Raw genomic sequence first — 106,740 nt, forward strand, 5'->3', positions numbered from 1 at the left:
GCTCTGTGAGGTCAGGGACTGTGTCTGAGGACGCAGGTGTCTCCCGCACCTTGCCAGGGCCTGGCATGGAGGAAGAAAGCCAGTTGGGGTTTGGTAGATGGACAGATGAATGAGTGAACCAATGAATGAAGGAATGATTGAGTCTGGATAAGTGAGCCAGCGTTGATGGGCATAGAAGGATTGCTGAGTACTTTGTGGGATGTGGGGAAGGCTTTTCCCTGACATGCATCCTGGCTCCTTTCACCCAATCCAAGCCTTGATTTCTAAACTTGGGATGATAGTGATACGTTTCCCAGTTGAGTGGGATCACATTATAGTTGCTTCTACCTGCCAGAGGCTCCCAGCCTGGTGGGGGAGGGAGGGAGAGGGAGAGGGAGGGAAGGAGGGAGAGAGAGAGGGAGGAAGGGAGAGAGAGAGGGAGGGAGGGAGGGAATAAGGCAAGGCTTGGAGGGACTCCAGCTCAGAGAGGCATTCACTGGGAGCTCTGATATGCGCAAGATGATGTCAGCGGGCAGAGAAGCCACGAGGGAGGGAGGGAGGGAGCGTGCTTAGCAGGGGAGGCCGCCTGAGCCAAGTTGTGGAGGTGGGAGTCAATGTCAAGGTCACTCTCTGAAAGAGAGAGCATCTGAGAGGCTGAGAGATACCCGGATACACACACACACACACACACACACACACACACACACAGCGCGAGACCTGTCTATGTGACCCAAGCATGCATTCGCATGACTATGTGTGCATGCGTGCATACATGCGTGTGTACGTGCATCTGTGTGTGTGCACGCCGTCGGACAAATGATAAGATGTTTTGAAACAGGCAAAAAGAACTTCCTGGGTGTCTTGCTTCGTTCTTGATTATCTTGGCCTGTCTCATCTTCAAGCTGTCTTACAACTCTGCTAAGTTGGAGCAAACTGATTGTAATGCAAATTAGCCTCAGTCCCAGAAACACAAACGACACAGATATACTCCGCGTATTGCCCTGGGGATATCGACCAGCTTTGCCCCTGTGTGTACATCCAGGCCAGCATTCCCGGGCGCGGACACATGCTTTGTAAAGAAGAAACAAAGAGGAGACACAGAACTCCCCTCACTTCCGCTCAGGATGATCCCAGGTGCCCAGTTCCCAGATGTTGGCAGGAAACTCACTGTCTGCAAACAGGGTCCCTCAAGAGCCTGATTTTCTTTTCTCTTTTTTTTTTTTTTTTTTTTTTTTTTTTTACAGATTTTACTTATTTACTCATGAGAGACACAGAGAGAGGGGCAGAGACACAGGCAGAGGGAGAAGCAGGCTCCTCACAGGGATCCTGATGTGGGACTCAATCCTGGGATCCCGGGGTCACGACCTGAGCCGAAGGCAGGTGCTCAGCTGCTGAGCGACCCAGAGGCCCCTATATTGCTCCTTTCACTTGGCTGCTACATCTTATTAGTTCTCTCATTAATTGATGAGTTAAATAAAATCTCTGGTGCTTGTTGAGGATTTTTACATTTGCACGAGACTCATGGGTTTGCCTTTGTCAAAAGGTGATCTTCAACTGGGCTCCTGCTCCTGCCCTCTCCGGGCCTGCCAGTCCTCTGCCCGCGTGTTCCCCACCAGCTGACCACACACAACAGCCCCCTCAGGCAGGGATGTCCAGACCCACTGAGGTCCATGGGACGTTAATCAGTGTTTTCCACCTGCCCAGCTCTGGATCGAGCTCTTTAAATGTCTGAGCTGGGGACCTCCAACGCTCCTGTGAGGCAGGTGGTCTCCTTACCCCAGCCTGGCAGGCGGGGAGACTGGGAGATGGGGAGGGTTGAGGTGGGGGTGTCAGAGAGGGTGAGAACGTCAGCTAGAGAGGAAGTGGTGAGGCCAAGCTTTGAAGCCCAGCAGCCTGACACCGGTGCATGTGGTTTCCTCCATTTCTACAAGTAAGAGTCTCACCTGAATCAGGCTTGTGAGGGACCCTGTTTGCACACAGTGATTTTCCTGCCAACATCTGGGAACTGGGCACCTGGGATCATCCTGAGTGGGAGTGAGGGGAGCTCTGTGTCTCCCCTCCAGCCACACTTCCCCCTCAGACTCAGTCCCATAGCCTGGGTCAGGGCATCCTACTTGACCACAAGTGGTCAGCCAGGAGTCCCCCTGCCCCCACCTGCTTCCTGCCTGGAGATATAGGCAGTCTTTTCTTCCTTCCTTCCTTCCTTCCTTCCTTCCTTCCTTCCTTCCTTCCTTTCTTTTTTTCTTTTTTTTTTTCTTTTTTTTTTTTTTTTGAGAGGGAGAGCGAATTCTAAATAGGCTCCAGGCCCAGCGCGGAGCCCAACACGGGGCTCGATCTCAAGACCCTGACATCATAACTTGAGCCGAAATTAAAAGTCGGATGCTTGGGCAGCCCCGGGAGGCTCAGCGGTTTAGCACTGCCTTCAGCCCAGGGCCTGATCCTGAAGACCCGGGATCGAGTCCCATGTCAGGCTCCCTGCATAGAGCCTGCTTCTCCCTCTGCCTGTGTCTCTCCCTCTGTGTGTGTGTGTGTGTGTCTCTCATGAATAATAAATAAATAAAATCTTTAAAAAAAAGTTGGATGCTTAACTGACTGAGTCACCCTGGTGCCCCTAGGCGGCCCTTTCATGGGAGGCTGGAGGTGGGAATGTCAGGTGTACCAGGCCCACCCCTGCCCCCTTCTCCAAGAACAGTCTGGGGTCACCATGACTTCCCAGTCACCTGCCCCTGGAGCATTGCTGCTCTAGGGATGCTCCTCCACACTCAGCCTCCATTCCCCCAACCATGATCATGCTCCCCTCACCCTGCACAAGGCTAGCTCATGTGTTAAACTATGTGGTACAAAGTTAGAAAGAGCCGCCCCCTGGTGCTTCCTGTCTCAGCAAATGGCACCTCCACCCACACATGTGCACAAGCCAGAGAGCGCAGAGGCCTCCTTACCACCTCCCTCTGCTCCCCTCCCCACCCCACCCCCAATATCCAAACGCTCACAGTGGCAGAGGCTGCTTGCTGGCTGTGCCCCAACCTCCACCTGCCCTTCTCCCAAAGTGATAGAACCACCAGGGACTAGCTGGGCAAGGCCACTCAGAATTAAGACCACAATTCCCAGCCTCCTTTGTAGCAAGGTGTGTCCAAGTGATTAAATTCTGGCATATGGGGGGGATGGCACCTGGGTGGCTCATTTGGTTGAGCGTCTGACTCTTGATTTCAGCTCCAGGCATGATCTTGGGTTGTGGGATCAAGCCCCACATTGGGCTCTGCGGTAGGTGTGGAGCTTAGGATTCTCTCTCTCTCCCTCTGCCCCTCCCTCTTCCCATGCTTGCACATGTTCGCACGTGCTCTCTCTCTCTCAAAAAAAAAAAAAAATCTGGCAAATAGGATGTGAGCAAAAGTGTGCAAGTTCTTGGTTCTGCCCTTACAGGAAAGGGTAGAACTCCCTCCCTCACTGCCTTCCCTTCCCACAAGTCATAGAGCAGGACATGGAACGATGTCTTTGGACATAAGAACAAAGGCAATGGCGTAAGAATAGCAGAGCAATAAGGCAGAAGGTGCCTGGGTCCTTGAGGCCTTGGAGCAGCCAACCCAGAACCAGAACACTTATACCAGGACTGCATGTGAGAGGGAGAAGAGAAGAGAAGAGAGCTCTTCTCCTCTTTCTAAACCAGTATTTAAACCAGTGCTTTGTGTCTCTGAAGTGGCAGCTGAACCTATATTCCAACTAATAGAATCACCAAGTTCTGTGCATTTTACCTCCTAATTATTACCCATGTTTATCTACTTCTTTCAAATCTCCACCAACTTCACCCCAGACAAAGGCATGCCCTCCTCATTCCCCTCACTTTCTGAGTTCCAGCCTCATGGGCCTTCCATCAATTACCCGACTGTATCATGCTCACTCCTGCCACAGGACCTTAACACATGCTACCACCTAGAACAATTTTTTCTCCTCTCACCATCCAGCCATCTCCCACTTTTCCTTCAGATCTCAGCATGACCACCACTTCTTCCAGGAAGCCTTCAGACTGCTCTTTCTGGGGGAGAGTCCCTATTACACGCCTCCATAGCACCATGAACTCCTATGTACCACAGTTATAATTAAAAACCCCATGAGGTCCTCTAGATTTTGCTGTGAACCTAAAACTATTCCATAAAAAGAGTCTTAAGGAAAAGTTAAAAAAAAAAGAGAGATCAGGGAACCTGAGTGGCTCAGTCAGTTAAGTGTCCAACTCTTGATTTCAGCTCAGGTCATGATCTCGGGGTCATGGGATTGAGCCCTACATCAAGCTCTATGTTGGGCTCCATGCTGAGTGTGGAGCCTACTTGGGATTCTTTCTCTCCATCTCCCCCCACCCACTGTGCCCACGCATATGCACACACACTCTCTCTCTAAAAAAAAAAAAAATGCACTGACCAAAATATGAAATCATGTATGCACAGGTTTTTGTTGCAGCACTACTAGTAATTAGTAATAGTAACTAGTAGAACTGGAAACAATCCAAACATGCACCAAGAGGGAACTGGTTGAACAAACTGTGGACTGCCACATAGGAGTGGCACATAGGAGCTGTGAGAAGGAGCAGAGAAGCTCTCCTGATATTGCACTGGAGTGATCTCCAGGATATGCAACTCATGTGAAAAGATAAAAACAAAATCCACAGAGCAGAAACGTGTATGCAGGGTTTGCTATCTTCTGAATATGTGTGGGGTATATACACATTTTCTTTTTTCAAAAATAAACAATAAATAAACTAACAAATGAAGGAAGGAGGCAACAAGTAAAGGGAACAGGAGTGAAAGTTAGACTTCTCTGAGTGTATCTTGCTCCATAGTTCTTATTTTATAAATGTAAACACTTTACAAAAGTATAAAGCAAAGACCAAAAAAAAAAAAAATCTCTTAAAATAAAAAAAAAAAAACAAGAATGAATAAATCTGGCTGAAAGTCAACTTGGCAACCACACTAAGGATTATTGGAAGTGTCTTTAAAACAGCACTTTGATTGTACATCCCTAATGGGCTTTATCCTAAGGACCACAGAACCACAAAGAATCAGAACCGCAAGGCAAGTTTCAACTGCTCTCCATCATTTTATAGGCACTAATTATATTGGTATCATTGCTTTGAAACTATTAGCTTTAGAATATAAGATAAAGGGCAGCCTGGGTGGCTCAGGGGTTTAGTGCCGCCTTCAGCCCAAGGTGTGATCCTGGAAACCCGGGATCGAGTCCCACGTTGGGCTCCCTGCACGGAGCCTGCTTCTCCCTCTGCCTGTGTCTCTGCTTCTCTCTCTCTCTCCTCTCCGTGTTTCTCATGAATAAATAAATAAATAAATTATTTTAAAAAGATAAAGAAGATAAGAAATCATGTTAGTGTGTTAGGAACCAAGATTTCCTGTATAAGAAAAAAAAAAAGAGATACAAAAACAAAATCAAAGAAGTTAAATGAAACCTTGTAATCTTAAATGTGACTGAGTTCTCAGTTTCTGCAGCTTGAAGCCTAGATTCAATGATAACCCAGTGGCAGTGAGCACTCTGAATGACTAGATTATGGTCCCTAATTCCCATTGATCACCAAAAGGAACAGGACTCTTGTGAGAACAGCTGATTCCAGGTAGAAAGCATGTAAGATGATCCTGGGACGTGTTGTCACACAGAAATCAGAGAAACCATCAAAAGCTATGGAGGTGATGTTAAAAGGATGCAGGACATGGTGCTAAGGGGCTCCCATTTAGTTGTGCTGGTCATGGTTCTAAGCATGTGTTTATAAGTATTAGCTTACCCTTAGGAAAATTACTTCATCTCATTTAGTCCTTACAACAAGCCTTACGAAAGGGTTGTATGACTATGCTCATCTTACAGATGAGGAAACTAAATCCTGGGGAGATTAAGTGAGTTGCCCAAGGTCAGGCAGTGGGTGAGTGAGGATTTAAACCCAGGCCATCTGACCCTGGAGTCCATGCCCTTAGCCATCTTCTCAGCTGCCTCTTCATTAATGTTAGATGTCAGCATCAAAGTAGAAAAGGAAAATAAAGGGGCACCTGGGTGGTGCCCCTTGGTTTTGGATCAGGTCAGGATCTCAGGGTCCTGGCATCAAGCCCCGCATCAGGCTCCCTGCTCAGTGGAGTCCTGCTCCATTTGCCCCTCACCCCAGTCGTGCTCTCATTCTTTCACTCTGTCTCTCTCTCAAATAAATAAATAAAATCTTTAAGAAGAAGGAGGAGGAGGAGGAGGAGAGGAAGGAGGAGGAGGAGAAGGAGGAGGAGGAGAGGAAGGAGGAGGAGAAGAAGGAAGAGAAGAAGGAGGAGGAGAAGAGGAAAGAGGAGGAGGAGAAGGAGGAGGAGTAAGAGAGGAAGGAAAGGAAGGAGAGGAAGGACAAAGGAGAGGAAGGAGAGGAGGGAGGAGAAGGAGGAGAACAAGAAGGGGAAAATAAAACAGCCAGAAGCTTGGCGGAGGCCAGTGGGGCGGGGCAGTTCAGAACCTGGGACAGCACCTCCAGTGTTTCCCCACCCCGTCCCCACCCCCATGAGTTCAGCTGTGTCATAACCAGGGGGCTCAGGCTTGGGTCAAGGAGCAGCTGGGATGTGCTTGGCCCCGTATCTTGGTCACCTGCAGGCCAAGCTGCCAGCATCCCTCCTGGCCACTCCTCACATCCTCCGGAACCTGATAGGGGCCCCTGAGGCTCTCTCCAAGACCGCCACTGAAGAGCAGGGGTCACCATGTAATTCCTCATGATGCCCAACCGAGGTGCATTCTCACTGCACAGTTGGGGAAACTGAGGCTCAGAAAGGTACTGCACTGAGGCCAGGCCCCTGGGAAGCAGCTGAGCCTGGTGTCGTTCCCCCTTGCTCACCCCTCTTTCCTGTCGTTGGCTAATCGTCTTTGGAAGGCTGAGCGTGGGTGCTGGTGGCCCATGCCGAGGAGTGAGTCACCTTCATTTTCTGTGTGTGTCACCTCCCTAGTTGCAGCTGTGAGCTGGGGCGAGGGGTCTGCGCAGATGAGCTGGAGGCAAGAAGGCTGCTTTTCCCAACAAAGAAAGGAGCCCCGCTGTGCAAAGCCCCCTGGAGGACTCCCACCCTCCTCCGCATCCATACAGCACCCAACCAAGTCTGCCTGGCCCAGACCACCCCCAGCTCTCTCTGAGAAGCTGGCAGGTTCCAGCTATGCTTTGAAGGTGGGACTGACAGCATCGTGACAAAATGCACCAATGAATAGATTTAGCCGCTGCCAATATCAACGCGCCTCTGTTTTCTACCCAGACCTAATTTTCTTTCTTTTCAGACAACCAGCAAGGTGGAAATCCCAGCCTCTCCACAAGGCCTGGAGGCTGGGCCAACACGCACCCCACCCCAATCCTCGACGCCCTCCCCACTTCTGCTGGAGGCCATTAAAGAGGCAGCAAATCAATGATTACAAGCAAGTGCTCCACACTGTCTGCAATGATCAAAACGCCAGGAAATAAAGAAGAGAGAATCATGACAGCTTAAAAGGGCTTTAAGAGATCTACCAGCCAAATGCAATGTATGGACTTGGTCTCCCGATGCGAACCAACCACCCATAAAAATACATTTAGGAGACCACGGCGGGAAGATGGGATTTTAGAGGGTATTATAGAATCATTAACTCTGCGTAGGTGTGAGAATGGTCATTAAATGAAAATGTGGATATTTAAGGGTGAGTTCTTATCACTTAGAGAGAAACGGGTTCTGAAGAATTTATGGATGAAATGACCTAATGATATGATTTCCAAGAGGATAATCCAGCAGGAAGGGGGAAGGCAGGCAAGGGGATGGGAGCGGTGCTGCGGAATCAAGGTCATCCGAGGAAGCTGCACCTAAAAGGAAAAAAAAAAAAGGAAAGAAACATAAAGGAAGTTGTATCCTTCCCAAAAGACATGCTTCACAAGCTGCAATAAATGTGCTGTGTTTGGAACTGAGCCAGCCTGGCGGTTTACCAGCACCGAGGGGAACGTGGCAGGACCTGCCCGCTGGCCCACCGGGCGGTGGTGACACCTGTTAGTTATTGTACTATTATCCTCTTTACTTTTGTGTGGATCGGGGGAGGGGTGGGAATAAGGGTTTGGGCGACACTGTGCAGTTCAAACCCCACCTCTGACACTTTGACCTTGGCAAGTCACATCTCCAGTGTGTGCCTCAGTCTCCCCATCCACCAAACAGGGGATATAACATCAGCCTGACCCGGGTTGTTGTGAGCCACAGGAGTTAACGTTCAGAACAGAGCCCAGCACGTCACCAGTCAAGAAGAAATGTTAACTGCGATTACTGCTATTAGGAAATATCTGAGTATCTGAGCTTTCACATGGTACATTGTTTACTTCCCATCTGTCCGAACAGATCTGGACCTGGCCCCAGCCTTTGGTGGCCCCAGGACCCAAGATACCTGAGGGTTTTTTTTTTTTTCTTTTATGACAGATACAGAGAGAGAGGCAGAGACACAGGCAGAGGGAGAAGCAGGCTCCATGCCGGGAGCCCGATGCGGGACTCGATCCCAGGATCCTGGAATCACGCCCTGAGCCAAAGGCAGGTGCTCAACCACTGGGCCACCCAGGCGCCCCAGGTTTTTGTTGTTTTTTATTTTTTTAAACAGATTGAGATTGAGATATACTTCATATGCCATGCAACTCACCCGTTTATTAAAGAGTACAGTTCCATGGATTTTAGCCTATCCGTGGAGTTATGTATCCATCACCACAATCAATTTTAGGGTATTACTTGGGATGCCTGGGTGGCTCAGCAGTTGAGCGTCTGCCTTTGGCTCAGAGCATGATCCTGGAGTCCTGGGATCGAGTCCACATCGGACTCCCTGCATGGAGCCTGCTTCTCCTTCTGCCTGTGTCTCTGCCTCTCTCATTCTCTGTGTCTCATGAATAAATAGATAATATCTTTAAAAAAATTTTTTTTATTTTTTTAGAGTATAACCCAAATCAGGGCACTGCTCCAAGGAAGGTAGGGTAGTGGCTCTGAGCCCTCTTATGACTTCTCTTCTGGCAGAAGGGGTGGGGTTGGAGGACCTCCACCTCCAGCAGCTTCTGTCCCCACAGAACGGCTTGCTCTCTGGCCGGACCTGCGGGGTTGTTCCTTGGGGACACCAGGCTCGTAGACACATTGCAGGTACCGCAATCATGTGAGGTCTATCTTCAGAGAGAAGTGCCCACAGACCTCAATGTGGCTTTCTCTAGATCAATGATAACCTGCCACAATTTAATTTCCTCCCTTTCTCTCAAGAGGGAGGGAGAAAGAACCACTACCTACATTGTGGGTGTTAACGCCGCTACCAGACCCATCGAGGGGCGTTCAGGGACCAGCCCCCGGAGAAGGGGCGGTGAAGGAATATTCAGACCGGCTCTGGGGTGTCCGGCTCCGCCACTGGGGAGCTGGTGATGACATTTACCATAACGGAGGAAGTGAAAGGAGGGACAGGAAAGACGCACAAGAATCTGAAACTCCTGTGTTGCAAAACTGTCCCCAAGGCTCTGACGAGATTTGGCATAGAGTGGGTCAGAGAGGACTCTGAGCTGGGTTCAAATCCTGACTCCTGGGCAGCCCCGGTGGCGCAGCGGTTTAGCGCTGCCTGCAGCCTAGGGTGGGATCCTGGAGACCCTGGATCGAGTCCCACGTCCAGCTCCCTGCATGGAGCCTGCTTCTCCCTCTGCCTGTGTCTCTGCCTCTCTCTGTGTCTCTATAAATAAATAAATAAATAAATAAATAAATAAATAAATAAATACAAATCCTGACTCCTGCCTTCTGAGCCACGTGGCCCTGAGCAAGTCCTACCGTTTCCCCGGGGTCTCCTGATCTGTTAGATGCGCCGGTTGTGAGAGTCTGAGGGGCTCAGGCCTGGCCCGCGGTGGGAGGTCCATGCATGTGACCATCACCGTGAGCATCTGTTCCCCTCTCCTGCTCAGGTCCCGGTGAAATCCCGCTCCAGGGAGGGCCCGGAATAGGGGGGAAAGGGCAGACTCTGGAAAGACCCTGAGCAGGGCTGAAACAGGGTGAGGGGGTTTCCAGGCTGAAGGGGAAGGGAGATTCTGGTGGCTTAAAGGGGGTGGAAACCCCCCACGCCCCCAAGGTCACGGTCACCACAGCCTCCACCCTCCTCACCCCCTGGCCTCCCATTCCCACCCCCAGACTTTGCCCTGGCTGATCCCCTGCCTGGAATGCTCTTCTCTGCAGCTCTACGTCCTCAGGGGTCACACCCCGACCCTTCCCTGACGTGGCCTCCAGCCCACTCCCCACCCTATGTTCCCTGTCACATCACCCCTTCGAGCATTTATGCCTCTCTGAAATCTATCGCAACTGGTTTATTAATGTTCATGTTCCCTGCTCCTCCTCTGGAATGTCAGCTCTTCCTGTTGGTGACCAGTCCCCAGGACGTGGCTTGTGATTCCTGAAAGGGACGTTCTCAGGCCGGGCTGGGCCGAGCAGAGCAGGGCCTTCCTGAGAAGGAGCCCCAGGTCCCCAAGGAAGCCAGGGGACAGTGGTGGGCTCTCAGCCCAGAAGGCAGGCCAGGTTCCCTGCCCAGAGAGGGCCACCCAGCAGCTCCCAGGCGGGGCGGGGCTCAAAAGTCTCCTCCCAAGGGTACCTGTTTCTGGGAGGGAGAAGGGTGTTGGCTCCTGGAATGTGTCTTCTGTGGGGACAGGGTCAGCACCCGTTATGGCCCCAGGCCTGTGGCTCTGGTCCCAGGTCTCTTGTCTGGTTGATGACGGGTGGGCGGCCAGGGACTTTAGGCTTGTCACACCTTGTTCCTGGCTGACCCGGCCTCTGCTTAGGCAGGACCAGGCCTCACCCTGGGCCCTCCTATTCCTCTCTTCACAGAGCCAGTCCACACCTGGCCCCCGGGGTGGGAGAGGAGGTGACACTAGCTCTTTGCCAAAAATTCTCCAAACTCCTTGTGTCTTTCATCTCCACCTCAGTCCAAATGACTCAGGGGCTGTAGGAGCCTCCTCCCTGTTGTCCCAGCCCCTCTGATCTGTTTTCCACAAGGAAGGCTGACATAGTCAGCTTTTAAAAACTTGACTGGGGTCCCATCTTTCCAGGGATGGCAAATGCTTTAACATCCTCGCATTTCTGAGAGTAAAGTTCAGACACCCTCTCCCCTCTGCCCCCACCCTCCCACCCTGATCTCTGTGCTGTGGTGTCTCTCACACGTTCCCCTCTGCATTCTCCTTGACCACTGGGCCTTTGCACCTGTGGTTCCCTCTGCCTGGTTAGTTGTTCCTTCTCAGCTTTAGATTAGGCTTAAACATCACTTCTCCAAGGAGACTTTCTCAGACCCATGGCGGGGCCACACCCCCCTGTTACACATCCTCATGGCACCGTATTTGCCTTCAGGGACTGTATGGGGGTAATTATATAACTATTCATTTCACATCTGCCGCTCCTTAGACCTCGAGCGCCCTGGGGGTACGAACCCTCTCATCCCTGCTTCTCCCAGGACCACACCTGGTATCTTAAAGTTTGGGGGCCAGGGAGACGTGTTCATGCATTCATGCATGTGCTTGCATTGAGCACTTACTGAGAATCCACTGTTGCTGGGCTACCAAGTTGGCCCAGCCCTGATCCCAGCCCTCTGGGGCCCGGAGAGCAGAGCTCAGGGAGGGCTTCCTGGGCAGAGTCTTAGGCTGTGCGTAGGGGGTCTGAAAGGCCTGGGGAGGGTTGGAGGGACCCGCAGGTTGTGGAAATGGCCCGTGCAAAGAGCTGGAGATGGGAGATGACAGGAGCGGCTGTGGCTGTGCAAGGCTGCAATGCAGGGAGGGAGGAAGGAAACAGAGGGAACGGGGCAGCTGGAAGGCAGAGACCCCAGGAGACTTGGAGCAGAAACTCAGGGGGAAACTCAGAGGCCTGGAGCCCCGCTCCTGCCTCAGCTGCTGCTTCCCTCTGGCCTCCCAGCCTGGCAGTTCAGGGCCTGCTGGAGACCCGCTCATCAGGACAGGGCCTGGGGGGTGGGGCCCAGGGCACGGGTGGGCCCCTGTGGGCCACCAGCTCAGCTCAGCAACGAGTCTCATTTTCTTGCACACCCTAGTTGGCCAGAGTTCTTACCAAGGGCTCAGGCTGCCCCTGGACCAAGCCCAAGCTACAAACAGATGGAGAAGCTGGGGCGCCAAGAGGCGGGGGGCTCTCAGAGCTGGGATGAAGCACAGTCAGGCCTGAACCCACAGCCCACGTGGCCTGGAGCCCAGAACCATGTTCCCTGAAGGGCCCATCCCACGGAGGGCAGTCTGGTTCTGAGCAAGGCCCTCCCTGAGTGACATGGGGCTGGCCGGGGCTCACGCTGCTCCCAACAGCCTTGGCTCCCCATCTAAGTAAGCAGCTGCTCAGCTCTGCCCTGAGCACCCCATGCATACGAGGGCATCTAGCTGCCTCAGAGGCAGGCGTTCTGGTCATCCTATCAGCCCATTCCAGAATTCCAGGGATCCCCTGACAGGGCAGGTACACTGCCCGGAATCCCAGCCTTTGCAGAGGCCCTGAGGATGTCCTGATGGAGCCTATTCCCCCTGAACGGGAAGGAGCAGCTGCCGAGGGCAAAGAAGTCCTGGCACCACTTTTCCTTCTGGAAGCTTCTTCCTTGCTGGAGTGAGATCTGAGGGGGCACATCTGCATCCTTGTGCTCTAGTACCGTGTCCACAGCCTCATCCCCACGCACGGCCCCAGAACCAGCCCTGGGGGTGCTGGCCCTGGTCTCAGTTCCTGCGGGGTAACTGAGCTCTCCCTGGCAACATTCTATTCTTGTTAATATATTGCTATATTGTAATATTATTCCATATTAATAAAATATGATAATGCTATACATTAGTATTTTATTATTCTGTTCCTCTAGACAGGGAGCTCTCTCAGACCCCACCGTCTGTCTGTACTGTGATCCAGGACTTGACATTTCCCTAAAAGTTAGTGGTATTTATTTTCCACCTGTTTATAAAAGCTGCTCATGAACTTGAATTGTTTTGGGGGAACAGCACCCACCCTGTGGGGTTGTGGGGGCCATCGGGTGAGGTGACCATCGCTTGGAGCAGTCAGTGCTCAACAAATGCTGGGGTCTGTTATTCCAGCTCAGCAGCACCATGCTTTTATATGTTTCAAATTATTTTTTAAAATCAAGAAATCAAAAAAGAATAAGGCATATCTATGTGTGATGAGGGGAAGCGAGTTTTGAGATATATTTTCAAGTGAAAAAAGCAAAGCAAAGAACAGCACGTATGGAATATTACCATCTGTACTTTTAAAAATGGGGCTATCTCATTCATACAACTGAATAGCAAAAAAAAAAAAAATCTGATTTAAAAATGGGCAGAGGATCTGAATAGACATTTTTGCAAAGAAGACATACAGATGGCCAAGTATGTGAAAGTCCTTGCCAAGCATGCATACAAGTACAAGGTGCATTAAAAGGTGCTCAGTATCCCATATCACCAGGGAAATGCAAGCCAAAACCACGATGGAGTATCACCTTACACCTGCAGAATGGCTATTACCAAAAAGACAGGACACAGGTGTTGGCGAGGATGTGGAGAAAAAAGGAATCCTCTTGCACTGTTGGTGGAATGTAAATTGGTGCAGCCACTGTGGAAAACAGTACGGAGGTTTCTCAAAAAAATTAAAATAGAACTACCATATGATCCAGCAATTCCACTTCTGAGTATAGATCCAACGGAAATGAAATCATTATCTTGAAAAGATATGGATTCATGGCAGCATTATTTCCAACAGTCAAGATGTGGAAACAAACTCAGTGTCTATTGATGGATTAATGGATAAAGAAAATGTGATGTGTATGTATACAGTGGAATAATATTCAGTCATAAAGAGGAAGAAGAAGAAGAAGAAGAAGAAGAAGAAGAAGAAGAAGAAGAAGAAGACAATGACATAAGGAGAAAAAAGAAAGAAGAAGAAAGAAGAAAGAAAGAAAAGAAAGGAAAGAAAGAAAGAAAGAAAGAAAGAAAGAAAGAAAGAAAGAAAGAAAGAAAGAAAGAAAGAGGGCAGCCCCAGTGGCGCAGCGGTTTAGCGCCGCCTGCGGCCCGGGGAGTGATCCTGGAGACTTGGGATCGAGTCCCATGTCAGGTTCCCTGCATGGAGCCTGGTTCTCCCTCTGCCTGTGTCTCTGCCTCTCTCTCTCTCTGTGTCTCTATGAATAAATAAAAAAATATATATATTAAAAAAAATAAATGTAACAAACTTTAAAAAAGAGAGAAAGAAAGAAAGAAGAAAGAAAGAAAGAAAGAAAGAAAGAAAGAAAGAAAGAAAGAAAGAAAGAAAGAAAGAAAGAAAAAGAAAAAGAGCACCTGGGTGGCGCAGTCGGTTAAGTGTAGGTCCCTTCTCCTCCAGGAGTCTGCTTCTTCCTCTCCTTCTGCCTGCCTCTCCACCTACTTGTGCTTTCTCTCTCTCTTTCTGTCAAATAAATAAAATAAAATCCTTTTTTTCTAAGATTTTATTGTATTTATTCATGAGAGACACAGAGAGAGAGGCAGAGACACAGGCAGAGGGAGAAGCAGGCTCCATGCAGGGAGCCCGATGCAGGACTCGATCCCAGGATCCTGGGATCACGCCCTGAGCCGAAGGCAGATACTCAACAACTGACCCAGCCAGGTGCTCCATAAATAAAATCGAAGAAGAAGAAGAAGAAGAAGAAGGAGGAGGAGGAGGAGGAGGAGGAGGAGGAGGAGAAGGAGAAGAAGAAGGAAATTCTGCTGTTTGTGACAATGTGGATGGAACTTTGAGGGCATTACGTAAGTGAAATAAGTCAGGCAGAGAAAGACAAATGCTTTGTGACCTCGCTTACACGTGCAGTCTAAAAAAGCTGAATCACAGAAACAAAGAACAGACTGGTGGCTGCCAGAAGCTGGGAGAATAAATGCGTGAAGGTGGTCAACAGGTACAAATTTCTGGTTATAAGGTAAATGAAGTCCTGGGGGTGTCACGTACAGCATGGGGACTACAGTTAATAACACTGTACCGTATATTTGAAAGTTGCTAAGAGAATAGATCTTAAAGTTCTCATCACAAGAAAAGCCAATCTGTAACTGCATGTGGCGACGGTGCAAAGGAGTCCTACTACGGTGATCATCTTGCAATACATGCAATTATCAAATTATTACGTTGCATACCTGAGATTAATATGTTCTCTGTCGGGGCACCTGGCTGGCTCAGTCACTGGAGCATGCAATTCTTGATCCCAGAGGGCTCGAGCCTCATGTTGAGTATGGAGATTACTTAATAAAACCTCTGAAAAATATGTTATATGTCAATTATGTCTCAAAAAAAAAAAAAAAAAGACCAAGGGACGCAAGGATGGCCCAGTCAGTCGGGCGTCTGACTCGTGGCTTTGGCTCAGGTTGTGGTCATGGGGTTGTGGGATCGAGCCCTGGATCGGGCTCTGCACTCAGCGTGGAGCCTGCTTGAGATTCTCGCCCTCCTTCTTCTGCTCCTTGTCCCACTTGTACTCTCTCTCTGTTTCTCAAATAAATAAATACATCTTAAAAAACCAAAAAGACTGAAAATATAGGGCTATATCTCAGTGGTCCATCGACCCATCCATCTCCTGTGTTGATGGAAGGACCATATCTTTGGAAGGATGCACAGGGGATGGATAATGTATCCATGGACCCCCACCTCCCACACTTCCCTCTCCTTTGCCCTAGAACACAGGTGGCATCCTATACGTTAATTATCTTCTTTATTGTCTGTCTCCTCCAACAGAATGCCAGGCGGGCAGGGGGTTTTGTCTGCCGTGTTTGCTGCTGTGCCTCCTACACCAGAAATGCGCTGGCCCTGGGGGAAGTCGGGGATGGGGACCAGCAGGCCCCCGTGGTGACCCAGCACTTGAAACGGGGCTGCTCGGAACAGAGATGGGACGTGAGTGAAATACACACTGGGTTTTGAAGACTGAGTGTGTGTTACGACTCCACTGTCTCTCTCCTGAATTCACAGCTTCAAGCCCTAACCCTCAGTTTCTCAGAAAGCAACTGTGTTTGGAAACACCTTTAAAGAGGTGATCAAGGTAAAATGAGGCAGTTAAGATGGGCCCTGATCTGACTGGTGTCCTGGTAAGAAGAGATTAGGGAACCAGGAGAGAAACCAGACACACACACACACACACACACACACACACACACACGGAAAACAGTGTGAGGACACAGCCAGAAGCAGACAATCTGCAAGTCAAGGACAGGGAGCCCTGTCCCCCTGGGCACCCCAGGCTCAGACTTCCCATCTCCAGAGCTGTGAGAATGTCCGTGTCTGTTGTCTGAGCCCCCAGCCTTCAGGATTTTGTTACAGAGACCTGAGCAGACTAGTTCAATATGAAAAAACAATGTAAGGTACGTCATTAATAATTTTTATACTGGTTCCACATCCTGGGTTTGGATATATTAAGCTGCAGAAAATACATGATTAAAATTAATTTCACCTGTTTCTTTCTCTTTTCACATGTAGCTTCTGGAAAAATTAAAATTTCATGTGCGGCTCTCATTCGAGGCTCACATCTATCATATTTCTAGTGGACATCACGGCCTAGCATGGTGTCTGGCACATAGCAGGTGCTCAACAAATATCTGTTGGATAAATGAATTAAATAGTTGTCTGTGGGGAGTGACTGGAGGATAGAAGGGAGGGAGCCTGGCTTGTCCCTTTGATTTTACATGAGCAAGTATCTCCTTAAAACAAAAACAAAAACAAAGATCTAGGAACATCTGGGTGGCTCAGTGGTTGAGCATCTGCCTTTGGCTCAGGTTGTGATCATGGGGTCCTGGGATCGAGTCCCACATCAGGCTCCTCACAGGGGAGCCTGCTTCTCCCTCTGCCTATGTCTCTGCCTCTCTCTGTGTGTGTCTCTCATGAGTAAATAAATAAAATCTTTAAAAAAAATCTAAAATAAAATATAATAAAATATGCCCCTTGTGATGATTTAATATATTAAGACAAATAATATCAACACTCATACACATAAAAGATGCCTCCAGGTGCGCCTGGCTGGCTCAGTTGGCTATGTGTCCAACTGTTGATTTCGGCTCAGGTCATGATCTTGGGGTCATGAGATCGAGCCCCACATTTCTCTAAAAGATACAGTCTATTTTCCAAAATAGAACCACAATATCATTATGGCACTATTATATCAAATAAAAGTGAATAATCACATCTTAATATCATCCAGGATCCCCGTGGTGTTCACATTTCCCAGAATATCAACAACCAAAAAAACCCACACCAGTTAATATACTGTACAAGTTAATATGTTCAAATCAGGATCCCAGCATTGAATTGTGTTTCAATGTTTCTCAAATTTCTCTCTCTCTCTTTTTTTAAAGACTTAATTTATTTATTCCTGAGAGACACAGAGAGAGGCAAAGACATAGGCAGAAGGAGAAGCAAGCTCCATGAGGGGAGCCTGATGCAGGATTTGATCCCAGGACCCTAGGTTCACGACCTGAGCTGAAGGCAGGTGCTCAACCACTGAGCCACCCAGGTGCTCCCTCAAATCTCTTTTTAACATAGATTCTAGATCACTCCAGCAGTTCTTTCTATCCTCCCGGCTCTTCCCTTCCTGTCAATATCTACCTATTATCTGTCTGCTGCAAAACAAATGACCACAACACTTAGTGGTTTAAAACAACAAATATTATCCTACAGTTGTTGTGGGGCAGGAATCTGGGTGTGGCTAACCCCTGGGTCTTGTGGGCTGCCCCCTGGGGTGTCTGCTAGGGCTGTGGTCTCATCTGTAGACTCGGCTGGGGAAGAGTCTGCTTCTGAGCTCACATAGTAGATGTTGGCAGCATTCAGTTCCTTGCTGTCCCTCCAATGTGGCAGCTCACAACATGGCAACTTGTTTCATCACAGTGAGCAAAGGAGATACAATGAGCCAGCAAGCCATGGGTCTCATGCATGTGTGCATCAGATGCACCTGGAGGAGCTGCAAAAACACAGCCTGATGGGCTCCCCCCGAAGCCTAGAGTGCCTGATTCAGTTAGGCCCAGAAGGGGCCTAACATTTCTAACAAGTTCCCAGATGATACTGAGGACCACACTTTGAGAACTACTGAACTATAGGGACCTCCTCTCTTTCATTTTTAATTTCCTCATTATATTTTATCTGTTGATGGGACACTTAAGAATTCCCAAGCAAGGACCCTGATTTCAACCCTGGCTGTGAATAAGAATTATTTGGCAAGCTTTAAAGAAAAAAAACAATATGCTTAGAGGCCCCATTCAAGACCTACTAAATCAGAAAATGGGGTAGGAGGTTCTGGAGGTTTTTTTTTTTAAGATTTTATTTATTTGAGAGAGAGTGTAAGAGAGATTGTGTGAATAGGGGGGCAGGGGCAGAGGGAGAGGGAGAAGCAGACTCCTCGCTGAGCAGGGAGCTCAACACAGAACTTGATCCCAAGACCCTGAGATCATGACCTGAGCTGAAGGCAGATGCTTAAATGACTGAGCCACCCAGGAGTCCCTGGAGGTATGTTTTAAAGCTCTGCTGTGATCCCTCCCGTGCAGCCAGGGTTGAGACCCACTGGGCTAGGAGAACAGAGGCTGGCCCTGGATAAATCCCTTTAAATACCCACAGTGGTATCAACAACCAGGGTTTACCGGGGTGTCACTAACATGACAGGCTCTGCATTTGTATCTTCTTGTCTCAACTTCCCAATCACCCTGGAGGCAGGGGCTATGACTCATTACCCCCATCTCACAGATGAGGAGACTGAGGCTCATACAGAAGGGACTTGCCTAAGGTTACCCAGCATGGAGATTTTCAAATATCCCCACAAATTCCTTGACATCCCTTCCGTCAAAAAGTGGAGCCTCGCCTTGGGCATGGGCTGGACTCGGTGACCCACTTCCAGTGAACCCAATATGGTGGGAATGAGGGAGGGTGACTTATGTGACGTGCTCATCCATGGCATCCTTCTTGCTCCCTATCTGGATTCCCTCCAGCCGGGGGAAGCCAGCTGCCATGTTGTGAGGGCACCCGAGCAGCCCTGCGGAGAGGCCCATGCCATGAAGAACAGAGGCCGCCTGCGTACAGCCAAGTGAGTGAGCCACGGAGAAGTGGGTCCTCCAGCCTGTCAGGCTTTCCCGTGACCACAGCCCTTGTCTGGCATCTCATCTGCAACCTCATAAGAGACTCTGAGCCAGAACCAACCAGCAGAGCCACTCCTGAACTCTGGACCCAAGGAACCTATGAAGAGAAACGTGTCTGCTGAGGTTGGGGTAGTTTGTGAGGTAGCAATAAACTAATAAGTGCTATAAGACAAACTCAAGTCTGCATGATCCCAGGGGCTTCGCTCTTACCCCAACAGGCAGGTCTTGGGGATGTGAGCTTTGCACAGTTTCAGGGATGGGTGTACATGAGCTCCCACCCCGCCCAGGGGCAGACCTGGGAGACCTCTGCTCCCAGCCTGTGCCCCAGCCTGGCTGCAGACTGACCCCCTCGGGAGGTTTCCTCCTATCAGGACTCCGTGTTTCCTGGGGCACTAGACAGTAAGTGCCATGGATGCAGGGACATGACTGTCGGGCACCATGGAAGCTTGCAGGGCACATAGTAGGTATTCAGTAAACAGCTACTCCATGACTCACCACCCTGCACCAGCTCCTCTGCGGGAATATGTTGGCTGATTAGAAGCCTTTTCTGCAGGCAGTACACTGAGGATCTGAGGGTCTGTCTCCTGCAGGAGACACATCTTTCTACCCTCAGCAGGGCTGGGACACAACCCCTGGAGGAGTGAATGTAATAATAGTAACTCCAGTGAACAAGCCCAGGTGAGGGCTACTCATGCCTCTTGTGCTGATTATTTCTACATCTTTCAGCAAGGATGAGCTAGTTATTCCCATCTTATAAATAAAGAAATTAGCGCTCAGGAAAGGTAGCTGGGAAGTGACGAAGATGGGCTCAAATGTAGCTCAAAGCCCTTTGTCTACTGGCAGGCCACATCCCTGTAGCACATGCTGGAGTCTGCATCCCCTCTTGGTGGGCAGCCACACTAAGGAGATGTCCCCAGGGGCAGGGAGGCTGAGCCAGCTAGGGCAGGAAGCTCCTGAACCCTCGGTCATTCTCCAGCAGAGACATTTATCCTTGGCTCTGTTAGAAGCGTCGTTCAACCTCGCCTTGTCAATGTCTCAGTAAAAGACACTAGACAGTTATGGACAATACACTCCAAGAATACTGGGCTTATGGGTGGGTTGGTTTTTTAAAAGTCCTGTCTTTATCCCCATGTAATGGAGAATGTGCCACTTGGCTAATAATGTGCTTTCAAATCTACAAGTTCAGTGATGACAGAAGAGGGCCATGGTGATCCCATAGAGGCTGGCAGGAAAGGTGAATCGCACATAAGCACCAGCAGGTTAAAAACCTGAAAGAGTGGCCCTGACTGCCCTCAGATCAAGAGAAGAGGCTCAGCTGTGGATAAAACCCCCTGAGAGTTGGGCCTTGGGAGTAATTCCTGCCTGACCCCAAAGCAACCCCAGGCTCAGGATGGTAGCTATGAATAATGGATGACACCGGGGAAAAATTATGGCCAGTGATTCATCTGTGTGGCCTCCAACTGTAGAGGGAAGGATGGATGAACTTTGCCACCAGCCTCTTGCCAGCTTTAGAGTGAAAGACAGGAGCCACCAGGGAATCGGGGGGCCAAGGTGGTCAACCGTACTGCTTACCCCTCCTCCATTTCAGCCTCTAGATACTTCCTCTGGGAAAGGCAGCCATTCCATTCCCTAGAGACTGGATTCTGGAAGCTGGAGGAAGGGAAAGGAGATGGCTTTGATGTGTGATGGTGATGCCAAGGTTCACATCCTCTGCTACGTGCTCGATGTGTGCCCTTAGAGGATTTACTCACTCCTATTGAGACTCAGTTTCCTCATCTGTAAATGGTGGGGAAAAAAACATCTATTTTGGGGCACCCAGGGTGGCTCAGTGGTTGAGCATCTGCTTTTGGCTCAAGTCGTGATCCCCGGGTCCTGGGATCAAGTCCCGTATAGGGCTCCCCATAGGGAGCCTGCTTCTCCCTTTGCTATGTCTCTGCCTTTCTCTGTGTGTCTCTCATAAGTAAATAGATAAATAAAATCTTAAAAATAAAAACATCTATTTCACGGAGTTGCCAGGGGTTCGATGAGTTAATAACACATAAAAAGTGCTTGGCAAGCTACCTGGCACACAGTAAGTGCTCGATAAATGCTAGTCGGTGTTCCTATGCTATGTTCCAAGCAATATCAGGAGCAGTCTGCATACTTTAAATCATGTAATCTCCACACCAACCAAGGGCCATATCCACTGGAATTCCTATTTTATAGATGAGGAAACTGAGGCTCACAGACATGAAGCAATCCATCAGAGAAGCAGAATTTGAACTCAAAACCCAGTGAATGATTTCTAGCATACTCAAGAGCCTGAGTCAAATGTTCTGTCCCACTGTCCCCCAAATACACCTGTCACCCTACAAAAGCTCCTAAGGTTATATGATCAATCCCTACCTTACACCATATATACAAAAAATGAACTCTAGATTGAAGACTTAAATGCCCAAAACCACTTAAAAATCTTTTGTAGAAATTATAGGTAAATATCCTTTAGAACTGGATGTTGGGAAAGATGATAGATTTTTAACTCAAATGTCTAAACAAAGCTTCAGAACCTTAGTAGAAAGTATAGGTGAATCTATTTTAGACCAGAAGTTTGAGAAAGATGTTCAGCACCATTTGTTATCAAGGAAATGCAAATCAAGACCTCAACTGGAAACAGCTTTCTACTCAATAGGCAAACATGTTCAAATCTAATAATACCAAGTGTCAGAGAGGACATGGATCATACACATTGCTGGTGGGAGCATAAATAGCACAACCTCTTTAAAAGGCAGTTTGCTATTCTCTCCTAAAGTTGAAAGTTCACGTATTCTGAGTCTTGGTGGTTCCATTTCTAGGTAAACACCCCAGAGGAACTCCTGCATGCATGTACCAAGACCATTCACAATAATGTCCAAACCATACTTCAAAGTAGCAGACACCTGGTCACCACCCAAAAGGCCACCCACAGGAGAGCAGACGGATCAGTGGAGAACAGTGGTACACTGACCTAGTGGAATATGATAGAACAGTTAAAACAAGTGAACTACTACGGGTCAGTCTTAGCTATATACTATTAAGTGAAGAAATTAAGCCCCAGAAGATTCATACCGCTTGATACCCTTTCTTGGTTGTCTGGACGCCCTTGTTATGGATTGAATTGTGTCCCTCCCCCACATATACACTAAAGTCCTAATTTTCATAACCTATAAATCTGACCTTATTTGGAAATAGAGTCTTTGCAGATGTGATGAATTAAGTTTAGATGAGGTCATAGTGGGTTACATTGGGACTAACCCACCCATGGCCAATTAAGTTTTTCGACAAGGGTGACAAAAACACCCAGTAGTGAAAAAAAGTCTCTTCAATAAATGGTATTGGGGGACGAGCAGGTGGTTCAGTTGGTTGAGTATCCGACTCTTGATTTCAGCTCAGATCATGATCTCAGCGTCCTGGGATTGAGCCTTGTATCCTTGGGCTCTAGGCTCAGCAGGGAGCCTGTTTTCTCTCCCTCTGCCCCTCGGCTGGCTTACTTGTGCTCCTCTCTCTTTCTCTCTCTAAAATAAATAAATAACTCTTAAATAAATAAATGGTATTTGGAAAACTGGATATCTGCATACAAAAGAATGAAACCAGACCGCTGTTTTATACCACTCACAAAAATCAACTCAAAATGGATCAAAGACTTAAATGTAAGATCTAAAACCATAACTACTTCTAGAAGAAAACGTAGGGGGAAATGCCAAGACATTAGCCTTGGCAATGATTTTTTGTCTAAGATACCAAAAGCACACGCAACAAAAGCTAACATAAACAAGGGAGATTGTATCAAACTAAAGAGCTTATAGGGTCCAAAGGAAATAATCAGTACAGTGGAAAGGCAATCCACAGAATGGGATCCCAAATACATAAAGGACTAGTGTCCCCACGCAGCAGGGAGTCTGCTGCTCCTCCCTCATCCCTCCCTCTGCTCATTCTCTCTCTCAAATAAATAAAACCTTAAAAAAAGAAAAAGGACTCGTGCAATCCAATAGCAAGAAATCAAACAATCCAATTGAAAAATGGGCAAAGGACCTGAACAGACATTTTTCCAAAGAAGATATATGAAGGGCCAACAGGTAGACGAAAAGGTGCCCAACATCCCTCATCATCGGTGAAATGCAAATCAAAACCACAGTGTGATACCGCCTCATGTCTGTTAGGACGGCTGTCAAAGCGTCGGTAAGGACATAGAGAAAACACACTTTGGTGCACCGTTGGTGGGAATGTAGGCGCAGCCAGTACGGAAAACAGTTACAGGGGTTCCTCAAAAAATAAAAAAATAGAACTACCATAAGATCCCGTAATCCCACTTCTGAGTATAGATCTGAAGGAAATTAAGACACTATCTTGAAGCAGTATCTGTGCCCCTAGGTCATTGCAGCATTATTTACAATAGCCAAGACATGGCGACAACCTAATTGTCCTTCAACGGATGAATGGATAAAGAAAATGTGGTGTACACACACACACACACACACACACACACACACACACACAGGTAAGCGTGGGAGGGGATGGATTAATGATCCAGATCTGGGTAATCATTCCATAATGTGTATCAAATCATCACGTGGTACATTTTAAATATATACAATTATATTTGTCAATTATTCCTCAGTAACGTTGGGTTGGGGCGGGGAGGCGATGACACACAGAGGAGAACTCATGTGACAGCAGTGGCCGAGACTGGAGTGAAGCATCCACGAGCCAAGGGTAGCCAAGGACGTCTGCCAGCCACCAGCAGCCAGGAGAGGCAGGGAACAGATCCTTCCCTGGAGCCTTCGGAGGGAATGTGGCCCTGCTGACACCTTGACAGCGGGCCTCTGGCCTCCAGGACAGGGAAAGAAGATACTTCTCTTGTGTTAAGCCACCCAGTTTGTGGTCATTTGTCCCAGCAGCCCTGGGAGACTAACATACTCTTTTAATAAGGTTAGTAGGAAGAGACTAAAACTAAAAACACAGGGATAACTTGTTTAATTGCACTTTGCTTCATTGTGCTTCCCGGATACTATGTTTTCTGCAGCGATCTTGTGTCTGGCAAGTCTACGGGTGACATTTTCCGAACAGCATTTGGTCACCTCGAGTCCCCGTGCCACATTTTGGTAATTCTCACAATATTTCAAACTTTTTCATTATTGTTATATTTGAATTCCTGCAAATCTCATGATACAACGGGGAGGGATGAGGACTTGCTTCTCGCAGATGAGCAAAGAAAGCGGTTTCTGGAGATGGAATCTACTCCTGGAGAAGAAGCCGGGCAGACTGTTGAAATGACAACAGAGGATTGCAAATATGACATAAACTTAGTGGATAAAGTAGCAGCGATGGGGTTTGGAGGATTGACTCCAGTTTAGAAAGATGGGTTTGTTTGTTTGTTTTTTAAGATTTTTAAAATTTATTTATGAGAAACACAGAGAGAGAGGCAGAGACACAGGCAGAGGGAGAAGCAGGCTCCATGCAGGGAGCCCGACGTGGGACTCAATCCCGGGTCTCCAGGATCACACCCTGGGCCGAAGGCAGGCGCTAAACCACTGAGCCACCCGGGCTGCCCTTGGAAGGATGTTCTACTCTGGGTGAAATGCGATGAGGGAGCATCACATGCTACAGAGAGATTGTTTAGGAAAAGAGGAATCCATAGGTGCAGCAGACTTCATGATTTTATTTTAGGAAACTGCCACGGCCACCCTCACCTTCAGCACCCACCAGCCGGATCGGTCCGCACCCTTCAACACTGAGGCAAGACTCTACATCAGCCAAAGGATTATGACTCGCTGAAAGCTCAGATGATGGCTAGTGTTTCTTAGCAATAAAGAAATTTTTTCAATTAAGGCATGTGCATTGTTTTTTTTTAAGACATAATGTTATTGCACACTTAATAGACTTCATTACAGCATGGACATAACTCTGACATGCACTGGGAAATTTAAAAAAATTCATCCGACTTGCTTTATTGTGATATTCGCTTTACTGCGTTGGTCTGGAACAAAACCGACAGTATCTCCGAGGTGTGCCTGTGTACTTTTAGGATGTAGATATGAATAAGCTGGACAAACATGAAAGCAGGGAGTGAAGAGGACAGGATTCAGGGCAGGGATGGGATGGGGGTACCTCTGGATCAGATGTTGGCCTTTGTTAGGGTCCTAGCTCTTGATCGACGGGCTGGTGGGTGTGCATTACATGATTGGGGTCATTTTATTTTATTTGTTAAAGATTGTATTTATTTATTCATGAGAGACATTCAGAGAGAGGCAGAGACACAGGCAGAGGGAGAAGCAGGCTCCCCAAGGAGAGCCCGATGTGGGACTCGATCCTGGGATGCCAGGATCACGCCCTGAGTCAAAGGCAGATGCTCAACCGCTGAGCCACCCAGGCATCCCCCTATTGGGGTTATTTTTAATCGCAGAAATTTTTAATAAGAGCGGGTCATGCAAGGACCAAAGAGAATACACCATGATCTGGATTCTGATGTGCCCATAATTCTGTGTATCTGAAGTTCATAACCTGAGTTCTACCTGTCTGGCTCACGGCTATCTCCCCAGTGCCCAGCACAGGGCTCAGCACATAGCAGGTGCCCAATAAAGACTGGTTGGATGAATAACTTAGTGACCGGGTGGATTAATGGGCGGTCAAGTGTGGTGAGGGGAGGGGGAGTACATGGATGGAAACATAGGGCAGCCCCAGGGAAGTAGGGGTGTGGTGAGGCATGCTGATCCCCCCTCCCTTGGTCTGCTCCTCATCACACTGACACCACAGACCCCAGGAATGAAGACCAGAGCCGACCCAGCTCCTACACAACCCATGACCACCCAGATAGAATTTTCTTGTGGACACTGGAGCCCGGGGGACATCTCAGTCTCCCAGCCGGGGCTCAGCTGCACAGCAGTCCGGGGATGGCGGGGAGCCTGAGCTGTGGGTGGCTCAGCTCCAACAGGTTCCCCACCTCATCCAACCGTCTGCCACCATCCCCACTGCTTCCACGTCCCCATGCCACCTCTACAGCTACTTCTATTACATTCTGCTTTAAGGTGACTCACATCTCCCCCCTCCACAAATAGATTAATTTAAAAAGGAATGAGTATGTCACTACGATAAATGGAAAAGTGATACCTGTGCCACAAATAGAAGGAGACTGTAAACATAAATAGGCAGAAAACAACAGGCTGTGAAATTCTGGCTCAAGAGTGGAGACGGAGCAAGATTGTGAGCCCAAGGCCTGCTCCCTCCTGGCTGTCTTTTTCATATATATATATTTTTATTTATTCGAGAGAGGCAGAGACACAGGCAGAGGGAGAAGCAGACCCCATGCAGGGAGCCTGATGCGGGACTCGATCCCAGGACCCCGGGATCATGCCCTGAGCCAAAGGCAGAGGCTCAACCGCTGATCCAACCCGGCATCCCCCTCCTGACTGCCTATCAGGGCTGCACCAGGGCTCAGGGGATGTGAAAGCAGCATAACAGTAAGTGAAACTTTTTCCCCTTGAAGGAGAATTGCTGTGTGATTCAGAGCTAGGTGCCACCTTCTCTGTGACCCACCCTAACCTCACCCTGCAGAACTCATCAGTGGGTCACCTCTCACCCTTCAGGAAACTCCCCTCTGGCCAAGCAGTTTTCATTTTGTTTTTAGGCCTGGAACCCTTAAGGGGGGGTAGGGGGGATGCCTTAGGAGCAGACTCAGCCTGCCAGGCCTTGAGAGCCCCAGCTAGGCAGAGAGGCCCAGCCAGAGGCCCCCGAGGCTGGCTGAGACTGCTCTACCCCCAGCAAGCCCCTCCCATGTTCCAGCCCCCCAGGGAAGCAGGCACGGGGAGGGCTAGCATGGGGCAGGCCCAGCTGGGCCCCGGCAAGCCCCAGGGAGCCCGGGTGAACTCATCCCCCGCCTGTAATTATCTTCCTGGCTAATGAGCAACTGAGAAGCTCCTGCCATCAACAGGGAGGACCCCTGGGATGCTGGGGGCTGGGAGGTTCTAAGGGCCAGATGTCACCTCCCAGGGAGATGGTAGGGGCCCTGAGAGAGGAAACGGGCTTGGGGAGGGGAGCTATACTTCCTGCTTCTGCTCTGCAGGGGATAGAGCTGGGGCCAGGCAGGCTGTGGGAGCCAAGGTTAAGTGCTGGACTCTGCAGCCTACCCAGTGGGGTGACATGAGGCTCAGTGCTCACGGCTTTGTGTGAACCCTAGTGAGTGTCTAGAGAGTGGCCCCTCATTGCTCCGAGTGTGGTTCACAAACCTTCAGCATCACCTGGGAGCTTGTGAGGAATGCAGAACCTGAGGCCCAGAGTTACAGAGCCATAACCTGCATTTCAACAAGACCTCCAGACGAGTTCTATACCTCAGTTTCCCCATCTGTAAAATAGGATTAAAATGTGCTTATGCATATGTGGTGCTTGCTGTTTCCTGCTATTATTATGACTTATCACTCTGTTGTTACTGAAACCGCTCACTCGGGGCAAGATAAAAGCTGGTCCCAGGTCACCGGCTCCCAGCTCCCCACCTCTCAGCATCCCACAGGTGGGTTTGATGGGACAAGAAGCCTGTGGCCCAGAGAGGTCTGATTTCCCACGGGGAAGCCCAAGTTCACCCCACACCTGTCTGACCCTGTTACTAATGTTAATAGTGAATGCATAGGATTGCTTCCTCTGCGCTAAACCCTTGATGGGCTCACACCCACGCTGTGATGGAGACCTTACTTCCACACCCATTTTCAGATGATTTTCAGATATTGAAGGATAGAGAGGGGTAGGGTGCTTTTTCAAAGCTGCCCAGCAGGAAAGGCTGGTCTTTCAACTTCTATGTCCTGTGCCATTCCCCTCACTAATTCCCAACCCAGTCTTTCCCCCCAAAGTGTCCCTACCTCTCCCGTCATCTGCCAGTCCTGGCTCTGGGGTTCTGAGCCTGCTAATGAGCTCTCTGCCAACTCAAGGCTGGGACTTCAGAGTCTTCTGGAACTGGCTTTGTGGGAAGAACCTGCTTCCTCCTGCTCTGAGCTCCTAGGTGTGTGACCCGGCAGGAGCCTTTGAAGGCAGCGCGCGAGGCAGAGCCAGGAACGGGAGCTGTTCTGAGATGCTTGATCTGGCCTCGAGGATAGCTAACCTGGAGCTGGGCTTCTCTCTGCTTCTCTGTCCCCCATTCCTGCTTCACCTCTGGTTCACCATCTGCACCTGACTCCCTTGGCTAGGGTGTAGCTGTGCCAGGCCTGGAGTTCACTCACTCACTCATCAGCCATGTATTCAGGACCTACTGTGTGTTCTGTTCAGCAGACATGGCAGTGAACAGCACAGACCCAGGCCTGGTGGGAGAGACCGACCAAAAGTGAATCACACACCCTCAAAAACGTACCATTTCACAATGCACGGGGAGGGAGAATAATGAAGGGGCCTGCTCTTGGGTGGATACCTGAAAGATGAAGGCAAGAATGTTGCAGCAGGACGAAATGGCACTGGCCAAGGCCTCAGGGCAGGGGGTGCCTGCAGGGAGAGGCCAGCCACCAGCCACGCTGGAGTGGGGACTGTGAGCAGGGCCTGGCCCCGGGCCTGTGAGCTGGGCCCTCCATCTTCTCCCAGAGCCTTTGCTTGGGCCTGAGAAAAACATTTACAAGCAGACACACACTCCAGCTCCCAGGAGGAGGGGCTCCCTACCTGCACCCCTCCTGCCTTCCAAGCCGTGAGCGCCCTGAGGACTTGAAGGACCCTCTGTCACCCCTCCTGTTGCCCCCAGCTGGCCACCAAGGGACTGTCCTCTGGCTGCACTGCCTTCTTGGGTGGACCAGTGCAGATGAGCGCACTAGCAGGCACCTCCGTGTGTGCAGGCAGGCAGACAGGCCTGGCCCCGAATTCGGCCTCCATCACGAGGGGACTGCGGTGCTTCAGCACTTCGGGGCCTCGGGTTCCCCATCCGTAAAATGGGTGAGTCCCTCCTCCGCGGGGTCCAGTCTGTACAATGTGTTGAGCCATTAACACGGGGCGCGGCCTGGGTGGGAGCCGAATCAAGGAGTGAGCACCCTGACTGCGATGGGCCAAGGCGTGCGAAGTGCCTGCAGCCTCCGCTGGCCCCCGAAGGAGAGCTCCGCGGGGCAGGGGCCGTGTGGGTCTTGCTCGGGGCTGTTTGCACAGCCCCCCGCGAACCCGGCACCCGTGGGGGGGGGTGCTCCGCAGGGTGAAGGGAACCGACGCACGGATGATGCATGAATGAATGAGAGAGTGAGTGAATGATCTGCTCCTTCCCCAAACCAGGAGGTTCAACGGCAAGGTCTCGCCTCCCTCCTGGCCCCAGGGTGCACGGCGCTCTATGCCTGCCTCAGTTTCCCCTGTGCCTCGGGGCGTGGGAGGGAGGGCTGCAGGGGCGCCCCGCACCCGCCCGCCCCCCGCCCCCGGGGCCGCCAGCTGCGCGCAGCCCCCGCCCCGCCGGAGCCGCCCCGGCCCCGCGCGCACGTGACCCGCCTCGGCCGGCCCCGCCCCGCCGTCCCAGCGCGGGCTCCCATTGGCTCCCCGCGCGGGCCACGCCCCCGAGGGGCGGAGCCTGGGTGCCCCGCCCGCCGCAGAGCGGGGCTGCTGCGTCCCGACGGTGCGCGGCGGCCGGACCGGGCGGGCGGGCGGGCGGAGCCGGGCCCGGGGCTGCTGCGGGGCGATCGGCCGGGCTGCGGGCGGCGCCATGGTGAGCGGGGCCGGGCCGGCGGGAGGGGCGGGGGGCGCGCGGGGCGGCGCGGGGCGGCGCGGCCGGGCTGGGGGCGGCGCGGAGGGGGTGCTCCCCGCGGCGGGGGAGGGGCGGCCCGGGCGGGGGCGCGGCGGGGGCAGGTCGCGCGGGGGCCGCGCCCGCGGGCGGGGGTTCTTTGTCCGCTGCGCTGCGGCGAGATCGGGACAAAGGAGGCGGCGGCGGGCGGCGGCGGGCGGCGGCCGCTTGGCGGGGGGCGGGCGTCCCCCCTCCCCGGGCCTCCGCACGCCGCAGCCCGCAGTTCCGCGCCCCCGGCCGGCCGCCGGGTTCCTCGGGGCGCCTCGGGATGTTTAAATTAACGGAGGAGGCGGGCGTCCTAGCTTCCTCCGGGGCGGTCCGCCCCCCGCCCCGCCGCCGAGGGCTCCGCGGGCTCCGGGTGGGAGTGCGGGGCCTGCGCCCATCTCGCAGGTGCGGAGACTGAGGACGGGCCGCCGAGTTCCGTCGGCGGTGACTGCGCGGCGTGGGCACGACTGGGTGTCGCGGTTCCCCGTCCCCCCCGCCCGCCCCAGTCGGGCCGACTGGAGTTGCTCTTCCAGCTGCCGCCCCGGGGGGCCGGGCCCCTTCCTCCCGCCCTCCAGCGTCAGAGTGGGGGGGACGGCGTCGCCTGGCAGAGGGTGAGAGGAGAGGGCGCTGGAGCTCGCCTGGCCCCGCGCCTGCTCGTCGCCCGCGCTCGGCACGCGGTAGCTGCCCGGCGCCTGTCATCCGTGTGTCCCCAGCATGAGCCCTTGTCCCTGCGGGGCTGCCCTGGGGTTCACCTGGCCCCTGAGCCTCAGGCAGGGGAGTGGGGCGCTGCGGGGTCGAGAATGTGACACTTCTGTGCCAGGGTTGACATCTGGGATGCGGGATCCGGGCTGCTTTGGGTTGGATTCCTGCTGCGGCTACTTTTGAGCTGTGCGACCTTGGGCAGTTGGCTCGACTTCTCTGAGCCGCAGATCCCTTATCTGCAGAGTGGGCGTAGTAATGACACTAGGGTTGCTTTGAGGCGGAAAGGAGAGAGGGCCTGTGGGAAGTGTTGAGCTGCCGGGTGTCTGGAATCCTCCGCAACTTTCGTCAGGCATCTACTGTTATTACCAAAGTTGTTTGGCCAAGTGGGGCTGACCCTGTGAGAGTGACCAGTGGTTGATTCACAGGGTGGGTCATGAGCCTCAGGCTGGGGCCCCAAGAGACCCAGCCTGAGCTTGGGGCAGTCCCTGGGCTAAGTGCACCAGCTTCCTCTTCTGCCCCCAGGGAACCCAGGGAGTTCTGGTGCAAGCTTCCTCTTCTAGAGGATGGGGTGTGATTGGGTGGGCGAGGGGAGGCTGAGATGGCACCAGCTACGTGGAACGCTTAGTTTCCCATTGGCATCCCTGCCCTGCTGTTCTTGGTCCTGGTTTTTGGAGGGCAGGAGCCTTGTGACATGCGTCCCTGGGTCCCAGTGCCTGCTTGGGCCTGGCGCAGAGTAGATGTTTCACCTGTGTCCCAACTGTGGCCACCAGTGCCCTGTCCTCCATATACCATCCTACGTTCCTAATCAGAAACTAGGCAGCAGACGTTTCTGGTTTGTGAACTGCAGTCCCCTGAAGAGGCTGAGTCCGGCTTGTTGGCACACCTTGCAGGTGGCTTTGTTGCCCAAGGGCATGGCTTAACCCCTAGCGGCGCTCCTGCAAGCCCCCTGCCCCATCCCACCCCAGGTGGAGGGGTTGGCCCCCGATAAGCAGGAGGGTGGGGGTGGCAAGCTGGTGTCCTGCTGGGCGTGGTGACACCCATGATATGCTCAGTTAAGCGAGAAGAAGGTGGCAGGTGTCCTTGAGGGAGAGGCTATTTGTGGTGTCAGCCCGGACCAGGCTGCCTACCCTCCTGGGAGGTGGGTCCTTGGTGGAAGGCGGAGGTGATACTGAGGGCTCACTGTCCTCCCTCGGGCACCAAGAAAGGCGTAGTGCCTGGTGATGGTGCAAACCCAGTGGCCCCTTGGCCTTTCCGTTTCCACATTTCTTATCACTGCTCATCCTCCCCACGGTCTGGCTGCTGAGGTCAGGACCTCATTCCCGTTTTGCACACTGCGACTCTGCCGTTTAGGAGCAGTTTGCTTGGTTGGCTAGGTCAGAACAGCTCCCAGTAGGGGCGGGAGGATGGCGGGGATTTGAATCTGCTCTGCCACTAGCTGTGGTCCGCCTGGGCCCAAGTGTGTAAAGTCACCCGTGGCCTGGGGCTAACTAGGGCTCACTTTGGGGGCCTCACAAAGAGGCAGGTAACTGGAACCCAGCGTTACACTGGGGAAGACCTAAACCATGAACTCTGAGGGACAGCAGGACAGTGGAAGGCGTCTACCCGCAACTGTCCTTTTGAACCCACCAGGGGGCAAGGGGGCAGGGAGTGGGGAGCTCCGAGGGCGCCCACGGACTGGCGAAGCTAGGCTTTAGAGCTTGTTTTTTCCAGGAGCTGTGGGTGAGATCTGAGGGCCAGGGCCACGGAGCGGGAGGGTGGAGGATTGGTCCTATATGTTTTGGGGGATCCCAATGCCAGCCCTTGTCCTGACTGAGGGAGCTGGCAAGGTGATGCTACAGAGGTTGGGCTGGGGAAGGATGCCCTGTCGCCCACCCCCAGAGCACCCAGAGCCTGCAGGCGCCTGGCTGGGCTCTGACCACCAGGTGGGCCTGCCCTCTGCACTTGGAAGACCCCTTCTTTTGATCTCTGGGCCCCAGGTAGGGTCAGGTCCTGCATGCTGGCTCCTCACTCGGGCAGTCCACTCAAACTCGTGCCTCAGTTGCTAATATGGAACCCAGAGCTGTGAGCAGTGTGAGCCGCAGGGTTGTTGGGAGGATGAAACAATTGTATGGAATGAGTGTTAAACTACTTAGGTAATTGTTCTGGGGTGGGGGTGAGGGTGCAGGTTTCCCAGGTGCCATCCTGGGCGTCAACCCAGCCCAGGTGTGGCCCTTCCTGGATCAGGGTGAAGGGTCAGCTGACCTGCAGGAGATACCTTGGCTCAGAAGGGCAGGAGGGAAGCCAGGGGAGGCAAAGCAAGCAGGTAGCGTCCAGCCCAGGACACCGGGGCTCAGGGAAAACCAGCCAGTTGCCATCACGCTTCACATTCCCTTTGGGCTCTGATTCTCTGTGGCTTCCTCCCCTCCCTGCCCCCCAGCATGTGGAGACAGTTGCCCCTTCAGGTCTCAGGCCTGCTGGGAATCCGCCTGCCCTCACACACTCAGGATGCCAGCTTCCTGGGGTCTCTTGGGGCAGGTGGGGGGACCCACGTGGAGGGTCCCGGGAGTGGCTTTGGGTTGGAGAGCTGGCTCAGGGGTGGGGGCTGCAGACCATGATCCCCATGAGGGCAGGGTCTCTGGGCTTGGAACACATTTATTGAGCACCTGCTGTGTGCTGATAAAGGGCTGGGGATCCATGGTGGGCCAGAGGGACAGTGCCCTCCTCTTACAGATTCAGAGTCCACCAAGGCAACAGCAGCCAAGGAAGCATGTTCTCGACCTGAGAGAACTTCAGGTAGCAGAGAGCACTAGGGAATAAAATGAAGCCGTGCAATGCAAGGCAGTGGCAAGTGTGGGGTGGTGGCGCATCTGGAGCCGGGGTGGTCTGGGAAGGTGTCCTCCCAGAGGCACCCACAGAGAAAGTCCCAAATAACAGAAAGGAGCCAGCCAGTCATGAGACAGAGAAGAACATTCCAGGTAGAAGGAACAGAAAGTTCAGAGGCCTTGAGGTGGGAAGGCGGGGAGGGTGCGAAGAAGCCTGGGGAGGCTGGGAGTTTTGATTCTCTGCTGATGCCAGGAAGGGTTCTGAGCAGTGGATGATGTGAGCAGAGTTTTTAAACTGTCATTTCTCAGGAAATACCTGCTGCGTGAATGCAGGGACAAACAAATGCACTGGGGGCGGGGGGGGGGGGGGGGGGGGAGGCGCCAGCGAGCACAGCCAGGCATGCCCATGGCTTGGTCACCTGGCTCTGTGCACTTGGGGGGGCGTCCTCCTGGCCTGGCCCCGGGACAGCAGACAGGGTTTTGAGGTCACCAGTCCTCTCAAAGGGTCCCTTTGAGCTAGAGCGGCCCCTGCCTGAGTTTCCCCATCAGGACCACGCGGCTCCCTCCCGGACTGGTGAGGCTCCCAGGCAGGTTTGTCCCCCGGGGACACCCCCCCCTCAGGGCTTGCTTGCATTGTTTGATTTCCTACTTCCTGCCCCCAAACACACACATACTTCCCGTTCTGAATTGATACTGCGTTTCCTTCCTATCCAGGGGCCTGGTAGGAGGGCAGGCACCCCAGCAGGCACTGGACCCAAGAAGTCCAGGGGGAGGGACAAGGCAGGCGAGTGTTCTCCCTCGTGCGGAGAGCAGGGGGTTGGGGACAGGTTCACCCCACACAGCTTGTGGGCCATCGAGGGGTAGAGAGGAGACCTGTCCTGTCTGGAGGCCCGAGGGGACAGGCCAAGAGGGGTGGGGGGAGTTGATGGCAGCCCTGGAGGTGCCAGGGAAGAGGCCAGGATAGGCTGTGCACTTGGCAGCACGCAAGTGTGCAGGGCCCTTCCTGGAGCCTGATGGGGGAGGCAGGTGCCAACCAGATGGCCGTGCTGTGGAAGCCAGGGTTGCACTGAGGCAAGGGCCCTGAGGGCGCAGGTGCAATTGCAGGACGAGACCTTCCTGGGCTGCGGGGCCTGGAAGGCATCCCTCCCTGAGCTGGACTGACCACCCTCCACACTGTTGATATTTGGGGCCGGATCCCTGTTAGTGGGGGCTGTCCCCTGCACCACGGGATGTTTAGCACATCCTTGGTCTCTGTCCACTCCATACCAGCAGAACCTCTCACTGTCAGCCGTGACAACAAAAATGTCTCCATACATTACCAGATGTCCCCTGGGAGGCTTAGTCACCCTGGCTGGGAACCCTTGAGCAGGGTGAGGGGAGCAGAGCGGCGGGGCAGAGAGACCTGCCTGGCGAAAGGCCTGGAGGTCAGAGGCGGCAGGGTCAGTGTGGCTGGGGAGAAGCCGGGCCTGGGGACGCCTCGGTCAGGCCCTGTAGGTCCCCGGGAGGACTTGGGCTTCTCCTCTGGGTGACGGGGGCATCGGCTGCAGTGGACCCACACAGGGGGGCCAGGGAGCCTGCCGAGAGTGGCAGCGGCAGCCTGACCCTGCAGTTGGAAAGAAGGGGGATCGCCCCCCCTCCTGCCCAGGGCACCTCTGCGGATGTGGGCACGGGTGGCAGGGCCATCCTGGGGGGAGTGGCGCTGGTCCCTGGACAGACTCCAGGGGCGTGGACGTAGCTGCCTTTGACCTTCAGGCACGCCTGGACTTGGATGGGCCGGGAGTCTCCTCGAGTCTCCTCGGTGTGGGTAAGAATCACTTCTAATTAAGGCCGTTATTGCTCAAGGACGGCAGGTTCCATCGTGTCGGGAGGGAAAACCTTCCCTTCCAACGCTGCCTCCCTGTGTTAACGTCCACCTTTCCGGGGAGCTGAATACAGCGGCCAGCCCTTACTGAGCGCCGAGGGTGGCACCGGATTCTCCAACACGCGGGGGGCTCGGCTTCTCCAACACGCGGGGGCTCGTTACTGTTATTTGCTTCATTTTTGGAGAGGAGACGTTGCAAGGGGCAGGGTCTTGGGACCCGGGGAGCCTGCTAGCTTGGGCACCTCCAGCCTCAGCGAGTGGTCACCTAGAGAGTCGGGGTTTCTTCTCCCTGCTGCGCTTCCCACCGCTGGCTGGCTCGCCTTCACCCCTCAGCAGCAACAGAGGAGGGCTCTGAGGCTCAGCGAGCTGCAGGGGCTTGTGTGAGGTTGGCAGCGGCCAGGAGGTGGTGGTCCAGCGTGCCCTCCTGGCCCCCACCCACCAGCTGATGCTCCGGCCACCCACCGCCCTCCGCCCCTGCACTTGCCAGCAGGCCCTCTCCTGCCATTCCCCAGCCAGAATGCTTCTCCCTGGGGCCTGGCTCTTCCTGCTGGCTCAGCGTCGGCCTTACCTCCCTGGGCATTGCCTGCCCTGCCCGACGTAGCATCCTGGCACCCAGTCCCGTGTTCCTGGCACGGCCCTCATGCATTTGTAGTGAGAGGCGCTGGTGCGGGGAGCTGTCTGCAGTCTGGGTCCTGGACCTGGGGGCTGAGCTCGCTGCGGGAGGGTAGGTCTGTCCCCTCATGCTTGTCCTCCCTGAGGCTGTCCTGAGCACCTCCACGTTCCAGGACCGGGGCTGCTGAGCACTCTTTGCAGGCTGGTCACCGTTCCCTTGTGGACAAAGGCTGTCTTCTGCTGCACCCTCTCCCAGGTGTTCCGGAGGACCCAGCTGAGTTGCATCTGTCGCGTAGTTGAGAAAGGGACTCAGTCATTTCCCTGCTTCCTGTCCCTTTGTGTCTGGCCGTCACAAAGTACTGGCTCCTCTCGGTCCCTGAGTGGTTACCGAACACCTACCAACACAGGGCCTTCAGAACATTCACCTTAAACAGACCCTCTTCCAGCTTCCAGTGGGGTGCAGGGCATGGGCCCCCTTCCCTGCTTCTTGGTTGAGTGGGGAGAGGGGCTCCCGTCTGGCAGCAGGAGCACTGATGGTGTCCAGGGTAGGACGTGGAAGGGGGTAGTGTGAGCGAAGACAACGCTCATGACGTCACAAGCTACGAACAGCGAGAGCCCACCAGTGTGCTTTCCACCAGGATGAGGGCGGGATGGTCAGGCTTAAGACCTGATTAAAAACAGACCCTTCGGGCGAGGCCATCGCCTGCCCCCGGCCACCCCTGAGGCGGTGAGCTGTCAGGGCCCTGTGGGGTCCCCAGGGGCGCCTCACGCTGCTTTGTCTTTCAGGGCTCTCGTGTCCAGCCTGAGTTCCAGCCTCGCTGAGCAGACTGCCCCACGAGCTTCCTCCTGCGGAAGCCCCCTCAGGCACTGACCATGTCTATAATGGACCACAGCCCCACCACGGGTGTGGTCACGGTCATCGTCATCCTCATCGCCATTGCGGCCCTGGGGGCCTTGATCCTGGGCTGCTGGTGCTACCTGCGGCTGCAGCGCATCAGCCAGTCGGAAGACGAGGAGAGCATCGTGGGGGATGGCGAGACCAAGGAGCCCTTCCTGCTGGTGCAATACTCCGCCAAGGGACCGTGCGTGGAGCGGAAGGCCAAGCTGACCCCGAATGGTCCAGAAGTCCACGGCTGAGCTGGGATGCCGGGGCCCCGACCCCGAGGCCTGTGTGCAGCCCCCCGAGAGGCAGGGGAGGGGCAAAACCACAGATGCGCTTGCTAAGGAAGGCTTGACACTTGCCAGCATGGCCTCGCTGGGCTTCATCACCGCCTGCACGGACTCCCGAGATCTTGGCTGTCCTTAGCCAGAACACGGTGGCCCTGGGCCTCCCCCTGGCCTCCTGGTGGGACTGCCCATTGCAGGCAGTGGGCAGGCCTGACCTTGCTGGGGCTCACAACCCCGTAGTGCTTTTGTTACTTGAATGTTTAGCTGAGCCTGTTTTTGATGGAGCTACTACTGTAACGCGTGAACTCACAAACCTGTGAACTGTAAATAGGCCCCGGAAGCATGTGCTTAAGCCTTTTTTGCTGATTTTTTAAAAATACCGTGTAGAGCACATGGGACTGGCTGTAGTAATAAGCTGACTCAAGGCTACGGGGGCGTGTCTTAGACATGGAAGGCCCACGCTGCCCTTGGCAGGGACCTCTAATATACCTGTGTGTGTAGGCAGAGGACGTGACCTGTCTTAAGGCTCATGGCTCACCAGCTGGGGTGCTTTGGTGATTTCTGCTTGGTTAGCGGTGGATGGAAGAACCATGCCCCCTTCTCTTTGGGTCACTAAATGCCAGTTCCTGTTGAGAGTGGAGTTATTGCAAGGAAGCCACCGCCACTGCCTGAGAGCCGGTGAAGGACGCGTCAGGGCGCGCTGACGCGCGTCCCGAGGGCTGCCAGGCGGCCTGGTGGCAGAGCAGTTTCATGAGCATGCTGAGCACTCCCCTGCTGCTGTCCTCACCCAGCATTACTTGGCATAGGCTTTTGCTACAAACACCACAGCCTGTGGCGGCTACCTTTTATCTGAAACCCAGCTGGCCCAGGAAAGAGGAAATTGTGGGTTCTGTTTGTTGTATTTAATACTTTCTGCACTGGAGGGGTGGGGGAGGGGACTTTGAGGGTCCCCCCCTCCTCCTTTTCACACACACACACACACACACACACACACACACACACACGTTTTCTCTCTTCTCTGAGCACCACCCACCTGCTGGGGAGGGGACTTCACTTTCCCCTGTGACCCTGCTCTAAGAGCCCCCAAGTGCATGAGCACCCTGAGTGGGCCCCCCCTCCGGGGGAGGGTGCGACGGGGAGAGGGAATTTCCGGTTCAGGATGAGGTTTTCACGAAGACCGAGAGGAGCTGGTGGCTGTCGGGCCAGCACCCCCACAATCTGCATCTCCAAGGTCTCCCTTGTGTATCACTTCAGCGAGCTCGCTGAGATTATTGATCCCACCACCATGAGCACGTTCCCCACTACTGTGATTCAAACGTGACTTGTGTTGGCATCCGTGGTAATAAACTGGGGACCAACCCCAGGCTGAACCACGGAGCGCTGGTCAGGGTGCCGGCGGCTCCTCGGGCCCCACTCAAGTCTCTAACAAGCATGTTGAACTAATGATCTGCTTCCTGGAACCTGGAGGAGCGAGCTTAGGGAACATTTCCTTTTAGCAGCACACCCTTAAATTGGGGGTCAAACACGAAGTATTAGCTTGGGGGTTGGGAGAAGCACAGCTCTGTAACTGGGTGGTAGCTGGGTAGCCCATAGGAGATGCCCCAGGGGGTACTGAGGAGCCTCTGCAAGGCAACTGGGCTTTATTTAGTACCGGAGAGCTGCCCTTGGCCCCTAAATGATCTCTCCTGGAGATCCTCCGAGGCCCCGCAGGCTGGAGGGGGCCACCGCTTTCAAGGGTGCCCTGTGGAAGATTGAAGAGAAGGCTGGGTTTCTGATGACGGGCTCTGGAGACCAGTGTACAAGGTGTAAGGGGTGTCTGACCCATTCCGCTTGCATCTCAGAACTTCCAGGCTTTCTACCTCTACTTTTCCGCAGCCAGCAGCATACACTCAGGCTGTCTTCACCCGGGGAACCGGGGGACCCTGCAGGGCTCACCCTGAACACGACCGCTTGCCTGTCAGACTTGCCCTGAGGTTTTCACGGGGCTGATGAAGTTCTGGTTTTGAAATGATGAACCCTCACTTTCTCCTGGGTTTCGCTCCTGGAGGTTCCTCGTCCCACCTATGCCCCGGTGGCCAGGAGCAACATCTTTACAGTCGCAGTGCCCAGTGCCGGGTCAGGGTCGTGGGCGCAGGGGGCACTGCTGGGGGTGTCTGCAAGGCAACTGGGTGTGCCTGGGGAGGCCGAGAAAACCACATAATAGCTCTCACTGTTCCTATTTATCAATAGCTACTTTTTTTAGCATAGATGCCAGGGCCGCACACTCACATGGCTTAGTTCTGACCTGTCGTTGAATTCTTTCTGAATAGACCAACTGTTGTGTTCTGGTCCTCTGACGGGTCAGTCAGGAAATCAGCCTTTCATCCTGCATGGCATCACAGAAGCAACAGGAGGGGGATGGGAGGGAACTCTGACACTGAGCCACTAAAACACGGACTAACTTTTCAGATAAATGTTCAAATGGACTGTGCTACTGTTTGTCTCAAGCTACCAAGTTTGTGCAATAAGTGGAAGGGATGTCATCCCTGTTCAATAAAAGCTGAATGACATTCAAGTTGATTTTCTAGACCACTGAGAAAATCTTTATTTACAATAAATTTCAATAAAATTTGCATAAATATATTCCCAAAGTACAGTTTCCATCTCTGATTTCTTCATGTCATTGTAAAAGTTAGTCTGTCCTGTTCTCATTGCTCCTTTCAGACGCCAGTGTGGAGCTGCTGTTGGAAGGCGGGGGGCTGCCGCCAGGTAGCCGGGGGACACCCGAAGGGTTGGGGTGGCCAGAGCCTGCCTCTTTGTGGGGAGTGAGGTTTTCGGCTCCATCCTTGCCCTCCAGCTTCCGTTCCATGGTCGCCACCAAGATCTTGAGCCACGTGTTCTCAGTGAGGAGGTTTTCCGAGGCATCGGCCAGCTCCTGGAGCTTCTGGGCCACCTCCTCAAGCTCGTGGGTTTTCTGCTCATACAGGGTCTGCAGCTGCTCGCTGTGTAGCTGAAGCAGGCTGTGCTGCTTCTCCAGGGTCTGCTTCTGCCGGAGCAGCCGGTGCTCGTCCCTGCGCGCACTGGACAGCTGGGCCTCCACCTGCACTTGTGCTCTCTGAAGGGTGCTGATCTCCGCCCTCAGTTTCTGGATCTCTCTCTCCAAATGGGAGATGTGCCCCTGCTGGAAGACTGCCTCGCTCTGAAGACACTCTTTGGTAGGAGGGTTAGCTAAGTTCTGGGGGGTAGAAGCAGGGTCTGAGTGATGCAAAATGAACCTCAGCAGGTTGGGAAGGGTGACAGGAAGGTCTTCAGGGTATTTCACACTACGGTCCTTTCTGGAGAGAAAGGGAAAGGAGTCAAAGGTGAGAATCCCATCAACATTCTTAGTCCAAACCACACTGCTACCAAAGGCCAGGCTGCTTGCTTCCCAGCAAAAGACATTGAGGATTTTGCTTAATACGAGTCAGCCAGGAAAAGGTTTCTGGGCAAAAACTCTTCTACAAAGCTGAGGATGTCCCATATGCTCATTTTGTAATTAAGGTGACTTCTCCCAAATGTGTGTCTGCTTCTAAGGACAAAGAGCTCAGTTTCTGAGAACAACCTTCCAAGAAAGACAAGCAGCTCCCAGGCCTTATGGCAGGGCTGGAGGGCACTGGCAGCACGTGGACAGAGGGGACTCTGTGAGCTCTGAGAGGCCTAGTGGTGTGTAAGGAAGGACATGCTGGGGCAGGACGTCACCTGTGTCACTCCGTGGCCATCCACAATGCTTGGTGCAATAAGAAAGACGGAACACTCAGCCGGATTTCTTCAGCTGGCATTTATTACACATTATGCAAGGCACAAGTTCTTAAGAGAGGGTAACTATACCCCCCCACCCAGGGCATCTGGCAACATCTGGAGACATTTTTATTACCACAATGGGGAAGGTACCACTCAAGCCCTGACCCCTGACAAGAACACCAACCACAGGACTCTGAGAAGTTAAGGCTGCCCTGCTCTGAGAACACAGAATAAGGAAGGAAAGTGACATATGAAGGGGGTTCCCCCAAAGCTTTGATGCAAGCCCTGATGTACAAAATTCCTTTTTAGAAATTGTCAACTGTATGATGACCAAAATTTGTATCACATCTAAGGGCCCCAGAGGCACCTGCCGTGCAGACTCACAAGGCTCCACTCGCTGTCACAAGCGCCCAGACGAGTGACCCCCTTGAGCCCCTGCACTGCCTCATCTATAAAAGGAGTAATAAGAGCATCACTGCTCTCAGGGGACTGCTGTATGGATGGCATGAGCTACCTGACTGCTGAGTGTTAGCCTAAAAACAATCATATTATTCTGTGGTATTCTCAGAAACCACTCATTAAAAGCTTACACACACTTTCCACACACAAAACCAGTGGTCAAATATCTAAGAAAAGACAAAAGGTATTCTTTTGTGGGCGGGTAGCTCTTTCCCAATGAAATAAAAATCACAGGAAAAAAAAATCACATATGCCCCATTTTATACATTTACAGAGACTTTCAAATGAATGGAATAGTCAGGTATTTGCAGTAAGTTTATAACCACACACCCCACCCTTTAAAGCATGGTTTTCTTAACATAGAGAAGTGTGCTTCAAGTGGGGCCTCCCAGTCATTCAACAGATGACTAAAAAACCTCCTGGCCCCCATGAAGCGTGGGCAACAAAGGACAAGAGGAGGCTGGCTCTGCCACTAAGATATGCAATGCCAACCTGGTCTTGCAGGATAGAGTAACTGTGAAAGACCCCAGGAGAGAGCTGCCTAGGTACCGAAGTATGTGGGGGAGACGTTTACATTACAGAGAATGACACCTGTAAGGATGCTATTTTAGAGACAGATCCCTGGAGCAATCTCTGTGAATCTACCAAACGGGTGTGCTAAACGGCTTTCCAACTTTTTGGAAGTAACAAGGACACAAGCTGTGAACAAACTTCCAAAAAGGAATTATTTTGAAAGCGTTGTAGTAAAAGGTCCCAAAGTTTGACTCCACTCTAAATTCATTAGAAGTGTGTTCACACACTTCTAGCACCTAAACAGCTAAATAAAAACATGACACGGGATCCCTGGGTGGCTCAGCAGTTGAGCGTCTGCCTTCAGCCCAGGGCGTGATCCTGGCATCCCGGGATCGAGTCCCACATCAGGCTCCCTGCATGGAGCCCGCTTCTCCCTCTGCCTGTGTCTCTGCCCCCACCCTCTCTCTGCCTCTCTCATGAATAAATAAAATCTTTTAAAAAAATTAAAAAAAAAAAAAAAAAACCAAAAACATGACAGGGTATAAGGTCTCTACTCTGAAAGAGGAGGTAGGATACTGAGGATACTAAGGGCAGGCTGCTCCTCTACAGAAGTGAGGCCCTCCCCAGGGCACACACTACAGTAAGCCAGCTGGGTCCTCACCCAGGCCCGTGCCAGAGCACCTGAATTTGGAAATGTCACGCAAGGAAGAGTGGCTCTCAGACACCCCTGCGCAGGAATGCCGCCTCTGCCAGGGAGAGGAGGGTCACACGATGGGGGAGGACAAGCTCTTTCATGTAGTTTCTCTCTTCAATGACTATAAAATATGTGCTCACTGGAGACCAATTGCAAGACAAACAAGAGGCATCCCTCACATCACCTGTAATCCTCCTCCAAAATAACTGTCTACATCTTGCTACTTACTGCACACACTTTAACCTAGCACATTTGTGAACTTATGTCTCATTAAAATATATATTTATAGTCTCTTCACCAAAAATAATATAAACATATGCATCATGAAAAAATCCTTTTCATTTTCTCTCTTGCGCCTGCTCTTGGCCCATTTACACCTTCTGAGTATACCAAACGTTCAACTTGGACCAGCTGACAAGGAGCTCACTTCATTTCTGACCACTCTTTATTTTTAGGAAATAAGAAAAATTCTATTCCTGAGTGGCAAGGCTTTGGTTTCCCAAGCTCTCTGTATTAACAAGGAGCTGGACACTCTTCTTATATCTAGTATTTACATTCTTGACTTTCCAATGGTGAGGGGGCTGCAGGGAGCACCGTTGCACATGCCCAAGGTGACAACATCAAGCAACTCTCTAATTAAAGCTCAGTCCTCCCCACACAGCCCAACTCAGTCTCCCAAGCACACAATTCTGTGTGTCTTGTGCTGGGTGTTAGAACTTTATCACTTTCCTAAACCATGTCTGAAATTCCAAAACCATGCTTCATTCAACTTCATGTCCAACCTCCATCCCACAGAGATGAAATTGCTAGTGTTACTATCCAGGATTCCTTGGCTGTGTGGCACTTTAAATGCTTAGAAGGAAAAAGGTTCATCAGGACAGTTAGCAGAACAGGATGAGTCACACTCTGTTTTTAGTATGTGATGTGACAGGACCCTACTACCCCAGGAAGTATTCCAGCAAAAATTCCTTGAGATAAAGAGGAAAAAACAAGGAAATGATTCAGTCCCCATGAAGGAAGCACTCTCTTAGAGAAAAAGAAAGTATGGCAGTGGCTGCAGTGAACAATAGAAGTGAGTGCAGGAAATGAGAACCAGAGACATCCTATGTATGACTTAGGAACCTCACTAAAATAATCCTGCAAACGCTTCTCCCTGGAAAGATACGGTCAGAGCTGCGTGACTGGTCCCTGAGGACCCGTCCTTCTACAAACAAAGGGAATCTTTTTAAAAAGGGGACAGAACATTTGGTTTATCAAGCTTTCAAAGGCCAAGAGTTAATTTCCCTTTTAGCAAAACATCCGCATCCAACACTTACTAATTGCCAAGTTAGGCTGTCCCTTTGCTGACGTCCCATCCCCGTCTGCTGGGCTTTCAGGGTAGGTGCTGTCATCACGGAACTTAGAGTCCACTTAGACAAATGTGGAGACATCAAGGTGAACTCCCCAGGGCGGATGTTCACAGATGTTTGCGTAAGTGGGGAGAAGGCGCCTAGAATCCCAGGATGGGGTGCAGTGGGGAGGAGAGACTCCATTTCCAACTTGCACAAGAGGGACAAGGCAGTCACCAGCAGGACTCCATGGAAAATGACAAACATGCGAGCCTGAGGCAGGCAGGGCCTGATATCCGGGAGGCCCAACGGATGAGCTACCGTCACCTGGCCCACGTGAATGCAGCTCTTTGCTTTCCAGCCACTGTACGCTCACAAGGCCAAGAAGGCACACCAGCTCTGATTGCCACATTCATGTTCGTGAGTGCCCCACACTCTGGGAGGGGCAAAGTTTTCACCAAAACCTCATGTGACCTTGTGATACCAAAGCTCTTTTACCCTTAGTCCCTAATGGCACATTTTGAGCAATGTATTTTATTTAAAATAATTTAGTAATAGCTAATGATCTGCATTTCACTTCTGTAAAGTACCTTAAACTCATTTCATTTTCGGCAAAAGGATCCCATCTGCCCAAATATTGAAAAAACTCAGCATTACCTGTTGCAGGGAAAAAATAAAACAGTAGGAAGACGGTCGACCATAAATTCCCATGGAAGGTCATTCTGAGATACATCAATCCTGGCAAAGGGAAAGATGAGAAAAAGTTAAAGATCAGTCCAGGACACTCCCAACGTGAAAGAACCTTCCCTGATAACGAAGAGCCTGGAGCATTTTCTGTGGCCCCACTGATCAGCTCCTCTTAGAGCACTACCAACGCAAGCTGGCTGCAACTCAGGCAAGAAGAACCGATTCTTCCAGAACATGCCACTTTCCACTCAATTTACGGAGCGGAAGTGACATATCCTGTGAGTAAGTATGAACTTTCCCAAAAAGCTCACTGACATCTCCGGGGGCTGTCTACCCACCTGATGGAGTCGGGTCAAGTACTTTAATCCCCAAATTCGCTCTGGAAAAAGGGAATCATTGTCCAAAATACATCAAGCCTCTGAAGACATAAGAAAGTTAGAAAATAAAGCTTATACTCTATTTTATATTTATGTTTTGTATATCTGGATGGAGGCTACAAAACATGGACTGTTTTGTATATCTGGATGGAGGCTACAAAACCTGGACTTTCTTAGCAGATCTTAGATTAATTTTCTAATACAGAAAATGACATCTGTGCTAAATTACCCAACCTGTGCTTTTTTACTATTGAAGTAGCGGCCCCTCCTGCAGCCGGCACTCAGCTAAGCGTGTAGTCATTAGTCCATCGAGATGTCCCATTTGCAAGAATTAGTAGGATTGGAGTAAATAAAGTTATGACCCTGAGCCCCCCACCCCAGCCCGCCAAGTCTTGCTCAAATGGTTCAAAAACAAAACACATCCTAGAAGAGGGGAGCAGACCAAGTGGAGGACCACTTGGCCAGGAGGTTCCGATGTCAATCATCAAAAACAATGCACACAAAAGATGGCAATTTTTTGAATCACTAACTTGAAACAAGCTTTCAGAAAGTATAATGGGGGATGGGAGTGAATCAGTGCGATGCATTTGTCCAGAAGGATGACCAAATTATAATGGTTTTACACAATTTAACAAAACAGGACTCCTGCCTCTGCCTGGGACAGCCTACTTAAAACATCAGGGTTCTGTTTTCTAAATAAGTGGTTATTGAACGCTTTAGTCTATCATCAAATACTTTTTTTCTCCTGAGTTTTACTTCAGAAAAAATGTACAATCAGAAGAAAAACATGATCATAAACCTCCACTCAGAATTCCACTGGGCTAATCAGGACTTTCTTTCTGGGATTCTTACTCGAGCGTGGTGTAGACGCCTACATATTGTGGAGAGCGGCATCCGTACATCTCACATGTGATTCAACTAATTATATGAAAAGCATTGTTCTAATAAATGGGTAAAAATCCCTTCAAACTCCAGTCACAATTTACTTAGGCACTGCTCTCCTGGTGGACATAAATCACGCTACAGTGACAGCTCACGCTTCTCTCCAAGTCCCAGTTCCTTAATTCCCCAAAGTGAAATTAACTGGGGCAAAAATGCATAACTATTTTTGTGCTTTCTTACAAATGTTGCTAACATGCTTTCCAAAAAGGTTCCACCCAATTCACTTATCCTATGACCTACTTCTGACTGTGCCAATTTCATTTGACTCTATCAACACAAGACTCCCGTCACTTAACAGCACCTATAAGTGTAAATGATACTGTTATTGTTTTAATTTACACTGACTAGACTGTACTCTCCCTACTTATGTATTTACACTCTCCTCCTCCAGGAGAATCCTACTCCTCACCTCTCTTCTTCACCCAGGAGTCCCTCCCAGCTGTGTCTCCCCCTGCGCCCCAGGTGGTTTTTCACTGTGGTAATATACACACAAAATGTCCCAGCCTGACCATTTCTGAGCGCACTGCTCAGCAGCATGAAGTGCACCCATGATGCTGTGCGGCCATCACCCCACCCGCCTCCACAACGGTTTCTTCATCCTACAAAACACAGACTCTCTCTCCATTCAACAGCTCCCCACTCTCCACTCCCCCCGCACCCACCATCTACTTTGATTCTGTGAATCTGACACGCTTGGGTGCCTCACATCACACAGTACGCATCCCTTTGTACTGCATTTAACACTGAGTCCTCAAAGGTTATACATGTTGTCAGGTGTCAGAATGTCCCTCCTTTTTAAGGCTAAAGAACACTTCCCTGTGTGGACAGACCACATTCCCCTCTCGGCAGTTCCTTAAACCCCTATTCTTTCTCAGGGTCTGGAGTTGGGAGTCCTGTCCTTCACTGACAGGCTATGTGACTCTGGGCAAGTTACCTTCCCTCTGTGGCTCAGTTTCCTCCTCAGTAAAAAGAGAGCAACTATTATACCTGCTTCACTGCATGTTCTGACAAGGTCAGATAACATGTATATAGAAAAACCTCATTGCACAGTAACCCCTCAAATTTGGTTCTAATCATTACTTATAGTAGATCCAGTGGGTGAAATACAGAGGCTGTAAAACATAGCTAGTGTCCTTTCTAAAAGCCTACTTTCCTTATTTTTCTCACTGCACGGAGTAGAATCCATTCATCTAGTGGAATCCGTTCATCTTTAATTATTTTTTTGTAACTGCTTCACTTTGGAAAGTTTCCATCTCTCAAAGGAACTAGCAAACCCAATATTCTATGTTCTGCTATTTTTTCCTATGATTTAATCTTTTATATTTAATTCTGTCTGGAAGGCTGAAGTCTAAACAGCCCCCCCGCCCCCTGAACAGCTTAGTACCTTTTCCAAAAACACTTTAAGGCTTGTTTCTATAAAACAACGATTTAAAAACTGTTTTGATTACTACAGAGGCCACATCCAGTACCCACGGAATCACGAAACTAAAACACACATATATCAACCAATCCTTCCTCCTAATTTTAGGAGCGAGAAGGGAAACCCAGACCTGGTGGAGAGATCTGCTCCGGGGCCGGTTGGCAGCACATCAGGGAGCGGCCCCCTTTCTCTGGGCCGAGGCTCTAGCACCATGCAAGTCCATGGGCACCCTTCCCATGCTATTCCGGGGAGTTGGCCACTCCAGGAGTTGTCTTAGCAACCAGGTCAGCACTGCTCCCACCACACTCATCCTCCCATGAATTCAATCAGGGCTAAACATACTCGACACTATAGAAGGAACACTCAGAACTCATCAGGAAAACTTTGGTTTCAATGAGGTTTTGCTCATGGCTTTCAGCTGACAATGAAATTGCACCCTGCCCAGGGTTAATGGAAAATGGGCAGACCCCTGCAAACCAAGTGGCTAAGCCATAAGGAGGAGAGACAGGCACAAGCCCAAAGTGTCGCAGGCTCCCTTACCTTGCCACAGTGAATGTGTCCGACGGCAGGAGGCGAGCTAGCTGGATAAAGACGTGATTGAGGGATGGACAGAAGCCGCACCACTGTGCATAATAAAGCAGCAAAACGTCCTGGGGGAAGGGAAGATGGCTGTTACTGGCGCCTCGGAAATGGGCTCATGTCCTCATTGTGCTTAGAACCCAGCAGGCATTCAAGAAATGCTGCTTATGCACCAATTATGAAAAATTTCATTTTTAGAGCTTTCCAATTACAGGCCTTCTCTAAGGACTTTTGGCAGTTAGAAAACCACCGTGCAACTCATGTGCATTGTGCAAGAAGACTGCCACAAGATTAATCTACTCATCAAACCTGAACGCTCACCCCAGGAACTGCAGCTCTGGGAATTGTTTTAATAGGGAGAGATGGCTTAACTTTTGTCTCTCTCATTATTCCATACCTGTTTTTGAAGGACCACTTCCCAAAAGGTATCAGTTGTCACTTCAGTGATTAGATGCTGAGAAGGGAACTGGGCAGAGTCACTTCCTATAAGATGTCTTTTCAAGGGACTGTAGAGAACGCTGAAGTTTTGAATAAAAGACTCTAAAAATAAAGAGAAAATGAGATCAGCTCTTTGCTAAGTACAGGGAGAATAGCTGGCCTACTTTAAACTCTACATTTAAAAACCTGGGCTGGCTTCACAGGCTTACATTTTTAACACTTCCTCTACAGGTAAAACCCTGACTGCAACTGCCCAGGTAAAACCCTGACTACAACTGCCCAGCATGGCACCAGGTGTAGCTTTGAGACAACTCCCCAGACGGTGATTTAGGTAACAAAATGCTGTGCGGGATCAGATGCTCTAGTATTTACAGACTAGGAATTCTCTTTTTTCTAACAGGACTGGTCCACAAATAGACACCCGAGACTGCACAGATCAACACGCCACAATCTTTAAGAGATTTCAACCTACAATTCTAGGACCTTTATTTTTTTTATTTTTTTAAAGATTTATTTATTTATTCATGAGAGAGAGAGAGAGAGAGACAGAGAGAGAGGCAGAGACACAGGAAGAGGGAGAAGCAGGCTCCATGCCGGGAGCCCGACTTGGGACTCGATCCCGGGACTCCAGGATCATGCCCTGGGCCAAAGGCAGGCACTAAACCACTGAGCCACCCAGGGATCCCCCCAATTCTAAGACCTTTAAACATCACTACAAGGGCAGCTACTACACAAGCTGTTGCAAGTGGATGTCTCATGCTCATAAATTCAAGAACAAGGAGCTATGGTTTTTGTTTATTCAAGTTTTTCAAGTTTCCTTCTTGAAAGTTTAGGAAAAATAAACTCAATTATATTTAGTGGGAAAACCTATATATATAACCCAGAAGCAATACTAAAGCCTAACTTGACCTGACACCTCTCCTCATAAACTCCACTGTCCTCAGATTGCTTGGTTGTCTGTCTGAAGCAGGGCTGGTCTGCGCTCTCCCTTCTTTCTCCTTCTTCTAACCCTCTCTATTTTGAGGTCTTGATGAACAGTGACGTGTTCTGCAGAGGGGAGAGGAAGTGAAGGGTGTCATGTGCATACTAAACAGAGGTCATTGTCTACATCTGAGTAACTTACTTGGCTATGTTTCTGAGACATAAAACCAAAAATTTTCTCCTCATCTAAATGAAACCTAAATCCCTAAACTGGCCAAGAGAAGCCAACATAAAAGTCAACTCTGCAAATCAACGACACACAAGTATTTTTTCACAAGGACCCTTACAAATGTGGTCGTCAACTACAGGAATACAACTGAGCTAGATGTGTGTGTTTCAGAGTAGATACTCTGAAGAAGGCTTCTTTCAGATGACCCTTAAATTCAAATTGAATACCATTATGAGCTCAATGAATGCTTGAGTATTACTGAGCAGAATTCACAGAAGTCCAATGAACACTCCAAAAACACAGGCTTGTTTCACTTTAAGAAAATTCAGTACACCAAAATGTAACTTTAGAAAACACAGATGAGGTGCAATTTGTAGTATCAATGGAGAATGCAATTCATAAAGTGATTGGTTCACAGGGTTCCTTTCAACACTTAGGAGCTTCATGTTTATAATACATAATTTGGGGGGATCCCTGGATGGCTCGGCGGTTTGGCGCCTGCCTTTGGCCCAGAGCTGATCCTGGAGTCCCTGGGATCGAGTCCCGCATTGGGCTCCCGGCATGGAGCCTGTTTCTCCCTGCCTGTGTCTCTGCCTCTCTCTCTCTCTCTGTGTGTGTCTATCATGAATAAATAAATAAAATCTTAATATATAATTTGACAGGGGAAAAAACCAACATTTACATAAGCCTTTCCAAAAGTGTCGATTATCAGAAACAAGCTTCACCTGGGCTTTAAAGAAGACCGATAAAAAGACTATTATTTAGGGGGCTCTGAGTTTACTCTTGCTTTCATACCCTCTAAAACTTGGAAATAACAGGTTTCCCTCCCTACCAAATTCCTCCTGTCTGCATTTGGCAAACACGGACTTTCCCCGTGTTACCAATGAGGCTGAACTAACACGGCTTTTGAATTCTCACTTCCTTGTGTGGACATCAAGTATGTCAGCAAAGTCCTGGGAACAGGACAGCATGGGTTAGTTTACTGCGGCTGCTAAGCCCCAGGGGCAAGCTCGCACATGCTTTCCCATAATGGGCCCCCCACCCCCAAAGTGGTTTTTGCTGGTTTGCAAGGGGACACTTATTGCACTGGATGCTTGTTTGTTACAATCAAGGCACAAAAGGTCAGAGCAGCGTTTCTCAAGGAGGTATAAACAGCAACAGAACAAATTAGGTTTTGTGGCCTTGATATTCATACATCCAAACCTGTGAGACAAAAGGGAGGACAGGTGGTTCTACTGTTTCACTGCTTCCTAAGCTCCTTTACAGTGGCACTGCTGTGGGGGCTCATATTCATCAGTCCCCTGGGATGCTCCCATCAGAATGACTCTCCACCACACTGCTTTCCCTGGGGCCAGGTTCCCACCCCATGCAGCCCACTCCAATTTAGAAATGGGACAAGCACTATCAATCTGGAACCTTGACCACCTACCTCCCCACCCCACCCCCAAGGGGCTACATGACAAACTTATCCAAAATTTGGAGTTAGGAAGTTTGTTCCAATGAATAAACAAAATTAGCTTCTTTTAAAATTATGACCAACTGCAGCCTATATATTTTAAATGAGCTAAAGAGCTGATGTCCCCCCCGCCCCCACCCCCCCACCCCGTGACCAAATGTACTGAGATCCTAGATGAAAGTGACCGGTATTAAGTTAAGCAAAACTTTTTATGTTTGGGAAAGGAAACTGCCCACAGTACCTAGGGTGAACTTCATAAGAGCTTGTTTTGGATCCAAGATATAGTGAGACTCTTCTTTCACATCAACAATCGTGGCGAATTCCTTCACCCGAGTGGCACTCGGAGCCCCCAGCCTCTCTGCATATAACCAAAATAAATTTGAATCCAAAAGGTAGATGTTCAGGGTCTTGTTGGTTCTGCAGCTCAGGCCTGTGAAGTTTGTGCTACTCACGTCCACCTCAGGAAAGAGATACCTGTTCTCCTCAATGTGAGGAACGGAGCCTGGGGGATCGACCTCACATTTCTTCTCAAGGGAAGAAAACGTGATGGTCGGGGTTTCAAAGACACTTTGTCCAGAATCAATGAAGCCCGTCACGGCCCTGTTTATGGTCCTGCAACATGCAGTGTAGTAGCTGAAGGGACTATAGGAACTCAGAAAATTGCTGCATTCTATGCTGTCCGATGCCACATGATAAAATGTCTGCTCCTTGAGGTAGAAAGAATCCAGAGCTGCCGCCATCTCAAAAAAGCTGCACTGAGGCATGCCCACCGAGCTCGGCCTGACGCCCCCCGTGCTCTGGTTGACACACAGCTCGCAGACGTTGTGGGTCCTGGAGACGGAGTGCCACTGGGGCAGCACCACGGTGTTACAGCAGGGGGATGCCGTGATCAGCGGCGGCTCCGGCAGCTGCTCAGGGGGTTCAGGTGCTAGAGGCCTCAATAGCGGGGCGTCTGCCCGCCGCAGGTGCTGCAGGAGCTGCTCCACCACCTGGTCCCTGTGACAGTTGTTATACTCCAAGGCCACTTCGGTGATCTGAAAGACAGGCAGAGCTGGTGAGAGGCGCGGTGACAGTGTAGGGAAAGAGCCCCAAGGCCCGCAGGCGGGGGAAGCATCCTGCTGAGCTTCACGAAGAGCCATGTCCTCTCCTGGTGCCAAAAAGGAAGAGGAAACCTGTGCACTGAAAGCTATTAACAAAGGGGCTCAGATTCTCTCAGAACATGTCCCTCTATCAACAGGGAGCCAACTGTGCAGAGAGGGAGAAGGCCTTAGAGGTGGACGTCTTTGTCACTGCACAAGAGCCCAGCTCACCCATGACATGCTTCCTGGCCAAGGGGCCAGGGAGAGATTTTTAATCTCAACTCCCAGAGGAGGGTATTTCCCCTTCAAGCATTGCAACTCTTACATACGTGCAATGTCTTCTTTTTTTACCTTAAGTCTATATATTTCCCAAACATCTCACAAATGGATCACAATACTTCACAGCATGCATGTTTCCAAGTAAATTCACACCTCACAGGAGACCGCAAGTTCAACCTGTTCCAAACCACATTTGTCCATCCCACTTTCCCCCATAACCCTCTCCTTCCCGCATACCGCCCTCTCTGGGAAAATAGCATCATCAAGTGGGAATGGTGATCCTTTGAGCTCCAACCTCCCCTTCATGTCAGCGCAAACCTCAAGCCCAGCTGCCTCTGACTTGAGCAACATAAAGCCAGCCGTTCTGTGTCCCCAAGGCCACAGCCTCAATCCAAGCCTTCAGTCGTCACAGACCACGACCATGTGCTCACCCCTGCCTCACTCAGCCTCCACATTGCCACTGTTAATTCTAAAACTACCACCCTAAGCACAGCACTCTGCAGACAAATGATATTCGATGGCTCCCTACTACCTGGAGGATAAAATCCAGCGAAGTCTGGCCTGTGTCTGCTTTTTCAGTGTCGCTCCTCCCTCTTTAGACCAGGCCTGGCCAGGACCTCCTCCATCTGACAAACCTCAATACTGTACCCAAGGCCCAGCATCAGCAGGATGGCTACTTCAGTAAGGCTAACACCACCTCACCCTACCTCAGCTGGGAAGAGTTCAGTTCTGCATCTTCAGAGTCCCAAAGCCCTTCCCACAGTCTCACAAGTATCTGCTGAGACGTCCTCACAAGCTTATGGACCCTCATGGGTAGGGACCCTGTTTGATTTCTCCTGTCTTCCCCAGAGCCTAGCACAGAGCCAGGCACAGAACAAATGCCCAAGAAGCTCTGGTGCATGAATGGCATCTTAGGGTAACATACACATTTCCACTTCCTGGGGAGATTAACCGTTTTACTCTCAGAGATCAGTATTAGCCTGATTAGATTTACATTTCATTCTACAATTATTTCCAAACTGAATACCTTTTACTACCCACCTCAGGTTCATAAGGAAAACTAGCAAGTCATTATAATCCAAAAGCAGCTACTCCATTTACTCTCTAAAACAGAATCATGGGGAAGCCTGGGTGGCTCAGCGGTTTAGCACCTCCCTTTGGCTCAGGGCATGATCCTGGAGTCCCGGGATCAATCCCACATCGGGCTCCCTGCATGGAGCTTGCTTCTCCCTCTGCCTGTGTCTCTGCCTCTCTCTCTGCATATCTTTCATGAATAAATAAATAAAAATATAAAAAAATAAAATAAAAAAATATAACAGAATCATGTACTAACTTGGATCAAATCTTGCCATTTAGTTAAAAGGTGTTAAGTCACTCAGGATTTTGTTTCATTAAAATGTGTGTGTAGGGCAGCCCGGGTGGCTCAGCGGTTTAGCGCCTGCCTTCGGCCCAGAGTGCAATCCTGGAGTCCCGGTATCAAGTCCCATGTTGGGCTCCCTGCATGGAGCCCGCTTCTCCCTCTGCCTGTGTCTCTGCCTCTCTTTGTCTCTCATGGATAAATAAATAAAATCTTTAAAAAATAAAAAAAGGGCAGCCCTGGTGGCGCAGCGGTTTAGTGCTGCCTGCAGCCCAGTATGTGATCCTGGGGACCCGGGATCAAGTCTCACGTTGGGTTCCGTGCATGGGGCCTGCTTCTCCCTCCGCCTATGTTTTTGCCTCTCTCTCACTCCCTGTGTCTATCATGAATAAATAAAATACAATCTCAAAAAAAAATAAAAATAAATAAAATGTGTGTGTAAAGCCAGTTAATGAGTGCTTTTCCAATTTTAAAAACATCCCCCAATTTTATATATATAGTATTTATAGAGAGTTGATTCAAGACACATGCATTTGTACAGAAAAACAAACAGTTCTTGAAAAGATCATTTTAGATGATAAACCAGTGTTTCATTTTTCCCCCCACACAAAAACATCTCAGCCCTTTCTGGATAAGGCTCTGATAGCACATCACACTAATAAGGTCAAGCCCATATGATCCATAGGAACCCAGCTACCCTCTGACCACATCTGGGCACTGCTTGATACCCAAAGACACAGTGGATTACCATTTTCACCTGCGCCCCCTGCAGTCTCCCAAAAAAACCCCACAAAAATTCAAGTATTTACTATAGTCTTTTACAAAAACAACCATGACTCTGCTCATGAGGCTTAAACATCGCGAATACCTCTGAGCAGTGCTGGTAAAGGGGGAAAGAGTCACACAGACCCTCTGCTGGCTGCAGTGAGCATCTCTCTGGGGAAGCCCACTGAGATGTCCTGTGACCTCTCTAGGACCCTCTGTAGAGATGCAGGGAGCCTGACGCTATATGCAGTGCAGGCTGTATTCTGTGGTGGGGGTCGAGGGGGAGTGCATGTGTATAAGCAGCTGCCAGTGCCAGACCGGGCCTCACAGTGGAGCCAGCACACGGCCATCTTCTTGTTTACTCCCGACCACAGCTGCCTCAAAACCCCTGGCTTGTCAAGCCCCAACACTACTACCCTCACGGGACACTGACCTCAACAATAGAAACTTCCTCTACAGTCTGCCCAAGTTGGGCCCAGAGGTAGTCACGGGGAAAAAGGCTTATTATGGCTTAACCTCTTCTGGGGTTGGGGAGCTGATGAGTTTAGAACTCACTCTGGGAGTGTCGAGTGTGGTGTTCATTCCCCCACCCCAGCCACCCTCACCCTGATGGCTTCCTTACCTCTGCTCACACACCCCACTTCCCTCCCCCACCAAGCTCTGGATTTTACTACTTCCCACACTCCTGGAACACTGCTACCTGGAAAACTTTACTAAGGAACACACAGCTCTGCTGACATCTCTCCTTTGTCAGTGAGATTGTGACGGCAACAACTAATCCAGAAGTCCTCAAAGATGTACCCAACGGCCTACCCTCTTCAGGCTTTCAATCTGGTTCTTCACCAGGCAGCCCCTATGGGGGGCCCCACAACCTACAGTACTTCTAATCCTGAACCTGCAGCAACTTCCCCATCACTGTGCCTCAGCTCAGGCTGTGCCTTCCCTTACGTTTCTCTCAATGCATCAACATCTTGGCCACCCCGAAAGTCTGTCCCCCATATCTGCCCTGTGCACAGCCTCTCCTAACCTCACCCCTGCCTGGCCCTCAGCATCCTGGGACAGAGCCCTCTCTCCTCTAATTCCTCCTGACCCGGGCCTGGGGCTGACCTTCCTGTGCCTTATATTATAAGCAAGCTCCTGCTGCCCCACTGGACAAGCCTCTGAGACCATGAAAGCAAGTCTGCATCTTCTCTATCTTTCTCCTCTACGGCTCCATGACACAATGCTCAATAAACATTTGCTTAACTGACCTAAAATGAAGAGGGAAATGTACTGCACAGAACACTTAATTTGACTAAGTAATCCATAATACTGCTAAGATGCCATCTGGTTTTTAACAACCTCAACCATAGGTTAGGGGAATCCACTTACCTTGCAGGGACACTCTGCTCTGAGGAAAGGAGCCACTGGAAAAAAGTGATTTAAAAAAAAGGAGGGGGGGCTGGGCCATAGGGAGGAGTTAGAAGAGAGAAGGGAGATATCGAGCCAGGGGAAATGGGGGAAGCTAGCGTCCTTCCACCAGGGGCCAAATTCCAACCACAAGGCCCTAAACAGAGGAACTGGGCTCCAGTCACAAAACACAACCCCACCCAGGACCCTGACTTGCCCAAATCAGACAAGACCGAATTCTCCACAAAGAAAATTTAAAAGTTAAAGTAAAAATCCAAACCATAGCTAACACCTCGGTGAACACCCTACCTTTCCTACAAAGAGCTTACGGCTCTTAACAGTAAATGCAGTAAAGGCCTAGTAATTTGGGAGAGTTCTCCATTCATAAAATATCTGTGTAGTGAAGATTTTCTAAAGAAAATTAGTCTTATTACTCCACATCTTCCCTAATGGGAGAAGAAACAAAGCTAGTCGGTTGCTCTCCTTTCCTCCTCTAAGCCAGGGCGGCAGCAGGGCTAACAAGTTTCACAGTGAGGCTCCAGAGTAGCAAAGTCAGGGGTCTGCTGGGCAAAAACCCCACCTCCCTGTCGCCTCCAGGCAGCCCGTCAGGCTCGCGCGGTGGGGCTACCGGACAGGCAGTGTCTGGTTAGCCTGGCCAGTGGCACACTGGCTGTCTGAAATTGGTTTTGGCCAATTAAGGGATCCTGGAGGGAAGGAAAAAATAAACCCCCCAGTAAATCCAATTTAGCAATCCCAGGCACTCTCTGGTAATTGTTATTACTCTCTCTAAGTGTCTCCCAATGATCCATGTATGAAATAAACTCACACCCAGAGAGACTGCACCAGATGAAACAGGAAAAGAGGGAGGGGCAGACTCCTAGCAGCGTGTGTCTCTGGAAACCGCTCTGCTTCTCTGTGCAACAGAAAAGGCTTAGGGAAACAAGGGAGCCCAGCTCCACCATGCTGCTGCCAACCACTGGGCTGGTGTTCAGCCCCAGCCCCCGACAACGGCATCGCCAGGGCCACACCGAGCATCTGGGCTCCTGTGCTGCTGGCCGTCCCTCCCATCCCACTATGCCCCCTTTGGTCATGGTGGGAAGGGGGACATCTGGCCCTACCCGAGGGACGCGCAGCTGCTCTCACCAACTCCCCCAGACCCAAGCACAGCTATCAGCCAATGTGGCCCAGAGATGCTACAGTGGACCCCATGTCCGGCACACACCCTCCCATTTATGGGACGAAGGAGTAAACACCTCAGAAATGCAGCTGCCCCTCCTGGCAGACTCTCGGCTCCTGGTGGAACTCACTCTCAACGTGGAGTGAGATGTCCAAGTTCTTGAGGTTTTCCTGCTCCTCGTGAGATACCTTTTAACATTCTGACTCTTACCTCATCTATTAAGGGGTGGCTTTCGGCTAAAGGATTAAAAGGTAAAAATACAAGAAGCGCTGGCCCCTTCTTCAGTTCATTGTTCAGCAGGAGGCTCTTGCCGCCGTGTGGCCGCAGCCATCGGAGGAGCGCCTCTCGATTTTCTAAGGCCCACTTATGGATGTTCTCTGCTGTGTAGTTGACAGCCTCCCTGGGAAAGACCTGTGAAGGACAACACACGGAGGGTAGAAAGCAGGGCAGGCTCAAAGCACATCAGCCCCGGCCTCAAGAGGCCCTGACCACCCCACCACTGCCCAGGAGCAGACTAGATGACTCAGGGACGTGACCTGCCCCTGTTCCTCCAGACAGTGTGTTTCCTCACAAGTGGGTGGAAAGAGCAAAAGTGGCTGCAGAAAGTCAGTGACTTTCATATCACAGATTCCTCTTGTTCCCTTTAGCAGACTCCTCTATCAAGGAAGAACTCTCCCTATCTGCTGCTGGCAACAGTGACCTCTTCCACCCTACCTGAAAGGGGCTATTACATTTTACTGAGTTCTTATAAAAGATTATAAAAGGATTAATGAATACCTACGGGAATGGAAGTTATAAAGTCAAGGATCATTTAGATTTTTACATTGGTTCCTCAAAACTTGGCTGATAATGGTGGGAGAAGACCCTCCATTAGGGCAGAGCTTTGTATCCATTTTGGTCACCTGTACCCCCAGTGACCAGAAGAACACCTGGCACACACCAGGAACTCAACAAATACTTGAATGAATCCACGAATGACCTAGAACTTACATAAGGCCACAGATCACACTCAAGTGTACAGAATGAAGGAAAAGAACTTTTAGATTTTGTACTTTTTCTGTTACAACCAAAGTCAACACAAAATTATGTTTGAATTTCTAACAATATGGATCACTGGGTTTCAAATCAAACTCCCAAAAGAAGTGCTTTGGAGGTCCCAAAAATGAGATATTTTATACTCCCCAAAACAGAATTAAATTGTCTCATGACAAAGATGTCCACTGGTTTTGTTGAAATACTGGTTTCCCAGTAGTATTTCATTTGACAAAAAGAATTCTGCTGCTAAACCAACCAGTCGACCTTTAAAAACCACCAAGCAGATGCAATAAGCCCCATGTACATGCCAGGGCCATTCCCACAGGCCTAGCTTCTCTCTGCTTTATGATTCTTCCTCAGTGCCCTCCCTTCTAAACCCAACAAATATGTGTTGGTCGTCCAGAATGCAACAAAAAGAGGATGAAGGAAATGACAGTGAAAACAGAGGGAGAAGAAGCTCAGAGGCACAAGGAGGGCAGGTGGGCAGCAGAGAAACCAGGACGTCAGTGATTCTCCACGTGGGACAGCAGGAGTTTGCAAACCACACTCTAACATCATATATGCATTTCTATTAGGAAAACACAAAAATATATTTGACTTTTGGAGTACAAACTACAAGAAATAAAGCACAGCATCTGGGCTCCTAGGGGTTTGCAGAAGCCAAGGGCACTGGCAAACCAACTGGGAACCAACTAGGGGCACCCCCAGAGAGGGCCTAATGGTCCCCTGGCAGGCACAAGACTTGCACACTGAATCAAGGGGAACAGGTTCAACGATTTGGGTACACAGGGTACAGAGATACTGGTCTTCACTCAACCTGTATGTTACACTGTCAATGAAGTTAGAGACAGAAGATACTTGAGAAAAATAAACTCTCGGTGATGGGACTGAAGAAGCAGCAATAAATAGAGCAGAGGCACAGGACTAAGCAAGATATAGGTCAAAAGCTCAGAAATAGCTGAGGTGGGGTTGGTCCACCAAAAGCAAATGAAATCAGTGAACAAAGACAACAATGGAAAACCAAGGATCTCTAGGGTGAGAAGCCATCAACTTCTCACTGATGTAACAAGAACTTCAAAATCCATTTCATCGGCTGAGAAGAACGTCACATGATCACTCCTGATAAATGGGACAAATGAACAAAGAACATCGTCCGATGGAAGCTTAATCTCTGAGAACATTGGCCCAGAGTAACAAAGCTCCAACAGAATAATCCTGCAATTTCATCCAATGAGGAAAACGAGGCTATACCAAAATCAAAGAATATAAACAAAGAATTTCTAGATGTTACATTTGAGAACCCTCTCTAATGCATGGGTTCATAAACAGGGACACGGGCTCTAGCATGGGATTGTAGAAACTCTCAATTTGCATATAAAATCATGTACACTTTCCTAGAGAGAGTGCCCAGAGATTTTATTCAATTCTCAAAGAAGTCCATGACCTAAACAAGGTTAAGAACCACTGCACTAATATAAATGTGATTTCAAAATACTTACAAGTGATGTGTTGAAATGTCTATGTAAATACACACTTCCAGAGTGTACTAAGGATACCAGTTTCGCAAGATGTTTATTTGTGATAACCCCAAATCGTACTGTTCCTAGGTAATCTGAAACAGAAAATTTTCCTTTATTAAAGAAAAAGCCTATGCCTTGAAACAACCATAAAACCCATTGATCAAGTCTTGATGCACAAATCCCCAGAGTAAAGCTCTTTTTGGTCACCTAGCCTAGACAGGAAAGGAGTTGCTGGAGAAACCTCCTCCTGAAACACCTCATGTCTCCTCCTGAATAACCTCCCTGATCATCACCTGCACTGTGTCTGCTGCAATGATGTGACCTCATCTCCTGTGACCCCGGGCTCCTTCACTCCTTAACCCCACCATAAAGCCCAGGCATATGTTGTTCCCTCTGTCTGGACATTTCCGTGCCTGGCTCCTCATCATTCAGACGTCAGCTCCAACCCAACCTTCTCCAAGAAGCCTTCCCTGACCACCCCGCCTCAATGCAAATACTCTGAGGATGAAATATGCAAGGGCAAATTGGGACTTCCTCGCCACTCTAGCATGTTCTCTACCATTACTCTATTGTTTTATAGCACTTATTAATATCTACATAATCTTGTTGATTTAGTTTGATTTTCTCTGGTCCACCTTCCCCTTACCTTCTGTGATATTAGAAATCTTGTTTATTGCTATTACCCCAGTACCTATAGCAGTACCTAGGCATCTCAGAGATCAATAAATATCGGTTAAATGAATGAGTCTAAGATGTACAAAGAACTCACACAAATTAATAAGAAAAAGAAAGTTAAAAAATGGGCAAACCACATAAAAAATGTAAAGGCTAAAATTACATGAAAATACACTGAACCTCCCTACTTCAGAGGACAGCATATTAAAACAAAATACCCCTCTTTACCGTCTAACTGCCCCAAATTTGAGACACAGGAAATACCAAGTATTGGTGACCAGTAGAGAAATGACGCTTATACAATGCTGGTGGGAAACATCAAGTGGTAGCCACCTGAGAGAGCAAGTGGCTATGCTGATCACAAGGAGACACAGGCGTCAGGCTGCAGCCTCAAACCTTGCTGCTTATCTGCATATGTGCACTGAGAGTCACACATAAAGACAGTCACCAAGAAATACTCTGCAGATGTTAAAAACAATGGAGCAAGGCTATCTATACAACATGAACATTTTTTTGACACGTGTGAGTGAAAAAGCAAGCTGAAAAAAAGATAAAGTATACATTTTTATGTTTAAAAAAACGGGGTGGGGGGTCCCTGGGTGGCTCAGCAATTTAGCGTCTGCCTTTAGCCCAGGGCGCGGTCCTAGAGACCCAGGATCAAGTCCCTCGTCGGGCTCCCGGCATGGAGCCTGCTTCTCCCTCTGCCTGTGTCTCTACCTCTCTCTCTCTCTATGTCTATCATGAATAAATAAATAAAATCTTTAAAAAATAAAAATAAAAACCTCCCACCTTATAAAATAGCATCCATTTTTTTTCCTACAGGCACATATGTTTTTAAACAGTGTAAAGACTCTGAAAGGATAATAAAAATAATTTTTTGGGGGGGGCAGAGATCAAAGAGGACTTTATCCTTAAGTGTAAGCTATCTTTTCTTACCCCTAAGGAGTAGATGTATTTGTATGGCTGAAAATGGACTAAAATATCTTGTGTTAAGGTGAGTGGATAAGATGGTGTAGGAAAAGGTACACTCTTTCCTAACCCCCCTTCTGTGTTATCAGTAGATGTTAAATAAGATACTAGTTAAACTTCAAATGTTACCAAGTTATATCCAAGTAGCCAAAATATAAAAATATGTAGGTAGTAAACACACCAAGCTTCCGGCTTCATCACAGGAGTCCCACTCTGCAGTAGTGGTGTCCCCCTCCTCTCAGAGGAGCGGCCAAGGGGAATGGCAATCCCTAATGTTGTGTTAAACCACCTTTCATACAAATATGATTAAAATGGCACAAAACCAAAGAAACACAGGAAGGATAAGCCAGAAACGACAGAGACTGGTTATGTGAGGGGGGCGGAGGGACGAGGATGGGAAAGGAAAGAAAATGGGGTCGGGAGAGCAGGGGCGAGACAGCCTGACCCTCCTCCTCCGGGAAGACCTTTGTATCGAACTCTCAGAGCCTCAGCGAGGTTTCACACACTTCACATATTTACAAAAAAAAAAAAAAAATCATTACACCAACCAAGATGTGGGGCAGACTGAAGAGGAAAACAAGCACTAACAGATAAACTATAACACCACAGTGGAGGGGTAGAGGAGTGGGGAGAAAGAATGGAGTAATGAGAACAGTATCTTGACTAAATATTATAAAACTGAAGACAATGAGGGCCAGGATTCTCAGGGTGGGTGGGAAAAGTTACTTGTAATAGAGGAAAGCTATGCTGATATTAGACTGGAATCAGAGGGAATTAGTATAAACTTATGGCTTTTCACATACACACACACACAGACACAGATAACAAACAGAACTACAAATGTATGAATATGTGTGGGTGTGAACACATACATGTCCTCGCTCTATCTGCTGAAAGGGCTTACAAGTCAGGATACCTGATAACAAACAGCACAGCCAGCACCCCGATCCTGGTTTCTAAATGCCTTTCTCCCATAACAGAAACCCAGGCTCCCTGGAGAAGAGGGTGATTCCAGAGCTAGGGCAAGGAAATACAAAAGAAAACGGACACATCTTGTGTCATAATGAAGGATGGAGTGCACTCAAAGGACACAGGAGCCAACCCAAGACACTCCTAATGGTGAAAGCTGGAGCTCTTTGAGCAACAAAATGAACAATGACCAGTGTTCTCTAAGTTGTCAAGATCATGCAAGACATGGGAAGACAAAGGAGTTGGAGGAGACTAAGGAGAAAAAAGAACTAAATGTGATATGGGATCCCAGAATGGATAACAGAACAGAAAGGAAACATTAGTGAAGACGACATTGGCATAATTCAAATAAGGTCTGTGGTTCAGTTAATGATACTGTATCAATGGTAATTTCTTAGCTTTGACCAAAGCATCATAACAAATGGTTTGTTATATAACATGCTAACATGGGGGAAGCAAGGCGAAGGAAGAAAACGGAGGAACTCCCCGTCCTATTTCTGCAACTTTTCTACAAGTATAAAATTAGCTCAGAATTTGAATTTCAAAAAATGGCATAATACGTAAGTTCAGATCCCAAAGCCGTCAAAAGAGAACACAGGATGTTAGAGAGGGTTAGGAGACAGATCTCCAGGAGAAGGCTTAATCTTAGGGACAGCCATGGCTTTAAAAAAAAAAAAAAAAAAGGGGGGGGGGGGGAAGCAGCCAACGAGGAAATGCATTTGATAGCCAATGTCACCGACATGACTTATTGGAGCAGAGGAAGAAAAAGTGACAGCCTGACCCAGAAGTTGAAATGGCCCATTCAAATTGCTGTTTAATGGCTTTAAGAATGGACAGTCTGCCTGCACACAGCTGATTCGAACATGCCATGCCTGAACATATCACAATTTCAAAACTTTACTTTTCACATATAGACATATCTATGAAATTCACACATCTATTTTAAGTTCCTGCATATAGCGGAAATCTTGCTAGAAGAAGGCGCTTAAATTTGCACTCTCATGTGCACAAGGAGTACCTGAATTAGCAGAGGAAGTTTACAGTGTAAGAAAGACACAAAAAAATAACACTTCACACCTCCACATCCAGAACATTCTCTGTTAAGCAGAGCTCCAAGGCTTTCTATAGTAGGGGTCTCTGTCATTTCCAAAACAAATAATTTTCTCCTAAAAGTAATGAAGCTTCAGTATTTTAATTAAGGACTCAATCTTAATTAAAGAATTAAAAATAAACTTGGAATAATGCTTTCCCCTTCCCCATGAAAATAAGGCCCAACAATGATACGCATGATCTTGTTAAATTACTTTTTAAGGGATCCCTGGGTGGCGCAGCGGTTTGGCGCCTGCCTTTGGCCCAGGGCGCGATCCTGGAGGCCCCGGATCGAATCCCACATCGGGCTCCCGGTGCATGGAGCCTGCTTCTCCCTCTGCCTGTGTCTCTGCCTCTCTCTCTCTCTGTGACTGTCATAAATAAATAAAAAATAAAAAAATTTTAAAAAAAATTACTTTTTAAAAAAATCTCAATAGGGATACCTGGGTGGCTAAGCGTTTGAGTGTCTGCCTTTAGCCCAGGGCATGATCCTGAAAACCCAGGATCGAGTCCCACATCGGGTTCCCTGTATGGAGCCCGCTTCTCTCTCTACCTGTGTCTCTGCCTCTCTCTCTCTCATGAATAAATAAATACAATCTTTTAAAAATAATTAATTAATTAATTAAAAATAATAAAAAATAAAAAATCTTAATAAACTCTTCTTAGCCAGGTTAAGTGGCCAGTTTCAAGTCCATTCACAACCATGTAGTGAAAGGTGTCACAAAGACCACTGCCAAAGATGTAACAAGACCAAGAAAGAACACTGAGGTAGGAGCAGCAGTTACTAATCAGTCTCTGTAGCTGATCATATAGGCAACTACGGAGGTCATTTGACCACAGTATGAAGACTGGCTTATCAGACACTTGGTACAAAAAGGTGCTAAGCCCCTGGCTTTGGGTCCCTCAGCTACAAGGCAGCCCACCACATACACAGCCACCATCTAGGCCCACAGCATCACATCACTGTGTGCTCTGAATTATAAATGACCTTGTTTTGATCCATTAATCTTGCCTACTTTCAGTACTTATGCAAGTTTACCCCTTGCTGTCTTTTGAGGTTGGGTTCTTCTCTGCCTCTAACAGAAAGCTCCACCACTGCTTCCCACATTCCCCCTAGGTAGATAGCTTCTGTTGACCTTCCTGTGCCTTCCATACACCACTGTCACCATGTACCTCATGGCAACCTCCAAGGGCACATCCAGGATGGAAGAATCCGAAATCCCATCTGGTTTCTACTCAGATGCATCTGGCTCACTTGCCATCTCTCTGGTTTGCATCAAGATTTTTGTTTTGAGGCTTTTGCATAACATTTTAACATCAGACTATTTTATTTTGCTTAAAGCCACTTCCTTAAATTCAATTTTTAATATTAAAACTTCAGTTTAGTATTGGTATAAAACACATACAAACTGAGGCAACAAAAACTACCACCTCAAGGAGGCAAAGCGTTAAAATTCTCAAACATTCCAGAAAAGAGTAACGATCATTTCTTTTGTTGGGAAAGAGAATAGATTTTCAATGGTTTTAAAATTAGTAATAGGGGTGGCCTTGGTGGCCAAGCTGGTTGAGCGTCTGATTCTTGATTTCAGCCCCCACTTCAGGATCCACACTCAGCAGAGTCTGCTTAAGAATCCCTCTCCCTCTTCCTCTGACCCCCACCCCTACCACTCACAGACATGTGCATGAGCTCTCTCGTGCTCTTGCTTTCAAAAAAATAAATTTGCCTAAAGCAAAGATATACAACTCACACTCACCAACTAACAGATAACCAAGAACAGAAATCTGAAACATTTAACTCAGGGATATGCTTGCAAGAGACTCAGTAGCTCAAGAAAAAACTGTTTTACCCTGGGACACTTGAATAATGAAGCCTATGTCCAGAGCTACAAGGTCCTAGCAACATGTGGCTAATGAGCACTTTAAATGTGAGTAAAGGACTCGATTTTCATCTTTATTTCAATTGATTTAATTTTAAAGTGATACTCAGCTCACTCACTGGAAAACTTTTAAGGTATGTTTAAAACAACTTGAATACGTAAATCCTTTTCCACGTAATTTTTATGTAATCTAAATATAGATTAAGTATTTACAACAAGGGATGCCTGGGTGGCTTAGCAGTTGAGCATCTGCCTTCTACTCAGGTTGTGATCCAGGAGTCCTGGGATTAAGTCCCACATCAGGCTCCTTCCAGGGAGCCTGCTTCTCCCTCTGCCTATGTCTCTGCCTCTCTGTGTCTCTCATGAATAAATAATTTTTTTAAAAAAAGGATTTCCAAAAAAAAAATAAATAAAAAAAAATAAAAAAATAAAAAAAGGATTTCCTACAAAATTTCAACATTTAGGGGTGCCTGGGTAGGTCAGTTGGTTAAGTGCTTGCCTTCAGCTCAGGTCATAATCCCAGGGTTCTAGGATCAAGCTCCATCATCAGGCTCCCTGCTCAGCGGGGAGTCTACTTCTCTCCCTCTGCCCCTGACTCGTGCTTGCTTTCTCTCTCAATAAATAAAACAAGGAAGGAAGGAAGGAAGGGAGGGAGGGAGGGAGGGAGGGAGGGAGGGAGGTTGGTTGGTTGATTTCATCATCTGAATGGAGATGTGCTGTTAAGTGCAAAAGTATAAAAGACTTGATCCAAAATATCTCAATACTTTTTATACTGATTGTGTGTTAAAATGGTAATAATTTGGATATACTGGGTTAAATGAATTATTTTATATATGTAAGTTATTTTCATCAATTTCTTATCTTTTAATGCTGCCACCAGAGAATTTAAAAATACCTATATGGTTCATTTCTATTGGACTATGCCAAGGTGATAATCATGAAAAAGCAAGATTCACATAAACTTAGGAAGAAGCTGAGATAATGAATCCAATAATAATGGTCTGGGAAGGATACTTAAGGGAATATTTCATTTTTTTCCATGAAAACCCCTCCAACAGCAGAGAATAGTTATTTTTATTTTTAAAAGTGTGTCCCCTTCTCTCCTTCAGAAAGGAAAAGCTGAGTCTCTAGACCTTGTGACTGTAGGTGTAAACTGCTGAGCTTCTGAAATGAATTCTCTCTCAGAAGCCTAGAGCTGCATGCACTTGGTGCACTGCAAAGTAAGGCACTCAAGGATGCAGTGAAAGAATGAACAGAAAGGCTGGAGCTGAGCTGTGCGGCAATTTTTCTATCAGGAATGGTAGAAAAAGGAGACATCTGTGTGAGCTAATTTCTCAGGGATCATGGAACAAAATGGAGTTTCAGGTCCAGAAAAACACTCATGAGGAGAACTGCTAATAAAGCAGGATACTTCCAAACTAAATATCACTGGATTAAGTCATGTGGCTTTTAATCGGCAATGGCTAAGAAGTCACTGACTCCCTGAGAAAATTTCTTTCACTTCTTTATTCTGAGAAATAGTGACATTCCACAGAGCAAACCTGCATCATTGTACCTTCCACCCTAGAAATAACCCTCATTTTACTTTGCCATTTTTATTAACTTCTGCTTTCCCACTCCTCTTTCCAAGGTTTTAGACCAGGCAGAGAAAGGGAAACAATAAGATTCTATAGAGGAAAAACCACCCCCCTCCTGTGTCACTTAGCATTTACACAGTGATCCATAAATATTCAATGGATCACTTCTCACATTTCCAGTAATAAATACATTCATCCAAATGAAAGAACACCTTCATAGAAATGTAAGACTACCGAAATGTTTGTTTCCAACATATGCACTATAGCAATTACTTGCATTTTGTCACTAGACATGTGACTCTCAGGTTTGCATATTTTCAAAATTCTTTTTTTTTTAATTTTTTATTTATTTATGATAGTCACACAGAGAGAGAGAGGGAGAGGCAGAGACATAGGCAGAGGGAGAATCAGGCTCCATGCACCGGGAGCCCGACGTGGGATTCGATCCCGGGTCTCCAGGATCGCGCCCTGGGCCAAAGGCAGGCGCCAAACCGCTGCGCCACCCAGGGATCCCTCAAAATTCTTAATATAAAGCACAAAGCAATTATCCAGAAAATGAGCTGGCATTTGGACACCACAGATACAACATGCCATTGTGGTGCTTGCCACCATGCTGTTAAATGCTAAGTAAACATGGAACTTCTTCACTGTGACTTTTAATTTCTTGTGACTTAGGGAAGAGAGAAACGTGTTCCAAATACGTTGTTTTAGAGGAACACAAACTGCAGAGCTAAATATGCACTGTCACATATACTAACACGCCAGTGAGCACCCTCACACCATCTATTATTTTACCAAAGCACAATATTAAAATGATCAGTTCAAGTACTTCTCTTGTACATATTTCAATTAAATTCCCTGTTGTTTTTACATGTTCAGGGAAGGAAAGACTTCACAAAAGAAATCCCTCCTTCACCACACTTAGGCTGCTCTAAGGGTCTAGCACAAGGGTCACACATTCTTTTTTTATTTTTTCTTGCAAACAAACCTTTAAAAATATAGAGTTCTTACTTCCTAGGCCTACAGAAACAGGCCAAGGGCCAATGTATTTTCAGACTGAAGTGTCTTTTAGAGGCAACCAGTGCACAGCTCTCTTATCTTACAGACAACCTCAAGACCAGTTGGAAGGGATGACTGGGTGGGCCATGGTCACCCAGGACACTAGCTTCTAAAATGACTTATTAAGAGACTTGGACTGGGCCTATAGGAGTTTCCTGTTAGGGGATCCCTGGGTGGCGCAGTGGTTTGGCGCCTGCCTTTGGCCCAGGGCGCGATCCTGGAGACCCGGGATCGAATCCCACGTCGGGCTCCCGGTGCATGGAGCCTGCTTCTCCCTCTGCCTGTGTCTCTGCCTCATTCTCTCTCTCTCTCTGTGACTATCACAAATAAATTAAAAAAAATTTTAAAAAAAAATTTTAAAAAGGAGTTTCCTGTTAGGAAGATGCTAATATAAAGTTCAGGGGAAAATCAGAAAACCATGCTAAGTAGGACTCCATTTGATGTCCGTAATGTGCCAGACATTATGCTAGCTAGGCAATATTTATAAACACCACCAGGACTTCAGCTAGGCCTTGAAAACTTAGGAAGGTGGATATTAACTAGGGAAAGGCGCTATAGTTGAAGCAGTGTTGGGGCGAAGACCAGGAGGCGGGAATCACCATACTGTGCCCCCTGCCTCATCCCAGTACAGCACGACAGTAAATGGGAGTAACGTGGTCCTGGGTTCCTCTCAGGTCCTCCTTTACTGCTATGCCACAGTACTCGTTTGCTGCCTCTGCTGTAACAAATCACCACAAATGTAGTAGGTTAAAAGGACATCAATTTATCTCACAGTTCTGGAGGTCAGAAGTCCAAAACGGGCCTCAATAGACTAAAATCAAGGTGTCAATAGGGCATGTTCCTTCTAGAGGCTCTAGGGAAGAATCCATCTCTTTGCTATTGCCAGCCTCCAGAGGCTCCCTACGCTCTGTGGCCTGGGGCCCCTCTCACCTCCAATAACAGCAACAGCTGGACAGGTCCTTTCAAATTGCATCATTTTGACACTATTCTTTGCCTCAATTCCAATTTTAAGGATCTTTCTGAAGATATTGGGCCCACTCATAATCCAGGATAATCTCCCATTCTTTAGGTCAGCTGATTAGCAACCCAATTCCACTTGCAACCTCAGTCCTCCCTCACCATGTGATGTGCCATATTCATAGGTTCTAGTGGGCATCTTTGGGGAGCCACCATTCTACCAATCACAGTGACCCTGAGTCAGTTAACAGCCTCCTCAGAGCCTATTTTCTCAACAGAGACAGTCACGATGACATATTCACAGTTCCTATTTCAGAGAGTGGCAGGGAATTCTGGATCATCCAGGTAAAAGGCTTGACTCACGGAAGGGCTCAGCCTAGTATCAGCTTACCATATCCAATTTTACATGAAAAGTGGCCAAGTAGAGACCAGAACTGGGTTTGTCTGCACTGAGTTGTTTCACCTCTAAGCTTGACTTTATTTTAGAAGGTGAGTTTTTTTTCCCAAGATTTTAATGTTTTTGGTTCTTTGTCTGGAGTCTTATTTTAGCTTCAAAAACATCAAAAAGCCTACCTGTCTGCCACACTATCTGGTGGCACTACACAGTGGGGAACTAGTTTTATTCATCTTTATAGTTGGAGCACACAGTAGATCCTCAAATGTTTGTTGAATTAATAAGTCATGCTTCCAAACCTAACTTAAAGTGTGGAAGAGGTCTGCTTTAGGCTTAATTCTTCCCTACCAGCATTTACAAGGCTTAAGAGATAAGTCATAATGGGAATAAAAGCATCTCCTGTGAAACATGAGGACATGCTTGCTAAAATGACAGCAACATCACCAAAAAGTCAGTTTCAGGTACAGGAACAAAAAGTATATAATTTCTAACATACTTATTCTAATGTGTATTAATCAGTACCCAGTGGCCCTCAGAACAAGGAGACAATTAGGAAAAGATTTCCCTCTATGAGTATAGTGACAATGAATGAGATTATCCAAGAAAACCAAGTAACCCTAGAACCTGTTTCATTTACAGAGAATTGTTAAACCCAATGCCTGCCTGCCTCAAACTCCCAAAAGTTAGATCCAGGAATTCAAGAAAAAAAGCAATCCCAGAGTCAATCTTGCCTAAGAAATCAGTTCGTTTAAAAAAAAAAAAAAAAGAAAGAAATCAGTCCGTTGTTTTTTTCAATACCTTTAAGAATGTTACTTACAGAATAAGAAAATCCTCCCCTTCTGACTTCTTGCATAAAATTTCACAATCTAACAGAAAAGTGCTCCAAAAAATTGCTTTATTCGTGAATAAGGATATGGAGGAGAGCGCTCTTTACACATCCTGACTCCAGTCTACCAGCAAAGCACAGGTCAATCTGACGCCACCTGGTGGAGTAGAGGGACCCTACACTGGAATCAGCAGTTTGTCCTCTAATAAACCCCTCTTTAAAAAACTCATTACAACCTATTTCCCAAAGGGTGTTCCTTAGAAAACTAATGCCACAAGATTCCCCAGTCAACTAAGTTTAGGAATTCCTAGAGGTAGCAGAAGAAAGTAGACACGACATCCTTAGTTAATGGTTTAGTATATTTTCAAGGTAACATTTAAGTACCATATGAAGTTCAGTTCAGTTCGTCAGGGCTCCAGTGTCAGGGGACAGTGAAACGCCAATGGAAAGACGAAGAAGAATGCAACAGGCAGGGGCCCACGCAGTCCTGCTGCGAGCGAGCCCACACACTGATTTAAGGAACCAAAAGGCCAGGGATGAGGAGAGGGGACGGTGGTGGGAAGAGATCCAAAGTGATTTAACATCTCATTGCTCCAATCACACTCACTTGAGCAATTTCTAAGTCAAGTGCCCTTTATTATAGTCATTCATTCAACCTTTTAGCTACAACACTGGTCAAGCAGGGTGCTGAAGCTGGAGGAGCAGGAGGACAGAACCTTGGCCAAATACTATCCAAACAAAGCAGCTCATATCCTAGTGGGAGAGAGACGTGGTCATTTCCACAGTGAGAACACCACACCATACAAGAAGAAGGTACAAGCAAAGGAAGGCCTGTGTCCACTGGTCAGTCAAGTTACACAATACCTGGTGGAGACACTTTTAAGAAAACAGACACGATACTTATTTGAAGTGCTTTCCACCAGGTGGCTTTCTAATTAAGCTACTGCAGACATGACGACTATTACTTTATTCAAAGTACTGTACACATGACATATCCTTATAAAGCATCTATTCTTCTCTCCACCCTCTCCAGTTTTACAGACACACAAACTCAAACAAAAACAAGTTATATTTTGCTCAAATTTATAGATCCTGTCCTTGGCAAACAAAGGGTACGGATCAAACAGTGCCATCTCCCAGACCACCACTTCCCTCCCTAGGCAGCACTGCATCCTTCCAAATGAAAAAAAGATCGAAACTGGTTGCAAATTTTCTCTTTTCAAAAAGTTGCTGAATCATAGCATAATATAACAACATTTTACCAGAACATATTTTTACAGCAATGATATAATCATAAGAAGGGGGGAAAAAAATCAAGTAAGCAACTTAAAAACATTGAACGCTCCACCAAATTTTCTATAGGCCAAAAAAGAAAGCCTGCCTGCCAAGATCAAAAGTAAATAGGTTCATAGAGGCTCTGTGGTCTGGGGAGAGCACAGAAATCCAAGACACTGGTTCCCTCCGAATCCTGAAAAAGACACAGACTGCTAGCCCACAATTAATCATTCAGCACTTTGAAATGATTACACATGAATGAGAAATGTGTAAGACCTATCATAAAAAATTAAAAGGTTTGAATAAATGAATAATCATGTTGCAATCCTAGAAAGAGAGGCTAAATGTGAAGATGTCCAACACCTCTAAGTCAATTTGTAAACTTAGTACAATTACAACCAAAATCCAGCCAAATGCACAGATGGATATAAAAGAAGATTCCATAGGACACAAGAACTAGAGGAAGCAAAGTCCAGACTTACAAAGCAAGAAATGAAATTATATTTACTTATACAAAAAGAGTAGGCATCTAGACCAAGAAAAAACACAGAAAAAGACCCATTTACAAGTAAAATATTTTGCAATAAAACCAGACATCATTAAGATGAAGGAAAATGCGGACACCTGGGTGGCTTAGTGGCTGAGCGTCATCTACCTTTGGCTCAGGGAATGATCCTGGAGTGACAGGATTAAGTCCCACATTGGGCTCCCAGCAGGGAGCCCGCTTCTTGCTCTGCTTGAGTTTCTACCTCTCTCTCTGGGTCCCTCGTGAATAAATAAATAAAATCTTAAAAAAAAAAAAAAAGATGAAGGAAAATGGAAGTACTATATTGTAAATGGTGCTGATTAGCCAGTAAGAAGGGGAGAAAACAACTACTATACTCTGTATGTGAAGCCAGAGGAAATCCAGGTAGCATAAAGTGCTAAACAAATTTTATATTTAAAAAGAAGAAAATGAACTAGTTAGTGATCAGATTTTTAGGGAAAAAAATCAAAGAAATCAAGAAAAAGAACCACAGATTAAACTACATGAAAATACAGAACTGCTATATAAAAAATGGTCACAGTAACACAGCCAAGAAAATAATGGACAGAAATATAACAAAGGGGCACCGCCCACATCACCTAACAGGCGGGCCTACATCAACTGACACATCAGCACCAAGGCTGAGATCAACTCATTAAGGACCCAGATAACTAAGATGAAAGGAAGCAGTTAAAACAAAGAGAAAGCAGTCAGTATTAAGTGCTCAGGTAGAAAGCCAAATTTCCCTATTGCCTTATGATAACATGCAAAGTATCAAATGTTATACAAATAGTCGGAAGAGAGGAACAAAGGACCATGGAACCAGATCTTACAACTAAACTCAAGAATTCTTGAGGCAAACATGCACTCTTCTCTCTCTTAGCACACTCCTCACACCTAGACATGAGGCTTCACATATGGTACATTCTCAAAATACTTGTACACTGATGGCCAGACAGCTTCAAGACAAATGTCAGAATGTCCTCTTTCTAAGACACTTAAAAAAACATTAAGGCAATGGAAAGATATGTGCATTTTGTAAACACTTGGTAGAGTGTCGAACCAGGACATCTGCTTTCTAACACATTCTAAACACTTCTTTGGTTAAGCTCTATAACCAAGTGTTAAGTGTGGCAAATGTGTCTTAGGCCTCAATTTGTTGTACAGAATCTAAATACAACACTGACCTATAATTTACATTTCAAACTATAACATTAAAAAAAAGTGTATATGTTTCTTACCGAACATCTACCATTAGTAAATAAAATATCATCTCCCTTCTGGGTATGAGAAAGAAAAGTGGGGGAAAAAAATCTTAGATATCAAGGCAAGATTTTGGTGCAGTTATTATGGATCATCCTTCCAAACTTGTCTTTTTCTTCTAAAAATGGTTCATTGAACTTAAGTGAGAGCTTACTCACAAAAACAAGGTGAAAAATGATGAATCAGAATGAATCTCAGCTCTTGCAAAGTTGATATGCAATAGGATTTTACCAGACCCCACTAAAGTCACATGCTAGGAAAGAAATGTAGTAAAGGTAATCATAGACTAGATTATTCTAAGAAACTGCATGTGATCATTTGTCAATAACAGGGATTGACTAAAGAGGTTCACTTTGTTCAAGTAATTTATACCGTCACCTTCCTTTGCTTAACAAAAAAAAAAAAAAAAAAAAGAAAAGAAAAAGAAAAAATGGGGGAAAAGGTTACTCTCTCACGCTTGGAAAGGTTCCTCCAAAAGGAAGTAATATTTTGGAAACCTCTGAATGAAAAAGTAACTTAAGATGAATCTTTAGCACACAATACAAGCTAACTGGGTAATAAAAACATCCTTCCACATTCTTGAAATGTCCTCTTCAACTCAAGAACTTGAACGATGGGGATCCCTGGGTGGCTCAGTGGTTTAGCACCTGCCTTTGGCCCAGGGCATGATTTTGGGAGTCCTGAAATCAAGTACCACATTGGGCTCCCTGCATGGAGCCTGCTTCTCCCTGTGTCTCTCTCTGTGTGTCTCTCATGAATAAATAAATAAAATCTTAAAAAAAACAAAAAAACAAAAAAAACTTGAACACTACCATCATGTCAGTGAGTAACTGCAGACTGGACTCTCGTACAGTTTTCACTTGAGATCTCTGAGGGGCTTTCATTTTCTAAGAACATTTTTTTAAATATTTTATTTATTTATTCATGAGCAACAGAGAGAGAGGCAGAGACACAGGAAGAGGGAGAAGTAGGCTCCATGCAGGGAGCCGACGTGAGACTCGATCCTGGGTCTCCAGGATCACGCCCTGGGATGAAGGCAGCACTAAACTGCTGAGCCACCCAGGCTGCCCTCTAAGAACATTTCTGAGTATTGGCTTCTTAAGTTTTTTATGTTGGCAGTATGCTGCTTTCAGAATTCAAACTTTCACTTGCTAAGTCTTTTTATTCACTTGAATCTGTGCAGCTAAGTCTTTCAAGCAGGCACATACTTATGTGACAGCTTGATTTCCTCTCGCAATGTCCCCAAGGTGAAAAATATGAATGCAGTAGATTCTCTATGCATACAACCTTAAGACAGTGTACATCTTAAAATGGCCGGTCACAGAATTGTTTGATCCTCCTCCTCCCAAAATATGGAACCAATCTAATACCCAGTAGTAGAAGGACAGTTATGTATTTTTGGTTGATCTACTAGGGGATAAATGACACAGCCATCAGTCTGATTGCTCACTTGGCAAATAGTGATTGTTATGTGCCAGATACTGGAGAAAGAGCATTGAACTGAAGATCCATGGACCCTACCTAAACTCAGAAATCTCACAGTCTGGGAAGCAGACAGACAATAAACAAATCTCATAACTTCATACATAAACACAAACTATGTTAAGTGTTAGAAAAGAGAACTGATAGGATATCCAACTGAGATCAGCGGAAACTGTGAGAGTAGTATTTAACTGGACCCTGAAGGACGAATCGGGGTTTGACAAGTAAAGAACTGGGCCCTAGAGGCTGGGGAGAACAGATCCTAATGTGACAAAGGGGCAAGAGTGGGTATCAGCTAAGGGTCCATTGGTTTAGTCCAGGGGCTGGGGAAGGGGCCTAGACCAGGGGGTATCAGAGGAGACAGACTCGTGAGCAGATGAAACTGTATCAGAGGACAGAGACAAGCGAGCAGATCAAAGTGTATCCAACAGAAAACTGACAGGAGGTCATGACTGATACAGAGGAGGAACATGGAGCAACATGAAAAGATGGGCAGGATACAATGTTTCATCTAAAAAGGAGGGACTACAAATAATACATGTTTCAGCTAAGTGTAAATAAATTAATTAAAAATATATTTGTGCTTATGCTGTAATATGATATGACTTTTATACATGTAAAAATACTTCCCAAAGGAAATATATTCCTAAATTATGGTATATCCAACTGGTAATATAACCACTAAAAACTCTGACCAAACTTGTTAACTACAAACTCAAAAAATAGATTATGGTATGTTTTTTAAGTGCAAAATACATAATTGCAGACACAATATGATCAAGCCACATCTTAAAAAGCTAAATATCTAAGAGACTGTATTTGAAATAGCATAGTATTTTGTTTGCCAACGGAATCCACAACAGTGTATTTAATACAAATACAGAAGAAAGGAATTGGGAAAATTAAAATACATAATCATAAGGGTAACACACGAAAAAGATATTAATATACACACATTTGCTGAAAGTACTAATGTCTGGATAAGAAGCATTTTTACCTTTCTTTAGTGAGTGCAGCGCTGAAGTGAAGAAGGTCAGATAACCAGGAGGCTGGGGTGAGCCGCTGAACTCAAAGTAGCCAAGGACTCCAGGCTGCGGGAACAAGAGCAGAATGAGGTGACTGAGGGACCAGCAGTCACTGCGTAACGGAAATATTTTAAACAGGACACGCCATCATCATTTGGCAACCACAATTCATTGCGTTTTGTTTTTTAAAAAGCCTAACCACATGAACACAGTTGCAGGATGGGACCAAGCTTTCCCTCCATCTAGAAAATCAACAGAGTAATAAGGGATGGAGACGCAGCAGCGTTTACTGGGGCATTCAGCGATGAACTTCCCTTCCCTCTCCCTAAGTAGGTCTCTCCACACTCTGCTGACAGTTCTCCTAGGTCTCTGGCTAGAAACCTCAACATCAAGTTCATCAAGTACTCACGCCTTTTGTTTAGCATCTCCCAAGTAAGCTATATCAATGATTTCTTTGTAATCTTTCTCAGATTTCTTCCTCAATCACTTCCTCTCATTTCCTCCAAACATGCCTTCATGCTTAGGGAAATCAGGTTAAATGCAATTGACTCCGCTTGTGTGCAAGGTCATTCTTCCAAGGGCTCTTTCTTCACCTGCCAGCCCCACGAGAACCTGGCCCTGTACAAGGATAACCCTCCTCTCTGCTCAGGCCAGTCTGCGGAGGGCCCATCTCTTACCTTCTTGCTCCTCTACTCCCACAAATTTATTTCCACCTGCTCATTCCATTTCTCTAACCTTTAACACAGAACACCTCTCAATTATGCCAAACCAATTAACTGCCCCTACCAGGGGAATAATTGTTTCCTACTCTGAAGGCCCTGTGGCAAAAATTCTGTCTGGTGATGCCCTGTGATAATCGTATCTGTCCTAAAAGACAAACTGTGAGATCTCAGGTGGACCATTCAATGGGAAGCCTCAGACAACTCTGGCAAGTTGGGGACAACTCCTCACAAGGTTCTTGAGAAAAATGAGCTTGATAAAGCACTAGGCAAATGTAAAGTCTCCTTTCTGGCCCTAAAGCATGCTCTTAATAAGTAACTGGACCTGATCACTGAACAAAATCAGATCCCAAAGATACAGTAGAAATTTAATGTTAGTAAAATTTTAAATCAGTACGTTGTAAAAAAAAGGAAATTTCTGATCTGTAGTGGAACACACTCCTTGAAATCTAAATCACTTGCTTAAGATTCAATTTTAAATAAATCAACTGGCTTTTAGAAACCGAGAGTCAGAATGTTTAATCCTAACATCTTAAAAAAAAAAAACCAGCAAACAATTTCTCAAACAACTGAAGAAATCAGAAAGCAGCATTATTGAAAACAGGATTTTCTTTTGCTAAACTCCTTCAAGATGTTTTTTAACAAGCCAACCCAGAACTGACTTCAAACAGAATTACAGTGTTTGAGTTCTTAACAAGGCTGTGATAGTATGATATGCCTTTCTACCGAAAACAAAGGAAGACAAAATCTTTAGAAATTCTAGTCACTTAGTTAACACTGGGCACAAAAGATAACAAAAATGGAAACTAACAGAAAGAAAACAGACCCCTTTAAATTTCTTTAAATTCTGATCAATCTTCCAAACCAAAATCAAATGGAATAAGTTCATCCTACCTATTAATAAATGTTTTGTGGCTAAAATACTTTGTGCAGCTGAAAATTAAATGAGATAAATTTCAGCCCTCTTCTCATTCATGTTCACAGGAGTAGCATACAGCCCACAAGCATGCATGTATCACATGTGGTACAAATACTTGTGTTCATGTATACACATACATGCATGTACACGCAGTAATGGAAGGAAAATCTGAATTCTGAGTCTTCAAGGAAAACCCAAATTCAACCTTTAAAAATGAGTAACGGGGCAGCCCCGGTGGCTCAGCAGTTTAGTGCCGCCTTCAGCCCAGGGTGTGGTCCTGGAGACCGGGGATGGAGTCTCACGTCAGGCTCCCTACATGGAATGGAGCCTGCTTCTCCCTCTGCCTGTGTCTCTGCCTCTCTCTGTGTGTCTCTCAGGAATAAATAAATAAAATCTTTAAAAAAAAAATAAAAATAAATAAAAAAATAAAAATAAATAAAAATAAATAAAATAAATAAAATAAAATAAAATAAAATAAAATAAAATAAAATAAGTAATGGTTGGACCATTTGCAAAGGTCCTCTGTGGACACCTCTACAGAGTAAGGGTTTATTCTTGCTGATGGTATCATGGCTGCAGTTTTCCAAGGGGTTATGTAGTTTGTTTTTGTTTTTTGTGTTTTTTTTTAAAGATTTTATTTATTTATTAATGAGAGATACAGAGAGAGAGGCAGAGAGAGAGAAGCAGGCTCCATGCAGGGAGCCTGACATGGGACTCAATCCCAGGTTTCCAGGATTATGCCTTGGGCTGAAGGCAGGCGCCAAACTGCTGAGCCACCCAGGCATCCTGGGGTTATGTAGTTTGGATGAAGGAGCCTTATCTCCAAAAGAACTGGCACTGAAATTTTCAAGCAGCTTGACCAAAGCAATTCCATAAACAATACAAAGCAAACAATCCCATAAGCAAAATGATTTTAACTTTTCATTGCCAAAGCAATGAAGATCATAAGAAGACTCAAAAACTATGGGGATGATACAAGGCTACAGAAACAGTAAAAAAAAAGACCAGCCATCCAGAACACAAGGAACAGGCAAAGTCTACTTCAAGTGTTATTTTTCAAATATTCATGCTATCGTTAACAGTCTGTATTAAATTTTGAAAATTGGCATGTTTGAGACTGAAACTTTCCAAAAAAAAGGAAATAAAGGTGATAGTTATCAGTTTATTTCTACTGCAAATTATCACTTAAAAGTAATTATGGGGATCCCTGGGTGGCGCAGCGGTTTGGCGCCTGCCTTTGGCCCAGGGCGTGATCCTGGAGACCCGGGATCGAATCCCACATCAGGCTCCCAGTGCATGGAGCCTGCTTCTCTCTCTGCCTCTCTCTCTCTCTCTCTCTCTGTGACTATCATAAATAAAAAAAATTTAAAAAAAAAAAAAGGTAATTAAACTGGCTCTCATGACGCCTTAAGTAACAAATATCACAACCACGCCCCTGGAGTTTCAGTGTCTCCCCAAGAGCTGTGTACGAGAAATGGTTACATATTTCAGAGTTTCCTCCACAATCCGTTCTTAAATCTGGAAAAAGGGGGTTTGGGGAACAAAACACTTGCATATTCACACAAAAGGACCTTAGGAGGCCCGGGCCCCTAGTTTGGTCAGTTGCAAATAAAGGCAGGGGCCAACACAAGGCAGAAACTCTGTCCAGCCCTCGCACACTTGTGAGGCTCTTTCAGATGAGCCAGCCGAGCATGTAAGGCCGAAGACGGGGGTGCAAGCCCTGCCGGGACACAGGCAGTCCCTCCTCACTTGGATGCTTACCAACGTGTGAAAATCTTCCAATCCTAGGTTCCAACCCCAAGGACCACTGATCCAGGCCCGTATGCTTTTTTTTTTTTTTTTTTTTTTTCAGGCCCGGATGCTTAACTGGCCATCAGGAGAGGGGTCAGGAGCTCAACTGCCCGTGGGGCTCCTCCTTCAGGCGTGCGACTAAGTAAGAAGTTGCATCAGGACACATATAGGAGAAAGACACCTCTGTGACCCCCTCTCCTCTTCTCTGTGATCACTCTCCCCTCTGCTCTGGCTCCACCAGTCCTGATGCTGCCTTACGTCCCCTGACTTACTGTTCCTACCTCCCAGAGCCCTTCCTTCAAATTTCCTCAGGGTTGGGTCACACCCAGGCTTCGTGGGAAATTTCTGCTCCCACGTCCTTGCCTCCGAGAGGTCCTCCCTGTCTTCTACCCCCCTGCCCTCATGTCTGCCACATCACCCTTCATTTTCCTTTGGGCACTTGTCTGAAATGACCTTGTACGTGCATTTCCTAGAGCTGCCAAAACCAATTACACAAACTTGGTGACAGTTCTAGAGGCTAGAAGTCCAAGATCAGGGTGGCAGCAGGACTGTGCTCTCTGGGGGCTCCGAGAAATCCTTCTTGCCTCTTTCCTAGCTTTGGATGGCCCCAGACATTCCCTGCCTTGTGGCTGTATGTGTCTGCCTTTGTCTTCATGTGGCCTTCTCGCCTGTGTCTCTGTGTCCTCTCCTTCTCTTACAAAGACACCAGGGTGCCAGGGTGGCTCAGTCAAGTGGCCACTTTCAGAAGCTCAGGTCACGATCCCAAGATCCTGAAGATCCAGTCCCAGGTGGGGCTTCTCTACTCAGTGGGGAGCCTGCTGGGTTTAGGACCCAGCCTAAGTCCAGGATGATTATCATGTCAAGATCCTTAACGAACGACACCTATAAAGACCCCATTTCCAAATAAGGCAAATTCTGAGGTTCTGGGTAAATATGAATTTGGGGAGGACACTATTCAAGTCCCTGTACCTTGTTTGTGTCCCTGTTTATTGTTTATCTCTGTGTTTACCTCCATGAAACAGAGGGTCTCTCTTGTTCATCACTACATATCCACCTCAGACAGTACCTGGCAAGGAGCGGGCACAAAATAAACATTTGTTAACGAGAGAAAGAATAGAGTTAAAAAGATAAAGGAGACGAGACTCCTCCATTAAGTTTACAATTTAGCAAGAATAAAATATGAGTACCAGATTACAACTTGACCCAGTTTGCATGCTTTTAATTCCATTCCATGGAGCGCAGTGTATTCAGCACCTGCTATAATGAGGAAGTTGGAAATAGGCTATTTATAGGAGGCCAGCAAATCCACGGCAGCTTAAAAAATTTCTTTGCTAAGTGAATACCATTTGCAGTGCAGCATAAATTTCAGCAGATGGTGTCCACACCCTCTAGTGGCCATACGAATAGTAACCTCTGTGTTTCTACTCCATGGCAATTGAAATCTTTCTGTACTAACGCTAACTTAGAAAATTTTAAACTTTAATTCACAGTGCTACTAAACTTTGAATTGACAGAGGCAGTATCTACTTATGCGCTCAACGTCAGAGTAGATTTTTACTAACAAGCAGAAGGATAACAGCAGGTACAGGCATTCTGCTAGGTTTTTCTCCAAAAGACTCAGGTTTTCTATCACCTGGCAATTTTCATAACACCCTGCTTTCCCCTCCAAAAGATTCCTAAGATTCTTCCCAATCCCACTGAAATTTAAAATGTGGTTTGCCAAAACTGCTAAGGATAAATGAATGGATGTATGCTAAATCACTGATCTTAACTGGATATAGAAAATTCATGAAAAGAATTAGAAACTATTTTAGCTGCAAATACAAACTAAGCATTCTAAAGAACACTGTTGGCGTTTCGTGGGTAGATTACAAAGCACAAATCAGATGATTCTGTCAAGTGCTTTAAAAAATAAAAAACATTGATGTAGAAGCTACTGATACCCAAATCAAATAATGTCTAAAAACTACTAAAATTAGAAGAGCCATACATAGAAACAGTGACTTTGCCAGTGACATTACCATTACTGAATCCTAGTCCCTGTCCACTCGACATTCCAAAATAAAAATGACCCTGGCATATGTTTGTCTATGTTGACAACTAATAAACTACACTTTCCTGTCTGTATCTTAAGTAGGCAGGGAGAACCCTCAAGGAAGAGGGATTCTACAGCTGGAGGGAATGAAGGACATAGAATTTCTTAACATGATTTGCAACGAGAGGACTTCACGGTCATCTTCTCCATCTGCAGTATCCACTGGCAGGTTTACAGCTTTTAGCTGCATTCATTATTTATAAGGCAGGTATGATTGTATCTATTTATACATTCTGACGGAATCTCTACACCCAACATGGGGTTTACATGATCATACTCCTGAGATCAAGAGTTGCATGTTTTGGGCAGCCTGGGTGGCTCAGCGGTTTAGTGCCGCCTTCAGCCCAGGGTGTGATCCTGGAGACCCAGAATCGAGTCCTACATCGGGTTCCCTCCGTGGAGCCTGCTTCTCCCTCTGCCTGTGTCTCTGCTTCTCTCTCTCTTTTTTTTTTTTTTTTTTTTTTAAGATTTTATTTATTCATGATAGTCACAGAGAGAGAGAGAGAGAGAGGCAGAGACACAGGCAGAGGGAGAAGCAGGCTCCATGCACCGGGAGCCCGATGTGGGACCCGATCCCGGGTCTCCAGGATCGCGCCCTGGGCCAAAGGCAGGCGCCAAACCGCAGCGCCACCCAGGGATCCCTCTCTCTCTCTCTCTGTGTGTGTGTGTGTGTGTGTGTGTGTGTGTCTCTTGAATGAATGAATGAATGAATGAATGAATAAATAAATACATACATACATACATACATATCTTAAAAAAAAAAGAGTTCCATGTTTTACTGACTGAGCCAACCAGGTGCCCTAAATCCCGGGTATGATTTTAGTGCATATCTGAGAAGAAAAACTGAGACCCTACCCTGCCTCAATATTGTAATTATCATACACAGAACACCCAATCAATAACAGGAAATGGTGATCTCCCATAATGGTGGTGAGGTATCTATTTCTCTCTGTGGTTCTGGTATGTTTTATGTGCATGTGAATGTGTGTATGTATATAATTTTTAAGCTATTTTATAAGTTACCACAAGTTTTGAATAACTGGTCTTCTTATGTTGAATCTTTTATTAAGTTGTAACACTCCCTTTTTAATCTCTACTAACTCTTTCTTTGGCATAAAATTAGTATAGATATTTTAGCTTTATTTGGGGATATTTGCTTAATATCTCTTTTGTATTCTTTTACTTTCAACCTTTTAACAGCTTATATGTTAGGTGTGTGTCTCTTTGGAAACAGCATAAGGCTAGATTTATTCCCCAAGCTGAATATCCTTCTCTTTTTTTTGAAAGGAAGTCAGTTCAATCAGTTATGTCTGCTGATATTTGGATTTGTTTCTACTATCTTATTTTGTATTTTCTCATTGGCTCACTTTTCTAAGCTATTTTTTTTAAGATTTTATTTATTCATGAGAGAGAGAGAGAGAGAGAGAGAGAGAGGCAGAGACACAGGCAGAGGGAGAAGCAGGCTCCATTCAAGAACCCGAGGTGGGACTCGATCTCAGGATTCCGGGATCACGCCCTGAGCCAAAGGCAGATAGATGCTCAACCACTGAGCCACCCAGGCATCCCCTAAGCTTTTTTTTTTTTTATTGACTGGGTAACAACATACAGAATCATCATATGCCTATCAAAGCTAAGAAATGAACCTTGGCATAATACTAGTAATTAGACTACATTTACTCAGATTTCTCTAGTTCTTCAACTGATCTTGTTTCAGGATCAAATCCAGGATCCCACAGTATGCTTAGTTGTCATGTCTCCTTGGTCTCCTCTACCTGATCATTTTATCTTTCATGACTTTCACATATTTAGAAGGTACTGGTGGATACGTATGTAGAATATCCTTTTATTTGTGTTTGTCAGATGTGTTCTCATGATTAGATCAGTATTATGCATTATTGGGAAGGATGCTACAAAAGTGATGTACTCTTCTCAATGCACAGAGTCAGGAGGTATAGGATATTGATACTCGTGACTTATGATGCTAATTTTGATCATTTGGTTAAAGAGGTGTATGCCAGTGTTTCCACTGTAGACTTAATAAAGTCTGTGTGATTAATAAATATTTGGAGGAAGATACTTTGAGAATCTGAAAATATCTTGTGTCTGTTTAAATTTGTATCAATACTTTTAGTATCCACAGGTGAATCCTGCCTGCATCAATTATTATTCTGCTGTTCCAATGGTGATTTTCTATTCTCATTTATCAATTATAATTCTTCTATAAGGAAAAAAAAAAACACAGGAAATGATGAAACTCTGCTGCTTTAACAGCAGGTCAACACCCATGGCCCCATCTCAATCACTATTTATTCTTAAAAACCATTCCTAAAAATGAAGGGGAAAAAAATCACAGTCAAATTAAGAAGCCAAACCTTCAAAATTTGTCTATCCTGAAGAAGAAAGGCTGAAAAATGACATAAAATAGTTAAATATCCAAAGTTTTAACTCCTAGATCCACAGTGACATTTCAACTCCAAGACCTTGAAACATTGCTTTGGATCAAGGAAGAATGTGGGAGCCAGAAGCCCTGGTCCCCCAATTTTACCACCTTCTGAATCTGTTCAGAAGGACCTATCATTTCTATCTCACATGGCTATTAGGAAGATGGGAAGCAAAAGCACGTGAAAACCAGAGGACACTATACCAGGGCATAGTTTGCACATTCTTTGTTGGCTAATAATGAGTAAAGTATTTTGAAATTTACAGAAACAAATGTTCATAATATTCACCCTTCAATATCTTTCTGTGATGTTCAATAAATCAAAGGCAAATTTATTTTCCTAAAAATTGCACCCGGACTCAGTGTCATATTCTACACACAGATAACTAGGGTTAATGACAAGCAAACGGATTTTGGCAGGTTTGAGACATCAAAGTCAAAGGCAATGCTCTCCACTGGTTAAAAACTTCTACTGTTGGGCAGCCCCAGTGGTGCAGCAGTTTAGCGATGCCTGCAGCCTGGGTGTGATCCTGGAGTCCCAGGATCGAGTCCCACATCGGGCTCCCTGCATGGAGCCTGCTTCTCCCTCTGCCCGTGTCTCTGCCTCTCTCTCTTTCTCTGTGTCTCTCATGAATAAATAAATAAAATCTTTAAAAAAAAAAAAAAAACTTCTACTGTTTTAGGTAATTTAATATCAAATCATCTGAAAGAGGCTTTTGGAAGGATTCATATGTAGGGCTTAGAAAAATTCAAACCAAGATACAATTAGAGCATTTCCCTTTCTAACAGCAACATAAGCATATACATATATGGTCAGGATATACATAATGAAATAATAGTGGATGTTAAAAGTTGTTAATTTCAGAATACCATCACTTCCCAAGTAATAAACACTAATGGCACAATTTTATGATGGTCCAAACTGCTCACAAATATCTGGATTAGAAACAAATGAACTTCTAATTAATCAATATAATTTTTTTTAATGAGAGGACAATTATCAAATGCATTCCTACAAGATGTCACAAACACACCTAGAGACATAAGCAAAAAGCACTGCTATTCTAACAGACCTCAGAAGTGCCACAAAAACATTAAATAATTATCTTATCCTAATTCTGGTATAGCTAAACACACTTGATACTGAAATGCCTCCTTATAAAAAATATAAATTAGAAGATAAGGCTCTTGATTAAAAGTAGTATTTTTCAGAGACGCCTGGGTGGCTCAGTGGTCGAGCGTCTGCCTTCAGATCAGGACGTAATCCCAGGTTCAGGGATTGAGTCCCGCATCAGGCTCCTGTATGGAGCCTGCTTCTCCTCCCTCTATCTGTGGCTCTGCCTCTGTGTCTCTCATGAATAAATAAATAAAATCTTTTTTTAAAAAAAGTATTTTTCATAGTAAAAGTTCTTTAAATGAGCAAGATCCTTAACATATTTAGGAAGCACATTTTGGGGGAAGGGGCAGTAACAGTTTGAGTATAAGGCTGAACATCAGGGACAGCTCTACTCATGACAATACTAAGCATTCCTGTCTCTACCCCACAGATAACGCTCCAGAATTTTCCAGTCAAGGCACAGCTGAATTTTCATATTGTCTCTGCCTCTGTGGTAAGCAGATAAGCTTGCAACAATTAGACTTTGGCATTCTGCATGCTACATGAAAAAAAGATGCTTGGACTAGTACCTGCAAAGCATCATCCTAAGGCCTTAGTTGGGAAAACAGTAATTTACAACAGAGGTTCTCAACTGAGGCAATTATGTCCCCCTAGGGGACATTAGGCAATGCCTGGCTATTTTTGGTCGTCACAGCTAAGGGGGGAAGGGAGCACTATCAGTATCCAGCAGGTGAAAGCCAAGAATACTGCTCTGCAAAGCATGGGACAGCTCCCACCCCCCACAGAACTACCTGATTCCAAATGTCAATAATGCTGAGATTGGGAAACCTTAATTCAGAGGAAATGTCCAGAAGCATACTGTGCTCTAGAGTGGAGCCTCCTAAAATTCCTTTACTTCTCATCTTTATTCAACTCTGGAAGCCAAGGCGGTGGTTTCATTTTTTCATTTCTAGATCTAGAATTTTGCCGTTATGTTATCTCACAAAGGGTGTGCATGAAACTGAGACCACTTCTAGGCAGAGTTAGTATGTCTCACAAGATAAATGGTTTCACAAGTGCCATGCTGGGCTTGACTCCTGAGTTCTTTCACCATTAATCAAATATGTCTCTTGCCAACCAATTTCATCTTAGTGAAAAGAAGCCTAGTGAAAGATGATACTAACATGATAAAAGCTATCTACCACTTCAGGAGGAAGCATTCTAAAGGCCAACAGAGGCCATATAAGGTCCCATCTTCGCAACACCTTCTTGGTCCTATTTTAAAGGCAGTCTAATCACTGTTGTACATCATTCTAACCCAGTGCGCCACCAAACCACAACCTTGAGTAATGTCTCCAGCACATCAGAGAGTCTGATGTGAACTCAGTGTGAAACTTGGAACATCATCTCTGAAAGCACTGCTGACAAGCAGAGTCAGAGAACACGGAGGCTAAGGTAAGGAACCTGCCTTGCTGCCCCATCATACAGGGGAACTTGCCTCTCTCCTACAGGTCCAATCACAGAGATGCTACAGAGGCAATGAACAACACAAAATCAGAAAAGAGCTCTAATACAGATGTTCAAAGGCATTGTCTCAAAAAATCTTTCCCAACCAATAACTGATGAACCTTTTTCTGCCTGCCTCTTTCTAACCTTTAAATTTAGAACAGTCAGGAGGGATTGTGTGAGTCAATCCCCTTACTTCAGAGATGAGAAATCTCTGTCAAACTCAGAAGTCAGAGATTTGCTAATGTCAGAGCTAAAACTCAGGCCTCTAGAACCCTACCTGAGGTCTACACCTGATCACGTAACCCCTGCTAAGACGTAGCTCAAAGCTCTTGGGATACAAATCTCCAACAGGGCTGAAAATAATAATTAAGTTGCCTCTTGGTGCTCTTGTTACAAAGCTAAATGATCTCAATTTTTTCTATACTTTCCTTTGAAAGGGTAAACAAATATCATATACTATTTATTGATGTATCATACATGTATTTATTGATGTATCATGTATCAATGGCTTCTCTGCCATTTCTCCCTTTACTTTTAGAAGAAACTGAGTGAAAATGTAAAGAAAAAACAAAGTTTCAAGCAAAATTAGGCACAGTGTTCCACAGAAGTCTCTACAGAGCATACCTGAAAGAAGACTTCTTTGTCCCTGCAGGTCATTTTTTATCATCTTAATTACAAAACAAACAAAACATTTCTTATGTAAGTAGGGAGTTCCAGCAAGCTTTATGCATGTCGAGTTCCCTCCATAGCGCTAAATATCCAAGATATTCCCATGATGTTATTTCTATGGGTAAGTTTTCATTTACTGGGATCCAAGTAGGCATTTCATGTCTCAATTATTTAATCTCTGTTTACAGGCATGGAGACTTAAAGAGCTTAAGTAGCCCGTAGGCCACAAAGTGGTCAGAGCTCAGTGCCTAAGTCCTGCTTCTTTACCGTTTCGCTGTACTGCCTCCATGACTCTATCATCTATTACAAATCTACATGAAAACCCACTTATCACACAATTACTGCACCTAAGAGTTAAATACCCAGTTTCAGACCTCTGATGCCTGGCAGGTGAGTGACCCACCCCAAGTCACAGAACTAGTTAGTGCTGCCAAAAGGACCAAGCCCAGGCACCCAGGGTGGTTCCCACCCACCAACTTGTCCCAGCAGAACAAGAGACACGTCCACGAAGGGCACAGAAGTCTATACTGTCTCCACCTAAGAGTAAGAACACATTCACTCTAATGCACATCCGAGAACTCAGAAGCAGAATAACTATAGATATTAACACTTCTACTTAGAGAATCTACACATAGTTAATACATAAACAGTGCTTCTAACATGACTGAAAAGCTGTAAATGATATCCCAGTGAAAGAAATTCATGTCCAATGTGCATAAAATCTCTCCAACGCAAAAGGTAAAATCTAACCCAGTCATAATTAGTAAGTCTGGATTCACAGGGCTTCTCTTCAGATACCTACTGTCCTGTATCTAAGTAGCATTTTTACTTGCTGTACCCAAGTAGGATTTATACTTGCTCCAATCAACTTTTTTGTGGAACTATTCTTATAATTCATTTAGATTACTTTCAGCTTTATACTGGCTTTTCAATAATAAGCAGTCCTGAACACAAACTGAAGATCCTATAAATATAATTTATCAGGGGATGAAGCTGGCGATGTGAAAGCAGCAGAGAAGCCATGTTAGGAAACTTTGTTAAGACCTTGAAAGCGTTATGCACTTTATAAAATAGAAAGGCACGTATTCCCAGTTTCTTTAAAAGCTAAACTACAGCTGATAAGTAAAACCAGGTATTCCATAGTAACATGCCATAAAGTATCAAATAAAATGTTTAGAGATTTGCAGATGCACAGAAATCTTAAGTTAATTTTTACATGCTGAGTTCATTGTAAGAGAAACTAAAAGTCTGCTGGAAATTCCCAAACAAAAAATTCACTAAGTTTTACAAGTATTCTATTCTCTTAAAACTCACTTGGCCAAACCATCCCTACAATTGTGTATCTCAAAAAGCATTTAATTGGGGCTTATCTATAATGTGGTCTTTTCATTGCTGCAAATCAGGAGGTATAAAAACCCTTCTAATATAAACAATCCAACACAACCCGGTGAAACCTTGGGGATGGGAGGAGATATGAAAGACAGGTACCTCGTAGTTTGAGAGAAAATCTAGTAATTCTGATTGAGATGGGATGTAGAGAAGTGGTTTCATCACCCGGCGGACAAACTTCTCAATGTAAACAGCACTCATGGGGCCTTTGTATTCGATTGGTCCAAAACTAGTACCAAAAAAATAAAAATAAAAAAATAAAAATAATACACCATGCATTAAACCTGTAACGTATAACTGAAATCATCAACACCACAAAATGATCCTGACTGCTTCATAGGTAAGTAGCCTTCTGTGTCCTGGGAGGTGAATAGAGGGCCAATTTAGAATAAGCATTTCGTGTACAAGCAGCCACTACTTTTCTATGAGCTTAATTCAACTGCAAACTGAATTTCCACCAAAGAACATTCATGCTAGCCTCTGGGGAAAAAAAATTCTCATATTTCTTTAAAAAGCAAAATCAAACAGAAAGGTGATCCTGGAAACTGACCAAATGCTAGAGGATTTCAGGATCTTAACTATACATAATTTAACGTAGGAAGGACAGACTTTCCTTTTACACATCACTCTGAAATAAAAAACAAGCTGACCAACTGATGCTTGGCCTACTAAAATGTACTTATTATGTATTCCCATAGGCACTCACACAAAGTATCACTAAATAATCTGAAACCTATTCAAAGCTTTACTGCAACAAAAAAAAAAAAAAAAAAAAAACAAAAAAAAAAGATTATGTAAAGGGACAAAGTTAGGAACCTGTAAAAATGATCTTATTTTCCCTGCCAGTTGCACTTAGGGATGCAGAGGAAATTGATTTAGTATTGGTAAGAAATAATACCAACATTCACTTATCCTCCTAAGCTAATCAGAATCCTCACATGGCTTTCTACAATCTTGCACAATGCAAACATTGCTTAAATATAACTGAATGGTATGTGGCAGGGTAGGGGAGCAAGGTGAAATTCAGTAACTCCAAAATCATTCTTTTGTCTAAATAGAAATTGACATTAAGCTTGCTGTTAATAGCAACAATAAAAAGAGCACAGTAAAGAGTTACATAAATGCTGTGATCCCAACACTATGTGTTATATAAATGAACACACACACATATAATGGGATGAGATAAACACAATTCTTCAGGGTGTACTGAAACCATGATGTCAGACAAAAGAATGTTAGTAATGAAAAAAGTAAAAATAGCATTCTACATGCACAGCTCAAAGAGTCAACAATTCTATCAATTCAAGACTTCTCTAAGTTTAAAAATAACCACCACCACCAACTCCATCAGCCATTAAACAACTTTTAATTCAAAGGAAGAAATCAAAAAATCATTTGATAACATATTTTGTTCAACAAAAAGGAACCAACGAATCTGGAAATGTCATCTGCTCAGGCAAACAGGCTCCTGGAGTGTCATTATAAGGATCCCAGTGACTTGTAAAAGCTGAAAAGATCTCAGAATGCAGGGTGTAGAACACATTTTACCAACACACCACAGTCATGAGACAGGACACGCTGATCCAGGGCCTCTGAGTCTTGTACAGAAAGTTATAAGAAACTACTCCCTGCTTCAGAATTTTTTTATAAACTTTCTTAGTGAGTGGTATCAATACATGCAAAAAAAAAAAAAAAAAAGGAATCTACTTAAAAGCAAAACAGAAGTCTATTAATTTCTCTAAGGAGCCACTAGTAGATAAGCCATTACAAACACAGCAACAACAAAAACACACAACAGCAATGGTCTGTCTACCTGGCGATGAAGCTGAGGGGACCACCTTTGCAAGCACTATTAACCAAGAGAACCTCAACACTACTGAATGGTCCCAAGAGAGCTTAGTTGAAGAAACACATTCATTCACATGTGTTATGTACAACAGAGAGGACCTGAAGATTCTTAAATAGGATATGAAAAGGCTATCTTAGCCCTTAACAGGTAAATATGAGGGGCAAGCACTTCAGGGAGAGAACTAACCTCAAATTCTTTATTGGTAAAATGAGAAGGTTAGACTAGAGGTTGCTAAAGTTCCTTGCCTGCCCTTCCAATCTTTCTAAAATCTAAGAAAACAAGCAGTATAAGACAATATACTGCACAGCCATATAACCCAAAAAGATATTCTGCACTCAATTCAAGGGAACTTTCCTGATTTTAATATCATGTCAAAGTTAAGCCGACCTCTGGGTAGGTAGCTGGCCTGGTGACGTATAATTGTAGTTACGAGGCCTATATGCCTCACTAGGTACCTGTGCCCTATTTCCTAACTCCAAATATTGTCTATTTAAAAAAAAAAAAAAAAAAAGAAATGCAGGGACCTTCACAGGGCAAGCTTATTTATCCTATTACAGCGCACAGATGCTTTAGCATCTTCAAATGTAACACTTTACACTGGGAAGTATTCTTGTATCTGCAAGAAATTCTGAAGGTGGGCATAGGGAAAGAACATACATTTTTGCTCAAATATTATTTAACAGGTCCTGAGAAACAATACTACATGCCACAAAATATTTTATGTTAGAAACATGAGGTGTGATGGAACGTGACAAATAATCCACAAATGACGGTTTGATGTTTCTTATAAATCCCCATTGACTAAAGCTTAGGAGTTTTAGAGGGAGGGGGAAAAAGAAAGCATAAAAAGTTAAGCTCTTACTAATGAAACATCCTTTTCCCACTTTACCTTCATTAATAAACTTCAACCCAATTACATTAGACAAAGTAAGAATCCAAAGTCTTTAAAATTCTTCAAGTCCGATTTTAGGTATTACTTAACACTCACGACAAGGTTTGGGCAGTATTCCAAATCAAACACCAATATTTCCGCAGCATAATAAACTGGCTCCAAATAAATAAATAAACTGGCTCCTTACATGGGATAAAGACTAAAGGCAGCCTCTTGTTACTTCAGGCTAGACATTTGGGGACAATGGATTTGGGAACAAAATTTATGAAAACCTCTCAAGGTTTTCAAAGTTCTTTGAATTTCAGGATATGGGAATAGGACTGTGGACTAGAAGTAACTTTCTTCTCAGATGAAAAGGTGCTAAGATTTCCTCCTATGTATGTTGCCAGGTAACAGAATAAGGATCTTTGTGTATTTTTATACAATAAAATACTCTAGAATTCCTGAAATGTACACCTACACAATGAACAGCTGGCATGATCAAAACAATGCCATAGACAATGTGATGGTATGAAAACATGTTCACACAAGCAAGAAGCAGCACTTTAGGAAATACTACTACCACATGATCCCTTTTTTAATTAAAAAAATAAAGAGATACTGGCTATGTATAGTCAGAGGATATAAATCAAAATACATAATGAGGAACGCGCCTGGGTGGCTCAGCAGTTGAGCGCCTGCCTTCAGCCCAGGGTGTAATCCTGGAGTTGCAAGATCGAGTCCCAATCGGGCTCCCTGTATGGAGCCTGCTTCTCTCTCTGTCTCTCTTGTGAATAAATAAAATCTTTAAGAAAAGAAACAAAAAACATATAATGAGGGACACCCAGGTGGCCCAGTGGTTGAGCATCTGCCTTGGGCTCAGGTCATGATTCCAGGGTCCTAGGATCAAGTCCCGCATCCAGCTCCCCACAGGGAGCCTGCTTCTCCCTCTGCCTGTGTCTCTGCTTCTCTCTGTCTCTCATAAATAAATAAATAGAATCCTTTAAAACAACAACAACAACAAAACCCACATAATGATTATGTATGGCTGATAAAACATCCAGATTCATTTATTTACTTTTGCTTAACTGTATTTTCTCAATTTCTTACAATGAATATCTAATACTTTTAAAAAGAAAAATAATTCACTTTAGTACTTAACTGGAATTAGAAAACTAGTTCAAAGTTCTTACCTCCGATGATACAGATATATCACAGGGAAATAAAAGAAGTGTTTTTGTTTTCTGCATTTCCCCTGGTTCCACCAACAGTTAATTGCCACAAACAACACCTGCAGAGCCAAAAAAGGTTTCAAATGACAATGAATAACAACTGAAAAATTACCAAGATTTTAAAGATAAAATTATAGAAATGAAACTATTCCTCTCCGAAACAGAAAGTGAGAAAAAAGTTATTTCCAGTATTCAAAGAGGGTCATCATCTACCACTGCAATTAAAAAATGATTCTCATCTGTAGTGTCTAGCTAGGATTCTAGTATTTTATTATTATTTTACAGTCTAGTTCAAGAGGGAAATGATTTACTTTGATTTCTAAAGCGAATGAGTACCACTGAGCTTTTACTAAGCATGACTACAATAAAACTCAATGGAAGGATAGGTCTTTTGATAGTCAAACTGACAACGGGAGAAGGGAAAAGAAAATGTTATCTGCAAATAAAACATCGCAAATGTCAAAGGACCATTTTTAACAACTATATTAAAAACTCATAAGAGTAAGACGGTTAAAGCTACACTCTAAAATGTAGTATTAAGCAGAAAAAATACAAATTAAATATAGATTTATAGGTAGATGTGAACATAAGGAGAAGTGTCCCTATATCTCCAATCTACTTTGAAATGTACCAAAAACAGGACGACGGGTTAACAGATTAGAGCAGAGTTTCCCAACTTTGGTACTACTCCTATTTTGGCCTTTCACTGTTATTGAGGCTTACTATATGTTTGTGTTGTGAGGAACAGTCCTACACACTGGATGTAGTGTTTAGCAGTATTCCTGGCCTCTACACACTACATGCCAGCAGCTTCCCCTCTCAAGCAGTGATCACCAGAAAGAGTTCCAAACACTGCCAAAGGTCCCCTGGGGAGAAACTTCCTCTAGGTAAAAAAAAAAAAAAAAAAAAAAAAAAAAAAACCACTGACTACAAGAATAATAAGAGGAATAAATACATGATAAAGAAAGCAAAATAAAATATTAGTAACAAAACTTAAGTGGCAGGCATATATAAAATCCCATCACCTTTTGCTATGTGAAGAAATTTTCATAATAATATTACAAAAATATGAAGACTACAAATGAAAAGTCACTTTCTGAGGCCTTCCTTATACTTTATAAACAGCAATATTGCTCAAAACTTAGTGGGAGCTCTTTAGAGCTCTTTTTAGAGTCCACTTATAAGAAAGGAAAACAACAGTATTTTTACTTCAGGTGACATCTCATCTCATTTTTTTACTCAAAAATAGGGCACATTCTACCATGTTTGCTAATTTTACTAAAGCAATGTGGCTCAAAAGATTTTTGCCTGTTTCTAAAAATAAGCAACCTCCTTCTCCCTAATAAGAACACAGAATTATAAGCTCTCAATTTGGAAGGAGCTGGAAAAAAAATTTGAAAAAAGCAGCACCCATTAGGTGTGGATGGCATTATAACCTACACCACTTATGTGATCTTTAGCCAACCACTCCAGTCTGAGATCCTGCTTCCAAGAACAGGGATGTTGGCACAAGCATACAGAGCTGTCATGAGACACAGCACAGGGCCTGGCATACCAGAAGGCCACTCTTATAATCACTTGGAAGGACACAGCTGCTTCAGTTGTTAACTGGCACCTGCTCTAAAACACAGCAGACTCCCTCCCCTTGATCCCCACACGTTCTCTTAAGTCAGACAATTTGGGGAATGCCCAGGGAATGAAGTGGTGACTTCTTTTATGCTAACATATCGCTTGCCTCCCAGTGCTCCATTAGAAATCCTGCTTCCGGGGGATCCCCGGGTGGCTCAGTGGTTTAGCGCCTGTCTTTGGCCCAGGGCATGATCCTGGAGTCCCGGGATCAAGTCCCACATCGGGCTCCCTGCATGGAGCCTGCTTCTTCCTCTGCCTGTGTCTTACCTCTCTCTTTCTCTCTCTCATGAATAAATAAATAAAATCTTTAAAAAAACAAAAAAAAACAAAAAGAAAAGAAAAAGAAATCCTGCTTCCTCCCTGTAAGTGTCTGCCAGTTTGGTTATTATTGGCCTTTTTATTTTTTTAAGTTAGCTCTACTGCCCAATGTGGAGCATGAACCCACGACCGTGAGATCAAGAGTCACATGCTTTACCAACTGAGCCAACCTGGTGCCCCTATTCTCAGCCATTTTTAAAGGGGGTGGGGGGTAAAGACAGCACAAGGAATTGATCGATTCTATGGGTCCAAAGTCAGAACACAAAATCACAACCCCCTTAGAACCAATATCATAGGCAGCAAAGAGTTCTAATGAAGAGCTAGATTTAAACAGTACTTTGCACCACACTCAGGGATATATAATGGTTCAAAAGGCTTTACTAGGTTGGGCAGAAAGCTTCATCAGCATTTATAACATTGTTTCTAAGAAAAAAAACAACCCAGAGTTCCAAAGAAACTTCTGGAACTAGGCTGTCTGCATAAGTTACCTCACATCAGTGATTCTCGGCAGCAGCCTCTTAGAAATCTGCGGAACACTCTTTTTGCTTGTTGTGGTAACTGGGAAGCTACAGGGCATGTGGTGGGCCAGGGCTGCGGGAGATAGCCCACAATGCTCGAAACTGTTTTGCACAGGGAAGAGTTATCAGCAGCACCCCAGAGCAGTATGAAATGTCCTGTCGAAAAGGAAACTAGGGGAAAACCTGTCTGTTATCATTCAAGCCCAGGACCTAATTCTATTTTATATGTGAATCCAAAGCATGGTTTTTGTATTCACCAAATTTCTTGAGAAGGAAATTCCTATGTAAATCCAAGGCAGAAAATATTTTGTTTGGCTCCAGCCTTTACCAAGAGCTGTTCACCATTTAAGAAAATTCAGGGGATCCCTGGCTGGCGCAGCGGTTTAGCGCCTGCTTTTGGCCCAGGGCGCAATCCTGGAGACCCGAGATCGAATCCCACGTCGGGCTCCCGGTGCATGGAGCCTGCTTCTCCCTCTGCCTATGTCTCTGCCTCTCTCTCTCTCTCTCTCACTGTGTGCCTATCATGAATAAATAAAAAAAAAAAAGAAAGAAAATTCAAATAGCACGGGGCCTGGCTCTTACCGAGAGCAGTGTTCTCATGGTACCTGAGTCTCTAACACAATATACCTTTACCAGTCTGCATTTCTAACTGTCCACCCCCAGTAGTTCTACATAAAGGGACCAGGATTTATTGTGCCTGAGCATTTACATACTGAAACATACATGACCTGATTGGACACCACCTTTGGCTCAGCTACCTTTATGATATATAATTAGTGTACCGGATTGATGCTTGCAATTACATGTGTAGAGGAGTTTTATCATCTATGAATCCCTTTTCAGGACAGTAAAAAGCACACCATAAAATATTTGTTTATAAAAGGCAACTAAGATCTACTGGGTTAAAAACCACAGCCATCCAGATGACTCATTTGCCCACATATTCATCCCTCTGGTCTAGCACAAAGGTAGTCTTCATTAAGTATTTGTTGCATATAGCTCTGGTCCAAATATTTTTAAAAGGTCAACCTGTTACACTGCAGTCATTACGTGTAAATCTATCTTACAGAAAATAACTAATGAGCAGAGTGCCTGGTTGGCTTAGTCTGACTCTTGATTTCAAATCAGGCCACAATCTCACAGTGGTAACATCCAGCCCTGTACTGGGCACTGCGCCAGGCATGGAGCCTACTTAACATTCTTTATCTAACCTTCCCTACCCACCTCAACCTGATGCTCCTGCACGTGTTCTCTCTCTTAAATAATGTGACTATTAAAAAAAAAAAGAAAAAGAAAAGAACTCATCAACAAATATCAAATGGATATTCAACTAGGCTTTTCAGCACTGAAAACAGCATAGCACCCTGAGATGAGCACTGACCTGCTTCACGAGGAAACACAGAATCTGTTTCCTCTCCTGCCTCTAACCAATGATGACCTTCACCATCAGAAACCTGTTTCTTTATAGAAGGCTTTACAATTTATAAACTAAGACTCCTGGCCTTCACCCTGGTTCAGTCAGCCAGCTGGGGTAAGGTGTCTCTCTGGAAACAAACAGCCCTGCACATAGGGCTGACAGTCATCGATGTGCAGGCCGAATGTCAGCATTACCTGGTCTGAAAGCTGACTCGCTGCTTGCTCAATCTCTGACCTGGCGGCGATGGACTGTCCACACCATGGAGCGTAGAAGAACAGCAGTACTACCTCTGAGTCCCGGCGAACGTGCTCTGCGTAGTCCAGCTGGCCCTGGAAGAGGTCAAGAACCGGAGACCTCGAGGAGAAAAAGCTGACAGGTGGCTTTGCTGGTATTATCACATCTTTTGCTCGACTAAAAAAGAGCAAACACAAAGAAGACTACTAAGTTTATCTTCTTTTAACAACAGCTTTATGTGGAGGGAGAATGAAGCTTGAAAGAGAAATCTCTTGAATAAGAAAATGGAGTTCCCAAAACATTGCTCTGGAGTAAAAAATATGCTGTGCTAAGGCAATATTTAGATGAGAAAATGCAAGACATGAATAATACATTGAAAAAGACTCTCTATCTCCCCGGGTGTGGGGTGGGAAGGCAGCAGAGAGCAGAAGAGAAGGATGTCTTTCAATAATCCATATTCTTGCCTCCCACACCGAAAACACTCCACCCTCATCTCTCTGCTGCCTGGCTCTCCAAGGAGCCACTGATTTCCAGGGCTTCAGAACAACCAGGGAGCTTGCTCAGACCTAAGGGGAAGGGAGCTCTCACAACCACCACTAGTAAGATTTCTACAGGAAATTCTTACTATTGACTCAACTCTGAGAAATCATTAAGTTTATTAGCTGGAGTTGGCCAATCCTTATCCAAGGCATTCAGGCAAAAGTAATAAATAAGGTAGATTTATTTCTCCAGGTATGTATGGGGAAGCCACCAAAATGGAGTTGGAGGCCAGAAGGGGGCACCAGCACCACTCTCTGTCAATTATAGGAAAAATGATTAATTACAGACTCCAACAGGAAAAGAATTACCACCCCCAACAGGAAAAGATGTAACTCCTACAAAATGAACGACTACTCCAGCAATCAGCCAGTGAAAAACTGTCATCCCCCTAAACTCTTGCTTCTCTTCAATGGACTTTCTTTATAACAATCCCTCCCATTTTCCTCCTTCTCTATAAAATAATGTTCTACAATGTTGTTCTCCTTTGTCTATGGGGCTTGCCTACAGTTTGCCATAGTTTACACATCCTGGATTGCAATGTTACTATTCCTGAGTGAACCCATTCTTCTGGTAAAAATAACTTTTATTTTTGAGTTAACAATATCATGATCCAAAGGTTAGTAAAGATGAACAACAAAATAACAGCCCATTTTAACTGGAAAACAGGCTTCTTGAATACCTTAAGTTCCCAAAAGGGAGAGATCAAGAGAAGACAGAAAAAGAGTGAACAAGTGGTCTGAAGTCATACAGCTGCCACTATTTTTCCCATCAAGAAAAAATATCTTGGCTGAGGCTGCATCCCACCAGGTGAAAGGAGCTTAATGAACACCCTGAGCTGTTCACACATCTGCACTAACATGGCATAAAACCATTTTGGTGGTTTGGCCGAGAAACAATAGAATAAAAAGAGACCCTGGAAAATATTCAATTAACCCAAAAAGCAGAAAAGGGCCAAAGAACAAACTCTGAAGGTACAAATGGAAAATAGCCAGAAGATATAATTACACCCAACAATATCAATCATTACATTAAATATAAAAGGACTAAGCCACCAAATTAAGAGGAAGAGAATGCTAGACTGGATAACAAAGCAAGACCTATCATATGCTGTCTAAAAGAGACATTTTAAAAAAGATTTATTCATTTGAAAGAGAGAAAGCATAGGAGTGGAGGGGAGAGGCAGAGGGAGAAGCAGACTCCCCACTGAGCAAGGAGCCTGATGCAGGGTTTGAACCCAGGACCAGGAGATCATGACCTGAGAAAAGGCAAACACTTAACCATCTGAGCCACCCACGCACCCCAAGGAGACATTTTAAACATAAAGACACAAGATGGAAGCACAAGGATGGGAAAATATAAACCAGTATGCATAAGGAAGCTGGAGTAGCTCATTAAGTGAAAAAAATAAGCAGGGGGTATATTCTTACAATTAAACGTTACTCAACAATACATGAATGGACACATACTATAACTGCATGAGTCTCAAAATACTCATACTGAAGAAGTCAGAAACTAAAGAATAGGTATAACATGAACGCATTTATATAAAATTCCAAAACAAACAAAACCAATCTGTAACAAAATAGTCAGTGAGTGGTTGTCTAGAGTGAGGAGTGGGGCAGCAACACTGTCTGCAGGGGCCACCGAGGAAACTTTCTGGGGAGAAGACAATATTCTCTATCTTAACTGAAAGCATGAAGGTGGTTAAATTTATCTAAAGTCATCAACCTGGGATCCCTGGGTGGCGCAGCGGTTTAGCGCCTGCCTTTGGCCCAGGGCACGATCCTGGACACTCGGGATCGAATCCCACGTCGGGCTCCCGGTGCATGGAGCCTGCTTCTCCCTCTGCCTATGTCTCTGCCTCTCTCTCTCTCTCTGTGTGACTATCATAAATTTAAAAAAAAAAAAAAAATTAAAGTCATCAACCTATACATGGAAAATGTGTGATTTTACCGCCTGTAAAATATACCACCATGAAGCTGATGAGAAAAACATCTCGGCTGGTGTGTCTCCTCCTCTGACAACTCTACCTGAAGTAGGAGAGAGGCTTCATTTTTTTCTATCAGCTCCCTGTGGGTTGCCTTTCTACCCCTCACCACAATCAGTAACTTACTTATCTTGCCGATTATCTATTTACTCTACCACAGCATTAACTCCCTGAGGGCAAGGACCCTATCTTCTTCGCTGTTTATGGTTCCTGGTCCTCTGAAGTTCGGTAATTTGTGAAATGAACAAATCTACCTTCCTACCTCATCTGAACATATGCAAAGACAAATAGAAACCCACACAGATATACATTATTAAAAAGACTCAGAATCAAAGTGTCAGAGGCCCATTTGCTTTACTAGGGATGATCGTAAGGACCACATCATATGTTCTAAGTACACATACATGTTCAAACAAACTTAATAATCTGGCTTCTCAGGGATCCCTGGGTGGCGCAGCGGTTTGGTGCCTGCCTTTGGCCTAGGGCACGATCCTGGAGACCCGGGATCGAGTCCCACGTCGGGCTCCCGGTGCATGGAGCCTGCTTCTCCCTCTGCCTGTGTCTCTGCCTCTCCCTCTCTCTATGTCTCTCATGAATAAATAATAAATAAAATCTTAAAAAAAAGTAATAATAATCTGGCTTCTCAGAAAACAGCAAAGTAGCAGGAAAGAAGAACAAGAAGGAAAGTGCTGTCAGCTCTGAGATGCCCAAGCAGACAAATGGGTATTTAGAACCAAAAAGGAAAATGTAAACACCGGAGACCCAACCTCCTCTAAGATAAGGGAAAGAATCCCACACCCTCCTCTGCATCTAGAAGGTGTTAGCTTCTTGCATTAAGGCAGGTTTAAATATATTACTTCCCTATTTTAACCAAAACATTAACATCATAAAGTAGCAGTATTAAAAGAGCGAATCTCCTACTTATTCACTCAAACTAGCGCTTTAACCCTTTCTATGTAAAATATCTCCATAACCTGAAAAACTCAGTCAGTTGCAAAATAATTCAAAAAATGTTCACTGAGCAAATGTTACTATGCTTCAGAAACTGTACCACAGGCATCAAGGCTACAGCAGCAAGCAGGATAGTGTTCTCAAGGAAGACAAAAGGCAAACCACCAAACGTGTATTCAACAAACAAAAACCCACAAAAGGATCACTGCTATATAGAGAATTTAACAGGGGGATGTGATGGGATCTTTTAAGCCAAGACCTGAATGACAGGAAGCCGTGCAAAGAGATGAGGAATGCCCTGCATGACACATTATCAAAAGCTCCAAAATCCCCTTTGAGATTCTTCTTATACTAGTCAAACTGCATGTTAAGTGTTAAATAACACAATATGAGGGAAAATGTAGGTCTGTGACAGCCAAACAAAGGATAATAATCCACTTAGTGTTTCTGTTCAGCATGTTCAGAGCAGTTCCTAAAGTCACCAGCCAGATAAAATACGTGGCCCATGGAAAAGCAAACATTAACCAGGGAAGAGAAACATCTGCCTCTGCTCCACCAGAAACATTCACAAGTTTCCATTTAACTCTTACGCTTGCTACATGTTTTTGAGAAACTATACCTAGATCAAAGGTTTTCTGCAGCTTTGAAGGCTCAGTGTCAGGTACAAAAAAAAAAAAATAAAACTCAAGAGCTGGCTGCAAGTAGAAAGGAGCAGCTGCAACTCCCGATTTTTTTAGGGAAATGCGCACCCTACATAACTCCTTCTGAAGAGGATCTGAAGCAACTTTGAAACCACAAAATGCAATAAAGCAAAATGAATATATGCACACACACATATATAGACACACACAACTATTTCCCTCCAAAATCAGGGTGAAAGGAAAGTGAGTAGGATGAAGTCAAGGAGACTCAATGCAGAGAAAGGCAGGTAAAATAAAGATGAAAATGGTGCCCAAGAATAGACCATTATGTTTCCAACCCAAATCAACCTTTTTTTTTTTTTTTTTTTTTTAATATTATCTAGTTTGAACTCAGCTAAGCAACCAACACTGAAGAGGGCTTTACTTATTTAGGCCTGGAACTATTAATTAAAAAAAAAATTAAATCCAACTTTCTTATAAGCTTCTGTCCTCGTTAATGCAAAAAATCTTAAAACAGAACAGGGACCAGAAATGTTTGAGTATATAACAGTATCATGACACCATTCAATCAAACAAGACTCTAAAAAATCAATCTTAGTCTATTGAAAGATGGTCCAGATTTGCCAATGGCATAGAAAGAAGTTGGACAGGCAAGCAGCCCTTCACTGACTCACACCTATTCTGAAGCAGGTAGGGATCTTGCTCTATCTGCTCCAATAACTGGATTTACACTCTCCCTTCTTCCCCAAATCTCAAAGGACTTTCTTAGCTTTTTCAAGTCATGTTCTTTCAGAACAAACACTAAAGCACTATTTCTATAGATGAACAAGCAGAAGTCTGTAAACTCGCCACCCCCGGAGGTGAGGAAACCTCCCTTCCTAATTTGAACCCAAAGACACTTTGCAATCCCATGTTGTAAAAGACTTCATATATTTTCCTTTGTGCAGCACATGATACAGAGCAAGGTTAAGAGCCTAGTACCTGACGGTAAAGGATCCAAATTCCAGCTCAGCCACTTGATAGGTGGGTGTAATTGGGGCAAATTTTGTAACATGACCAAAGCTCAACTCCATCTATAAACTGGAAGGACAGAGTATATCCAGACTTTACTGGGGACAGAGTTTTGTTTTGTTTTGTTTTTTTAAGATTTTATTTATTTAAAAAAAAAAGATTTTATTTATTTATTTGACAGAGAGAGAGAGAGCACAAGTGGGGGTGGTGGAGAGGGAGATGCAGATTTCCTGCTATGCAGGGAGCCCTATGCATGTGGGGCCCGATCCCAGAACCCCAGGATCATGACTTGAGCTGAAGGAAGCCAACCAAGCTACCCAGGTGCCCCAAGAGGACTGATATTTAAATGGTCCATACCAGGCTCTCAGATAATGAATAAATGCACTGATGTAAGCTACAGTTCTCAAGCAAACAGTTTTGTCCCTCGGGCGGCACTTGGCACTGTACGGAGACATTTCTGGTTGTCATAGGTAGGGCTGTATCCTACCGGCATTTAGCAGGTACTTTGCAACACTCTGCAATGGCTAGAACAGCCTCTCTCCCCTGCTGGAAGGATCGCACCCGGCACTTGGCAAAAGCTCCATCATTTCTTCCCTTTCTACTAAAATTCCCCAATCTCTGACACCTCTCTGACAACAGGGCCACCTACTATGCTTAACACAGTCGATAAAAACGTTCCAAGTTGAAATCTTCCTCCTGGCTAATGTGCCAGTCGGCCGCAATGGAGACACTTACACACTGGAGACCCAGGAGATAGAGGACTTGGGAGATCAAAAGTACTCCTGAAATTTAAAGTAAATTTTGGGGGATCCCTGGGTGGCGCAGCGGTTTAGCGCCTGCCTTTGGCCCAGGGCGCGATCCTGGAGACCCGGGATCGAATCCCATATCGGGCTCCTGGTGCATGGAGCCTGCTTCTCCCTCTGCCTATGTCTCTGCCTCTCTCTCTCTCTCTCTCTCTGTGTGACTATCAAAAATAAATAAAAATTAAAAAAAAAAAAATAAATAAAGTAAATTTTGGGGCAGCCCGGGGGGGCCCAGCGGTTTAGCACCTGCCTTCAGCCCAGGGCGTGATCCCGGAGACCCTGGATCGAGTCCCACGTCGGGCTCCCTGCGTGGAGCCTGCTTCTCCCTCTGCCTGTGTCTCTGCCTCTCTCAAATTAATAAAATCTTAAAAAAGAAAAATAAATTGTGTACCTCCCTCACCCCCACCCCCACCCCAAAAAAAACAGGCCCAGTACCCTTCATTTCGTCCTGTTCACTGTGGTCCAGCCTGCCCAGGCTTTTTCGGTTCCAGAAGCACCAGCCTCGTCTAGTGTAAGGACACTTGTTGCTCCTTCCACCTTGGACGCTTCCCCCTCTGGCCCACCCTCATTCCTCCTGATTCCCCGCACAGCAGTTACAGAAGCCCCGGGAAACTGCAGTAAGCTCTTTTAGGGCCCAGTGGAAGGGGGAGTGCGGTTTTCATCCTCAGCGCTCACCTGGACGAGTGCTCCGCACACAGCACGTGTGGACAGATAATCGTTAGACCCAAGAATGCACGCATTCTCCAAGGGCTCCGGGCCTCTAACAGTTGTAAGTCATCAGACGGGTGTTAAAGGAGGGTCCCACGGCCTGGGCTGAAGTGACAGGTGCGCCGCCCCCCCGAGAGGCCCCAGCAGGTGAGGAGCAGCCCAGAACCTGGCCCACTTAAGCTGGGTGCTCCCCGAGCAGCACCGGCCGGGGTCGGGGTCGGGGTCGGGGTCGGCTCGGGGTCAGGTCCGCCGCTCCAGGTGAAGCCGCCCCCCGCCCCCCGCCCCCCGCCCAGCCCGCTCCAAGCCCGGACCCTGCGCGCCCGAGCTGGCCCCGCGCCGTCGGCCGGGCCCCGGGGCTGCGGGCCGCCTACCTGCAGGTGAACTTGAGGGCGACGAGCAGCGCGCAGCCGAGCGCCACCGCCCCGCAGAGCAGCTCGGGCCGCCGGCGCGCCATGAGGGAGGCGCCGCGCAGCCCGCGGCGGAGCCGGCCCGCCGAGGACGCTGCGGCCGGGGCCGGGCTGAAGGAGCCGGAGCCCGCGGGGCCGCCGCCGCCGCCGCCACCCTCGTCCTCGGCGTCGTCGCTGCTGCTGCTGCTGCTGCTGCCGCCGCCGCCGCGGCCTCCGCATTCCGACATTACATGCTCCCCGTCGCCGGCTTTATACCGCCGCCGCCGCCGCTTCGGGCCCGAGGGCCCGGCACGGCCCGTCGCTCCCCAATCCCGCAGCCCGCCGCGCCCGCTAACCCGGACCCTCCACGTCAGCCCCGCCGCCGCCGCGGCGCCCGCCCCCGCGCAGGCGGCCCCGCCTCCCGTCCACGGAGTCTGCGCGGGCGCCGGCCCCGCCCGGAAGCCCCGCCCCCGCGCAGGCGGCCCCGCCTCCCGTCCGCCGAGTCTGCGCGGACGCCGGCCCCGCCCGGAAGCCCCGGCCCCGCGCAGGCGGCCCCGCCCCACAGCCGACGGCCCCGCCTCTCGGCCACTGAGTCTGCGCAGACGCCGGCCGCGCCCGGAAGCCCCGCCCCCCTCAGGCGGCCCCGCCTCTCGCCCACCGAGTCTGCGCGGACGCCGACACCGCCTGACAGCCCCGCCCTCAAGCGAGTCCCGCCCCTCGCGCGTGGAGTCTGCGCGGGGGCCCCCCCGCCGTCGCCCCACAGGCCCCGCCCCCCGCCCGCGGAGTCTGCGCAGGCGCGGGTCGAAGCCTCCGGCCCGTCCCCGACGGGAGTCCTGCCCACGCGGTTGCGGGCATCTTCGCGCCGCCGGGAATCGGCGCTTGCTTGGCCTGTGAGGCCTCAGCGCTGTGCTCGGGAGCGCAGTCGTGCCCGCGAGTCCGTACAGGCCACGGGGGGCACAGGCGCCGCTACCCATCCCCGCGGAGCCGAGGGGACAATCCATGCAGGGGCCAGAGGTGTCCAGGTCCCGGCAGCGGGGCGGGCGGGAGAGGTCACCGCCTCGGCGTGCACGTCTGTGAAATGGGGGTGCGTACTAGCAGCACCTCCGTCAGGGTCGCTTCGAGAGTAAATGAAGGGACTACGGAGAGTGCCAGGCGCACGGTGCGGTCTCACTAGGCCTGGACTAGCGTGGCTGTGCGCCCCAGCCCCCTCCGGCTCCCGCACGGCCCCGGCCCTCCCGGACGCACCCTCAGGCCGCGGGAGACGCCGAGGCCGCGCAGCTAGTGGGCGAGCGAGCGGGTGCAGCCTCGGAGGCAGGGCGCCCCGTGACCTGTTGCGCGGGCCAGGGAAGTCGCGAGGGCGGGGGCACCGCTCTGTGGCCGCACCTCGCTGCGAACGAAACAGGGCCAGGGCGTGCGACCGCCCGGGCGAGAACCGGGAGCTGAGCCCCAGGGCGGCGGGGGGAGCCAGGTGCCCGCTCCCCGGGATGCGGCGTGCGCCCCGATGGCCTCGCCTGTGTCCCCCGCCGAGGCCAGGACTCGGGCCTTGTTGGCGCCCGCCGCTCGCTGATTGCTTCGTAGCTCTCGGGTCCTTCTTCCTTCTTTACTTCCTTGGTTTGTATTAAGTGGATATTTGCCAGGATCCCGTTAATTACTTCAGTGATTTTAAACCTTTCTTTGGTTATGTGCTTAGCCGTCTTTCTGGGGATCACTATGTTTTTTTTCAGAATTTTTTTTTTTTTTTTTTTTAGATTTTATACATTTATTCACGAGAGACACCGAGAAAGAGAGAGAGAGGCAGAGACACAGGCAGAGGGAGAAGCAGGCTCCATGCAGGGAACCCAACCTGGTGCGACTCGATCTTGGGTCTCCAGGATCAGGCCCTGGGCAGAACGTGGCTCTAGCACCACTAGATCCATCCAGGCTGCCCTTTTTTCAGGTTTTCTGCCTCGGATTTATACTACCTTAATTCCAGTAAGATACAGAAACTTCTCCCGTAGAGCTCCGTTTCCTCTTCCCATTCCTGTGTTATTTTACGTTTTCATCTATTATGTTACAAACTTCGTATTACAGTGTTTTAGTACTGTTTTGTATTATCTTGTTTTTATAGATAAATGCTGAGAAAAAATGTATTTGGGTTTTTTTTCATTGGAGTTCAATTTGCCAACATATAGCATATCCCGCAGCGCTCATCCCATCAAGTGCCCCCCTCAGTGCCCATCACCCAGTCACCCCAACCCCCCGCCCACCTCCCTTTCCACCACCCCTTGTTCGTTTCCCAGTTAGGAGTCGCTCATGTTGTGTCATCCTTACTGATATTTTCACTCATTTTCTCTCCTTTCCCCTTTATTCCCTTTCACTATTTTTTATATTCCCCAAATGAATGAGACCATATAATGTTTGTCCTTCTCCTGATTAACTTACATCACTCGGCATAATACCCTCCAGTTCCATCCACGTTGAAGCAAATGGTGGGTATTTATCATTTCTAACGGCTGAGGAATATTCCATTGTATACATAGACCACAGCTTTTTCATCCATTCATCTTTCGATGGACACCGAGGCTCCTTCCACAGTTTGGCTACTGTGGACATTGCTGCTAGAAACATTGGGGTGCAGGTGTCTCAGCTTTTCACTGCGTCTGTATCTTTGGGGCAAATCCCCAACAGTGCAATTGCTGGGTCGTAGGGCAGATCTATTTTTAACTCTTTGAGGAACCTCCACACAGTTCTCCAGAGTGGCTGCACCAGTTCACATTCCCACAACAGTGCAAGAGGGTTCCCCTTTCTCCGCATCCTCTCCAACATTTGTTGTTTCCTGTCTTGTTCATTTTCCCCATTCTCACTGGTGTGATGTGGTATCTCGTTGTGGTTTGGATTTGTATTTCCCTGATGGCCAGTGATGCAGAGCATTTCCCTCATGTGCTTGTTGCCCAATTTCTGTTTTTTTTTTTTTTTTAATATTAACCTTATTTACCATTTCTTGTCCTCTTGATTCATCTGTGTAGATCTGAGTTCAGTGGTGTATTACGGAAACAAGTATGGCCAAAAGTCATCACCAGTCCTCATCCACTGTAGGTTACTAGGACAGAATCCACCCTATACTTCTGTAAGACACCTGTCATTTGCAGACCTGCATAAGGTTCAAAGAACTTTTGCTGCCTGTGGGTTCTCTCATAAGGCCCCACAGTACCTTGTGGCAATGTAAGGTGAGGTCTCGTAGACCAGGAAACCACCCTGGATTTAAAAAGGCAGTTCATTTCCTCTTCTCTCTAGACATTCTGACTGCTGCTCTCACACCACAATGTACTTTTGAAATGGATAAATTCATTTCTGAATGCAGCAGGCAGCCAGGATCAGGCTGCAGTGCTCTTCAAGGGTAAGTCGGCCCTAATTTGTCCATATCACACCATATCTGAGCTTTCAGAGCCACTCTTTATACCATAATTGAGTTGGTCAAGTTTGAGAAGGGGACAGAGTATATATTTTATATGCAAATCCTTTCTTAGAACCAGAGGGAAATCTACTCATTAACTTTTAAAGCTTCTAAGCATTTACTTAGCAAACAGGATATGCCTGACAAGGTGCAGGTTGGCAGGTGTTACAGGAAGCCTTGCCTGGAGCCTGGGTAGTCTGGACAATGGTGGCTATGCTTCTTGGAAACTTTGTATCAGCACCGCAGCTGGCTTTCCAGAAATTGCTATTCTTCCCTCGCAACAAATACTCACAAGAAAG

The 106,740-nt window shown here is 46.9% G+C and overlaps 2 protein-coding genes across 11 annotated transcripts; one reads left to right on the plus strand and one right to left on the minus strand.

Moving 5' to 3' along the window:
• Window positions 1-29,628: 29,628 nt before the first annotated feature.
• On the plus strand, window positions 29,629-39,550 carry SNN (stannin). Of its 3 annotated transcripts, none has more exons than XM_072835817.1 (2): window positions 29,629-29,717; window positions 36,540-39,550. In XM_072835817.1, the coding sequence occupies exon 2, from the start codon at window positions 36,627-36,629 to the stop codon at window positions 36,888-36,890; it is 264 nt and encodes an 87-aa protein (XP_072691918.1). In that variant the 5' UTR covers window positions 29,629-29,717; window positions 36,540-36,626; the 3' UTR covers window positions 36,891-39,550. The 3 variants fall into 3 exon arrangements, with proteins under 3 accessions (XP_072691918.1, XP_072691920.1, XP_072691919.1); XM_072835819.1 differs by lacking the exon at window positions 29,629-29,717 and adding an exon at window positions 30,010-30,182; XM_072835818.1 differs by lacking the exon at window positions 29,629-29,717 and adding an exon at window positions 30,274-30,388.
• Window positions 39,476-103,362, minus strand: TXNDC11 (thioredoxin domain containing 11). 8 transcript variants are annotated; one of them, XM_072835809.1, is made up of 12 exons: window positions 102,994-103,361; window positions 95,942-96,158; window positions 91,827-91,924; window positions 88,013-88,142; window positions 75,259-75,352; window positions 59,303-59,415; window positions 56,979-57,179; window positions 50,964-51,756; window positions 48,076-48,218; window positions 47,640-47,749; window positions 44,331-44,411; window positions 39,476-40,234 (listed from the first exon to the last, which is right to left on the minus strand). In XM_072835809.1, the coding sequence occupies exons 1-12, from the start codon at window positions 103,254-103,256 to the stop codon at window positions 39,592-39,594; spliced, it is 2,886 nt and encodes a 961-aa protein (XP_072691910.1). In that variant the 5' UTR covers window positions 103,257-103,361; the 3' UTR covers window positions 39,476-39,591. The 8 variants fall into 8 exon arrangements, with proteins under 8 accessions (XP_072691910.1, XP_072691912.1, XP_072691911.1 ...); XM_072835811.1 differs by lacking the exon at window positions 102,994-103,361 and adding an exon at window positions 102,590-102,793; XM_072835810.1 differs by lacking the exon at window positions 102,994-103,361 and adding an exon at window positions 101,082-101,188.
• Window positions 103,363-106,740: the final 3,378 nt, after the last annotated feature.

This window comes from Canis lupus, chromosome 8 (genome assembly GCF_048164855.1).
Source record: "Canis lupus baileyi chromosome 8, mCanLup2.hap1, whole genome shotgun sequence".
Classification (NCBI taxonomy): Eukaryota; Metazoa; Chordata; class Mammalia; order Carnivora; family Canidae; genus Canis; species Canis lupus.

Excerpts from the sequence above, each read along its gene's own strand:
- SNN (XM_072835817.1), top strand. The coding sequence starts at position 36,627 with ATGTCTATAATGGACCACAGCCCCACCACGGGTGTGGTCACGGTCATC.
- TXNDC11 (XM_072835809.1), bottom strand. The coding sequence starts at position 103,256 with ATGTCGGAATGCGGAGGCCGCGGCGGCGGCGGCAGCAGCAGCAGCAGC. Across the intron at positions 96,159-102,993 it reads GCCCTCAAGTTCACCTGCAG|TCGAGCAAAAGATGTGATAA; the intron begins GTAGGCGGCCCG and ends GCTCTTTTTTAG. Across the intron at positions 91,925-95,941 it reads CGAGTCAGCTTTCAGACCAG|GTGTTGTTTGTGGCAATTAA; the intron begins GTAATGCTGACA and ends TTGGCTCTGCAG.